This window comes from Mastigoproctus giganteus, chromosome 13 (assembly GCF_048544385.1).
Source record: "Mastigoproctus giganteus isolate SK-2022 chromosome 13, ASM4854438v1, whole genome shotgun sequence".
Lineage (NCBI taxonomy): Eukaryota > Metazoa > Arthropoda > Arachnida > Uropygi > Thelyphonidae > Mastigoproctus > Mastigoproctus giganteus.
Genome location: NC_143587.1, coordinates 45,611,119 through 45,755,297, shown reverse-complemented (window position 1 = coordinate 45,755,297; position 144,179 = coordinate 45,611,119). Strand labels below are relative to the sequence as shown.

The 144,179-nt window shown below is 37.5% G+C and overlaps 1 protein-coding gene across 1 annotated transcript; it reads right to left on the bottom strand.

The window, feature by feature from the left end:
* Positions 1-61,549: 61,549 nt before the first annotated feature.
* Positions 61,550-143,960, bottom strand: LOC150076007 (tRNA pseudouridine synthase-like 1). The gene is made up of 7 exons (XM_090387647.1): positions 143,571-143,960; positions 137,050-137,104; positions 126,196-126,392; positions 115,301-115,474; positions 98,936-99,167; positions 93,447-93,612; positions 61,550-61,686 (listed from the first exon to the last, which is right to left on the bottom strand). Exons 1-7 carry the CDS (start codon positions 143,615-143,617, stop codon positions 61,673-61,675), a joined length of 885 nt encoding a protein of 294 aa, XP_090243773.1. The 5' UTR covers positions 143,618-143,960; the 3' UTR covers positions 61,550-61,672.
* Positions 143,961-144,179: the final 219 nt, after the last annotated feature.

The following is a 144,179-nucleotide window of genomic DNA, read 5'->3' as shown; positions in this document are numbered from 1 at the left end:
AACAGCAAGGTTCTATATTGTATTTAGCGATTCTCTTCTAAAGAATTTATCTTTACTATCTAAAAGTAGGCAGTAGAGGATGGTATGCTCGGATAAGTAACATTTGTTCGATATTTAGTCTTCTTATACATTAAAATGCTTGCCACACAAAAGTAATAATCGTAATAATGGTTAATGAACTTCCACGCAATTCGAAGAACCGCAAAAGGCATGGACTTTGCCTTCGTGCTGTTCCGAAGTCTTTTCTGTAATAATGTAGGGCGCCTGCTGGGCAGCGTTTAATACGGATATCAAGACTCCCAGGCAGGTTTCCAGCACTAAAATGAGAAACCAGAAAGACTAGGATTTTATATGAGCGTCTAGCGTTAAATTAGGACAAGATTCTGTGCTCTAAAACTCACCCAGATGGACGTTGGGCAAGAATGCAGCAACGAGAATTGCGTTGTGATGATTAACTCTAAGGCCCTTTGTGTATTGGCCTTTGAGCCCGCCTTTAATGATAGTCTATTTAAATATATATATATGCTATCAAAAAGTGTGTATTTCGGAATAGTCCTGAAGAAAGATAGATCAACAAACAAGGTATAGTTTATTATACATACATGGACTTGTGTATTTATTTACAGTAAAAGAATTAATAAGTAAAACAGGGAATTAGAATTATATTATGTTGTAAGTGTTAGCTTTACTCAGGATAGCTTTACATTTTCTAGTTAATGGATAGTAGTAACATGGCACCTTTCTGCCATTCTGTCGACATTCTTCATGTAGTTTCGGTAAACAATCGTTGTTAATATACAATAAGTAGAAGAGCATCCAGCTATTCGAATTTATAGGTGAATGTGTAAGATTGACATATAGTTATGTTTACCGTTACTGGAAACGCAGTATCCAGTAGTTGGTATAATAGATGACACATTCTGGCCTTAATATAGAAAATACATATGTGAATTTAGCTGGGAGGAGAGAGGCTAGTATGTGATATTAGGCGGGGAATATAATAGTAGCTGTGGTCGTTCAGTAATTCCAGATAACCGGTCGCTAAACTAAAGGACGAACTTACCCAAATACTTTCCTACCGACTTGCCAGGTACGACTTCTTCTTCGCTATATCTCATCATGGACGTTTTTAACTCTGTTTCCATCTTCATCCCACCAAAAGACCCTCGGTTTTCCCATAGTCCCAATATATACACCCCTTTCCCCTTTGGATGGCCCCTTTCTTGATTGGTTAGGAGCTTATTCCTGTGGGGAAAAGCAAATCTAGGATCACCTGTCCTAGTAATTAGACACGTTTCATTTGAGAAATCTACCGTGAGAAAGGAGTAAATTATTAATTGATATACGATGATACTTCCGGGTTATACCAAGGTATTCTCTTCACTCAAAGTCTATTTACCTCTGTCCATCATTTTCCGACAAGAGTCAATTCGCAGTAATCAGTTCGAATTTCTCTCAAGAATACCTTCCTCATTCCGATTTACTCACTGGCCCCCACGGATTTTGCCACTGTATATCTGAGTAATGCAAACGCAGCACTACTTAGCTGATCCTATCGAATGTCGGCTTCATGTAGTGGATTGACCGAACTATGGGAGTGAGATGGAAATTCGATTACTGCTTTCCTAAGAATAGAATCGGACAAAACAACTTTCAACACGGCCTTATTACTCTACACATATAGTGACTGGCAAAAGTAATGTGTGGCTATTTATGAGAATATTTTACGATATAAAAATGTTCACATTTTAATACACCTCCCGTCTACGCCGAAAATTTTCGAGCAGGGGGGAAAGAAATGACCTCTTGCTCAAAATTTTAGGGTTTGAGATGCTTTTCTAATGGAAAAAAAAAAACATTTGCATGGAGCTTTTTGGATGGGGGGGAAAGAACCAACCTGTCTCCTCTAACAAATTGAACTACCCTAATCTAATGTATATAATACAATATCGAAAGATAATAACATAACAATTTTCCAAGAGCCTTTTGGGTTCCTCTGGACAATAAAGTTATCTTGCTACTTTGAACAGAACAGTTCCTCCCTTCTTTTGTCTCTTCAACCTACCTTGGTCGTCACAGATTTCTTTCTGCAAGATCACTGATACAAAAACACTAATATGTTCTGTAATGTTCTGTTTATGAAATAACAAATGTCTATAGGTTGTATAAAACATAAAAATGTCTCTTGTATCGCGCACTGTTCTTTATTGACTACGTTGTAAGAGTGTTCTCTCATTGATGACTGTCAATCTTGGGGAAACCATGCTTTGAGCTCCTGGAGAAACACTAGACTGACGGTCCAAAGGGCACTAAGGTAATTTTCTCTTCTAGGACTGGCTGCATGTAGCTGCTCCGTCAAACTCTTCTCTCCAATGTAACATGATATGAAACAGAGATAAACAACAATTAGTATCTGCTCTTGGCTTTAAAGACATTTACAAAGTATCATATACCTTTAGCATTAAACATGCTTCAATACCAAGTAATACGTTATACATACAATATTATTCAATGATTTGTATAGATATACATATATATATTTAGCATTGGATATGAATTTTGTTCCTGACCGTTATTATATAGTCAGCTTATACCTTAAACACACGTGGTTATTATACACTCACGTTGATAAACATTTTGGTTACACATAAAATGAACTAGTTACTCTTCAAAATACATAAAGATTTACTACTATAAATGCCCAGAGTAACTTACAATAGTAAAATTTAGGAATCTATTTATACTCAAAATTACATATTTGTGGGATTACAATGATTTAGACGTTTACATTGTCTTATCTTATTATAACAATGAAGTTAAAAAAATATTTATCATACAAAGTATATATAGTGATAATTTTAGTTAATAGGATAATATATATCTGGTTAATTAATGGTGTAAATACGCTGTAGGTTACATTTACATATAATTATAAGTGGGTTTTAATGATTACATAATGCTAAAAATTTTTTTTTTTTTTTTTGCTCTAATATTTCTTACATAGTAATTTCCTGACACCCTGGGCTGTAAATTTTATTACTCCCACCATTCCGTTATGGGAGGAGACAGTCTCGCCTTAATCAACCCCTTACCCTCGAGCCACTGAGTGTATAAATCAGCCGTGTACACGGCACAGCGCTCGGTGGGGTGATTCCATGGACATCTAACGGAATGGTCCCTCACCGTTGGCAGTGATCCCTTCTTAAAAGTAGTGAGAATCCTAATATTGACAACGGTTCTAAAGGGAAGGAGCTCTTCAAGGCGCTGTGCCTTCGCTTCCCCCATGGTAAGGATCGTGTGGTATTCTCTCGTTATGTGCGACAACCAAGATCCAAAATGTGGTGAGGTGAGGGCCCCTGGTTTTAGGGAAGAAGTAATAAACTGGTTGTCCCAGGTGATGCAGGCGATTTCCTCCGCGAAGAGTATAGCCTCTATCTCGTCCGAGGACAGGAAATCTATTACCATCCACTGGTTGAAAGGAACCTGGTACTGCTGGGGAGGAGGGCGTCTCATAACTGGCATCCTGTTTGTGTGCTGGGTGCGGAATGCCCCGCACACCCGTCGTCTTTTAGAAAATCTTTCTGGGGTAAGAATTAGTTCAGCCCCAGAGGGCACTTGCCGGGTAACTTCCGATGTAGTGACAGCACGTGTTACGCTTTTGTACAGCCATCGACTGTATACACCCAGGAAGGACCATAGGGCGAACAATACCCTCCTGATATTCTTCCCGATTGAAGTGGCTGAGAACAATAAAATACTTACAGTAAGTAGGGTACAAATCCCATCATCCACTCTTCCTCTTCTCTTTCACTCAAAAGATTTGCTTCATTTACTCTTGTTTCTTTCTCCTTTTATGCATAAGTCCATGGAGAGAGAGAGAGAGAGAGGGAGGGCAGAAGATCTTATAGCAATTACGCTTCTCAGTTATACTTCCCATTTATTCTTCTTATTCTCACACTCTGTCATAATTATCACTGTTTTGCTTCCCTTTCACTCGTCTTCAAGAAAAATGGATCATTTGGTTTATTTGCGAAAGCATGCCAAACATGAAGAAACCACAAATATACTCAACAAGGCTATAGATAAGAGCAAAATTGGTATTTTGATCCAGGAGGTAAATCCTCCACCAACTAATTGATGAAACCATACTGACCAAGGTGATTGCCCTGGTGCAAAACTAGATATATAGGATACTTGTGAAAAGTTAGGGTGACTTATTTGTAGCGTTGGGTCTTCCAAACAAAACTCTATGTCTTTACAGGCTGTGATAGTTCGAGCAATTAAGCACAAATTTTCTTTGTGACATTTAGTATCTGTCTTGAACTGGATAGTGTAAGTGGTTGTTTCTTGGGTTAATTTAACTGATCTTGTGGCCACTAATATGTTGTGGAAGTTTACTGAGACAGTTCCAGCTAGGCATGTCGAAAATGCTTGAAAAGTAAGAGTAGCTAGTGTGTCACATGTAAAACATCCAATTGGTCTAGTAATGTCTTCCACAAATTTGGGGCACACTGTATGTGTTTCCAGATAAAAATCAAACTCAAAAAATGACAGATCCAGGGTCAATGGGACTGATTGTATCATTGTTGATGTGAGCCGACCTGAGGGCTCGATTTCTAACTGGTGAAAAACTTGAATTTTTGGAAGTTTATTGATTTTGTTTGCCACCATTTGTTCCAAGTAAGATTCACTTTTTTGACATCTTATCTTCTCTTCATAAAACTGACATTGAATCATCCGGTCATCAAAAATGAACTGTTTTGAAACACTGTAATTTGCTTGTACATCACCGATTTCTCCGTATTTTGGTCTGGACACTAAAGCTGCTTGGTCTAAATAAGCCTCACTATTATCACCTACCCTCAAAATCACATGATGTTCAAGGATATCGGTGGGCTGATCAAAGGTTCCCAAGACTTGAATCTCAATATTATTTCGTGTAATTGCAAAATTCTTTAGAGAAATAGTTTCAACGGTCTCATTAGCACGTGTCTGAACTTCAACTATGTAACGACAAGAAACTCCTTCAATTTTGCGGACTTCGTACACCCTTGTAAAGTCTGGAACTAACCATACTCGATAGTGTAAACAGGACTGACTATCAATGATGAGACAGTTTGAACCGCTGTCTCCTGCGATGCAGTTAGTAATTCCTGGCCAACTCAAGGATTCTTTGGTGATACCCTCAAAAAGGTAGTCACCCACACAATGTTGGCCCCAAGCACAGAAGGCATTCTGGGGGCATGCCACTTGACTTATGAGATGTAATTCTGTGGGGAAAGTGTAGTACATTCGTTTTGTCTGCCAATGACACTGCACTTGTTTAAAGGTTAACTGCAATTGGAAAAGAGTTTGTTCTGCATCAGAAACGAACCATAAGCACTGTTTGTATTCCAAATTTAACAAAGTCACACGGGCTTTAGTGGTGATTTTACAAGGTTGAGATAAGTCTGCTTGACATTCTTTTATTTTGGCATGTAAGATCTGGTGATTGGTACATGTTGACCCAACTATAAGTATAAGGGCTGATAGGTATACAATGATTTGCAGGGGTGCAGCCTGCAAAAGTCGTCTCGGCTCCATGGGGATATGTTCTTCCAAATATTCTTGTACCCTTCCTGTGGTTGTTCTAATAGTTGCCCCGGTGGTTAGGCCTGCCATACTTGTTAGGCGCCAAACAATTCGAAACATTTTCCACACGACACTAATCAACATGAAAAATCCCCTGACTGTTTGCACTATAGATTCGATGATGAGCTTAGAGTACCAAATAATGATTGCTGCTAGAATACCCAAAACTAGGTATATTAAATAAGATACAATAGGTGGGAAGCAATGTCTATTGTTTATGAATTCCCAACAAAAAATACAAGTCATCTTTTTACATTCATCTCTTCCGGCCAAATGTATTGTTCCTTGCATTATTTTCCCTTGTTGGGAAACAAAAAGAAATTTTAATGGTCCTGGGGTTAACATAAACTCGCGAGGAACTTCTGCCTGAAATGGTTCTTTATCTATTACAAAAGTTCGTTCATGGCCAAACCTTCTTATTATTAAGGTACCCTTTTCTCTCGTAGAGAAAACCGGGTCTGTAAACTTGACGTCTAATCCTTGCTCTTCAAAATGAGCTTGCTCATCAGACAACACATGTCTTGTGTGCCTAATTCGATGCACATGTTCAACGGGTGGTGTCAAACAGACTTTATAGGAAATCACTGGCGGATTCCTGATAGTCTGCGAGCCCCACTCCACTAACCAATATGTTTCAGCTGGTTGTCTCTGACATACACATGACGCTTGCTGATTGCACTCAGTTTCGAAACAATACTCAATACTTCCCTTGCATCTTTCCTTGCTACACTCACAACTCTCTCCATTTCTTTGACACTCATAAATAACTGAAGTGCCATTCTCTTTCAGGGACTGTTTTAATATAAAATGGGCTGGTGGGACCAAAGTGCCGTTTTCAAGGAGAATTCGAGATACCCATTGCTTGAGGCAATTTCCGCAGTTCATTATTGAACAACTATTCTGGGGAAGTGATTTTCGTAGAGACAAAGATGGTTTGGTCATCTCACACTTGTACACTCCATGTTTGACTTGACAAATTTCAACTTCAGCTTGACAAAACAGGAGAAAAGTTCCTAGGATGATCATTCTCAGCAAATAACTCATATTGGGCGTCACACTTGTTATAGGACACGAAAACCAAACTATAAAGGGAGGAAAAAAAAATTACTCAGGTGCATCTTTACTGCGTCCCACTAACAACAACAAAAATAACAAAAAAAAAATCTCTCTCTCTTTTTTTCAATCTTTCCATGCATCTCTAATAAGACCCACCAAATCAAGTCCTTTGTCTTCATGTTGTGGGTCTAACCTTGATGCAAGCGGACCTAACATCCACTGTAGTGCTCTATCGACACCACTTGGCTGTTCGTTTTGATTAATATTTTCCTGCTCACTGGGTGGATTATTTGGTTCTGCTCTTTCTCTTCCCTCCGGAACTGATTCAGGAACTAACACTTCCTTTTGGGTTGGAGGTTTGATAGTTACTATATGTGGAGTGTGGGTCACATGATCACGACTGCGCAAGTTATACCCATGTGCCGGGGTTGGTTTATGGGCAGCTTCCACTAATGCTTCAGGTTGTTTTGTCTTTGTTTGCTCATTTTGATCCTTATTGGGGAGGAGGTTTAAAGGGATTGACACTGGAATAGTTGCAGCTCTTCTAGTTAGCTGGGTTGTCACTGGTAGTGGGTCTACAGGGGGCATACAATCACACTCTTCCACAAGGGGATCATCAAAGATCCAGGTTTCTTTAGGTATTGTTTCAGTACATGTTTGATCTGATAATTCACTGTCTTCTGATTCCTCCATTCTGAGATCAGGAAAAACTTTCCTATCAATTAATTTTGTCAATCTATCTACATGCACTAACTGTCTGTCCTTTGGGACGTATAAATTCTGTATTTCAAAATTGACTGGAGAGGTTTGATTGATTACACGGTACGGGCCTGTACTCAGGCGAGCTAGTTTCTTGGTTGTTCCCACCTTCACCTTAGGTGTAAAAAGATACACTAGATTTCCCACACGAATGTTTTTGTCAACAGCTACTGCTGCTCTACGTTGCTCTTGTTTCTGGACAGCTTCCTCCAAATGTTCCGAAACAATTTCGTAGGTTCTACGGAGTCGTGCACACATCTCTTCTGAATAATTCTCCAGGGATGAGTATGACTGTCTCGCTTTAGCGTGCCATAAATCTGATGGTAACACTAGATCTCTTCCATAAATTAAGAAATTGGGTGTTTCTTGAGTAGAACTGTGAGTGGCAGCATGATATACAGCGACAGCCAATGGTACGATCTCATCCCAATCTGACTGGGTCTGATTTATGACATGAGATAATATGTTCGCTAAGGTACGGTTTAACCGTTCCACCTTGGCATTGCACTGCGCATGAAACGAAGAGGTATGAATTTGGTGAATGTTCAATTTTTCACATACTTGTCGCAATAATGAGGACATGAAATTAGTACCTCGATCTGTGAGTATGTATTTAGGAATTCCATGTCTCGCTATCACATTGTTTATAAATGCTGTGGCTACTTCATCTGCCTTCTGAGTTTTGAGTGGAACTGCTTCAACATAACGCGTGAAATTATCTACTGCTAACAATAGATATTTATGTCCTCTCAAGGACATAGGGAGAGGTCCTAGAATGTCTAATGACACTCGCACCCAAGGTGAATTTTCAACGGGAACTCTCATCAGAGCTGCTTTGGCTTTAGGGTTATAACCTTTACGTTGCATACATGATGGACATGTCTCAATATAGTTCTTCACTTCCGAAAACATCCCAATCCAAAAAAAATTTTTCCTGAGTTTCTCCAATGTCTTCTGTAGCGCAAAATGGCCTCCACTTAAAGAATTGTCGTGGCATGCCTTCAACACTTCTGACTTCAGGCCAATGGGCACTACTAGTTGTTCCGTTGGCTCTTCTCTTGTCGCTCCAGGGTCAGATAAAGTGTAGTGATATAGTATTCCCTCTTTAGATAAGTAGAAGGAATCTGGGATTTTCACTGATGCTTGGGGTATTCCCTCCAACTGTTCGATTAACTTCTGCAAAATTGGATCTTCTCTTTGCAGAGTTTTAATCAGAGTTCTGGTTTGTTGCTGAGGCATAACCAGTGATTCCATGGTTACATCAGCCGATATGGGAGCGACTAACTCAGTTGTTCTTGCTACCTTTGACCTTTTTGGTTTTTCCTCTGCTTCTAACACAGGTCGCGAGAGGAAATCTGCATTTGAATGCACTTTACCCGGACGATACACAATTTTATAGTCATACTCTTGTAACAGCATGCTCCATCTCGCTAAGCGGGGCGAAGGATTTTTCAAATTGAGCAGAAAGCTCAATGGTTGGTGGTCCGTTATGAGTGTAAAGTGATTGCCCACTAGAAAAGGTCTAAATTGCATAACTGCAAAGATAATAGCCAATGCTTCCTTTTCTGTTGTACTATAATTTACTTCGGATTTCTTCAATAATCTCGAAGCATAGGCAACTGGTTGTCTTGAATTTTCATCTACTTGCGATTCTAAACATGCGGCAATTGCATAGGACGAGGCATCAGCCGAAAGAACGAAAGATTTAGTGAAATCAGGGTAAACCAATAACGGAGGAGTGGTCAAAATAGTTTTCAGCTGGTCAAAAGCCTGCTGCGTAGAGCAATCCCAAACAAATGGCGTTTCCTTTTTGGTCAGCTGGGTCAATGGACGGGCGATTTCAGCATAATCTGGGATAAATTTCCTATAAAATCCCGCCATTCCCAGAAACGATCGGACTTGTTTGATAGTCCTCGGAATTTTGCAATCTCGGATTGCCGCGACGTTGGCCGGATCCGGACGAATACCGTCACCGCTGACTAGATGACCTAAATATTTCAATTGCTCCTTCAGAAACTCACACTTCTTAGGTTTCAATTTCAGATCACATTCTCTGAGACGCTGAAAGACTTTTCGCAATTTCAGGAGATGTGAATCGAAGTCGGATGAGGCGACAATCAAATCGTCCATGTAAGCAAAAATGGAGTCTTTATGCAAATTTTGTAAGGTCAAGGCCATAGCTCTCACAAAAGAACAGGGCGCGTTCTTTAATCCAAACGCCATTTTTCGGAACTGATATAAGGATTCACCAGTGGTGAAGGCAGTTTTGTGACGATCAGCGGGGTGAACTTCAATTTGGTGGAATCCGCTCTGCAGATCAAGCGAAGTAAAGTAGCGCGCTTCCCCTAGAAGCTGAAGAATTTGATTTAAATCCGGGATTGGGTACGAATCCGAAACAGTCTTAGCATTCAGCTTGCGAAAATCTATGCAGAGCCGATATGTGCCATCCTTCTTCTTTACTAAAACTATCGGGGCAGAGTAAGGTGAATTGCTGGGTTCGATAATATTTGATTCCAAAAGATCGTTTACCTGCTTCCGGACTTCATCTTTCAACTTGAAAGGAACCCTATAAGCTGATTGCCTAACTGGTATACTGTCTGTCAATTTAATTCTATGTTTAAATACCTTTGAATTTCCTAGCTGAGCTGGACACTTGGCAAAAACATCTCTATATTCATACAACAAGTCCGATAGTTTATGTTTCTGATCACCAGTCAAATGATCAAGATCAAAATCTTTTAAAGTCACAGGAGATGCCTTATTTTCTTCTACTTCCTTACCTGCAAAAGTAACTGGATTATTTTCAACCCTTTCCAAACTAGCAATGCCCATCCCCTTTGGAAGATGTAAAGGCTCAGCCGACAAATTTGCCACCAAGACTGATATCAATCCATCGGACTGTACTTTGTCGATTGAACACCTGACAGCTAAGTCTTCACTACTTAGGTTAAAATTAGGCTCTGTTAGCACCAATTGTTCAGTGGAAACAGCAAGTTGGTTACAATATGCTGTCACTACCCTCTCTGACGCAGGGGGTAGCACATGTTTACATGTGAGCTTAGCTACCACGGGTTTAGAACTCATGACTTGTTCCCTAACACCTACTTCTCTTAAACAAATATTCAATGGAATTGATCGGATCATTTTTTTGCCTAAGTCAACTATGAAGGAAAAACGTCTCAAAACATTCAACCCCAAAATAACGTCATAATGCCCCTTAAAATTCCCATTAGCCACCAAAACATTATCCTGAAAGGTCGCATTATCCAATTTAAGATTAGCTGTAATTTCCATATTGATAGGAACAATGTAACCTGATACTCCTGTTACGGTCAAATCTGGTGACCTTGGGTTTAATAATTTCTCATGCTTGATTTTATTATATAGATCGGTACTCAAAAGGGAGACACTTGCTCCTGTATCGACTAAAAATTTAGCTGGAACATTTTGAACAAATCCGGATATTATCGGTAATTTGGCGTCATTGTCCAAAATATAGACCCCGTGTTGCACTACTTTATGTTGGGTACCAAGTTTGTGGGTTCTATAGTAATCTTGACATGGTAAAACGGTTCTATGACCTTGACAGTCTCTTTTATCTAGTCCTGACCTTTGTTTTAGTCAAAAAGATCTCTCTGCACCTTGTCTACAACTTCCACTGCCTACCTGATTAATTGGCCTACCTAAAACCGCTTTAGGGGATGTTCGATCAAAATTAAACTCATTTCTAAATATGCCCCTTCTTTCCCGTGGATATGAGTTCATATTTCTGCTATTCTGACCGTTATAATACCTTCCATTTGCATTATTGCCTCTATACCCATCAAAATTGTAACTTTGCCTATTAACATGGGGCGTCCTAAATTTTGGTAATGCAGTGTATTCGTTCGCTCCGCGATTTGTGTACCGATAAGGAGAAGAAATTGGCGTCGGGCGATAGGTGCTCTGTTGGCCGCGATGTGTAGAACGATTCTCCCTTTGTCTTGCTCCACAGGCAGTATTTGGTAATAGATGCCTCTCAGCATGGTGTGTAGCAGGAGAACGTCTCCAGTAAGGTCCTCTGACCTGCGCGGTCAAGGCCACGGTGTCTCCTTGCCTGTTTGGCTGTGGATATTGTGAACTAAACCCTTCACAAGTACTGATAAGGGGGGGTGCATAGGCTACTGTCTTGCAATTTTGATAGCGGTCTATTTCATTAACAGGTGTGACTCGGTTTTCTGAATTATTATGAGTGGGATTGTTAATTGTCAATGCATTTAATGTTTGTTGGATGTTCTGTATTTGTTCTTGTATGGGTCTAATAATGTTTTCAAAATAATTTTTGTGTTGATTCCCGACTTCATCATTGTTAGTTTGACTCAAAATAGCATTAATTGGCCTATTTCTTGTTTCTATGATTTCATTATTGGTTTCCTCCCTTTTTGCTATTGTAACCGCTTCTGAAAACGTTAGGGGGTTCTGGGTAAGCACCGTTCGTTTAATTTTATTAGAAATCCCCCTGAGAAATTGGGCCAACATAGCCTGATCAAGTATATTTAAAGATTCTGGAGAATCATTTTGAGTTTTAAATGCTAAGAGTGCTAAGTTTTTCACTCTCGCACTGTAGCTGGCAATTGGCTCTGCCACCCCCTGTATAGCTGTTGCGAATTGGTGAAGGCTGGTTACTAATGGTTCTGTTTTCTCAAATTGTGCCAAAAAGGCTTTTTTAAATACACTATAATTTTTCTCTTTGCGTAAATCGGTTGATTGAGCCAAAAATTCGGCTGCAACGGAGCGAACTTTTGCCTTACAGACTAGTAATAATTCAATGTCCCGCCAGAGGGCTAACTCTCCAACGCTCTCTAAGGTCTCAAAAAACATTTGTACTGAGGGGCCCTCATCAACTTTTCCAAAAAAAGTAGGCACTAAACCAATGTAGCCTGCAATATTAGCCAAATGGGACCTAACTGGATCAGGAGGGGATGGTTGTGTCTGTTGCATCTCAAACAAGGGGGCTGATAGTTCTACTTCTGTAATCTGTGTAGTCTGGGGGCTCTGACCTTCCATTTTAAATATCTGATATCTGGGTAAAATCAAGTGACCCTATTTATATCTTTGATTCTAAACTGGGGTGAGTCTATCTGTATTTTGTGGAACCCCCAAAATAGTGTCACTTACCTTTCCGTTGAGCTAGAAGAAATTATAAGGTTAATAATCACACTACTAAAATAATAGGTGTTCCAACATATAGCAACTGTACAAGGGAAAAAAAAAATTACTCCCCTTTTTTTTTTTTTTTTTGAAAATAAATAATTCAAAAGGTTACTAGTTGCTAATTGTTAACTAGTATGAGTGTACTTTCAGACGTCTGTGTTGTTTGTACAGCTGAAAGGGAAAACAATATTAGATAAAATGTCTCTGACTATTACTCAGGCTGTCAAAAAATTTTTTTTTTTTTTTTTTGACTACTTCAGTAATCCCCTTTATTTCATCCCCTATTTCTAGTGTCTCTTATTGTCACTCTCCTCAGTTTAGAGCTCTTAGAATTGATCATAAGCATTGATCAAAGGGTGGTTTTTCATCCCGCAAAAACACAATAAATCCTGGTCACGGCACCAGTTGTTCCGAAGTCTTTTCTGTAATAATGTAGGGCGCCTGCTGGGCAGCGTTTAATACGGATATCAAGACTCCCAGGCAGGTTTCCAGCACTAAAATGAGAAACCAGAAAGACTAGGATTTTATATGAGCGTCTAGCGTTAAATTAGGACAAGATTCTGTGCTCTAAAACTCACCCAGATGGACGTTGGGCAAGAATGCAGCAACGAGAATTGCGTTGTGATGATTAACTCTAAGGCCCTTTGTGTATTGGCCTTTGAGCCCGCCTTTAATGATAGTCTATTTAAATATATATATATGCTATCAAAAAGTGTGTATTTCGGAATAGTCCTGAAGAAAGATAGATCAACAAACAAGGTATAGTTTATTATACATACATGGACTTGTGTATTTATTTACAGTAAAAGAATTAATAAGTAAAACAGGGAATTAGAATTATATTATGTTGTAAGTGTTAGCTTTACTCAGGATAGCTTTACATTTTCTAGTTAATGGATAGTAGTAACATGGCACCTTTCTGCCATTCTGTCGACATTCTTCATGTAGTTTCGGTAAACAATCGTTGTTAATATACAATAAGTAGAAGAGCATCCAGCTATTCGAATTTATAGGTGAATGTGTAAGATTGACATATAGTTATGTTTACCGTTACTGGAAACGCAGTATCCAGTAGTTGGTATAATAGATGACACATTCTGGCCTTAATATAGAAAATACATATGTGAATTTAGCTGGGAGGAGAGAGGCTAGTATGTGATATTAGGCGGGGAATATAATAGTAGCTGTGGTCGTTCAGTAATTCCAGATAACCGGTCGCTAAACTAAAGGACGAACTTACCCAAATACTTTCCTACCGACTTGCCAGGTACGACTTCTTCTTCGCTATATCTCATCATGGACGTTTTTAACTCTGTTTCCATCTTCATCCCACCAAAAGACCCTCGGTTTTCCCATAGTCCCAATATATACACCCCTTTCCCCTTTGGATGGCCCCTTTCTTGATTGGTTAGGAGCTTATTCCTGTGGGGAAAAGCAAATCTAGGATCACCTGTCCTAGTAATTAGACACGTTTCATTTGAGAAATCTACCGTGAGAAAGGAGTAAATTATTAATTGATATACGATGATACTTCCGGGTTATACCAAGGTATTCTCTTCACTCAAAGTCTATTTACCTCTGTCCATCATTTTCCGACAAGAGTCAATTCGCAGTAATCAGTTCGAATTTCTCTCAAGAATACCTTCCTCATTCCGATTTACTCACTGGCCCCCACGGATTTTGCCACTGTATATCTGAGTAATGCAAACGCAGCACTACTTAGCTGATCCTATCGAATGTCGGCTTCATGTAGTGGATTGACCGAACTATGGGAGTGAGATGGAAATTCGATTACTGCTTTCCTAAGAATAGAATCGGACAAAACAACTTTCAACACGGCCTTATTACTCTACACATATAGTGACTGGCAAAAGTAATGTGTGGCTATTTATGAGAATATTTTACGATATAAAAATGTTCACATTTTAATAGTGCAAAGCACAGGTAAAATCGCCGTCTTCAAAACACCGGATGGAAAAGACTTGGGTTTGAGTCCCCTCGATGACGTGAGGAATTTTTATGAGCCCTTTTCACAACGTGACTGAATTAATCGGTCTCACGCGAGAGTAGCATGGTTTTTTTCTCCCAGAAACTCGGGTATTTCGTCCAGGAAAGAGAAAATCGACCACAGAATACAAACAATTTACAGACAGTCGCAGTATGGCCGTAGTCGCTGATGCTCCTAAAACTCGACAACAGCAACCGAAACAACAGCATGGACTTCAATTAAGTCACATAGCCATCGTGCTAATGTTTCTGCTGGCTGTCTTGTCCGCAGAGACAATAAAATTATACCTGTATGAGTTAAGTTTAGCATCTTTAGTTTATTTTGATTTTGCATCGAAGCATCTAAGGGTATGTGCCAGATTAGTTGCTGATGTATTTTACGGTTGAATTGTTTGTTTTTCAGTATGAAAAATCCGGGTGTCCTTAGTGACAGTATAGTGATTTCACAACTTGCCACTCTTTTGGAGAGGTCTGGGTTGGAGTCCCGTCGATAACTAGAGAAATTTTTCAAGTCCTCTTCAATCGAATATGGGATTAGCCGATCTCAGGCGGAGGGAGGTAAGTTTTTCCCCATGAGTTATTCCGGGTTTTTCAGCCCGCATTACATGCAAATCGGTCAGTGAACACACACTTCTACAGACACGGATATGAATTACACCAGGGAATCATTAAAATAATAATTATTATATATATGAAATACTGGTGCACAGTCCAAAATACCAAAGTCCATGCCACCGAAAGCATATGTCCAATATAATCTCTTTGTCGAAATTATTTATATCTGAACTGATATTGTTGAACACTATCGTCTTTCTTTTTTTTTTTTTTTTTTGCATGTTGTTGAAAATGCTGGTAGCGCATTAAATCAGTTGATGCTTTAGCAGCTTATTGATGTGGATTGTCTGTAAATGAATGCCATGGTTTAAGGATACAACAAACACAATATAGCTGAATGAAAAAACAAAACAAAACAAGTGCAGTCGCATATTTTACGCTTTAATCAAAGAGCCTTTTATATGCCTTGTAGATGTCCCAGCTTAAATCTAGCGCTTGATGACATGGCAAAATAATCAAATGTTGCTGAGTCGTTATTTGGAATTGGGCAGCAGATTTATGTTCTTTTTTTCTGGTTCAGCACAAAGACGGAAAACTTTGAAATAACGTATTTCAAACTTCACAATAAAACCGCTTTCTGATACTCGTTGGGAATGTAGAGTAGAAAGGCGTTAAGGAGATCAGGTATTGGATTGACGAAGTGTACGACGCACCCAAACGATGCTTCAGAAACAGTGAATGACGTCAAACGTCATTCAGTTGTTCAGAAGAATGATGAACGACTTCTGTATTTTAGTAATTTGGCATGGTATTCTTGCACAAGTCAGCAAATGCAGTTAGATTGTATGGAAGAGCTTTTGAAAAGCACTTAAAAGTTTTAATTCAGTTAACGGAAAATGGCTTCAACAGCGGTAAAGTTACTGCAAAAGACTTGAAGATAAGTTTGGATGAGCCTGGAATAAGAGGTTTTTCCGTTAGAATCTTCTGCTAGAAAGTTAAGAAGCAATTTTCAAATAAATCAGAAGATGAAATTGTTCACAATCCAGAAGGAAATTTTCAAGTGACTTCTCTTTAATTTACTCCACCAAACTAAATTGTCAGTAAAAATGAACAGTTTTAGCAGATCTACAGCAAAGCTTGCTTTCGTGTTTTAGACCTTAAATTTAAACTTTTCCGTCTGATCAGATCCTGCTCAAATATTACAATGATTTGCAATTATTGTTATTCGAGAAAGAAGACGACATGGAAGTAAATACAATTAACTTTTTAGAGTACTGAAAACTAAGCGCCAGGCCCAGATAGAGGTGGGGGAGGTCAGTAGGGCCATTTGGCCTGGGGCCCCGACCGAGAGGCCCCAAAATTTAGTCTTTTATGTGAAAAACGTGATATGAAAGTGATTGAAAGAAGTTTAAAATTAACTTAAATAAAAATTATTATACGATTGTCATTCTATTTCAAAAGTAATGACACAATAACATATTTTATGATGCTTATTGGCTACCGCTTTTGTTCATGTAGATTCTGTTCAAGAAAGAATTCTTATAGAAATTCGAATTTCCAAATATTTTTCCATCATCCTGGATGCAACTCCAGATTGTTCACACAAAAACATACTTGTCTCGTCATTCAATATGTGAAAATACTGTAATTGATAATTCAAACTTTTCAATTCAGGAATGATTGATCAAGTTGGATTCTTTCACAAAAAAGGAAGAAAAGGAAATCGCTTTATGAATTCTAGAACTTATAGGAAATTTTGAACTTGATTTCAATACATGCATATGATAAAGGTGCTATTATGGCAGGAGAGTATAATGGCATACAAGCTGTTTTGCTTGAACTTAATCCTATTGCATTTTTTGTGTCTCTGTTAAATTAATTGGATAGATTCCTTCCACTCTAGCACCTTTTTCAGTTTAGCTTCAACAATTTCTCTTCAACTTTCTTTTTTCTTTTTTTTATGAAACCCCCCAAACACGAGAAGTATTAGAATCTATAGTACTTAGTAGCGTGCATGGGATGAAGGTTGAGAAGATGAAGGAAGATACTTGTTGACATTAGACTTGAACTTCTGTAGATTGTAATTTTCAGTAAATACGGATGAAGGTTGTTCCAGAAAACGGAAGTTGAATTAATGAATGAGGAAGAAGAAGAAAAGTTGGTTCTATGAGTTTGACGTTGGACAGTAAAAGGATGTTGGCTGGTTGTGGCACGTGTTTGAACTGCTTTGGGAGAGAGAGTGGGAATTATAGTGCCCATGGAAATATCTTTGGAAAAGGCATGCAGCAGAAACAGAACGTCTATGAGACAGAGAGTGGAGATAATAAGGATAATAGAGAGACTCTGTTAGTGATGAGTCAGTAATTAACCTAACTGCTCACTTTTTAATGGAATCTAGAAGCTTGAGAGAGGTTTCTGGGAGACCGTCCCAGATGTGGGAAAAATATTCCATGGTAGGGCGGATTTCCGATTTGTACAGAGTGAACAGCTGTTTTGAAGAAAATTTAATCATTTTAGTCCTTTCAGAACAACAATTTCAATTTCAGTAATACAGAAATTCAATCCTTTCAGTTTATCACAAAATCATTTAGAGTTTATCAAACTCTAACTCCCCGTTAGAGTTTGATAAACTTCTACCACCCCTTCTCTAAAGAATTCCTAATGTGTGAACGTTGATGCTAAATATTTATTCAATTTGTTAGCAACCTGAGTAGGGTCATTAGCAGTTAGCCCATCGATTGGCCCAATGTGATTCAACCCCTGCCTTCTATTGTTAATATAAGCATAGAATTCATTGCTGCTGTTCTTTGCATTTTTTGTAAAGAACAGCCAGAGATTTTCATTAACTGCCTTAGCTTGCCTAACTTCCTTTGTGACTTGATTACGACTAATTAATATATACCATAGACTTCTGTATCACCTAATAATTTTTATGCATTCCTTGCACTTCTCTACAACCTGTCTCCATAGTTCATCTGACAGCCATTTAGGTCTAAGCCTTGAACCATATTCCATAGTTGGTATGAAAAGTCTAGTCGCTTCTACGATCACTTTCTTGACTGCTTTCCATTTAGAATTTGCTGCTGGTAACATCATCAGTTGGTCCCACTTCACAGAATTAAAAGAAAACAAACTCTGAGACCATTGTGGTCACCCTTACGAAAGCCATTCATTTTACCCTTGACAATAGTCATTCCTTGAAGTGAATTCTACATCAGTACATTGTGATCACTGCCACTGAGTGGGTCTTTTACCTGTAGATTCTTAATGCATATAGAATCACTGCTGATAAGCAGATCCTGTATGCATTTTTACCTCTCTAATGTTCCATAGCTGGTATGAAATATTAGAAATACTTTTTCTAAGGGAGTGTATAAGTCGAATATTTAAAAGTTTAAATCAGCATTGCTACCTAAGACAAAAAAATGTATTTCCTAGTGACAACACTAAATTAATTATGAATTGTAACAGTGTGCAGGTGATGGAATTTACCCTTGCTGGTCTCAACGATTAAACTATTATTTCTGTCCCCATTAGTATTTTCTATTCTTTCCTATTTTCATTCATGTCTGATGTTTCCTGTGAAGCAGTTTTTTTGTACTCTTCAAGTAATTTTTCTCTTTCAGTCGCGTATAAGCTTATTATTATTCCTAAAAGTTTTATTAATTCTTTGTTAACCCTTGATGGAAAAACTGGATAACCTCATAATTTATCTTCTTACATTTTCTTGTTTCCCTTTAACGAGTATTTTCTCGCGAGTGTTTAGGAATTCTTAGTTGTTTTCAGCCATTAATTCCGAAACTTTACTAATGCTTACGAAACTTTATTAACGGATATATTAACTCAGGAAAAACTTAGCAACGAAGAAATGCTGAAATAGAAAGGGAGAATTAACAGTTGTACCAAAAAAAAATAATAGATTAGAGAGGACAAGAGGATTGCTTGTAAACATTTTTCGAAAACATTTAATGATGAAGTTTCGGAAGAATACAAAAGAAAACGAAATACAAAAATAGAAACGGGTATGAAACTCAGATCTGTTAATAATTGTTTTAAATACCTAGAGATAATAAAGACCTCCATTACTTGGCAAGTCTTTTTTGCTGTCTAGTAAAAAATTAGGGAGTGCAATGTGTACAGAAAGGATAGACAGGATAGGAAGGGAGGAGGTGTTATGCTGTTAATTAAGAAAAACATAAAATCAAAAGAAGTGCATCCAGTTCATATAGATGAACAGTGCACTGTTGAGTCAGTTTGGTGTGATATAAGCACTGCGAAAGCAAAAATAAGAGTAGGAGTGTGTTAAAGGTCCTAATGACTCGAATGAGAACACCGAACAATTGTGCAGAGAAATAGAGTGAGCTAGTAAATCAGAATGTCTTATAATGAGGGCTTTTAACTTCCCAGATATTGGCTGGAAAATGTGGGTTGGTTACCCGCACACTAGCAAAACTTTTGTGGATTTATTGGATGATTGTTTTCTGCAGCAGCATGTTCGAGAGGCAACCAGAGAGGGTAATACTCTTCATCTGGTTATCAGCAGTGATCATTCGTGGATTAAGAATTTGCAGATAAAGGAACCACTAGGTGGCAGTGATCACAGTGTACTGATGTGGGATTTACTTAAAGATATAATTACCATCAGGGGTAAAGGAAAGGGTTTTTGTTTCCGTAAAGGTGACTACAGTGGTCTCAGACAGTTTTTAAATTCTGTACACTGGGACCAACTGATGATGTTACCAACAGCAAATTCTAAATGGGAAGCATTCAAAGAATTAATCTTGGAAGCTACTAGGCTTTTCATATCAACTAAGAAATATTGTTCAAGGTTTAGGCCTAAATGGATGTCAGATGAACTAATGAGAGATATGCCAGAGAAGAAACATGCACGGAATACATATAAATTAATGGGTGATATGGAAGCTTATGATAGATATAAGCTGGTCTGTAATGAAGTCAGAAAGGAGGTTAGGCAAGAAAAGGCAGATTACGAAAAATCTTTGGCAAAGAATGCAAAGAAAAACAGCAAAGAGTTCTTTACTTATGTAAACTCTAAGAGGAAGGGGATGAATCAAATTGGTCCACTTGATATCGATGGTTCAACTGTTGATGATACTGCTCAGGTAGCTAACAAAGTAAATGAGCATTTTGCATCTGCATTCACACATGAGGAGTTATTAAGGAAGGAAAATGCCCGAAGGTTATCAAATTGTTGCAGGGTGCTTAAAGATTTTGTAATAACTGAGAGCAAAGTAGGAAATAAATTGTTGAAGTTAACCATAAGAAAGGCTCCTGGGGTGGATGGGATCTATCCAGTTATATTAAAGGAGGCGGCAAAGCAACTAAGCAAACCCTTAGCCATAATTATGAGAGCATCCTTGGACTCAGGGGAAGTCCTCACGGACTGGAGATGTGCAAATGTATCGTCAATTCACAAAGGGGGATCGAAGGGTGACACGAGTAATTACAGACCAGTTAGTTTAACTTCTGTTCTGGGTAAAATAATGGAGTCACTGGTTAAAGATGCATTGCAGGATCATCTAGACAAGACTGCAGCAGTAATTCAGACACAGCATGGGTTTGTTAAGGGAAAGTCTTGTCTGACAAATTTGATTGGATACTATGACGTGGTTACAAAGTAACTGAATGCAAAAAATAATTTTTATATCATATACTTGGATTTCAGGAAAGCTTTTGACACTGTTGCGCATGGAAGACTACTGTATAAATTGGAGTAGTATTGTATTAAGGGTAAGTTGCTACAATGGGTAAAAGGATGGTTGAGTGGGACAAGACAGAGGGTGATAATCAATAGGCGCTGCTCTTCGTGGCCGAATGTTATTAATGGTGTCCCACAGGGTTCGGTGTTGGGCCCACTGTTCTTTTGTATATCTATCAATGATATTGATGAAGGTATATCAGGCTTAGTGTCGAAGTTTGCAGATGATACAAAGATTGGTAGGGTTGTTAATGATAGCAATGGCAGTGTGTTACTGCAACAGGATCTAGAAAATTTGGGCAGATGGGCTGAGAAGTGGCAACTGAAGTTTAACATTGACAAATGCAAAGTGCTGCATTTGTTCCTCTGGGGTAGAAGTAACCACAGAGGAACGTACCAACTGTGTGTTACTACACTTAGGGTGGTAGAAAATGAAAAAGACCTGGTTGTAATTGTGCAGTCAGATATGAAGTTTTCTGAGCAATGCAGACAGGCCGCAAGAGCAGGTCATGGTGTCTTGTCAATGATATACAGGAATTTTGGTAGCAGGGAAAAGGAGGTGATTATCCCTTTTGCAATGGTCAGGCCACGCCTTGAGTACTGCGTACAGGTCTGGGGTCTCATTTTAGGAAGTATGTAGATTTGCTTGAGCGTGTACAGAGAAGGGCAACAAGGTTGGTGAGGGGAACGAAGGGATCCTCATACGAAGAAAGGCTTAAGTTCGGCGATTGCAGCGGCTGGAGACTAGGCACCTGCGAGGTGATCTGATTGAGGTGTATAAGGCTTTGAATTGGTTGAGCACGCTGGATTCTGATGGGATTCTTCCACTTGCTCAGATTACGAACCTAAGGCGACATAAATTCAAGTTGCGGAAAGACAAATTGCGGAAAGACAGTTGCAGAATAGATGTGCGGAAATTTGCCTTGTTTTATTGCTATTACTATTACTATTAATAAATATTATAACTTCCTAGTCTTAAGTAGAATTAACCAGAAAAAAGAAAAATTTGTTGAGGGAGGGAGAAAGAGAGGGAAATTTAGATTAGCCTTGAAACTCCCGTCCACGACCAACTAATGCGGCTTTAGAACAAAATTCATTTAGTCCAAGTGAGAATCGCAATTCTTCATAATATATTGAGCAATGAGTCAATATAATCAGAGCAGTGCAAATGTTGGTGGCCCGGATGCAAAAGGGGTAAAGGAGCCTCGTTTATTTATGTTGAGACTTTGATGGCTCTCTCGATTGGGGCCCCCTAGATCGGGGGACCTGGTGCGGTGCATCCAATGCTCCCCCATTTGCACGGCCCTGAATATAATAGTATAAAATTATACTATTCAGTGGGTACATCAATGCTCATTATATTTTATGCTCATGTAGCCTAGTGATCAGCGCTGGAGGCCAATAACAGAAGCATTTGAATGGAGCGTGGTCTGAGCCTACGTGAATGCTACCGAAGATAATGATCATTTTCTACTATTAGAGCTCAGTTGTGAGAAACCACCGGTGGCGCCTTACTGTCAACACTGACTATTACAGTATTAATATTACCCTTTTGACCTGAGCGAAAAACCGAAATAAAATTGGAGAAGCAGTGAATTTTACCAAGGTACGATATTTTAAACGTGCTACCATATTATATTAAAATAGATTAAATTACAGTCAGCCGAATTAGGAAACGCTACTATATGCGTAGATATTGTATAAAGCGTGTTAGTTGTCAGATGGCACAAGGGTTTTCCCCCATCTCCTCAAACGCGTAGATGTATGGGCGAAAACGACTGTACGTCCTCGGACCGTTAAAATTTTGTTTTGGACAAAGCTGGTCCGTGGACCACTATTTGGAGACTGCTGCTTTAAATGACAATGGGTGCTTTCACTAAAGCCCATTTACAAGATCGTTTTTCCCTTCATTTCAAGCTTCATGAAAAATGATATCTAAAAGCCAGAAATGAAAGAGTGAAGCGGAATGACTCATGAGGTCGGACCATAAGTGAAGTGGAATGACCCATGTTTTTACATGAGGTCGCTTCATGGCATGAAGCTCGATGGTCCGACCACATCGCTTCAATTCGGGCGTCATCCACATGACCGTGTAACAAACATGTCAGTTCATGTCGCATTTTTGCTCTGTGATTCTCCAGTTAATAATTCAGAGTTCTTCTGTCGTATGTGTTGCGCAAACGTTAAAATGAGTAACGAGAGGAAATTTCTGGAAGATTTAGCATTAGCATTAGTAGAGGCATATGATGCAAGAAAGCAAGCTTATGCAGCATCAGCCAAAAAAAAACCACTCCCATTTCACCCCTCCGTTCGTTCGAAATACCTGTCCAGCTGAGCCTTATGTTTGTTTAGGTATCAACTTCCACAACAAGGGATGGAAGTCTGTTCCACCAACCAACTACCCGCTGGCTAAAGGCAAATTTCCGCACATCTATCCTACACCTGTCTTTCCTTAATTTGAATTTATGTCCTCTCAGATGATTATTCTGAGCAAGAGGAAGATTCCCATCAGCATTGAGCATGCTCAAACTATTCAAGACTTTATACACCTCTATTAGATCACCTCGCCGGTGTCTAGTCTCCAGACACTGTAATTTGCAAAACTTAAGCCTTTCTTCGTAAGAGCAACCCTCTGTTCCATTCACTAATCTTGTTGCCCTTCTCTGTACTCGTTCCAGCAGCTCTACATCCTTCTTGAAATGAGGCCTCCAGACCTGTATACAATACTCAAGGTGTGGCATGACCATTTCCTTATACAAGGGGATAATCACCTCCCTGCAGGAAAAATTTCTGTATATCATTGACAAGACACCATGAGCTACTCTTGCAGCCCGTCTGTACTGCTGCAAGAGTAACTTATGGTGTCTTGTCAGGGATAAGGAGGTGATTATTCCCTTATATTGTAACATTTATAAAAATAATTCATGTTTGCTGAAGTTTATAAGTATAATGTTTATAAGAAAAATGCAGCGCAAAATTTTATTAGAGAAGCTTAAAACGGTGGAACAAAATGGATCTTGGATTTTTTTTCCTTTTCTTTTCATATTTAATATGCTAGTGCTACAGAAATCGCCCCAAACTCTCTCAAATTACTCATGTTATTTCGCTTTAATACTCTACCATAGTCAAGTGAAAAATGAAACAATAACTGATATTCTAAATGCTATTTCAAAGCTCAGTTTGAATGAAGCTTAAAATGAACTGAGGCTTGATAAAAGGGAAAAAATGATCGTGTAAATCTACCTTTAGACAATGAATGTTAATATATACAACTCCCACTTTTGACCCAGCACCATCACGTACTGCCACCACAGAGACAATGAGTTTTTACATTTTCATCAGCCTGCAACTATTAGTAAACGAATAACTAACACCCTTTGTCCTTGTTGCGTATATCGTACAGAAGACTTGGAAATGGAAATCAGTATACGTTTTACATTTATAAGTGTTCGTTAATTAATGTTTATGTTGGTTATAACTGTTGATAATATATCATCCATCTTCAGTACTGTAAGTGAACCGGAACTCTTCAGGGCTCTGTTCTGGTTAATGTACTTTTTTTCTTTCTTTTTTTTTTTAAATTAAGCTCAAAGTCTTCAGGCATTCTAACTCTGTCATATATTCGACGATCCTGTTATATTTATGCAGGGTGCTCTTATTCTCCTACTTATCTTCTAAATCCTTTCTTCATCGAGAAAATGGGTACACTGAATACACGGCGAAGAAAAACTCAGAGGTTCCGGATATTTCTCAGAAGAAAAACATAATATTTTCTCAGAAAGAATAATTAGTATTAGTATTAGTAGTGGCAAACGATGCAAGAAAGAAAGCTTATAAAGCATCAGCCAAAAAACCCTACATACTTCACTCATCCATATCCTCCAAGAATTTGTCTAGTTCTTCCTTGAATTTATTCAAACCACTCAATTCCACAAGAACAGTTCTTCCAATACTCAACCACCCGCTGGCTGAAGACAAACTTCCGCACATCTATTCTGCAAACATATTAACATCTTCACTTTTAATAAATATGGCTTTCATACTTGCCTTTTACCAAATAAAAAAAAGATCAAATGGTAGACGCATACTCATTTAAAAGCAAAACTTTCAGAATACGTCTTAAAGATCCGAAACAAAATAAAATGTAAAGACCAGATATTTGAAACTTTGGACTGAGCAACAGGCGCCAGCAGAGTTAAACTACCAACTGTATATCTCGGTTGGCCGTCTTATATTTTTTCTCGATGGTGTTTACTTCTCGTTGTGCGGATATTTATGTTAGAGAGAGATGGGACTTTCGTTTCCTTAATGTCCTCTGGCTAAGGCAGTACCACGTCATGTTTGCATTACCCAAGCGTGCCGACTTGGTAACGTCAGCTTGCAAATGAAAGGAAAGATAAAAATCAAAATGGACGGATTCACATCATAAAATGTATGATGTAAGAGTGATTTATAAAACTGGTTCGCGTTATGAGCAGTTCTTTCCATTTTTTATCTTCTTATGCGAAATGTTGCTTTGCATTAAGTAGATCCAAATATTACGCAGAAATCCTATTTTACGTGAAGTATAGAAACAAATATTATGAGAGTGCCCTTTAACAAGAGAGTTGATCCCCATCAAAATGTCGTATTTTTATAATTATTTTCGTGGTTTAGTTTTTTTTTATATAACATATACATAATAAAATTAATCAAGTACTCGTATAATCAATTCAGACAATATACGTAGTTCGTTCAAGGTGTTTGGAAAATTTTCTTCTCAAGTTCAGGGTTTCTAGCAAAGTTTCAAATAATGCTGGAAGTTAATTTTTATGGTGGCATTGCTTTCATGGTAAATATCAGAAATGACGATATAGAAAGCATTATCCACTCCCACTAAATACAACGAGAAGTCTCCCACCTCACTGAGAGAGGAAAAAAGGGGACAAGGAGTTTATAAAATGGCAGATTAGATTCCTACGACATTGGTGTGGAAAAATCACTGATAACCTAGCTAATATAGTTGATGAATTGAATGGGCTCTTCAACATCGATCTTTACAGATGAAAGAGCCCCTTTGTAGCGAGGAGAAATTGTGTTAGTGAACCTGAGTACTATAAAATTAGGGCCCTCCACGCAGTAGGGGACACAACAAGATATTTTTAGGTGAAAAAAATATATAAAACCATTAAGGTTAATTATGAGAGCTTCACTGGACTTGGAGTTGGGGGAATGATTTCCTTGAATTGGAGAAGTGTCAGTATATCGTCAACCCATAAAGGCAGTAATAAGAACGAATTGGATAACTACAAACCAGTAAGTCGGACTTCAGTGGTAGGGAAAATTATGGAGGCTATGATTAGTAATACAGCTTCATCTTAATACTCTTTCTTTCATGTGTCCCGGTTTAATTTTGGGAATATCCATAAATCACATGGTGCCCAGCCAGCAGTATAAGGCCAAGGGAACATAGCGCGGTTTCGTAAAGGGTAGCAGGTCGAGTAGTTTATCCGTGCCACCTCCTAATAATACTAACCACACTGATAAGATGCATAAAAATTCTTCTGAAGGTAAAATGATAATGAAATATTTACAGATTGTTATGCATCATACCAATGTGGTTGGTTACAGAAGCGATATTGATGAAATTTACCTTTGCTTTATACATAACGCTTTATGTAAGTGAAGCATCATTTTATTATATTCATGTGCTATATTTGTTTCTTACAGCTAAATATTAAACGTCTCAAAAAGCGAAAAATATTTCGGATAAATGGAATTCGAAAATAACTTTTTATTATTATTATTATTATCAGTTTATTAACAAAAATGTTTTGTATAAACGATGAAAATGAATCCGTAATATGCTCTTTCCACGTCTTAATATAGAAACGTGCACTTTGATTTCTGACAATATCCCTTCCACCCCACCAGGTGAAAGAAGGCAAATTTTCCAAACTTGTTAAATCATCATCAACAAGTAAATGTTTTTGATATTGCGCCTGAAACCTGTTTGTTTTAAGTTTTCAAGAAAACCTATAGTCAGTATAATTGCATGAAGAAAATAGCTCGAACGAAAGTTGCCAGTATTTATTAAGGAAGACAGCTGTTTAAAAATAATGAATATGCAAATTAAAAATAAACGTGATAGTCGAGTACAAAAAATGCGTCATTTCAGAAGTTTAGCTCAGTAAACAGATATCTATAAATAATGATAAACACAGATGGTTAAAAACCTGCTCAGTGAAAATTATAGTAATCTGTTATGCCATCGCTTCCAACTGTAGCGTTGTTTAGTGTAAGCATTAGCATTAGTAGAGGCATATGATGCAAGAAAGCGAGCTTATATAGCATCAGCCAAAAAAAAAATAAAAATAAATAAAATAAATAAAATAAACCTTCCCATTCCACCCATCCATTCACTCCAAATGTTTGTCTAGTTCTGCCTTGAACTTATTTAAGTTGCTGACCTCAACTACAACAGATGGAAGTTTGTTCCAACTATCAATCACCCGCTGGCTAAACACATCTATTCTACAATTGTCTTTCCTCAATTTGAATTTATGCGACCTCAGGTGAATAATCTGAGCAAGAGGAAGAATCCCATTAGCATTGAGCTTGCTCAATCCATTCAAGGCCTTATACACCTCAATTAGATCACCTCGCAGGTGCCTAGTCTCCAGAAGCTGCAATTTGCAGAACTTAAGCCTTTCTTGGTAACACTAACCCTTTGTTCCACTCACCAATCTTGTTGGCCTTCTCTGTACTCGTTCCAGCAGCTCCACATCTTTCCTAAAATGTGACCTCTAGACCTGTACACAGAACTTAAGTGTTGGCCTGACCATTGACTTATACAAGGGCACAATCATCCCCTTATCCCTGCAAGCAAAATTCCTGTATATCATTGACAAGACACAATAAGTACTATTGCAGCCTGTTTGCACTGCTCAGAAAACTTCATATCTGACTGCACAAATACCCCAAGGACCTTTTCATTCTCCACTACCCTGAGTGTAGTACCACCCGATTGATACGTTACTGCTACCAATATGAAGTATTTGACATTTCTCAATGTTAAACTTCAGTTGCCACCTCTCAGCCCATCTACTCAACTTTTCCAGATCCTGTTGCAGTAGTGTACTATCATTACTGTCATTAACAACCCTGCCCACCTTCGTATCGTCTGAAAACTTAGACATTAACTCTAATATACTTTCATCAATATCATTGATAAATACCGAAAACAACAATGGGCCCAACACTGAACCCTGGGGAACTCCACTAATAACATTAGTCTTTGTGAATTGGGGACACATTTGCACAGCTCCACTCCATGAAGAGCTCCCCTGAGTCCAAGGAGGCTTTCATAATTATGGCTAAGGGTTTGCTTACTTCCTTTGCTGTCTCCTTTAATATAACTGGATAGATCTCACACGCCCCAGGTTTAACTTCAACAATTTCTCCTCCAGTTTGATTTCAGGTATTACAAAATCACTTAGTTCCCTGTTAGAGTTTGATAAACCTCTGGCATTCCCCTCCTTGAATAACTCCTCATGTGTGAATGTAGATGCAAAATAATCATTCAGTTTATCAGCTACCTGAGCATGATCATCAATAGTCAAACCAGCTATGTTAAATGGGCCAATCTGATGCATCCCTTTCCTTCTAGAGTTTACATATTATTATTAGCTATATGGTGCAAGGAAGCTTGAGACTTATGCTCCACCAGCCAAAAAAAAAAAAAAAAAAAAAAATCCCGAGTTACCCTGAGAGAAAGAGTCAAAAGTAGAAGGGAATCACCAAGAAAAAGAAGAATGATGATATGATATCCAACTAAGAACCCTGGGTATGCCAAGCCCATACTCACCAGATGTGAGCCCCTGGGGTTATATACATAAATGAATCCTTCAATTCCTTTGTTTTATCGCATTTTAACAGTATTTTATTCGTATTCCAGTGAGGAATTTTTAATTGCATCGTTTTATCATACTTTTATCTTATTTTAATAGTATTTATTTGTATTCCAATTTCGCGTGTATGACAAAATGTCTTCCTTCACTAGAGGTTGCATGGGGAGTTTAATATTTCTGGGGTCGGAGTGGGGTTCACCGCTGTGATCCTGGGGTGTTTGACTGTCCGTGTGTCGATAGTGAGGAATACATTATGAGTTTTAAATTATTTTACTTATGTAATTTTGTTTTAAACATCATTTCGTAATTTATTCGTACAAAGAGATTTGGGAAAGAAGAAATCCTACGGACTGAATAAAAGGTAACTCCTTGCTTATTTCCAAAAAGACTTTACATATGTAAAGACCTCTTTGCTGTTTTTCTTTGCAACCTTTGCCAAAGATTTCTCGTAATTTGCCTTCTTCTGTGACTAGCTTATATCTGCCATAGGCTTCTACGTCGCCTGATAATTTATAAGCATCCCATGCGTTTTTCTTCTCTGCCACGAGCCTCATTAATTCATCTGACACATTCATTTAGGCCTAAACCTTGAACACTATTTCTTAGTTTGTATGACAAGCTTAGTAGTATGTCACGCCACACTGATTCAACATTGCACTGTCCACCAATGTCAACTGGATGCACTTCCTTACCAATTGATTAGGGAATCCAGTGTTTCAATATCCGCATTCTTCCCCTATCATATATAAACGAAACAATCCTTGATGGATTGTCTCATGTGTTACAAGAGACTTATAATAAGAGCAGGAATGCCTTGCTTCTTGCTTACAGCAGAAGCATCATAACCGGCCAGTAGTTGTGTTCTTCCCCATGTATCGATGCAGTCAGTGTCTGAGAAAGACAATAATCGAAAATAAGGAGTGAAGGCACATAATTAAGTAGAAACTAATTCCTCAATCTCATGAAAAAAAAACGTATGACAAACCGCTCCTGTGGCATACATACACGTATGCCGGATAGCATAGAGGCTACAATCTCAGTTCTTACATATGGTGTGTAAAGGGATTCGAACTCGCAGAGGCGAGTTGAATTTTTATGGGCTCTTTTCATCAACACCGTAAGGAGTTATCTCTGGAGAGGGTTGCATTTTCTCCCAGAAACTCTGGCTTTTCATCCCACATAACAGGCAAAAGACTATATGCTACATTTACTTTACAAACACAATATACCGACACTTTATGGCCTTTAGTTTCCTCGGTCCTTGCTCTAATCAACAAGCCAACAAAACTGTGGTGACTGTGCAGCATAAGCATACTGCATCGCTTTAATACAAGTTATGAAAAAGTATTCATAACATACCGATGCTATGTGAACCACTCTGTCTTATAGGTGAACAATAAAGTTCTGGAGTCAGGATCGGACTGTACCAAAAAAAATCTCGAGGCTTCAGAATTCTCTGATGATTCAAGAGGTCCTCGCTACACTTTCTCATAGATACAAGCAAAAAAAAAATGCTCATTTTGCATTGTTTTTCTTTGATCCTACCTGTCTGAACTCATGTCGTTGTTGTTGTTGTTGTAGGGTTTTAGGAGCATCAGCGACTAAAGCCATAATGCTCCACGTATATTTGTCTGTAAATTGTGTGTTCTGAGGTCGATTTTCTGTTTCCTGGTCGAAAACCGGAGTTTCCAGAAGAAAATCCACGCTACCCTCGCCCGGGACTTATAACTTAGCCAAGTTGTGAAAAAGGCCTATAATTTTTTTTCCGGTGATTGACTGGACTCGAACTCAAGTCTTTTCCACCCCGTGTAGGGAGGATAGTGATCCTACCAACTGTGTTACTCACGAGGGCCTAAACTCTTGTATATAATTAAAACGTGCACGAAATGCATTTTCCTCTACAGTTCTTATTCTTGCCATCCTTTCTATTCTTGATTACTACGATATAATCTAATATATACCCAATTAATCTATTTAATGAGCAAGTTAGGAAATATTCAGCGTAAACCGGTTTATTTCATTTTTGTTTTAACTTCTCATTATAAGGGAGTTGTCCAGTTTCGTTGTCTGAATTTCGTAATCCAATAGTGTATCCTAACATCATTATTTAACTTCCCAGTTGCTGTATGATTGAATAATCTGTAATGGAATTTGTCAACGCTTAACTGTAGCAGACATAATTTACACGCTTGTTTTACTTGACTGTCGGACTTCCTGATTTGTCAGGAAGCGATCTTTTCCAATGAGACGTTCTTTTCTGTAGGGGAGGATGTACAAGTTCACAAGCAATCTTCCTACCAGTAACATTCTGTAATAACAACTAGTTTTGCTGTTAGTTGCCCACACAATGACTACCTCTTATCCCACGCGGGGAACAATTTGATGACTTCATAAACCGTACTGATAACATCTGATGTCTTGAAGATGTCGTCATGAATTGCATCCAGTTCCCGTTGCGTCTGTGAATGGCCAATACTCTACACGACCTTATGTTGATAATTAAAAAGGTTCCAAATTACGAGAATAATTAAAGAGAAGGCCTCCTGAGGTGGCGCCCTCGTTGTCTGGGGCATGCATTAACTTGCATTAACGCGAAGGTCGTAGTTAGAAACTGATGCTTAGCAAGCCATTGGGGTAATGGAATAAGTTAATCATTTTAGAATACGGAGTTAGCAGACTGCATTTTCAGGAGGGCAACATTATCAAAGTATTACACCTTTCCTAGCAAATAAAAGTTTACATTCGTGGATATTTCAACTATGCGAAATATTTCTAATCTCCAGTTATGAAGATATCATCAAAAATTTAGTACTTTCATGTGTTTTCCTTTTTGGTAATCCTGATTTTTTTTAAATTTTGCTTAGAGAATTCTGTTTGGGTAATCCCATTTTGTTTTTCATCAAATTAACGCTGTAATTACAGTATTTGCTTTTTTTCTATTAACATTCATCTTCTGCTTTCTACCACGTAATCTGCTTTAATTCTTTTGCGGAGGAAAAATTAACATTATTTTTACAGAATACTTTGAAAGTAAGCCGAGGGGGAAAAAAGGATAATAATCCATCCTATTTTAAATTTAAGCATGCATAATCTGTCATTCAGATAATTTAATAACATTTGCTGATTTCTTTAATATTTTAGCGATTGCAGCAGAGTACGTACTATTAATTGGCCACAGCAGGGGAAGAACCCAAAGGCTGGTAGTATGGTTGCTAAAGGTCCGTGGGAGCCGTTAGACAAACTGGCTGAGGAGAGCCAGAATGCATAGTTTCCCCTCTGGGAAAAATTATACATTATTCACAGTATAATATTAACAGGAGCCTTACTGAAGGAATTGGCGATGAAGGAATGAAGGAATTGGCGATGAGCGCAATATTTAATATGGGTTGTCACCAAGTTGTCAGACGCACACCGATTCTTGGCCGTGCTCTGAAGAGATGGCATAACTATCAAAACAGCTGTCACAGATCTAGCACTGCATCACAAATAAATTGGTAGTTATACTTCTCATAATGGAAGTGTTTGTGATATTGGGAGATTAACGCCACGCTACAGTGCTTCTCAACCGTTCTTCGGCTGTTAAATCCTTTTACACCCAAATTTTCTGCAGAACCCCAATATTTTTAAAAATGGTAATATACATAGTATATAGTCACATGATAAGAGTTACAGGTATGCACTAATAGGTGTTGGGCCAACCTTTGCTTTTAAAACAGCTTAAATTCTACGTAGAATAGATAAAAATTTTATTTTTATCTTTATTTATTTCTTTATTATAATTGCTTTAATATATAATAAAGAAATATATAATCGCACAATCACCAGACATAAACGTTATAGAGTCACCGTGGGCATATTTGGAGAGGAGGATGAGAAGCAGATTTCTTCATCTTCATCAATCAAGGAGCTTGAAGCGTTCCTCTGTGAAGAATGGTCCCGTATTCCTCTAAGGACAGTTCACGATGACAAGACCTAAAGAATACCAAGACATTGCTACCCAAGTCATTGTTGGTTCTCCTTCATGTTTGACGGTTGGCAGAAGACAGCCAGTATGGTGCACTTCCTATAGCAACCGCCAAACTCTCCCTAATGTTGGAAAAAAGTGTGAATGACGATTCGTCAGAAATTATGACATGTTTCCAATCATCAAGTGTCCAGTTTTTGTGCTCCTTTCACCACTGCACCTCTTTCTAGCATTATCATCAGTACGAGTGACTTGGAAATAGCGGCTTTGCCATAAATTTCAGCTTTATGAAGTTCTCGCTGAACTGTTTTGTTTTAATCTGGATTGCTGAGACTCACAGTAAGTTCTGCATTTATTTTGGGGGCAGTAGTTTTATGTGTTCTGGCTACAGTCCTTTTCAGTATCCGGCTGTGTCTTTCAGTCATCTTCGATTTTTTGCCACAGTTCGTCCTATCAGATTTTGTTTTTCCATCTTGTGGCGAATGCAAACACCACATTCAATACAATTGCTCTGGATACATTAAACAAATTAGTAGTTTTGATTACAATGACCCCGCTAAACGTGCACCACCAATTTGATCTTTTTGGAATTTAGACAGGTCGGTCATTTTCTTCATATAACTTTTTATATTGCGTCTAAATAAACATCAGCTTTTATCGTCTTTCCTTCACAATACAACCTACAAAACCATCATCACTGCATGTTCATAAATACGTCACACAGCCATTACAAAAACCACTACTGTACTTTCATACCAGGTGTTCCCATTAATTTGTCCGCCCTTGTATATAGTGTACTAATAGTAATACTAACAGCAATACGTAGCATACTACATACCTATAAATAATTAAATCAAAAACCATAATTAAAAAAAAATACAAAACATTTGGTAACCCAAAGGCCCTGTGGAACATCGGCTGGAAACCACTACCATACGAGTGCATGGATTGTCTGTATCAACCTAACATTTACAGAAGAGTTCCTGAGTAGCTAGTGTTGGCTATGCTTTCTGCACTAACCACTGGATTTGTTTTTCGGTTCAGGTCAATAATTATGTACTGTTCAGTTTATGTCAGTAGTAAAGTTTTCACTTATAACTTTCATAATATTTAATATATTAGTGATAACTGCAGAGCTGCGCCTCACGGCGCCTTATGAAAAGTCTCTCACTTCCTTCATCTTAGAAAGATAATATCCACACCTGCTGTAAATCCTTTTAATTGCAATGCTTTATGGTGCATAACCCCAGAGTCGCGACCCTAAATGGAATCGTGAGGCTGTCTTCGCATCTCTTAAATATTACAAAAGAGCACAAAATGGCACGACTCTTTATCCACCTGCGCAGAAGGATTGAAATCGTGAGAAACAGGGTCATAAAATATGGAGTCACAAACGAGAAAAGTAACTTTCTACCAGTGCCTTGTTCTAATGATGTTGTATTTTAATACATTCATTCACTAGGTCTTCTCTTTCATGGCATTAGCACGCAGGGGAAAGCCAAGTGAGTGACCAAAAGAACCGCCTGTTGTTTTTCTCTCTGCTGTAATTATTTGTTGTCATCACTTTCTTCATCCTGTATAGCTCTATTCTAGCTGCTTTGATTTAAATCCATTTTGCCATTAAAATTTTTTCACCATTAATCTTCTCTCTTTTTATTTCAAGGCGAAATAATTCTCTTGATCTAATTCAAAAGGTATAAGGATTTCGAATTTAGATAAAAAGAAAAAAAAAATTCAATTCTTGATTACATTTTCTTGCTGGAGATATTTGCTCTGCCACTCAGCTTTGCAACTTTGGAACACCACCTGTGAGTTTTTAATTAATATTCAAATATTGTTTATCTTCTCATAGCAATATCTCTGATAGCAACACGAGGTTCGTTCAGGGATGAATCTTTTTGTTTTTCCCTCACCTGGCAATTGGTTCTAGTTTCGAGGATACATTGGTCTTTCTTTTTTTTTGCCTTGCAATTCAGCTTCAATCTTACTCTTTTCTTTAAAGTTATTTGTTTATTTTTCGTTTCGTAAGGTTTGGTTTCTTCTTTTAGCCACAGGTAATTTGGTTTGGGTTTGTTCCACAAATTAAATCGAGTGTAGGTTTGTGGTGCAGGAAAATACTGTCAGTGTCTCCTGACCAAGAATTCAGTTATCTTTCTATAGTAAATTTTTTTACTTGTTCTTTCTTCACAGAATTGTTTCTGCTACTTTTTTTCTGCAGAATCTGAGTTCTTCTATCAACAAAAGGAATTTCTAACTCGTTCCAAGTGTAACGAAATTTAGTTCATGCCCGATTATGCAAATTTATTAATTTGTATCTGAACAAAACTAGTTCATTTTTCTTCTTTGTTTGCTACAACATAAGTTTTATTCTGATTAGGCCTCTCCTGTTCCTAATTTTCTGTACAGCGGGGATGTATGAATATTTTAATATTTATTTGTTCTAAGGAATGTAAAGTAAAATTAGACTAAAAAGGCTAAAAATTTCGCTATCTGTAGAGAATTTAAATTCTGATGAGAAATTAGACAATGCTTTTGTATCTTTTTTTTTTTTGTTTGTTTTATAGAGTACCGTATATTTCTATGTTCTAATACTTTCGTTTAAGTATAAACTTCTTCCTGAAAATATAAATTCTAATGTGTAAATGTGTCCAGAACTCGCCCAATACGATAGTTACCAAGACCACCCCCCACAATGATACAGAACTAGTATTTCTCCCTCAAAGGTTGTGTATTGTTAGGTTTCGTTTCCAGGGGTACATTTTTTTATATCACGCCGGCTCTCTCGGCCAGGGAAACACTCTATCTTCCAGGGAGTGGGGAAACTGGTCCCTCCTTTCCTCTCCCAAAGCTTGGCTCCCCTATTAGTGTCGTTATGTAAGTTAGTATATTATCCGTAAATTGCATGTGTTCTGAGATAGATTTTCTGTTTGCTGGACGAAAAACTCGAGTTTCCGGGAGAAAATAACCATGCTGTCCTCGCCGAAGACCGACTAACTCAGCCATGTTGTGAAAAAGTCCCATAAAAATTCCTCACATCATCGATGAGATTCGAACTCGTCTTTGAGGGGAGGATCGTTGATGATGACTCTAATTGAGGGGGTGATTGTCTTGTATAACGCAATGGTCAGGCCACACCTTGAGTACTGTATACAGGTCTGAAGCCCTCGTTTTAGAAGGATGTAGAGCTGCTGGAATGAGTACAGAGAAGGGCAACGAGATTGGTGAGTGGAATAAAAGGTTGGTGTTACCAAGAAAGGCTTAAGTTCTGCAAATTGCAGCTTCTGGAGAGTAGACACCTGCGAGGTGATCTAATTGAGGAGTATAAGGCCTTGAATGGATTTAGCAAGCTCAATGATAATGGGAGTCTTCCTCTTGCACAGATTACTTATCTGAGGGGGTATAAATTCAAATTGAGGAAAGACAATTGTAGAATAGATGTGTGGAAATTCGCCTTTAGCCAGCGGGTGGTTGATAGTTGGAACAAACTTCCATCTGTCGTAGTGGAGGTCAGCAAATTAAATACTTAAGTTCAAGGCAGAAGTAGACAAACATTTGGAGTGAATGGATGGGTGAAATGGGAACAGTGTTTTTTTTTTTTGTTGGCTGATGTTATATAAGCTTCCTTCTTGCATCATATGCCCTGCTAATGCTAACTCATGTCTTTTCCACCCGCTGTAGGGAGGAAGGCGATTCTACCAACTGTAAAACACGTGAGGATAGAAGAGTCAGTCACAGATGTGAATTAAATTTTGCTTAAAATTCATGCGCGTGTCAAAGATTTAGTCCTTAGAATTCTGAAGATGTTTAATTAATAAAACTTTAGAATCAAAGTAAATTCCAAGATCCTTATGGACCAACATTTAAGCAATATAATTTTCTGTATCAGAAATAAACTGAAATGGTGGAGATCGTCTGGTGATTAAAAGATGTGCAAATTTTTGTGGGTTTAGGACAAGGCCAAACGAGAGGAGACAATTACAGATTATTTGAAGACAATCATTAATGGAGTTAGTTTTTCACTGGCTCAGCCGAATGAGATACAGCCCATGTTTTCAAGTGGTCTGTGCACGCAATTATGGGAAGATTAGTATCTAAAATGGGAGTATCAAAACGGAAAATAGCAGAACGGATAAGATACCACGTTGATGGATATCAGCAGAAATGGTTTTGATAAACGTATTCTTTCTAGAGCGATGAATTGATTTTCTGTTGAAAATGTGAAAATGGAATTTTATAGGAAAGCTAGCAAATGATCAACGATGGAATACTATTCCTCAAGAAGGAGAATAAAAGTTTTAAAATTAACAGAATCAAAAGCCAAAGAAACGTCTATATAAACCAAATCCAGCTAAAAATTATGGCTAATAACTTGAGTGGCTAAAAAATTGGTAGAAATAAGATTTGTAATAGCCAAATCTCCTCTTTTTATCGTAATGAACCTGGTTGGGATTAACTGATAGGGTTTGGGATATTAAACTAGACAGAAGAAACTTTTTGTAATAGTTTTTTTTTTTATGAAAACACGAGAGGTATTAGAACCTATAGTACTTAGTACCGTGTTTGGGTTGGAAATTGAGAAGACGAAAGAAGATATTTGTTGACATTAGACTTGAACTTCTGTAGACTGTAATTTTGAGGAAATAATTATGAAGGAAGTGTTCCAGAAAACGACAGCTTTCTGGAACAACTGTGAGTTTGAAGTGGACAGTAAAAGGAAGTTGCTTCTGTGAGTTTGAAGTTGGACAGTAAAAGATGTTGGCTTGTGGCGGCACGTGTTCGGACTGTTTTGAAAGAGAGAGCGGGAATTATAGAAGCCAATTAAAGTGCCCATGGAAGTACCTGTAGAAAAGGCATGCAGCAGAAACAGTACGTCTATGAAACAGAGAATGGATAGATTCTGTTAGAGATTTAGAGATGAGTCATTAATTAATCTAACTGTCCTCTTCTGAATGGAATCTAAAAGCCTGAGAGAGGTTTTGGGGGGCCCGCCCCAGATGTGAGAACAATATTCCATAGTAGGGCGGACTTGCCGTTTCTACAGTGTGAACTGTACAAATGTTTGGAAGAAAAGTAACGCCGAGAGCGAGAGAGAAAACAAAGTTTTTTAGAAGCAGAGGAAGCAATATTTGTAATGTGCTTGTGACAAAAGAGAGATTAGAAGTCAGTGTAATCCCAAAAAGAGATATATAGATTTGCCTAGAAATCGGAGTGTCCCCAAAGATAAGCATAGGAAAAGAAGAATCCTTTTTGCGAGATATAAGACAGGACTGAATTTTAGAAGGATTGAAATCAACTAAGTTATCTTTGTCCCCATGGAGATGGGCATTTAAGGAATTGGTAGCGGATATTAGAGAAGTTGAAGCTGATTGAGCAGGGCAAGGTTTCTCATACTGGAAAGTGGAATGCAATGTGCTATCATCAGCAAAACTATGGAGAGGATTTCCGGTCAATAAAAGAAGGTCATTATGTACAAGAGGGAAAAAAGAGTGGTGGAAAGAACTGAACCTTGGGGGACACCAGCACTACTGGAGAAGTTAGAAGAGAGAGCGCCATCTACCATCACCCTCAGTGAGCAATCAGAGAGAAAACTGGATAACGAATTACGAAAAACAGTTGGCAAACCATACGATGGAAGCTTGTTTAGAAGACTATTATGCCAAATACGATTGAAAGCCTTTTTGAAATGTCAAAGGCAACTGTTTGTGTTTCATCGAACTTTTCCATTGAATTTGCCCATAAACGGGTAAAATAAGCCAGAACATCTCCATTGGATGAACACTGACGCAATCCATATTGGCGATCGTTGATCAGACGGAAGGTTTCTAGATAGTTTAAGAAGTGGTGGTTAATTGATTTTTCCATTACTTTAGAAAGAGTAGAAGTAATTGCAAGGGAATGATAATTGGATGAGAGGGATTTGTCATTAAGAATTGGTATGAATATGAGCACATTTCCAAGCAGAAGGAAAGACACCTTTGGAATAAGAAAGTGAAAAAAGGCGGCAAAGAACAGAAGTAATTTCAGGAGTGCAGGTTTTGAGAATAAGTGGAGAAATACCATCAGGACCTGGAGCTTTCTTAGCATCAAGATTCGTCAAAATCCTTCTGACATCCTTTTGACGGAAAACCATAGGATTCATTGAATGGAGCGTTCTGGGAACGGTGGGAGGTGTTTTACCAAGATCATTAATACATCACTTGGAAATAAAATGGAATGCTAGAAGGTCAGCTTTATCCTTGGCTGAAGTGACAATAGAACCATCTGGTTTTGACAGAGGTGGGAGCAGAGATGGGCAAAAGTTGCGGCCAATAGCTTTGGCAAGAGACCAGAATGTTCGGCTACCATTAGGGCATGAAGCAAGTTTTTCTACTCTTAGCCTGTTCAAAATCTAGTTTGGACTGATTAATAGCTGCTTTACATTTGTTGCAAACTCTGGTGTAGGCAGAAAATAAAACTGAAGAATTGGAAACAAGCTAATTACGATATGCAACATTTTTATCTTGAACAGCCTTAGCACATTTATTTGAAAACCAAGGTTTGGATACAGGACGAGATTTTAAAGTGGAGTATTAGCATTAGCATTAGCATTAGTAGAGGCATACGATGCAAGAAAGCAAGCTTATTCAGCATCAGCCAAAAAAAAAAAAAAAAAAAAACCCACTCCCATTTCACCCCTCCGTTCGTTCGAAATACCTGTCCAGTTGAGCTTTAAATTTGTTTAGGCTATCAACTTCAACAACAAGTGATGGAAGTCGGTTCCACCAACCAACCACCCGCTGGCCAAAGGCAAATTTCCGCACATCTATCCGACATCCGTCCTTCCTCAATTTGAATTTATGCCCTCTGAGGTGATTATTCTGAGAAAGATGAAGAATCCCATTGGCATTGAGCATGCTCAAACCATTCAAGGCCTTATACACCTCTATCAGATCACCTCGCCGGTGCCTAGTCTCCAGACTCTGTAATTTGCAAAACTTAAGCCTTTCTTCGTAAGAGCAACCCTTTGTTCCATTTACTAATCTTGTTGCCCTTCTCTGTACCCGTTCCAGCAGCTCTACATCCTTCTTGAAATGAGGCCTCCAGACCTGTATACAGTACTCAAGATGTGGCCTAACCATTGCCTTATACAAGGGAATAATCACCTCCTTATCCCTGCTAGAAAAATTCCTGTATATCATTGACAAGACACCATGAGCTACTCTTGCAGCTCGTCTGCACTGCTCAGAGAACTTCATATCTCCCTGCACAATTACCCCCAGGTCCTTTTCATTCTCCACCACTGTCAGTGCAGTACCGCAGAGTTGATACGTTGCTCTGGGGTTACTGTTTCCCATATGTAGTACTTTACATTTGTCAATGTTAAACTTCATTTGCCACCTCTCAGCCCATCTGTTCAACCTTTCCAGATCCTGTTGCAGCAGCATAGCGTCAGTAGTGTCCTTAACGACCCTGCCAACCTTTGTATCATCTGCAAACGTGGACATTAAACTTGATATCCCATCATCAATATCATTCATAAACACCGAAAACAACAACGGACCCAACACTGAACCTTGAGGAACTCCACTAATAACATTAGTCCACGTTGAGCAGTGTCCATTGATTACCACTCTCTGTCTTCTGCCACTCAACCATCCCCTTATCCATAGTAGCAATTTGCCTCCAATGCCACACTGCTCCAATTTGTGCAGCAGTCTTCCATGTGCAACAGTATCAAAAGCCTTTCTAAGATCCAAATATATAATATCAAAGTTATTCCCTGCATCCAGTTCTTTTGTGACTACATCATAGTATCCAATCAAATTGGTCAGGCAAGACCTGCCCTTAACAAAACCATGCTGCGTCTGAGCTATAACTGAATTCTTGTCTAGATGATCCTGCAGTGCTTCTTTAACCAGTGCCTCCATTAATTTACCTGGAACAGAAGTTAAACTAACAGGTCTATAATTACTTGTGTCAGCCTTTGATCCTCCTTTGTGAATTGGGGTTACATTTGCACATCTCCAGTCTATGGGTACCTCCCCTGAGTCCAAAGAAGCTCTCATAATTATGGCTAGGGGTTTGCATACTTCCTTTGCTGCCTCCTTTAATATAACTGGATAGATCCCATCCACCCCAGGTGCCTTTTTTATGTTTATCCTCAACAATCTCTCCTCCACTTTCCTCTCAGTTATTACAAAATCATCCAGCTCACTGCCAATGTTTACTTTACCTACATCATTCTCCTTCCTGAATAACTCCTCATGCGTGAATGTAGATGCAAAATACTCGTTTAGATTGTTAGCCACCTGAGCAGGATCCTCAACTGTTGAACCATCAATATCCAGTGGACCAATCTGATTCATCCCTTTCCTTCTCGAGTTCAAGTATGTAAAGAACTCTTTTCTGTTTTTCTTTGCATCCTTTGCCAAGGATTTTTCGTAGTCTGCCTTTGCCTGCCTAATCTCCTTTGTGACTTGGTTACAGACAAACTTATATCTATCATAGGCTTCCATGTCACCCATTAATTTATATGTATCCCATGCATTTTTCTTCTCTGCCACATGTCTCATTAGTTCATCTGACAACCATTTAGGCCTAAACCTTGAACAATATTTCTTAGTTGGTATGTAAAGCCTGGTAGCCTCCAAGATTAGTTCCTTGAATGCTTCCCATTTAGAGTTTGCTGTTGGTAACATCATCAGTTGGTCCCACTGTACAGAATTTAAATACTGTCTCAGACCATCATAGTCGCCTTTACGAAAACAAAAACCCTTCCCTTTACCTCTGATGGTAGTTACCTCCTTGAGTAAATCCCACTTCAACACACTGTGATCACTGCCACCTAGTGGTTCATTTATCTGCAGGTTCTTAATGCACGAAGAGTCACTACTGATAATCAGATCAAGAGTATTGTTCCCTCTTGTTGCCTCACGAACATGCTGATGTAGAAAACAATCATCCAATAAATCCACAAAAGCCTTGCTAGTGTGCGAGTGACCAACCCACAAATTCCAGTCAATATCTGGGAAATTAAAATCCCCCATTATAAGACTCTCTGATTTACTGGCCCACTCTATTTCCCTGTACAATATCTTATTATACTCATCAGAGTCATTAGGCCTATAGCACACTCCTACTCTCAATTTTGATTTCCCTATGCTTATGTCACACCAAACTGATTCGGCACTGCCCTGTCCATCGATGTCAACTGGCTTCACTTCCTTGGACTTTATGTGTTTCTTAATTAATAGCATAACCCCTCCTCCCCTCCTGTACTGTCTATCCTTTCTATACACATTGTATTCCCCAAATTCCAGTTCCGCATTACTTATATCTGTGTGACACCACGTCTCTGATATCCCAACAATATCTGCCTTTGATGTTTTGAGCAATACCTCAAATTCATCAAATTTATTTACCAAACTCCTAGCATTGGTGTACACGCAGGTATACATGCACCTGTTTCTATTCTTTGCTACCCTAACGCAACCCATGTGTTTACTTGTACCGCAATGACTACCAGCAGTCTCTGAAATATCCTGCATCTTGTTTTTCAGACTTCTGCTCATATCAATAGAAGCAGTGCAAGAATCACTTCCACCTCTGCCAGTGGCTACTGTTAATCTATTAGTCCTTGTATCCCCCCCAACTAGCAGTTTTCCGACCCACCTAACACTGCCTCGACAGCATCAGCAAAAATTCTTGCACCCTTTCTATTTAAGTGTATCCCATCCCTGTAGAAGCAATCTCTCCTGTTAACAAGTACAGTCCAGGCTGAAAAAAATTCTACCCCTTGAGCCTTGCACAATCCCTCCAGGGCCGAATTGATCGACAAGGCTCTCATCATATACTCCCTCCTATCGTGTCTGGGCAGAATTGCAGACACTTTCAAGTTCAACCCTAATTCACGGCTTTTTTTCAGCAGTGACCTGTACTTGCTAAGTAATTCCGCCGGTCTCCTACTCTTAATATCATTCGTGCCAACGTGTACAACTATATCACCTTTTGTGCCCTTAAAAGATGATATCCGCTCTACAACGTCATCAACCTTTGCCCCTGGCAGACATACCCTGGTCCTATTCCACCTATCCTTTTTACAAAGCATGTTCCCCGTTTCCCTGACAATAGAGTCACCAACAACTACTAGTTCCTGTGGGACCAGCGCATTCTGCCTAGGGGGCTGCTTCTGTGTTGCCTGATGACCAAGTGCAAGCTCTGGCGTTGATGTGGGCAGCTGAGAGCTTGATGGGCCCCTCAATTTATTTCCTTCGAGGGCATCCACCCTGTCCTTCAAGCTCTCATAAAGGCCCATAACAACGCTGAGTTGTCGCCTGATTTCCTTGCACTCCTTACATCGTGCACACACAAAGACATCCCCCTTGGCAGTATCATGTCCCGTACCCAACTGCTCCGCAAACATCAAGCAAACAGTGCATTTTAATAGACTGTGATTCAGAGGGCAACTGGCCCCCTCAGTTCTCCCCTGAACCACAGCACTCCCATTAGCTTGAGCCTTTTGCTTTGCTGCTCTGGTTAGAGTCATGATTCCAATTTAATTCAATAAAATTAAAACAAAAATTAAATCCTTAAGTTATATTATATATATATATATATTGTTTTTTTTTTTTTTTTTTCGGTATCTAGTGTTCCCTTTATACAACTTCCGTATCACGTGTAGCACTCTAGTTATGTATTAATTATTTGTTACGATTAAGTCGTTATATATATTTATAGAGTTAAAAATACAATTTAATTGACAATGAAGTTTATCAAGATTAATAGATTTACTGAATAATTGACAATATTATATTATGCACTATACTATACAAAGCTAATGCTATCGAATTCCGGATATGCTGTGTCGCGTTTCAGTAACGAGTGTTATCTACGAAGTCCCTTTATATAACTTCCGTATCAAGTTATGTATTAATTATTTATTTTTACTAATTATTTATGTTCCGTAACCTATGTGGTTATATGTATAGTTAAAAGTACAATTTAATTGCCAATGAAGTTCGACAAGATTAATAGATTTACTGATTAATGTTCACGTAACAATGGCGGCTGTCTATGAACGGTAAACACGTGTATTTGATACCCTTTCCGATACTAAGTAATACCTACAAATCTCTATCTAAGTTACTTTAACTTTAAGTACCGTAAATAGGAATATAAAGCTACTCTAGAAATAAGTTAATATGTCAATTTAAACTAATAAAGCAGAAAATAAATCAGAAAAAACTTCTCTGTTCCAGTAGCGGCAGAAAGGCACGTCCGTACAGGAAACACTTCTATGAAATAAAGGATTCCATTCAAATTGAATCCAAAATAAAGGATTCCATTCAGATTGAATCCAAAGGATTCAATAAAGGAGTATGAAATAAAGGATTCCATTCTTACAAGAATAATTTCACTGACACGATCTGAGCAAACGTTGACATCAGAAGTTTTGAAACAGTAATCTGACCAAGGAAAATAAGAAAAGAAATCTCGCGGGTCATCCCATTTTGCATTCTTGTAATGCCAAACAACACGAGTTTGAGAATAGCCATGAGATAAAGGCTCCATTAAAGAAGAAACAATCACCAAGTTGTGATCTGAGGTGACTGAAGGGCCTCTCACTTTGACGTGTACTTAGAAAAGTTGTTATGAGAAAAAGATCAAGCGTATTGGCTGTATGGTTAGGATTGTCCGGTATTCTGGTAGTAAATGAACAATCTGTGTGAGGCCATTAATAATTGCAAAAGCCTCAGCATCTCGACCAGCTGGATCGAGATGCTGAGGTGATTTACTAGCCCACTCTATTCTCTGTACAATTGTTCATTGTACTCATTCAAGTCATTAGGCGTATAACACACTTCTACTCTTATTTTTGCTTTCGCAGTGCTTATGTCACACCAAACTGACTCAACAGTGCACTGTTCATCTATATCAACTGGATGCACTTTTCATTTTATGTTTTTCTTAATTAACAGCATAACACCTCCTCCCTTCCTATCCTGCCTATCCTTTCTCTACACATTGTACTCCCCAAATTCCAGTTCTGCATTCCTTATATCTGTGTAATACGTCTCTGCTGTCCCAACAATATCCGCCTTTGCTGTCTAGACCAACACTTCAAATTCATCAAATTTATTTACTATACTTCTAGCATTGGTATACATGCAAGTATATATGTACATATTCTTATTATTAGTTACCCCTAACACATCCCATATACCCACCTGTTTTACGATGACTGCCATCTGTCCCTGAAACCCCCAACACCCCTTGTTTCACGCCGCTGCTTATTCTAATAGAATAAGCAGCGGCATTATCGGCTAATTCTTGCATTATCCTCCTTTAAGGACAAATTGAAATACAATGGGAAGTTTACAACTCTTGCTGACTAAGCTATCCTTCTGGAATAATCATAGCATTCGCCGACGACCTCACCATCGTTGTCGCTGGTCATTCCAGAGCAGCCCTCGAATCCACAGCACAGCGAGTACTCAACCATCTCTCTACCTGGACAACAATCAACAAATTGCAAATCAACCCTGCCAATACTAAGATGATGGTGTTTAAAAACCGACTCGACTTACGAAGGCCTCCCCAGGTCAAAATCAACGGAACCCAGCTAACCTTCGTAGAACAGACAAAAGTCCTGGGAGTAGTAATAGACAACCGCCTGTCTTTCTTCCCCCATCTACAGCATCTGAGTTCCAAGACGAAAAGGTTCTCCGCCGCAATTATACGGATCTCAAGAAGTGAGTGGGTACTATCAAAACGAACCCTTCTTCTTTATTATAAAGCTGTCTTTCTCCCAATAGTAACCTATGCTGCCGGGGTCTGGTTTCACAGAGTTCCCATCATTAAGATGAAAGAAAAGCTAAACTCTATACAAAGAGCTATGTTACTGGCTACCCATCGAATCTGCCGTACAGTCTCTACAGCACTCTCCAAGTTATAGCAGGCGCCCTCCCTCTCGACCTCTACACAATCTACAAGGGGCTCTGCTATCGAATTAAAAAAGGTATTTCGGCAACGATCCTGGATATAGAACTCTCACTAACTACGGATATAAAGCAGGAGAAATCTCGATGTCTCAATAAACTGTTCAATGTATGGCAGACCAGATGGGATTCTTCTACTGTAGGGGTTGTAACTTTTCTTCCGGAGGTAACCTTTGCAACCACTAAAAATAACGCCCGATGGTTCTCCCTCAGCCTCGAATCTTCCTTTCTCATTACCGGACACGGTTCTCTAAATGAGAAACTGCATACACTGGGACTCATCGACACTCCCTACTGCTTTTGCGGACAAAGTGAAAGTTGGAAACACTTGCTTCTGGAGTGTGTACATTACAACGATATCAGAAACCGTCTCCAGAATAAGATCCAGGACTTCCCACCAGCAGATCTGCATCAACTGATATGAACCCAAAACAGCCTCGAAGCCTTCCAGACCTTTGCAGCTGAGGTATTTGCCTGGAGGAGGACACTGATCGTCAATCGCCGACGTGGAAATGCCGATCATTAACAATTCCACTGCCAACTGAAAGTCACTCCTTCTACTGACTATTTTTTTTTTTTTTTTTCTAACCTCCGTTCTGCATTGTTTCCGGGTCCTGCCCTGGAACTAGGAGCAGCTTTGGCTCACCTTTTCTTCTTTCTCACTCTGTGCAGGATAGATAACCACTCTCCCATTTTTTTTTTTTTTTTTTTTCATTCTCTCTCTGCTGGCACCCGATTTACATCTTTCTCTTCACTGTAGCCAGGGCGTGGGATTAAAATTATTTATTTATTTTTATTTATTTTTATTTTATTATTATTACTATGTTTTTTTTTTTTTTTTTTTTCCCCTCTAACCTGCGTTCTGCACTGGTTCCGGGTCCTGGAACTAGGAGCAGCCTTGGCTCACCTTTTCTTCTTTCTCCCTCTGTGCAGGATAGATAACCACTCTCACATTTTTTTTTTTTTTTTTTTTTTCTCTCTGCTGGCACCCCGACTTACATCTTCCTCTTCACTGTGGGATTAAAATTATTTAATTATTCTGTAATTATTATTATTATTATTTATTATTTTTTTTTTTCATTTACTTAGCTTCATTTTTTTTTTTTTTTTTTTTACTCGTGCTCTGTTCTGACACCTGGGATGTGGACTATCATTGATGCCAGACAGCTCTCCCTTTTTTTTTTTTTCATCACAGGGAATTTATTTTATTTTATTTTTCTTATTTTATTTATTTATTTATTTTATTTTATTATTATTTTTTATTTTATTTATTTATTTATTCATTTTTATTTATTTATTATCATTATTTTATTTATTTATTTAATATATTTTCTTTTTCACCACGGGGAATTATTTTAATTATTTATTTGTTTATTATTATTATTTTATTTTATTTTATTTTTTTGCACCACGGGAAAATATATTTTGTTTTTGTTTTTAGTTTATTTAATTTTTATTTATTATTTTTTATTTTATTTATTTATTTTTTCCCCTCTCTGGAGTGGGCCCCCAGAGAAATCTGGCCCACCTTTTGGCAACATCAGGTGGTTCAGAGTCTCGTATCGAGACAGTACGTGCTCCATTGGGACTGGCCCACCTTCCCGTGGTGTGGACGAGTACCAGGATCATCTGTCCAGGTGACTGATGTTTCTGGGTAGCCAAGAAGCCAGAACAGAACAACAGAACACACACACAATACACACAAATCGACGTCACACACATCTGGCCCATTTGTAGTGATACTGTTCTTCACAGAGATACGAGCCGGAGTTGAACTCACGTTCTAGGAGCCACCCTTTACAAAAACACATGTCCACATGTATCCTTCTGAAGGTAGTGAAATATTACTTTGTAATTAATAGGTAATTTTCCGTTTAATGCCTGCATTGCTAGAGTAGAGACTGTTCCACAATTTCTAGATATGGCTAATAGGAAAAACCGTTGAGCCTGTATAACGTATTTTTTAACTAGGCAATTCGTAACGTGACTATAATCTTCTGCTAACAGCGTTGGCACAAAACTTCAGCAATGACTTAAACAGATACTGTAACCAATGCTAATAATTATTGCTTGTTCCAATTCAGTTTTTCATTGAATTGTTTAGTTTTTCTAGCATTGTGTTATAGTTGGTAATTTACTTAATACTTCGTCACATATTTAAAAAGAAAATGTCTTAAACATCATATTTCATTTCAGAAATTTTAGAATTCACTAAAAATTTAAAATATTTCAGAAATTAGTGGCAGCAAATGATGCAAAAAAGTAAGCTTATACAGCATCAGCCAAAAAAAAAATCCTACCCACCTCACCTGTCCATCCCCTCCAAGAATTTGTCTAGTTCTTTCATGAATTTATTCAAACTACCCACTTCCACGACAGATGGAAGCTCATCCTAACAATCAACCACCCACCGGCAGAAGGCAAACTTCTGCACATCTATCTTATAATCATCCTTCCTCAATTTGAATTTATGCTCTCATGTACTGTATATAGTCTGAGCAAGGGGAAGAATGTCATCAGCATTGAGCTTACTCAGTCCATTCAAATTAGTGGTATATGGTGTTACACACCACTGATTGGATCAAATACACGAGGAGCGGCATCGACTAGTTTCGATTCCCTAGATGACGTCGAAAATTTGCTTGAAATCATTATACCCATATTAACTTGGCTTTCACTATGCTGTCTTTTGCACCGAATCACTGAAAACTATGAGTTTTCAGCGCTATGGCAGCTGTATTAGATGATTCCTCGGTGCAATTGCTGGACAGAGCACTAAGGTGGAAATGAAGAGGTGCAAATTTAATATGGCCCTCATCCTGATGTCTTGTTAGATTTTGAGACAATTCAGAAGCGTAATCGTTTTCTTGAGAACCATACATAAAATATCATATTCCATGTGTTTTTCTGCTTGTGAAGCTTTTTCAGAGCAAACCTTTTTTACTGAGCATTTTCACATGCATTATGCATGGGGAAGAAAGATCATGCAATCTGAAAAATATGTGTAGAACTAGTTGATGCCAGACCAATACTGTCTTCCTCTTCCTAGTTAGCAGTCCATGCGACTGCTCACTCCATAGCTGGTGCCTATAGATGAACTCACAGTTTGGCCGTTCTTATGGGGAACAAAAGAGTGAGATGTGCTTCCCTTGAACGTTTGATACAACTTTTAGGAATATATATTTAGAAAGGAGAGGGAAGAAAGATGTTTAGTTAACAAGTTTCTCTAATCGTGTGCTGAACATATCGTTCCTATGTAATTTAAAGAGTTTATCTTTGTCTTCATAAATTAAAAAAATATATATATGTTATTCATTTTACGAGAGGGGTAGATTTTTTTAAAGATTTCTCTGAAACAGTTTAAAGCTTCATTAGATTATGTTACAGTATACAGGGTGTCTCAAAAATATTGGTACAAACGTTTAGGGGAGGTAGGTAACATCTAAAGGAATATAAATCGCATAGGAACTCATAACCGGAAACGTCAAGCGAAAGTAGTAGCAGAGGCACAAGATGCAAAAATGACACAAGACAGTAATTAGTGGCAAACATTTGCCACTAATTACTGTCTTGTAATATTAACAATGGGGTACGAGATGGATGCATTTCATGATGTTGCAACAGATGCTCGAAGGTTCCACCATGAGATGCGCTGCATGCGTGACACCGACGAAGCACGGATTGGCGGACACAGTCGAACACAGCTGGAGTTTCTTTGACAGTAGCAGCAGAGCAAACGAGTCTCGCCACGAGATCCATTTCCGTCTCCACAGGCGATTCATACACGATAGATTTGAGTGGCCCCCCCACAGAAAGAAATCAAGCCTCGATAAATCAGGTGAGTGTGGGGGCCCAGACAACGGGTCCACCATGGCCAATCCATCAACGCCCAAAACGCCTGTTCAAATGGTCACGAACACACCTTCCATAATGGGCAGGGGCCCCATCATGTTGAAACCAAATGTTGCGTCTCACATTTGCTGGAACATCGTCAACCCTGGTAGAACTTGTTCAAGAAAGATCCGATATTTAGCAGAGTTCGTGTTAGATGGTAACAGGTATGGGCCGACTAAGCAGTCACCGACCATACCTGCCCACACATTTATTGCAAAGCGATGTTGTGCCGCATGGGAGCGTACACCGTGTGGTTTGTTGTGAGCCCACACATGAGCATTGTGCTGATTGAATAAGTCTTCCCGAGTGAAATAAGCCTTATCCGTGAACAAAATATAGCCTGGAAAATTCAAGTCTTGAACACTTTCTTGGAGAAACCACTGCGCAAAAGCCACACGTGCAGGATGATCTTGGGGGAGCAGTAACTGAACCCTTTGGAGATGAAAGGCGTGTAAGGAATTGTCGTGACAGACACGCTGTACACTGCAACGAGACACTCCTAAGGCAGAGGCAATGCCACGTGTGCTGGTAGTAGGATTATTCTGGACGGCATTCAACACACTTTCTTCCATGGCCGGAGTTCATGCGAACGTGGTCTGCCTGCACTACTGTTACCTCTAAATGACACATAATTGCACAAATTTTGATGCACACGCGCAAACAAACGGTGGTCTGGTACATGTCTGTCTGGGAAGTGTTCTCCATAAATTCGTTGAACGGCTCGTCCATTGCCCTCTGCTAATCCATACACTAGGTGCATGTCCGCCAGCTCACAGTTCGTATATCGATGCATGCTCTTCGTGCGGCGACTACCTCGCCATCTACTGACTTACGGTGACGTTTCCGGTTATGGGTTCCTATGATTCACATTCCTTTAGATGTTACCTACCTCCCCTAAACGTTTGTACCAATATTTTTGAGACACCCAGTATATTCTTCCGTTTAAAATCTATTTCCTGAGATACAAGTACATTTTCCTTAGGCAGTATTGTCTTTGCACACAGATTGAATAGCTGTCTGAAAAATCGTAATTAAGATTTAGAGTGACGCTTAAGAAAAAATTTTTTTATATTTGGATACATGCCCAAGGACAAAGGGATTTACATCTTTCATTGTAATTATTTATGTCAGCCGATAAAACGATGTCGCAGTGAGCAATGATGTGTACTTTTTGCGGCATTCTATGGAGCTCTAATAGCAACCATGCTTATTGATGTTTAATATTTCAGATGGCAATGCCATGATCAGTGTACCCACCACTGATCATGGTTTTGTGATCGGTGGCAGATCCAGTGGAGGGTAATTTCTCGCCGTCCAGAGCCTGAGTAAATAACAAAAAATAGAGTATTGTGTTTCACGATATTAAGTTGTGTGGTAATTATTCTGGCCTCTGCTTTCGACACAAAAAACAAACTTCAGAATTATTTAGATCCAGCTAAATTTAAATGACAATCCTTAAAAAGAAAAATCCAGATGTTTTAATGAGCTAATTAGAATCTGGCAGACCAGATGGGACACCACCCCACTTGGAGCTGCCACAAGAAAATTCCTGCCTGATGTGACCTTCTTACTATTCTAAATCGGTTAAAACCTGGTGCTCCTTAACTATAGAAACTTCCTTTCTGGTAACTGGCTCTCCCAATCAAAAACTCTTATCAGTTTGGCTTGCATCACACTGATCTCTGCTGCTGCGAGAATTCAGAAGATTGGAGTCACCTGCTCTTTAACTGTGCAATCTAGACAATCTTAGGGTGAAGCTCCAAACTGACATTCCAGATCTCTCTTGAGGGTGGGAGGAATTGCTTCTGTAGAATAAAAACTATCTATCAGCTCTTCAGAACTTTGCCTCCAAGGTGTTTGCTTGCAGAAAGAGAATCAATGCCGAAAAAGCGACCAAAACAGTTCACCAAATACACCTGCATGAGTGGGACAATAGTTTGCTTCTCTGCTATCCTGGATGACAAAACATGTACTTTAAGAGGACACTCAGAAATTTCTAAATAGTGTTGGGCTGCTTATGAATTAAGCATAACTGCACCAAAATTAGCTGTATTTTCTTTTATGGTTTTGTGTGAGCAAAAATTGTCATTACTCTGACCCTAAAGGACACTTCTAAATTATCCTGGATGTCAAAACAAGAGTACTTATTGAAGGCTTTTTATTTTATTTTATTATTATTTTTTATCTATCGCCACTGTCTTTTTTGTTAGCCATCACCTTTTTGTCCTACTATCTTTTTTTATTTTATTTTATTTTATTATTTAATTTATATATTTTTTGTTAACTAGCATTTTTTTTTTCTTCTCTTGATCCTAACTAGGTCAGTTGTTTTTTTTTCCTAACCAGCACTACTGGCTTTTTATTTATTTTTCTTTCATAACCAGCACCACGGGTTGTCTTTCTTTCTTTTCCTTTGGAATGGGACCCCAGAGGATACTGGCCCACCTTTTGGCAACACTAGTTGGGTCAGAGCCTCTTTTGAGACAGTATGTGCTCTACTGGAACTGTCCCACCTTCCTGTGGTGTGGACGAGTACCCAGAATCATCTGGCCAGGTTTAGTTTTGGTGGCGCATGGGCAACTAAATCTGTCCAGGTGACATGCTTCTGGGTAGCCAAAAGTTCAGAACAGAACACAGACAAACCTACACCAACATATTTATGGCCCTTTTAGTTGATTCTGTTCTTCACAGAGACACGAGGCAGAGTTGAACAGATGTTCCAAGTGCCATATACATATTCACATGTCCATGGCCACATGTGGTAACTATTCGTGTTGTATATTATATAAAGGTTGGTTAAAAATCCAGTTAACTTCATGCTAAATTTCAGCTTAATTTTTGGTTTTGGTCACATAACGTTATATCGCCCCTCTCACCAAAAAAATAGTCTGGATTTGTTTTTCTTTTCTTAAAACCAAATTGATTACATGACATTTGGTTTTCACCATATTTAATCATCATACAACTAATGCATAGTCTCTCATAAGTTTTTGCTATCACAGATAGTAAAGCTATCGGGCAGTATGACCCTGGTTCACTTGGTAACTTATCCGGACTTTTAATAATCAATCAATTAAAATCACCCATCTCCAAACATCTGTTAGTTGTCTGACGGCACCGGGGGGTTTACCCCCATCTCCAAACATCGATTAAACATTTGTATAAGCAAATCTGGTCTTATTTGATACTCTTTTAAGTACCTTCACCTCAATGAGATCAAAGCCAGATTTGATGTTTCCATTCTAATTAAGTGGTCAAACATGGACCTGTTCCTTCAAAGGCCACACTGAATGTGGGAGGAGTTGATTCTAAGTACTGTACTATAAAAGACGAGTGTTGGCCATTTTCTCCAATATTTTGCATAAACAGTTAGCCAGAGTAATAGGACAGTAATTTGTTGTAAATTTAGGATCCATTCCTGACTTAGCAAATGCAAGAATAGTTGTCTTGGCCAGGTGTCCAGAAACTACTCTTCAAGGAAGACTGTTGTATAGGAAGAGTAGATAGCTGGATTTTGGTGACGTGTTTAATCAAGGGTAAGAGCTGTTTTTAACTCGTGTATGGCAAATGGCCCATTTTATGGGTAAATACCCTTTTATGTAAAATTAAGGGCCTGTTCCTCAGTTTTATGTTTGAGGACAGGAAAATCTGGGAAATAAAATGATGTTGCTGAGATGTTAGAAAATGTTTCCCAAGAGTGTTGGCTGTTGCAGTTGAGTCTGCAATAATGCATCCATTATAACAGAAGCCCAACAATGGGTGTGCTATGTATTTTCCCTTCTTTTAGCATTAGTTGAGGCATAGATGCAAAAAAGCAGCTTATATCAACTGAAAAAAAAATCATCCAGTCACTCCAAATGTTTGTCTAGTTCAGCTTTAAATTAATTTAAGCTATCAACTTCCAAACAACAGATGGAAGTCTGTTCCAGCAATTAACTACCTGCTGGCTAAAGGCAAATATCCGCACATCTATTCTACAACTGTCTTTCCTCAATTTGAATTTATACATTGATATAGAGTGCACTGTTCACTCTTATTAATCTGAGCAAGCAGAAAATCCCATCAGCATTGAGTCTGCTCAAACCATTCAAGGCCTTATACACCACAATTCGATCCCCTTGCAGGTGCCTAGTCTGAAAACGTTGCAATTTGCAGAACTGAAGCCTGTCTTCGTAAGAGCACCCCTTTATTCCTCTCACAGTCTTGTTGCCCTTCTCTTTACTCATTCTAGCAATTGTACATCCCTCCTAAAATGGGGCCTCCAGACCTGTATGTAGCACTCAAGGTGACCATTGCCTTATACAAGGGGATAATGACCACCTTATCCCTGCTAACAAAATTCCTATATACCATTGACAAGACACCATGACCTGCTCTGGCAGCCAATCTGCACTGCTCAGAGAACTTCATATCTCACTGCACAATTACCCCAGAGTCTTTTTCATTCTCCACTTCTCTGAACGTAGTACTACAGAGTCGGTATATTTCTCTTGGGTTACTGCTACCCATATGCAGTACTTTGCATTTGTCAATGTTAAATTTCAGTTTTCACTTCTCAGCACATCTGCCTAACTATTCTAGATCCTGTTGCAGTAGTATACTGTCTTTAATGTCATTAATAACCCTGCCAACCTTTGTATCATTGACAAACTTGGAAATTAAGCCTGATATAACCTTCATCAATATCATTGATAAGTACACAAAATAATATTGGACCAGCACCAAACCTTGGGGTACTTCACTAATAACATTAGTCAAAGTAGAGCAGTGTCCATTTATTACCACTCTCTGCCATCTCCCACTCAACCATCTATCGTAGCAACTTTCCCTTAATGCCATACTGCTCCAATTTGTACAGACGTCTTCCATGTGCAACAGTATCAAAAGCTTTCCTGAAATCCAAGTATATTATATCAAAATTATTTTTTGCATTCAGTTCCTTTGTAACCACATCATAGTATCCAATGAAACTGGTCAGAGAAGACCTCCTCTAAACAAACCCATGCTGTGTCTGAACTATTACTGCAGTCTTGTCTAGATGATCCTGCAACACTTCTTTAACCAGCAACTCCATTATTTTCTCCTGAAATGAAGCTAAACTAACAGGTCTATAATTATTTGTATCACCCTTTGAACTCTATTTGTGACTGGGGATACATTTGCACACCTCCTGTCCATGGAGACCTCCCATGAATCTAAGGATGCTCTCACAATTATGTCTTAAGTTTGCTTAGTTCCCTCGCTGCCTCCTTCAGTATAACAGGATAGATTGAATCCACCTCAGGTGCTTTTTTTATGTTTAACTTCAACAATTTCTCCTCTACTTTGCTCTCCATTATTACAAAATCATTTAGCTTCTTCAAAAAGGCCTCTGAGGTTGGGAAAGTTCATATTCACAATATTACATTAATACACCAACCGTTGAGTTAAAATAATTTAATACTGTATATATACAAACAATACAGAGGATACTGTAACATAATCTATTTACAATAACTGATAGTTAATAAAGCCTAAAACAAAATAAAATACAGAATTTTAAAATACAATAAAATACATAAGATTAAAACTATTAAAACTATACAATTGTAGCTTTCGGGGGCGTCCGCCTCCTTTCTCAACAAGAAATAATACTTGCGCAGCACATCCTTTAGTATCAGGTTCACGGCACGCGTGGTTGATCAGGTGCATGAACAAAAGTTCCTACATGTGCCCCAGAACCGAAAGCAGCTCAGGAATGTGATAAACAGAAATGCTCATCTTTTGAGAGGACACAGCCTCAAAAAGGGGGTGAAGCCGCACATCCCTAACCCTATTCATAGTATTGCTATTGGATGAGCAAATCCACAAGCTCTCGAGCCACTTGCAGTCCCAGAACCTGATCACGGATTACAGCATTTTCTGGGGAGACCTGGTGCTGTCTTTCCCAGAAATGTTCAGCAACAGCAGACTTACCAAACTCTGCAGTCTGTATGGCACTTGTGTGTTCCCCCAGACGATCCATAAGCCACCGCCCCGGTTCCCCCACAATCCGGGCATTTAATCTCATATATAACCCCACTACTGGAGTCCCTTGATATAGGGTCCTTAACTTGCAACACTACTGTGTGCAACCTCCGACCTGGAAGTTGCACACAGCGTGCTTGATAATCCCGAAATACCCTTGCAATGCGTTCTGTAAGGGCCAGATAGTAGGGAATGTAAGCTGTGGTAACCGGAACAGCCAATTCTCTATGGATAGACTCCACTCCTCTATTATATTTATCCATGATCCCCTGGGGGTAACCGCATTTCATGAGGTCCACTGCAATTCGTGAAATTTCTTTCTCTTTCTCCTCAGAGGTACAACAGTGGGTTACAATCCTATCAAATAGTGCCTTAGCGATGCTATTCTTGTGTTGCCTAGTCTGTGCCGACCTGTAGTGGGTATATTGGCTCCGGCACATTGGTTTCTTATAGATTGTGGTTTTAAGCCTGGAGCCATCTCTGTATACCATTACATCCAGGAATGGGAGGGTACCACCTGCTTCTACCTCTGAGGTAAACTGTATAAATGGAGAAAAACTGTTGAGAAGACTAAGCACATCTTCTTCTCTCCCCTTTTGAACAATAGTGAATGTGTCATCCACATACCTTTTCCACTTATGCATAGGGAACCCCAATCCTTCAAAGATCCTGTTTTCTAATTCCTCCATGGCTAGGTTTGCCACAATAGCGCTAATAGGAGAACCCATAGCTGTGCCGTGAACCTGCTTGTACATCAACCTTTGAAATAACATAGTAGTACTCAAGAGAGACAATTCACACCACAACAAATATCTTTGATATTTGAGATCTAGCACTTAAAGTGTCATTTTTCTGTAGGGCCATTTTAACACATTGAGCCCCATATGTTACAGGAACACATGTAAACAATGACACTACATCCAACAATATCATAATCTCATTCACCCCTATAATCTGACTCTTCACAAAACTCACGAATTCTTTACTATCTTTAACAACGAATACAGACCATCCCACTATGGAGGCAATCAGCTTTGCCAAAAATCTAGACATAGCATAGGTAGGGCTACCAACAAAAGAAACAATGGGTCGTAAGGGGACCCCTACTTTATGTGTTTTTGGTAGCTCATAAAACCTGGGAAGCTGACACCCTTGCATGCATAGACCAAAACATTTCTTTAGAGATCTTCTGTCTTCAACCAGAGTTGCAAACTCTTGTTGACATGTCGTTCTAGACTAGCTAATGGATTCCTCCGAATGATCTTACACGTGGCACTATCTTATAACAAATCTAACGCTTTCTTATGATAATCCTCTGTATTGTTTGTATATATGCAGTATTAAATTATTTTAACTCAACGGTTGGTATATTAATGTAATATTGTGAATATGAAAATCATTTAGCTCCCTGTTAGAGTTGTGTACTGCTGTCTTCCCCTTCCTTACAGAATTCCTCATGTGCAAATGTAGATGCAAAATACTCACTCAGTTTGTCAGTTATCTGAGCAGGATCATCAATTGAACCAACAATATCAAGTGAACCAATCTGATTTTCATCCCTTTCCGTCTAGAGTTTACATAAGTAAAGAAGTCTTTGTTTTTCTTTGCATCCTTTGCCAAGGATTTCTCGCAATCAGCCTTCACTTGCCTAACCTCCTTTGCGACTTGATTACCGACTAGCTTATATCTGCCATAGTTTTCTGTGTTGCCTGATAATTTATATGCATTCCATGCATTTTTCTTTTCTGCCACAAGCCACATTAATTCATCAATCATCCATTTAGGTTTAAATCTTGAACAGTATTTCTTAGTTGAGAAGCCTGGTAGCTTCCAAGATTAATTCCTTGAAGGCTTCCCATTTAGAATTTGCTGTTTTTAACATCAGTTGATCCCACTGTATAGAATTTAAAACTCTCTGAGACCACTATGGTCATCTTTATGAAAGCAAAAACCATACCCTTTACTGTTCATGGCAGTTACATCTTTAAGTAAATCCCACATCATTACACTGTGATCACTGTCGCCTAGTTTTTCATTATCTGCAAATTATTAATGCATGAATAATCACTGCTGATAATCAGATCAGGAGTATTTCTCCCTCTGGTTGTCCCCCGAACTATTGCTGTAGAAAACAATCCTCCAATAAATCCCCAAAAGTCTTGCTAGTGTGAGAGTGACCAATGCACAAGTTCCAGTCAATATCTGGAAAATTAAAATCCTCGATTACAAGACATACTAATTTACTGGTCCAATCTATTTCTCTGCACAACTGGTCATTGTACTCATCAGAGTCATTAGGCCTATAACACACTCCTACTCTCATTTTCCATTTCCGAGTGTTTATGTTACACCAAACTGACCCAACATTGCATTGTCCACCAATATCAACTGGATACACTTCCTTAGATTTTGTGTTTCTTAACTAACAGCATAATTCCTCCTCCTTTCCTGTCTATCCTTTCTGTACATATCTCCCCAAATTCCAATTCTGCACTGCTGATATCTGTGTGACATGTCTCTGATATCCCAACAATACTGCCTTTGATGTCTTGACCAGCACTTCAAATTCATCAAATTTGTTTACTATACTTCTAGCATTGGTGTACATGCACCTGTTCTTACTCTTAGCTACCCTAACATAGCCCATGTATTTATTTGTTCCATGCTGACTCAGCAGTTCCTGAAATCCCCAGCAACTTGCTCTCTAGGCTGCTGCTCATTCCAATAGAAGCAGTGCAAGAATCACTTTTGCAAAATTTGACATGTTAGAAGGCATTCTAGTCAGCCTGATCAATCTTCTACCAGGCTAGCCTAAAAGGAAGACATGATCTCCCACAAGTTATCATTGGGAGGTGATCACCTCCATAAGGGTTCTCCACCACCTTCCAATTAAGCAAAATGAGAAGAGGTGAGAAAATAGATAGATCAATAACATAAAATGTATTAAAATGCATGGAAGATGTTTATTCTCATATTTAGAAGGAAGAGATCATTGTCAGTGAGCACAGTGTTCAATAACTTCCCCCTTCTATAGAACAGGGCATAATCTCCTTAAAATCCTGAAGAAGTAAGAAAGGGTCTTTCTAGGGCATATCAGTCCCAGATAGAAAACAGAACACACTGTTAATAAAAACCCCACTGTAAGGAGAATTGCGGCTGCCTCAATGTTGGTTTTAAGTACCAAAGCTGAAATAGGGTCTGGCTGCCCACTAGAATGGCCATCCACAAATCTATCCTTACAAATAATAGTAATGTTACGCATGGTGCGGTCATCATTTGCCTATAGATAAGTCTCCTGTAAGCAAAAGCAGGCTGGTTCATGCTTTTGTAGTAGTCTTGATGTCTTTTGTATTTTGCCTGAATCCATAATTCCACTATAGGAATTTAGCCATTACTTGGGGTTGGTGGATTCAACGTTTGGCTTCCGAAATGCTAAGAGCTTGTGTTTTTTTTGTCTTGGGTTTTCTTGTTTGGGAAAGTATGGACACTGTCCTTTGTTCATTTCTTCTTCCATAAGGAGTTCCAAGGAGTTCCAAGACTGATTCATCAGGTATCTCCTTGGTTTCAACATCCATTTTTTCTTGTTCATCCATTGGGATGAACTGTAATGCAGAATAAGGTAAGTTCAAGGTGACCCCTTCATTAGTAAAGAGGAATGCTTTAAAGTAGTAGGGGAGCACAGTACTACTAGATTTCTACCAGAAAATATTCTACGAATGTATTAAAGCAGCCATTATAGTCAAAGGTGGGCCAACGCACTATTAATTTCTTTGAATAAATACATCTTGTTCATAACTACAGGTGTCCCATGACTTCTGGTGGCATAGTGTGCTCAGATGTATGCAATTTGCAAACCTCTTGTTAGTGAAACAAACCCATTTAGAGTACAGTAAGAAATGGTGGCAATGCACAGCATGGCAAGGAAATATGGTAAATGGCCATACAAATCACAGTTGATGCTGTTCAGCACTGATGAATATATAGGGATGTGCAGGAAGCCATATGAAAGTGATCTTGAATACATCTGCCCTCTATACCATTGGGGGATGTTTGGATATTGTGGCCTGTTGTACAGCATGGTACAACAATTATGAATCCTTGAAATTATGGATTTCAAGTATTCATAATTAGTGAAATTATGAATCCTTGAAATTGGAGTGCAAGCAAAACTCAATTCCAAGCAGTAACTGTACATTATTGGATATTTCATTCAATCCCCAATGTTTCATTACTGTTTGCTTGAGCAGTGTTTATGAATAAGATAAAACTTAAAGTAGGCAACCAATTCGCATGTTAGCATAGAAAGGAACTAATGAGTCACATGGCTAAATAGATTGCAGCACAGACTTTTATAAGTAAAGTCTCTATCCCATGCAACCAGTAATGAATAAAATTTCTGAATGTGCTCTTTGTTGAACAGTTGGAATGAATGGTAAAAAGTTTGTTTGCTTTGTTTGAGTTTAGGTTTTAGTATTAGTATTAATTTGATCAACTTAACAGTGTGTACACAATTTTGAAAAACAAACAAAATTCCTGCAACTGGGAAAGATGAGTGAGTATTTGCAGTTGGATATGAGGTGCGATCAAAACATTCAGGGACTGACTTTGTATCTTCATACTGTGGCATAGCAGCAGGTTGTTCTATGTTCAGCGACTCATCCAAATATAGTAACACATGAATCGCCCATTTCTCTACAGTCCGAATTAGTGTTCAATAGGTGTTTTACATGTTTTGTTATGAATTTTGAAATGAATGATTTTACATATCAACAAATTTGCACCCCATTCTGTTTTAAATAACAGAAAAGTGCAACAGAAACCTTTGAGATGTTAAAAACAGCCTTATGAAAATATGCTATATGTCATTTGAAGATTTTATAAAAATTTAAAGAGGATCCTCTTTTATTTTATTTAAAGATGATCCTCATTACAGCTGCCCTTGAACTTCAAAAACCAATGAATAAATTACTCATGTTCATGATCTGATCAAGAGTGATCATCATTTAAATAATTGCAAAGTTGCTAGTGAAACTGATATTTCTTATGAGGCATTCAACCAATTTTAATACAAGTTGTGGTAATGGGATGCATTTCAGTCAAGTTTATACCTTGCATTCTTGTTGATGCCCACAAAGTGATGAATTCTTGCATGCCACGGTCTTTATTAGTGTGTTGCTGCTGACCATCAATTACTGATGACAAATCATGAGTGTATGGCTATGACCTGGAAACAAAGGCTCAAGAAGACTGTTTTCTCCAAGGTGCAAAAATGCAAGACAATTTCAATAATTTGAGGATTACAGTGAAACAGATATACTAAAAAAATGATTCTACAGTGAATTCATGATACTGTTTTGAGAAAGCAGCCAGGAAATTGGGCTTTGGAGAATTGCCATTTGCATAATGACAATGCCCCTTCACCCTTGGCACTTTACATTTAAGGATTTTTTTTTTGCAACACACTCCATCACTGAGGCCCATATACACTATACTCATTTGTGATTTAGCTCTCTGCAATTGATTTTTTTTTCTCTTAAGCTTAAAGTCCCTTTGAAAGGTCAAAAATCTGAAACAAATTATTCAGAACACAATACAGGAACTTTTTGCAATTCCAAAAGAAGCCTATCAGGAATGCCCCCAGAAGTTGCAGAAGTGCTGGAATCTGCATATACGGAGAGAGAGGGAGACTACTTCAAAGGAGAGTTATCCAAATAGCCATCAAGCTTCATCATTCCACAAATATTAGTTCAGTCCTAAAACTTTTTTGATCACACCTCAAACAGATTGACATTGATAACAAAATGCTAAAATGGTTCAATAGCAAACATGTGAAAATATTCCTCTAATTGCTCTGTAGGCAATTATATTTTGATAATTATAGCCAGATGAATATGCCAGATTATTACATGATGAATAATTTATGCACCAATACAGTAACAGTATATTGGACTCTTTATTCTTCTACTATAGATTAATCCTCTCTTCATTCTTAGAAAGCACTGTAATTCCTGTAATTGAATCATCACAAAACCAAATCTAGAGATGGGAAAATAAAATAATTAGATTTTATTTGTGCAGTTCCATTATCTAATATACTGAATTTTGAACATAAGTAAAGTAGGCACTTAACCTTTATTTTATTTTATTTTTTTCAATGTACTGCTTATCAACAAAATGCACACTAAAATTACTTATACATGTGAATTTCAGTGCTCTAGAACCACGTTATAAAACATGCCCGCAACCAAATCAATGAAAAAGGCACCCATTCACTATTCATGTGAGAATGCATAAATATATAATCAATTTCAAACAATCTACCAAACAACAAGTTATACAGAATCATAAAGCTAGTTAGTAAAATTTATTTTTATGATTTTATTTAACTTGTCTTTTGGCAGCTCATTCAGCATTTTCATGTGAACAGGGATGAGTACCTTTCATTGGTTTGAGAGTGGGAATATTTTATAGCTTGTTTCTTAATCAGGCCAGTTAAACTGAAATGGTCAGGCTGCAAGCAATGTCCAATGAAGAACAAGAGTTGCATTTATATTGCCTGAGTATAATTCAGAAATGACTTTATGTTACTCTATCTTTTAATCCAAAAATTTTGTAATAACTTGTTTCTTGAGCACCAAAATTCATGTAAATAATTTTAGTGTGTGCTTTGTCCATAAGCAGTACCTTAAAAAAAAATAAGGGTATGTGCCTACTTATATTTAAAGTTATTTACTTCAAAATATACTGGACTTTGTAGTCCTTTTATTTAATATTAATATACTTCACATAAAGATAACAAATTGTATATAATTTGCTTTATAGATGCTGGTGAAAAGTTCTGCATTACAAACTGAATGAATACTTTCAGCTACTGAGAAGAAAGGAAAGAGAACTGTTGAAGCTAAAAGTAAAAAGGTATCTGGGGTTCATGAAAATATCCAATTATATTAAAAGAAACTTTCTCAGATTCAGTGGTGGTCCCTATAGATTGGAGATTTAAATGACTCTCCTATTCACAGAGCCTGTTAGCTTGACCTCTGTTCAGGGGGAAAAAAAATGCAGTTAGCAGATAAAGAAGAATTGTAAGATCACCTTGACAGTGCAGTTATACGGAAATCGCAGCATGGATTTGTTAAGGGCAGATCTTGTCTGAAAAATTCGATTAACTACTATGATGCAGTAACAAAGGAACTGGATGCAAAAAATAATTCTGATATTATATACTTAAATTTCAGAAAAGTAGTTGATGCTATTCCACATGCTCTGTATAAATTGGAGCAGTGTGGCATCAAGGACAAGTTAGTGTAACGGATAAAGGAAGGTTCAGTGGGAGAAGACAGAGGGTGATTATAAAAGGGCAGTACTCTTCTTGGAGCAATGTCTTGGAGTGGAGTGCCCTAGGGTTCAGTGCTAGATCCATTGTTTTTAATATTTATTAATGATAATGAAGGATGTGGAATAGGACCAGGGTATGTAAACTGTTCCACACAAAAGACTTAGTATTAGATTAACATCATTAGTACTGTTGGTACCTACCAATGATATTAAGAGAAGGAAATCTGAGGATTTAGTTAATAAATACAAGGCAGTATCGAGAAAAAAAATCAGAAGTCAGGATTAAATTTGAAAGCGTTTCCAATTCTGTCCAGAACACGATAAGAGGGAGTAAATGATGAGAGCCTTATCAATCAATTTGGCCCTGGAGAGAGTATGCAAGGCTTGTGGGGTTAGAATTTTTCTCAGTATGGTTTCCGCATTTTAACAGAAGAAATTGTTTTTATAGGGATGGGATACACTTAAATATTGGGTGTCCAAAAAGTCTGGAACCAATGGTACATATTGTCAATGAAAGTAAGCATACGTAGTGTAAATCCCATTGGTTTCAGGCTTTTTGGACATCCATGCAGAAGGGAAACAAAAATATTTGCTTATGTTATCAAAGCAGTGTTAGGTAGGGCAGGAAACTTCTAGACTGATGGGGACATACAGATTGATAGATTAATAACAGCCATAAGCGGAGGTGAAAGTAATTCTCATATTGTTTCTTTGGAGATTTAAAGCATCCTAAAAAGCCAGATGTTAGAGATTGAGGCCAGCAGGGATGAGGGGGGAGTTCATGGGACAGCAACTACATGGGCTGTGTTAAGGTTATGAAAAGCAAAAACAGGTGCATGTATATTTACATGTACACTAATAACTAGAAGTATGATAAACAAATTTGATGAATTAGAAATATTGTTTATCATCAAACAATATTTCTAATTCATCAAATTTGAATGATGCTTTAATCCAGAAAAGTGTAAGGTAGTGCAACTGGGGAACGGTAATCTCAAAATAATTTATACACTTGGCAGAGTTGAACTAAAGCAGGTAGTGGAGGAAAGAGACTTTGGAGATACGGTCTGACACGAAGTTCTACGAGCATTGTAGACTGGTTGAAAGGAAGGCCCATGGTGTCCTATCAATTATTTATCGAACAATTGCTAGTAGATATAAGGATGTCATAATCCCATTATATAAGGCTATTGTTAGACCACATTTGGAATACTGTGTTCAGGTATGGAGATCGCATCTTAAGAAAGACACTGTGCTTCATGAAGAGGTCCAAAGACGGGTAACTCACCTCGTGAAATCAGCAAAATGGCATCCATATGAGGAAAGACTTCGAATATGTGGGTTGCAGAGCTTGGAAACTAAGCACCTTAGAGGAGTGTCATTGAGGTGTTTAAGGCTCTGAGAGGCATAAGTAAAATGAATGAGTATGAAATATTCACAGTTATAAATGATTCTAGAACAAGGAGCCATAATTTCAAGTTATGGGGGAAGATGTTAGGTAGGGCAGGAAATATTATCAGACTGAATTGCAGGAAGTTTTACTTTAGCCAGCAAATTATAAATTACTGGAATAAGTTACCTACATGGGTAGTAGAGGCTGACAGTTTGGAGAAATTCAAAGGTCAGCTGGATAATTACCTATAGGAGGAGGGAAACACATAGGTTGTCTATTTCCTTTTCTCTTATTATTTTTTTTATTTTTATTCTTATTTTATTTTATTTATTTTTCTTATTTCATTTTATTATTATTTTTTTTGGCTGGTGCAGCATAAGCCATAGGCTTCCTTGTACCATGTGGCCATTGTTAATACTAATACTGTCGGTACTGGTGGTTCTTTCCCCCTCCAAATTCTACATATTATACTCTGTGATGCAGAGTATAATTACGTATTATAATCTGCATCACAGTACAAACTCTGTAAAGGCTAGAGATAGTTTGAGTGATTGTGCAACCTGCATAGTGTAGTATGGGTTATGTTGGTATGTTGTTCCTCTGGACACTTAGACATGGGGGTCTCAGAAACTGAGGAGTCTGTTTCTGGGGACTGAGTAAGTGTAGGAGATCTGCAGATTTACTAAGCAAGTACAGGTCAGTGCTGAAAAAAAGTTGCGAGTTAGGGTTAAATTTGAAAGCGTCTGCAATCCTGCCCAGACATGATAGGAGGGAGTACTGTTAGCCCGAGAGTTTTATATCTTCCCTATAATTCCAACCAATCCAAACTAATACTCAGTTATCAATATTGTAATATAGGAACATCGAGCCTGAGTCATGTAACTATTAGGAACCTATTGCCAGTTGAAAGAATTGAGAGAATATTCCCATTGTGGCTAGGCAAAGTTTGTATCTCAGGAAATGTGAAAAACTCTCGCTCTAGGTTATACGAATCTCTCCATATCTAATAAGAAGTAAGGCAAAATCTCCCTAGTCCCTACCAGATCTAGAAATGAATTAATTAATGTGCAAAGGGAAAGGAATGCAGAAGCCTGGCTTCTCACAATACATAAGGGATTTTACAACTGGGAAAGAGATGGGAATACAGGATGGCATGGGAGGTTAGCCAAAAGGGAAGGCAGCCATGGGAGAGTGGGTGGGCATATTTATTAATGTCTCCGACACCATGACGGCAAATAAAACATCCTGAGACAAGGGGACCCATTTGGGGCATGAGTCATCCCTGGACCATCTTGGACAGGAAAAACGCATGATTTCCAGTGGTCAATGAGAGAATTTTGCTCTAGAAGACAAAGGAGAGCACAGAATAAAAAAAGGGCCCAAAATGAGACCAAAGAATTGTCACCATTGTCACTGCTGGTTTTGGTTGCCATCGTTCCTATGGATGCCGAAAGATCATCACCTTAGTTGCTGTAGGTTCGCTGTTGTATAGTGGATCTCTGCAGTTATCGATGCTGGTCGCCATCACTGCCGAAGTCACCATTGGAGTCTGGCCCAATCCTCTTCAGTAGCTGTCCGCACCTTCCATTCTGGCTGAAGAGATGGAATTGTGATGACCACAGAAAACCACAGCCCACTCCACTATAGAAGGAAGCCTTGTAACAGGCTCCAGGACAAACCAACTTAACCTGGTAAGCAGACCGTTCTTACGAGTGAATGAAAATGTGTGAAACAGCCAAATTTATATTGAACTAAATGTTTCCTTCCTTATTCTCTCTTATATGCAGAAATGAGTGCTTATTCAATAAGGTATGGAATAACTATGGTTGTTGAAGGTACGAACGATACTTTTTCTTTCCTCCTAGTAAACCAAACACAAAAGAGAATAAAATAGTTAAACGTAATTAGGTATTAGTCCCTTAAGTATAGTAAGAATATTTGATAAGATGCCATAGGCCACCCAAAAGCATAACTGCTCAATACTCCAAGCCTCCCTAATAATAAATAAGATATGAAGCTACTTTCGGTATATCAAAGTTTATCCATTCTAGAGTTATTTAGAAAGTGACAAAAGTCAAAGAACAGACATGTCTAGAAAAGGTAAAACGATAACTTTGTGAAACCACTAGACCACTGGATCTTATAACTTTAACAATGTCCTGTTGTTAGTATATGGTTGTACTTGCAAGCGATGCATGCATTATTCATTGTATTAAGACTAAGTGAAAGTAGGGCGCCTCCGTAGCCAGGTGGGAAGGAGCAGCAGTGCATAGCACACGCTTCTTGATTAGACCGGAGTTCGAGCCCACCACCACCAAATACAGAGGATGCGGAAAGGTCAGGGAATGACCACCGCATATCCTGGAGCAATATGGCCTTAGTTGCTAATGCTCCTAAAAACCAAATAACAAACAAACAAGTGAAAGTATATTGTATACAGGACCTTTTTTGTTTGTAATAAATGTTATGTGTTATTTGTATGTTCCATTCTCTCTGTCAGCACCTTGAAACACGCCAGGGTAAATAAACAAAGAAAATGTATATTTACAGGTTGGAAAGACACTAAGTGATCTTTCCATTACAAATCACAACGCGATCTGTTGCTGCATAGATCAGGGGTCATTAAGAACCTTTGGTTGCCAAGAGCACGGGTTTTTGTCCTAACCGATTGAATATCTGAAGCAGGATAGACATCACAGGCATACCCAGAATAAGGGGGGGTAACACTATATGATGAGAGCCTTGTCAATTAATTCGGTCCTGGAGAGATTGTGTAGGGATCATGGTTTAGAATTTTTCTCAGTGTGGTCTGTGCTTGTTAACAGGAGAGATTACTTCTACAGGGATGGGATACACTTAAATAGAAAGGGTGCAAGAATATTTGCTGATGTTATCGAGGCAATGTTAGGTGGGTCAGAAAACTGCTAGCTTGGGAGGATTCACAGACTAACAGGTTAACAGTAGCTGCAGGCAGAGGTGGAAATGATTCTTGCACTGTTTCTACTGGAATGAGCAGCAGCCCAGAAAGCTAGTTGCTGGGGATTTCAGGAATTGCTGGAGGGTCATGAAACAAGTAAGTACATGGGCTGTGTTAGAGTAACTAAGAGGAAGAACAGGTGCATGTAAACTACCATGTACACCAATGCTAGGAGTACAGTAAACAAATTTGATGAATTTGAAGTGCTGGTTAAGACATCCAAGGTGGATATTGTTGGGATATCAGAGACTTGGTGCCACTCAGATATAAGGGATACTGAATTGGAATTTGGGGAGTACAATGTGTACAGATATGATAGACAGGATAGGACGGGAGGAGGGGTTATGCTATTAGTTAAGAAACAAAATCTAAGGAAGTGCATCCAGTTGATATAGATAAACAGTGCAATATTGAGTCAGTTTGGAGTGACATAAGCACTGGGAAAGCAAAAATGAGGGTAGGAGTTTGTTATAGGCCTAATGACTCTGATGAGTACAATGAAGAATTATACAGAGAAATAGAGTGGGCCAGTAAATCGGAGTGTCTTATAATGGGGAATTTTAACTTCCCAGATATAGACTGGAATTTGTGGGTTGGTCACTCGCACAGTAGCAAGGCTTTTGTGGATTTATTGGATGACTGTTTTCTACAGCAGCATGTTAGAGAGGCAACAAGAGGGAGTAACACTCTTGTTCTTATTATCAGCAATGATTATTCATGCATTAAGAATTTACAGATAAAGGAACAACTAGGTAGCAGTGATCACAGTGTACTGATGTGAGATTTACTTAAAGATGTAACTATCATCAGGGGTAAAGGGAAGGGTTTTGCTTTCGTAAGGCGACTACAGTGGTCTCAGAGATTTTTTAGGTTCTATACAGTGGGACCAACTGATGATGTTAAGCAAATTCAAAATGGGAAGCATTCAAAGAATTAATCTTGGAAGCTACTAGGTTTTTTGTTCCAACTAAAAAATACTGCTCTAGGTTCAGGCCCAAATGGATGTCAGATGAACTAATGAGACTCGTGGTAGAGAAGAAAAATGCATGGGATGCACATAAATTGTCAGGTGACACAGAAGCCTATGGTATATACAAGCTAGTCTGTAATCAAGTCACAAAGAAGGTTACTGCAATAATTAAAGACAAACACCAGCCAAGGAATAAAAATAATAAAATACTTAAGCCTTTCTTACGAAGAAAGGCTTAAGTTTTGCAAATTACAGAGTCTGGAGACTAGGCACCGGAGAGGTGATCTGATAGAGGTGTATAAGGCTTTGAACGGTTTGAGCATGCTCAATGCCAATGGGATTCTTCATCTTGCTCAGAATAATCAGCTCAGAGGGCATAAATTCAAATTGAGGAAGGACGGATGTCGGATAGATGTGCGGAAATTTGCCTTTGGCCAGCGGGTGGTTGGTTGGTGGAACCGACTTCCATCACTTGTTGTTGAAGTTGATAGCCTAAACAAATTTAAAGCTCAACTGGACAGGTATTTCGAACGAACGGAGGGGTGAAATGGGAGTGGTGTGTGTTTTTTTTTTTTTTTTTTTTTTTGGCTGATGCTGAATAAGCTTGCTTTCTTGCATCATATGCCTCTACTAATGCTAATGCTAAAATAATGTGATACACTATCGGAAGACTAAAATATTACAATAAATTATGATAAAATAAACTACGATAAAACATTAAAAATATAGTTAAAAATATAATAAACTGGATTAAAAGCGATAAAACCTGAAGCTTTCAGAGACTGCTGTCTCTTTCTTCAACAAAGAAGGTTAGACAAGTGAAGTAAGATTATGAAAAATCTTTGGCAAAGGATGCAAAGAAAAACAGCAAAGACTTTTTTTTACTTATTCAAACTCTAAAAGGAAGGGGATGAATCAGATTGGCCCAATTGATATCAATGGTCTGACTATAGATGATCATTCTCAGATAGCTGCTGAACTAAACGAGTATTTTGCATCTACATTCACACATGAGGAGTTATTCAAGGAGGTGAGAGCCAGATGATTAAACTCTAACATGGAGTTAAATGATTTTGTAATAACTGAGAACAAAGTGGAGGAGAAATTGTTGAGGTTAAATATAAGAAAGGCACCTGGGGGAGGGATTGGAATCTATCCAATTATATTAAATGAGGCAGCAAAGGATGTAAGCAAACCCTTAGCAATAATTATGAGGGCATCCTTGGACTCGGGGAAAGTCCCCATGGGCTGGAGATGTGCAAAAATGTATCTCCAATTCAAAAAGGGGGATCAAAGGGTGACAAAAGTAATTACAGACCTGTTAGTTGACTTCTGTTCCAGCAAAAATAATGGAGTCACTGGTTAAAGAAGCATTGCAGGACCATTTAGACAAGACTGCAGCAATAATTCAGACACAGCATGGATTTGTCAAGGGGAAGTGTTGTCTGACTAATTTGATTGGATACTATGATGTGGTCACAAAGGAACTGGATGCAAAAAATACTTCTGATATCATAGACTTGGATTTCAGGAAAGATTTTGATACTGTTGCACATGGAAAACTACTGTACAAATTGGAGCAGTATGGCATTAAAGGCAAGTTGCTACAATGGATAAAAGGATGGTTGAGTGGGAGAAGACAGAGTGGTGGTCAACGGTTACTGCTCTACACCAACTGTGTGTGGACTATGTTGTGGTGTTACCAACTATGTGGTGTTACCACTATGTGGTGTTACCACATAGTTGGTACATTTCTCTGGGGTTACTGGTAACACACTACTGTGTTACACTCAGGGTAGTGGAGAATGAAAGCGAACCTGGCAGTAATTGTGCAGTCAAATATGAAGTTTTCTGAGCAGTGCAGACAGGCTGCCAGATTAGGTCATGGGGTCTTGTCAAATTCAGAATAATTCTGTATGTCAATGATATACAGAAATTTTGCAAGCAGGGAGAAGGAAGTAATTATCTGCTTGTATAAGGCAATGGTCAGGCCACACCTTGAGTACTGTGTACAGGTCTGGAAGCCTCATTTCAGGAAGGATGTAGAGTTGCTAGAACGAGTACAGAGAAGGGCAACAAGACTGGTGAAGGGAACAAAGGGGTGCTCTTATGAAGAAAGGCTTAAGTTCTGAAAATTGCAACTTCTGGAGACTACACCTGCAAGGCAATCCTTTGCCTTTAGCCAGCAGGCAGTTGATTGCTGGAACAAACTTCCATCTGTTGTTGTGGAAATTGATAGCTTAAATAAATTCAAGGCAAAACTAGACAAACATTTGGAATGAATGGATCAGTGAAATGGGTTTTTTTTTTTTTTTGGCTGATGCTGTATAAGCTTGCTTTCTTGCATCATGTGTCTCTACTAATGCCAATACCAATGCTCTTCATTGCCCATCCAACACCACAAGGAGGTGGGCCAGGTAGTAGAGTGTAAGGTTCTCTGGCTGGGGTAAACTCTGGAATTGCCAAAGCTTGCTGGGGAGGGCCCCGAAAAATAAATAAATCATGTGTGTACTCCTGTACACATGAAAGATGTTTTATGTGTAAACATCTTTGACACCTACTAAATTTCGAACAGCTAGAACCAAAATCATGAATGATGTAATTTATACTCACACCTGCTATTTACTCTATCAAATTAATGTTAGAGATAAATAGGATACATAAGCCCGCTCCTTACTCTACCAAATCAATGTTTGGAAGAGGTTAGGCCAATAGCCTAATTACCCATTTGATTGTAGCAATTTGTTGAATAGTATGATTGCAACAATACAAGTATTTGTATTGTTACAATCAGTGGCGGATTAAGGATAGTTGGTCCCTTAGGCCAATTATATTTGGGGCCCCCCAAAACATAATAATAAAAAAATAAAAAATAAATAAAAGTTAGGTGGTAAATAAATGAAATTTTGTACTTTTGAATTTTTTGCTTAAATTTTTGCTTAAATTAATCAAGATTTTTTATGATGTTTACTGAAAACAATCTATTTTAGAACACTATAGGAAAATGTCTTGGCTTGGGTCCCCCAAAGCCTGGGGCCCCTAGGCACGTGCCTCATTGCCTTAATGGGTAATCTGCCACTGGTTACAATCATACTATCTTGATGGATCATGTTACTGTCATTCTTTGTCGCAAATTACCCATGCAGTGCTATGAGATCTACAAGAAACGACAGTATCCATGCATAATACACTATCAAAACTATGACTTGGCTCAGGATCTCAATGAGTACAAGCACGAGATGGTAACACTGCACATTCCATTTCACAATGAGGAAACAGAGATACTGTCAGAGATGAAATATGTCAAGATCTATAACGACAATGAAAAGCTCATAAATTGTATGAATTGGACTTGGACATTCACAAAACAGCTGAAATATGTAAGACGATATGTCAAGACAGTGACAACATTGACCCTGACAAAGCATGTGGTAATGATCTGCATGGCCTTGTAATGCGACTGCAAGAAGAAGACCCCCTTTCAAAACTTTTACAATCATACAAACAGCGAGATGAATGAGGATCTAATGCTCGCCATGCTCAACCGACTCAGCGCAATTGCAAAGAAACGTGAAAACTTGATGACCAACGAGGACTTCTGCAACTTAATGAGAATGACCAATGACAAGTAAAGGATTCTACTCATACCTGTAATTTGGAATCTGTTAAGTCTGTTAATTGGATGTGCTCAGAGCTGATTTATGCCAACTCTGAGCACATCCAAGATCACTGCCCTCAAGATATTCATTTCTCTGGTTACCAAAAGGTTTCAGCCACAGGTGGCAATGGTTAACCCAAAGCCACCTAATGATAAATTAGGTGGCTTTGGGTTAACCTCCGAATGATAAATGTTTTTCTGCTGTTGTTTTGGTTTTTAGGAGCATTAGCAACTAAGGCTATATTGCTCCGAGGATATGCGGTGGTCATTCCCTGACCTTTCCACATCCTCCGTATTTGGTGGTCACGGGCTCGAACCTCGGTCTAACCAAGAAGTGTTTTTCTGCAACCAGCCAGTTTATGCCAGCTCTGAGCACATCCAAGTTCATCTCCCATGATCCTTTGCTTTAAATGCTTTACTTTACTTTAAATTTTGCAAGATATCCATTTCTCCAGTTACCAAAAGGTTTCTGCCATGGGTGGCAATGGTTAGCCCAAAGCCACCTAAGTGGTATGCCATGAATCATAAACGTTTTTCCGCCACCAGCTGGTTTATACCAGCTCTGAGCACATCCAAGATCACCTTCCATGATCTCCTCTCCCAACTCTGTTTTTATTTGTTATGAAATGGAAATGACATCATTTTCACATTGCAAAATCATGACAAACTGATTTTACTACCGTCTGAATTTTAGTAGGTGCTGCGAAAGATGTTTACACATCAAAAATAAAAAAGTGAAATGAGTGAGGGAAGTTAGTTTGAGTATAGGAGTACAGGTGAAGGTAAAGAAGACAGATGGTAGGGAGACTTCCACCTAGAAAGCAGAAGTTACAGGGATAGAGGGGTACCCCTGTAGTGGGAGACCATCCTCCATGGAGGAGGGATGGGCTCCCGCTACAGGTGTGTTAAGAACAGAGAAAGATTTGGGGTGGTAGGGTCCACCCAGGGGCATGTTATACCCTCATGGGGCTCAAGGCAAAATGGAATTTGGGGGGCCCATATAAAATATCGAATCCAGAAGAATAATTCAGAAATAATACATACACTTAAACTAATAAGTATTTTTATACTACTTGATATAGTATAAAGTAAAGTATTTACTTTATACGTTATATGGACTTTGTGTTTTTTGGGCTGAGAAATTGTATATCAGTTCATTATAATCAATCCTGTTTGTGATATCATTCTCAATACAAATTATTGCCAAATTACTTAATTTTTCTTGTCCAAGTGAATTTCTAATATAATTCTTAACTCTTTTAAGCACAGAATGATCGTTCTGCTGATACATTCGAAACAGGAATTGACAAAAATATTTTAGACCTCCTTGAATTGCTTCATACATTAAAGTAGGCGAATGTAAATTTTCATTGTTTGCAAAAATGTATAAAATGCATTAATTCTTTAAAAACATTAGCATCAACATTATCTGTATAAGTATTTATTAAATTACAGTGGCAGACAAAAAAACTGCATCACTTGTGAATTTTGCAAATAATGTTTTGCACTGCATTGTGGGTTGCAGAAATATTCGAAATGCATTTGTTAGATGGGATATATATCTCTGTGAATGAACTCACAATAAAAAGACTCCACCTGATATACCTAATTGCCATAAATATCTTCCCAAAGGGTAAAATGTGTAATTAATGAGAAATCATTAATATGAGAAATCATGCAAATGGAAATCATGACAACCAAACGTACATTTTATTGCATTTACATGTACAAACTGAAATGACAATTTAACATAATAGTATTATGTACTGTAAATCAGCAAAATAAGGCTTCAATATTTTGTTCTTCCTCCTCGAGCTGCAATTACAGCCTTGCAACAATCTGGCATAGAGTTAATCAACTTCTGGATATACAGTTACCCAATTTTGTGGTACCACACCATGTTCTCCATCTTACAATGGTCTCTTGCAGCTGAATCTTACTTGTTGGCTTCTTCTGAGTAATTTTAGATGACATTATATACAAGCAATTTTCAATAGGTTTCAAATCTGCACTGTTGCCGAGCAAGTCCAACACTATAATGCCAGCATTTCTGAGGTGCACCTTAAGGGAGAAAAACGAGGGAGAATATTGGTGTAAATATGTTTTAAGCCTTGTGAGACAAGAAGACAAACTCATCATTAAATCTAAATAACATAAAACTTACCAATTTTGCTGTGTGGCAAGTTGCTGAGTCCTGTTTAAAAATGCAGTTTTGTATGTCTGTGTGGTGATCCTTAATAAAGGATTTCAGGCACTCCTCCAAGATAGCAGTGTAGGTTTCTGCATTCACCGTTCCGTTAATAAACTTAATTTGCCCCACCCTTTTGCTTGTTATGCATCTCCAGACCATCTGACTGGCGGGGAATTTTACAGTCAGTATTATGCAGTCAGGATGGTATGCCTCCGATTTTTGTCTTCTCACATATTGCTTCCCATTCGAGCCATGCAGGTTGAATTTTGTCTACATGGTAGCACAGTGGTATCGTTGCCATCCACCCCCACACTGGGTGGAAAAGTCCCAGGTTTGAATCCAGTGGATGATATGAGAAACTTTAGTGGGCTTTTTTCACTCCATAGTTGAGTTAGTTGGTCTCAGGCGTAGATAGCAAGTTTTTTTCCCCAGAAACTAGGGTTTTTTTTTTGTTCGGCAAATCGACCAGAGAACACACACAATTTACAGACAATAAATATATGGGTAGATGTAATCATTTACGGGGGATTCTAATATATAATTTTTTTTTTTTTTTTTTTTTCCAGGTTGAATTTCGATTCATCAGAAAAGATCAGTGTCCCATTGCTCTTTTGTCCATGAAAGATGCGTTTTAGCCCAAGCAAGTCGCTTCTTCCTCATTTGTTGTGTCAACAGCGGCTTCTTCTTGGGCCAATAGGCATGCAGACCACATTCCAAAAGCTGTCTTTGGATAGTTTGTGCATTTGTTTCAACACCAGAGGCCATCTCAAAGTCCAGTTTTAGATCAGGAGCACTAGCATGGCAATTACGAAGGCATAGCCATTTCAAATATCGATCTTGGGAAGGCGTAGTCACTCTCTTACAGCCTGATCCAGGTCTTCTCTTCACATCACCCGTTTCTTGCTTTAATTTCAGCATCTGGGATACTGTTGACTGGTGGAAGCCTATTTTATCAGTAATAGCACACGTAGAAAGCCCTTCCTGGGACAGAGCAACAGCTGGATTTTTTTTTTTTTAGTGTAAACTGAACGTATGCTTAGACCTCCGCAAAACAGGATACTAATGGGTGTGTATACCTGTGTATGCCATATTTATAGAAATGGCTGATGCATAGCATACTTTGCAATTACTGTCTGATGCAACAGAAGCGTTATCTAATGCTTTGCGACAAACAAAATGACTGTAATCAAATAATATCTTATACGTTTCACTACAAATGTTACTTTTTTTAAGGTGATGCAGTTTTTTTGTCCGCAACTGTATATAATGACAATGATTTTAAAAGATTTACAGCATGTTGTAAATTTGAATTTTTATTTTGAAGATTTTCAAATTCGTTCGTAAAACTATTTTTCTCTTCCAGTTTCAATTATTATTATAGCCTGTGAGAAGTTTTAGCTGCATTTTGCTGCTAGTTCCAGATAAGCGGTCACCTGTGTTTTATGTGGGAACACCCTTAAGCCCCTGATAAGGCTGTCAGGGGCGCTGGTTTCATACAAGGCAGTGTTTACCTTTTCAATTAACTCAACTATTTAAGGAAGAACTAAATATAAAATTTTATCAAAATCGGTAAAACCATTTTTGAAGAAAACATAATTTTAAAATTAATCTTCAAGTTCATTGACCTTCAGGTAGAAAGTCAGTTTCCAATAAAAATCACTTAAAAATATTAGTAAAAAACAGCAATGAGTTTTTCAAACAGTGATTTTGTGGGCCCTAGGCAGATGTCTTTTTTGCCTATTGGATAATGTGCCCCTGGGTCCACCAAATGAAATGTTTGGATGGGAAGTGGGTTTTGGAAGGGGAGTTAAAAGTCACAGGATCATTGTCCTATATGAGGGGAAGATAGTGCTGTGTGCACACAGTGCAATGTGGTAAGTGGGATTTATAGGTAATAGCCATACAGGGCAAGGAAGCCAGAGGCTTTTGTTGCACTAGCTGAAAAAAAATGAGTAGATAAGAAAACACAGAATATTTGCTTCCCTCCTCACATCGGTAACTGTCCAGTTGACCTATTCAAACTGTCAGCCTCAACTATCCATGAAGGCAACCTGTTCCAGCGATCAACAACTCTCTGGCTAAAAGAAAACGTCCTACGATCTAGTACAAACCTCTTCTCCTGTAAATCTAAATTTATGCTCATGAGTTCTGGAAGTCTCTTAGTACTCTTATATGGGTGTTCTTAGAGGGATTTCGACAGTGCAGACACATTTATGAGTGCTCCTGATAAATAGTGAATTTTGTACCAGATAACCATGGATTTACCATTCACCAGTGATTTAATCTTAAAGAACTAAAGAAACTGGATCACCAGGTGACTTTTTAAAATTTTCTTTACAGAATTAATGAAAATATAAGCATTTTTAAACTTTACATATGATAGCTTGTAGTTGTATGTACAGCGTATGCCTAGAGCATACAATTTTGGACTTTAGCGTCCCAAGCAATTCCCACCCCCCTTGTTCAGAGGGCACTGTTCATAGACTGACTTCCCAATGCAATATGCTGATATGGAAATTAATACTTGCTTGTTATCTCTGTTATTAATTTGCCAAATTGTATATAGTAATTCAAAATTTTCCTAGGGATGTCGAAGAAACACCTTGCACAACAAAGAGGGTATCCCCTTTCTTCTACTGTTGCTGCCACGTGCTTAAAACTCAGTTAAATCTGACTGAGTTTGTGTAAGCAGCCTTAATCAACATTAAATGTTCATAGTTATAAATATAGCTACACCAATAATGTACTTAGCAATAAGAGTGAGCATTTTATCATTCTTTTTGCTTGTATAAATGCTATGTTAGCACCACTTGGTCGTAGCTCGAGCCAGGTCAGCGATCTCGACTGACTTTTGACCGGTTTTCGGAACTTTGGTTCTCAAAGTTCCGATCTATTCAGAAATGTGCACAGAGCACACCATATTATAGAGAAAGGCCCCCTCTATTAAGAAGGAGTTTTACCATATTTGCACCAACAGCTTATGACCAAACTAAAATTGCTGAAAATGACTGAATTCCAACCACATGGTCAAGTTTTTGATGTCTTGTGAATGGGTCTGCCGTTAAAAGTGCCATTGGTCTAGAATTGAGACTGTGTGTGGGGGGGGGGTCTACAAGATAATGCCAAACAAGCTGCCTTGGGGAGGGGAAAGGTTGTCGCAACAAGAATGCTACAAGGTGACATGACCAAAAACTGGAAAAGGGCAATAAACAATATTCTGGACATGGTCTTTCGACAACTGCCCAGACAGCAGACAAATGAGAAGAAAATGTGCCATGATAATGCGACCTACAATAACCAAGAAATGGAGCTGCCTTTCGCCAGGGAGGAGCTAATTGCCGCAGCATCAACTAACAGAGGAAATAAATGGCCAGGATCAGATCTGCTAGAACTGGAAATTGTTAAAAAGACAGTGGAACACCCCTGACCTGATGCTAAATCTTTACAACAAATGCCTCCAGGCTTTCCAACACACGGAAGGTCGCCAACGACAAACTTATCCTAAAAAATTCTTCCAAGCTGCCTATCCTCCCAGACTCATACAGGCATATAGCCTTGCTTTCGGTGGTCAGCAAGCTCTTGGAGAACTTATTACATGCTCATCTCCAACACCACAATACCATAGGACTAACAATGCCCAACCAGTTTGGCTTTCGACGTGGTCACTCTGCTGTAGATGCCCACTAGCACCTTCTGGGGAAGGTGGAGAACTGCAACAGAAAACACTTCTTGGTGATCTCTGCAGACTTTGCTGGGGCATGCGACACCCTTTGGTTACCTATCCAACAGATCCATAGTAGTGAATGTGCCCAATCAGACCCTCTATAGAAGCATCCACCGGGGCTACCAGCAGGTTTCAATCCTGGGACCATTCCTATGGAATGTCATCTTGGACAGCTTTGTTGTCTCAGATCTCAGAGAAGTGGATGCCCAGGCGTTTTCCAATGACCTCATTCTCTCGGTCTTGGCAAATTCAAGGGCAAAACTGGAAGAATCTGTAAAACTGACCTGGGAGCTACTGCAGAACTGGGCAAAACAGAATCACCTGAGAATATCACCGGAAAAAACCAACTCAGCCTTGCTCAAAGGGAAGCTGGACCTACGACGACCTCCTCAAATTAAGATAAACCAGATGATAATCAAATTCTCCAAACAACTCAAGTAATTAGGGGTCATCCTAAACCACAACCTATCCTTCAAAGAACACCTACAATACATCCAAACCAAGATTAGGAAATACACTGCCCTCGTTGCTGGGGTGACTCAAAGGGACTGGAGCTTAGGCCAGCATATGCTACATATCTTCTACAAAGCCGTATTCATACCCATAATCACATACGCCTCTGGCATACGGTATCACAAGGCTACTACCGCAGTCAACCAACGTATTATCAACTAGACCCAAAGATCGATTCTACTGTTTACTTCTCGTGCCTACTGCATGGTGAGCACCCACACCATGCTGTAGTACCATACAGGTCCTGTATGGTCCTGACCAGGGTTCTCCTCCTTGACCTGGAGATTGTGGGCAAAGGATTACTCTACCACCTGGCAAAGGGCACCTCAAGGACTTGTCTCAGATATACAACTGACCCAGCAAATAACCACACCGCCGAAAAGACAAGGCTCTATGCTCACCTGCTGCAGGTATGGCAAGACAGATGGGCAAACTCCCACACAGGGGAGACGATGAGAAAGTTTATACCTGATGTTGGCCAGGTGTACCCTAGGTTCCCAACCTGGTTCTCACCTGGCCTATGCATGGCATACCTGCTCACCGGACATGGTGCCATTGATGCCAAACTTTCCCTTTTGGGAACTGAAGAGGACCTACCTGTATCTGCGTTGTGGTCTGGAGAGCTGGTAACACAATGTATGATTGCCCGCTTTATGATGACCTCTGCAACATCCTAATAACAAAGATTCTGTATTGTCCCAGTGGACAGGAGCACCACATACCGAATACAAAAGATATGCCCAAGAGCTCTTTGCAAGAAGACAAGCGCTCACTGCGATGGAGTGCAACTGAACCCTACACATGACAACTAAACATGCCTAACAAATAACAAGAACTGCGTAATGGATTATAAACCTCCAGAACTGGATGGTATGAACATAGACTACCACACTTGTACTGACCTCCGACAGGAACTCTGTGCCACTGAATGCAAAACAACCTGCGAGGATAATATGCATAGACACAGCCCCTCTCTGGCAAAACTGCAGACTAGCATGATGAGTGCAAGCAAAACAGACAAACCTGGTGGGGAAGAATTACCAGCTAATGGCATGAACTGAGCAAGGAACTGGACAGTAACTGGAACCAGCAAATTCCACAGATCAGCAACTCTGATCTGTGGCCAGTTCCAGATCAGAGTTGCAGACCAACTCCGATCAGGAAAATGATTTCTCAGCAAACAAAATCATTTTTCAATAATACCGGCTTGTGCTATTACCATCCATAAATCTCAAGGAGGTACTTTCAATTCCATAGTTTATGAATACGAGAAATGTCACGAACATCAACTAGTCTATGCTGCATTATCTTGAGTTACCGATATCAATGATCTTTACATTATTGCTGCGAATGGAGAAAAGAAATTTTATCATGGACTCAGAAACACTACATCCACTCTTGCATTTCAAGCTGAAATAACCAGGTTGTTGAATAATCATCTATTTATCATGCAAGATATTTTATATGAGTTCATCAATAAATGACAACTGCAATACCCTCTGTGACAGAGGCACAAAGAATAAGGAAAAGACAGTTTTTTTCTCCTCACTCCTGAAATCTTAGCAGACACTGTTATTCCCAGATGCAACTTAGCCCTGAAAGAACCTGATCACTGCACTTGATGTGGAAACCAGAATTTTTTTTTTTTTTATGTGAACCCCAAACATGAGAGGTATTAGAACCTATAGTACTTAGTACCGTGCTTGGATTTGAGGTTAAGAAGATGAAAGAAGATATTTGTTGACATTGGACTTGAACTTCTGTAGATTGTGATTTTCAGGAAATACATATGAAGGAAGGTTGTTCCAGAAAACGGCAGTTGAATGAATAAATGAGGAAGATGAAAAGTTGGTTCTGTGGGTTTGAAGTTGGACAGTAAATAAATGTTGGCTAGTGACAGCACGTGTTCGGACTGTTTTGAAAGAGAGAGCAGGAATTATAGAAGCCAATTCAAAAGAACAGTGCCCATGGAAGTATCTGTAGAAGAGGCATGCAGCAGAAACAGTGCGTCTATGAGAAAGCGAGTGGAGAGACTCTGTTAGAGATGAATCATTAATTAACCTAACTGCCCTCTTCTGAATGGAATCAAGAAGCCTGAGAGAGGTTTTGGAGGAACCACCCCAGATGTGGGAACAATATTCCATGGCAGGGCGGATTTGCGATTTATACAGAATGAGCAGCTGTTTGGAAGAAAAGTAACGCCGAGAGCGAAAGAGAAAACCAAGTTTTTTAGATGCAAAGGAAGCAATATTTGTAATGTGCTTGTGCCAAGAGAGATTAGAAGTCAGGGTAATTCCCAAAAGAGATATATCATTTTGCTTAGAAATCGGAGTGTCACTAAAGATAAGCATAGGAGCAGAAGAATCCTTTTTTGCGAGATATAAGACAAGACTGAGTTTTAGAAGAGTTGAAATCAACTAAGTTGTCTTTGCCCCACTGGAGAATTACCTGAAGATCGGCATTTAAGGAATTGGTAGCAGATTTTCGAGAAGTTGAAGCTGATTGAGCAGGACAAGGTTTCTCAAAATGGAAAGTTGAATGCAATGTGCTATCATCGGCAAAACTATGGATAGGATTTCCAGTCAATGGAAGAAGGTCATTGATATACAAGAGAAAAAGAGTGGGGGAAAGAACTGAACCTTGGGGGACACCGGCATTAGTGGAGAAGTTAGAAGACAGAGAGCCATCTACCATCACCCTCAGTGAGCGATCAGAGAGAAAACTGGATAACCAATTACTAAAAACAGTTGGCAAATCATAAGATGGAAGCTTGTTTAGAAGACCTTTATGCCAAACACGATTAAAAGCCTTTGAGATGTCAAGAGCAACTACTTGTGTTTCACCGAACCTTTCCATTGAATTAGTCCATAAATGGGTAACATAAGCCAGAATATCTCCAGTGGATCAACACTGACGGAATCCATACTGGTGATCGTTGATCAGACGGAAGGTTTCTAGGTAGTTTAAGAGTTGGCGGTTAATTGATTTCTCCATTACTTTAGAAAGAGTAGAAGTAATTGCAATGGGACGATAATTGAATGGGAGGGATTTGTCACCCTTTTTAGGAACTGGCTGGATATGAGCAAATTTCCAAGCAGAAGGAAAAACACCTTTGGAATAAGAAAGTGAAAAAAGGCGGCAAAGAACAGGAGTAAGTTCAGGAGCACAGGTTTTGAGAACAAGTGGAGAAATACCATCAGGACCTGGAGCTTTCTTAGGATCAAGATTCATCAAAATCCTTCTGATATCCTTTTGACGGAAGACCACAGAAGGCATTGAATGGAGCATGTTGGGAATGGTGGGAGGTGTTTTACCAAGATCATTAATACATGAGCTGGAAAAAAAATGGGATGCTAGCAGGTCAGCTTTATCCTTGTCTGAAGTGGCAACAGAACCACCTGGTTTGGACAGAGGTGGGAGCAAAGATGGGCAAAAGTTGTGGCCAATAGTTTTGGCAAGAGACCAGAATGCTCGGCTACCATTAGGGCAAGAAGCAAGTTTTCTACTTTTAGCCTATTCAAACTCTAGTTTGGACTGATTAATAACTGCTTTACAACTGTTAGCATTAGCATTAGTAGAGGCATTTGATGCAAGAAAGCAAGCTTATGCAGCATCAGCCAAAAAAAAAAAAAAAAAAACCCACTTCCACTTCACCCCTCTGTTCATTCAAAATACCTGTCCAGCTGAGCCTTAAACTTATTTAGGCTATCAACTTCCACTACAAGGGATGGAAGTCTGTTCCACCAACCAACCACCCGCTGGCTAAAGGCAAATTTCCACACGTCTATCCTACATCTGTCTTTCTTCAATTTGAATTTATGCCCTCTCAGGTGATTATTCTGAGCTAGAGGAAGAATCTCATCAGCATTGAGCATGCTCAAACCATTCAAGGCTTTATACACCTCTATCAGATCACCTCACTGGTGCCTAGTCTCCAGACACTGTAATTTGCAAAACTTAAGCCTTTCTTCGTAAGAGCACCCCTTTGTTCCATTCACTAATCTTGTTGCCCTTCTCTGTACTCGTTCCAGCAGCTCTACATCCTTCTTGAAATGAGGCCTCCAGACCTGTATACAATACTCTAGGTGTGGCCTGATCATTGCCTTATACAAGGGAATAATCACCTCCTTATCCCTGCTGGAAAAATTCCTGTATATCATTGACAATACTCCATGAGCTACTCTTGCAGCCCGTCTGCACTGCTCAGAGAACTTCATATCTGTCTGCACAACCACCCCCAAGACCCTTTCATTCTCTACCACTGTCAGTGTAGTACCACAGAGTTGATACGTTGCTCTGGGGTTACTGTTTCCCATGTGTAGTACTTTACATTTGTCAATGTTAAACTTCATTTGCCACCTCTCAGCCCATCTGCTCAACCTTTCCAGATCCTGTTGCAGAAGCATAGTGTCAGTAGTGTCCTTCACAACCCTGCCAACCTTTGTATCGTCTGCAAACTTGGACATTAAGCTTGATATACCATCATCAATATCATTTATAAATACAAAAAACAATAATGGACCCAACACTGAGCCCTGAGGGACTCCACTAATAACATTAGTCCACAATGAGCAGTGTCCATTGATTACCACTCTCTGTCTTCTCCCCCTCAACTACCCCTTTATCCATAGCAGCAATTTGCCTCCAATGTCACACTGCTCCAATTTGTGTAGCAGTCTTCCATGTGCAACAGTATCAAAAGCCTTTCTAAGATCCAAGTATATAATATCAAAGTTATTCCCTGCATCCAGTTCTTTTGTGACTGCATCATAGTATCCAATCAAGTTGGTCAGGCAAGACTTCCCCTTAACAAAACCATGCTGTGTCTGAGCTATAACTGAAGTCTTGTCTAAATGATCCTGCAGTGCTTCTTTAACCAGTGCCTCCATTAATTTTCCTGGAACAGACGTTAAGCTCACAGGTCTATAATTACTTTTGTCAGCCTTTGATTCTCCTTTGTGAATTGGGGTCACATTTGCACATTTCCAGTCTATGGGTACCTCCCCTGAGTCCAAGGAAGCTCTCATAATTATGGCTAAGGGTTTGCTTACTTCCTTTGCTGCCTCCTTTAATATAACTGGATAGATCCTATCCACCCCGGGTGCCTTTCTTGTGTTTATCTTCAACAGTTTCTCCTCCACTTTACTCCCAATTATTTCAAGATTCTGTAGCTTACTGCTAGAGTTGAATACACCTCTGGCATTCCCCTTGCTGAATAACTCCTCATGTGTGAATGTCGATGCAAAATATTCATTTAGTTTGTTAGCTACCTGAGCAGGATCATCAACAGTTGACCCATCAATATCCAGTGGACCAATCTGATTCATCCCCTTCCTTCTAGAGTTTACATAAGTAAAGAACTCTTTGCTGTTTTTCTTTGCATCTGTTGCGAGCTTTGGTGTAGGCAGAAAATGAAACTGAAGAATTAGAAACAAGCCAATTACGATATGCAACATTCTTCTCTTGGACAGTCTTAGCACATTTATTGGAAAACCAAGGTTTAGATAAAGAACGAGATTTTGAAGTGGAGTGTGGGATAAGGGATTCCTTTCCTGCAAGAATAATTTCACTGACGCGATCTGAGCAAACATTGACATCAGAAGTTTTGAAACAGTAATCCGACCAAGGAAAAGAAGAAAAGAAGTCTCGCAGGTCATCCCATTTTGCATTCTTGTAATGCCAAACAACACGTGGTTGGGAATAGCCATGAGATAAAGGTTCCACTGGAGAAGAGACAATCACCAAGTTGTGATCTGAAGTGCCTAAAGGACCTCTCACTTCAACCGTGTACTTAGAAGGGTTGTTTGTGAGAAAAAGATCAAGTGTATTGGCTGTATGATTAGGATTGTCCGCTATTCTTGTAGGTAAATGAACAATCTGTGCTAGGTCATTAGTAATTGCAAAAGCCTCAGCATCTCGACCTGCTGGGTCGGCGTGACTAGAAAATGGAAGCCAGCTGGAGTTGTGAACATTAAAATCACCAAGGAAAATTACTTCACTGTTAGGAAAGTTGGACTGGAGAAAGTCAAGTTGCAAAGAGAGGAAGTCAAAGAGCTCCAAGTGATTAGTGGAGTTGGGAGAACGGTAGAGACAACAGATGAATTTGACACAATGAGGTAGAGAGATTTTAAGCCAGAGAAGATCAAAGAGAGGAGATTCCAAATTGCCAAGTCTCCGACAGGGAATATCAGAACGGACATATGCACAAATACCACCTTTCAGACGAAAGGAATCATACAGCGAATAATTTGGGCATCTGAGATGAGCAGTAGATGAATCAACCGATAACTGAGATTCTGTCAGAAAAAGTACATGGGGTTTGGCAGACTGCAAGTGGAAATGGACATCGTTGAGATTAGAATTGAGACCACGTATATTTGTGAAATGAATTAGGAAGTCCTTGGGAGGTTTAGATTTTTTTGCAGATAAGCTTGCTCTATTAGTTTGACAATTCATGGTGTATTCAAGAGTAAGAAAAAGTAGGTGGGACGTGCTGTATGAAGTAATGAAATTTTTGGATATGGCATACATGTGGTAAGAATATACCCAGATCCTTGACATAACGTGGCCTCAACAATGCTCCCCGCATACACACTACTCGGACTCCCTCCAGTCACTATCTGGCAGAGTAGAGGTAGCAAGATTATACACTAGCTGATCCGGAAGCTTCCTAGAGAGTTACCAATAGGTTCAGTCCGGTGTACTAACTAGCGGCCGGCCTGCGAACACCGTTTTAGAGCTGTACCCTCGAAATGTAAGGAATATTGGATCTCGCCACGATGTTCATCATAACCTCAAAAGTCATCAATCGTACTGCATGATGGAAGAGATAGGGAAGGGTTGACCGGAACTTAGCTCTAGAGACTAAACATGGGTTCCACCACTTCAAGCCTCCAATAAGCAAAGTGGTCGTATTTCACCGGTTGATGAGAGTCATCTACAACCTAGTACTGCCTGGTAACATAGAGGGGCGGCATTCCTCCATGTGGTGTGGGCGCCACACCTCGACCCCTGCTTACGTTGGTTCACACCTGGGTGGTCACCCATCATGTACTTGTGCATGGAGGTTATACCCAGGATTACCAACAGTCCCACCATCGTGAAGGTGCAAGCAGAGGATTTGGCTGTCACAGACCGTCCAGACTTTGCCGAAATTGGGTCCACTTGACTTGAATGTCACCCGAATATCAGTTCCATCAGCATTTTAGACTCCCAGGTAGCAAGTACAGCTTGTCTGGCATATCTGAGAGAATGTCTGTGACAACCTCAAGGTACCATTGACACCTCTACTACCTGGACAGGACTTGACCAACAGTGACAAATCACAGGACTTGACATTTATCAACACCAGACTTCACTGAACTGGATGGGCCCTGGTCCCACGAGTGATTAGCATTAGCATTAGTAGAGGCATATGATGCAAGAAAGCAAGCTTATTCAGCATCAGCCAAAAAAAAAAAAAAAAAAAAAACCCACTCCCAATTCACCCCTCCGTTCATTCGAAATACCTGTCCAGTTGAGCCTTAAATTTGTTTAGGCTATTAACTTCAACAAGTGATGGAAGTTGGTTCCACCAACCAACCACCCGCTGGCCAAAGGCAAATTTCCGCACATCTATCCGACATCTGTCCTTCCTCAATTTGAATTTATGCCCTCTGAGGTGATTATTCTGAGCAAGATGAAGAATCCCATTGGCATTGAGCATGCTCAACCCATTCAAAGCCTTATACACCTCTATCAGATCACCTCGCCGGTGCCTAGTCTCCAGACTCTGTAATTTGCAAAACTTAAGCCTTTCTTCGTAAGAGCAACCCTTTGTTCCATTCACTAATCTTGTTGCCCTTCTCTGTACCCGTTCCAGCAGCTCTACATCCTTCTTGAAATGAGGCCTCCAGACCTGTATACAGTACTCAAGATGTGGCCTAACCATTGCCTTATACAAGGGAATAATCACCTCCTTATCCCTGCTAGAAATATTCCTGTATATCATTGACAAGACACCATGAGCTACTCTTGCAGCTCGTCTGCACTGCTCAGAGAACTTCATATCTGCCTGCACAATTACCCCCAGGTCCTTTTCATTCTCCACCACTGTCAGTGTAGTACCGCAGAGTTGATACGTTGCTCTGGGGTTACTGTTTCCCATATGTAGTACTTTACATTTGTCAATGTTAATCTTCATTTGCCACCTCTCAGCCCATCTGTTCAACCTTTCCAGATCCTGTTGCAGCAGCATAGCGTCAGTAGTGTCCTTAACAACCCTGCCAACCTTTGTATCGTCTGCAAACTTGGACATTAAGCTTGATATACCATCATCAATATCATTTATAAATACAGAAAACAATAATGGACCCAACACTGAACCCTGAGGAACTCCACTAATAACATTAGTCCACGTTGAGCAGTGTCCATTGATTACCACTCTGTCTTCTGCCACTCAACCATCCCTTTATCCATAGCAGCAATTTGCCTCCAATGCCACACTGCTCCAATTTGTGCAGCAGTCTTCCATGTGCAACAGTATCAAAAGCCTTTCTAAGATCCAAATATATAATATCAAAGTTATTCCCTGCACCCAGTTCTTTTGTGACTACATCATAGTATCCAATCAAATTGGTCAGGCAAGACGTGCCCTTAACAAAACCATGCTGCGTCTGAGCTATAACTGAATTCTTGTCTAGATGATCCTGCAGTGCTTCTTTAACCAGTGCCTCCATTAATTTACCTGGAACAGAAGTTAAACTAACAGGTCTATAATTACTTGTGTCAGCCTTTGATCCTCCTTTGTGAATTGGGGTTACATTTGCACATCTCCAGTCTATAGGTACCTCCCCTGAGTCCAAAGAAGCTCTCATAATTATGGCTAGGGGTTTGCTTACTTCCTTTGCTGCCTCCTTTAATATAACTGGATAGATCCCATCCACCCCATGCCTTTTTTATGTTTATCCTCAACAATCTCTCCTCCACTTTCCTCTCAGTTATTACAAAATCATCCAGCTCACTGCCAATGTTTACTTTACCTACATCATTCTCCTTCCTGAATAACTCCTCATGCGTGAATGTAGATGCAAAATACTCGTTTAAATTGTTAGCCACCTGAGCAGGATCCTCAACTGTTGAACCATCAAAATCCAGTGGACCAATCTGATTCATCCCTTTCCTTTTCGAGTTTAAATATATAAAGAACTCTTTTCTGTTTTTCTTTGCATCCTTTGCCAAGGATTTTTCGTAGTCTGCCTTTGCCTGCCTAATCTCCTTTGTGACTTGGTTACAGACCAACTTATATCTATCATAGGCTTCCATGTCACCCATTAATTCGTATGTATCCCATGCATTTTTCTTCTCTGCCACATGCCTCATTAGTTCATCTGACAACCATTTAGTCCTAAACCTTGAACAATATTTCTTAGTTGGTATGTAAAGCCTGGTAGCCTCCAAGATTAGTTCCTTGAATGCTTCCCATTTTGAGTTCGCCGTTGGTAACATCATCAGTTGGTCCCACTGTATAGAATTTAAATACTGTCTCAGACCATCATAGTCGCCTTTACGAAAACAAAAACCCTTCCCTTTACCTCTGATGGTAGTTACCTCCTTGAGTAAATCCCACTTCAACACACTGTGATCACTGCCACCTAGTGGTTCATTTATCTGCAGATTCTTAATGCATGAAGAATCACTACTGATAATCAGATCAAGAGTATTGCTCCCTCTTATTGCCTCACGAACATGCTAATGTAGAAAACAATCATCCAATAAATCCACAAAAGCCTTGCTAGTGTGCGAGTGACCAACCCACAAATTCCAGTCAATATCTGGGAAATTAAAATCCCCCATTATAAGACTCTCTGATTTACTGGCCCACTCTATTTCCCTGTACAATATCTTATTATACTCATCAGAGTCATTAGGCCTATAGCACACTCCTACTCTCAATTTTGATTTCCCTATGCTTATGTCACACCAAATTGACTCGACACTGCCCTGTCCATCGATGTCGACTGGCTTCACTTCCTTGGACCTTATGTGTTTCTTAATTAATAGCATAACCCCTCCTTCCCTCCTGTCCTGTCTATCCTTTCTATACACATTGTATTCCCCAAATTCCAGTTCCCAAATTACTTATATCTGTGTGACACCAAGTCTCTGATATCCCAACAATATCTGCCTTTGATGTTTTGAGCAATACCTCAAATTCATCAAATTTATTTACCAAACTCCTAGCATTGGTGTACACGCAGGTATACATGCACGTGTTTCTATTCTTAGCTACCCTAACACAACCCATGTGTTTACTTGTACCGCAATGACTCCCAGCAGTCTCTGAAATATCCTGCATCTTGTTTTTCAGGCTTCTGCTCATTTCAATAGAAGCAGTGCAAGAATCACTTCCACCTCTGCCAGTGGCTACTGTTAATCTATTAGTCCTTGTATCCCCCCCAAATGATATCCCAAATGGGAACATCGATACGACTGAAGACCAACTGCAGCTTGCTGCTGGCCATGTTGACTCTCAAACCATGCTCCCTTGTGTGGTCCTATATTTTCCTCTCCCCGACAGGGGGGATGGTCTTTTCAATCCCCTTTCCTCTCCGCTGCTCCTGTCTTTGCCTGGCAGGGCATGGGCATGTCCCACCTTCTCTATTGTTCCCATATTTCTGTCTTTTCCCCCAGCCTTCCATCTCCTCCCCCACTCTACCTAATATGCTAGAGTACACCCCACATAAGTTGCAAATTTAATAATGACTAAATTTAATTGCATTTACAATAACTCCATTTGGCTTTTCTACTTCAATTGTCTTAACCCCTACTGAGCGAGATTTTTATTATTATTATTTTTTATGTGAAAACATCTATGGTGGCACAAGAGTAAAATCAATTGGTAATGAAAATTTCTTGTAATGGAAATAATGCAACTGATTGTTAACAAAGAAAGCTGACCATTTAGATTTTAAATTATGGCACTTCCTAAATGGTGCTAACGATGCTAACTCAGCCACTAACGTTGATTTGGTATGGTAAGTAGTTGATGATTCAGTAGAGTTAGTTCGTACTAAGATACGGAAAAAATGCGTCACTTCCTAAAGGCTGCTACTCAGTCACTAACGTTGATTTGGTAGAGTAAGCAGCGGGAAGTAATATTATGCAAGAAGCCACCAAAAAAAGCTTCAAAGCTACCAAAGAAGCCTCTCGTGTCGAAAAGGAACGAGTTCAAAAACATGGAGAACAAAAAAATGCAGACTTTAATAAAATCTGCAGATTTTATTAAAGAATATTCTTCCAAGAATATTCTTTCACACAAAATCATTTCATTGCTTAAAATTTAAATGGCTTTGATTCAAGAATGCAACAATAAAACAATCACTTGAACAAACAATAACTTCTTGCAGTAGTTTTTGGTTATGACGTCATATTAGTCTACAAATAGATTTTGCTAACTACTGAATTGTAAAAATACCTATAAAAGTATTTCCAAGATGGCTAAAACTCCAGCTGCGGGAAATTGAGAAGTATGCAAGAAATGAAAACTTCAAAGCCACTGAAGAAGCTTCTCATTTCGACAAAAGAACGAGTTCAAAATATAGAGAATGAAAAAAATGCAGTGTAATAAAATCTGCTTCTCAGGATTTTGATGAACATTAACCTTCTATGTTGACTTCTCATCAAGAAGCTGCGTCAAAGCCACACAGGCTTTGAAGGATTTCCAGGATCACCTGCTGTGGGTCGACTTGCTAGAAACAGGGCTTATTGGTTTGCTATGGCTAGAGAAATTGATTTAGAAGCCATACTGATTGCAAGAAGAAGTACGAGTATTTCGTTGAATAACAACAGCATAATCTCGGCTAAACAAAATCATTTTCCACTAATACTGGCTTCTGCTATTACCATCCATAAATCTCAGGGAGTTATTTCCGATTCCGTAGTTTATGAATACAAGAAATGTCACAAACAACAACTAGTTTATGGTGCATTATCTTGAGTTACCGATATCAATGATCCTTATATTATTGCTGCGAACGAAGAAAAGAAATTTTATCATGGACTGAGAAATGCTACATCCACTCTTGCACTTCAAGCTGAAATGACCAGGTTGTTGAGTAATCTTCTATTTACCATGCAAGATACTTTATAAGAGTTCATCAATAAATGACAAGATCTTTCCATTCTAACTTTAAATCGTCAAAGTTTACATGCTCACAGTGATGATCTCGTCAATGCAGTCACACAACAAACCAATTTACTTCTACTTTCTGAAACGTGGCTAAATAACAATGAAGAAGAAGTAAGTATACCTAACTTCAATCATGTCGTTCAATTCAAACAAGAAGATGAACAAGCTGGTGGTGTAGCAGTTTATCATAAGAGAGAAAATCGTACTCATGTTGTTACTTCTCATATGGAAGTGATTTATCGACAAACTGTTGGCAAATCCGTGAGTTAGACCTGTTGGAGACATTGTGCAGTTGAATGCCTTCTTCCTGATGGTCAAACGATATTGTTGGTAGTCATTTACATTTCACCTAACCAAAAGATCGAACACATCATTGAATTCATCAATTTCATTTTACTTCATTACACAATTGAAGGAGTTACACTGCTATAACAATTTTCTCTTAAGAAATGTGACCAAATACCAATGATATATTTAGTCGAGATTTCAACGTTAATTTTGCAGATACTCAATCTAAACCTTTGACTGATTTCTTAGAAAATAAATTTGGACTAATGTTAAATACTTCTAGATCTGTATTGACTACTAATCGTGGAACTATAATTGATGCTGTGTTTCAAAGGCATTTTCAGTCTTTACAGTCTCAAGTGTATGTATCATATTTTAGCTATCACAAACCCACTGTAAGTAAATTACCTTTTGAACATGTATTGCAACCTCAAATTCATGAAACTGTTGAAAAAAAATAAATGCTTTAAAATGTTAAACATGCATGGATTCTTTTCATACTAAACCCCTTTAACCTCATCCAAGCCAAGGATATTTTCAAATATAACATCTTTCATGCGTAGAGAGTACACACACTGTTTTTTTTTTATTTAAGTCTTAGCCACTGAAATCTCAGGAAAATTAGGTGGCAGGACCTGCCAGAGTAAAACTTAAACTGCTGGGTACCTGGTCTGCCTGCACAGGGCTAAGTGTGGGCAGTGTTGGGCCCCAACAGGGTCCAACACTAAATGGCCAGATACGATACACGACACTACACATATACAATATCCATACACTATTAAACCTCTGGGCTTTGCAGTAACCTGTACCAGTAGTAATAGAGGCATTTTATGAAAGAAAGCAAGCACATGAGATTATGTAGCAGCTGCCAAAAATAAAAAAAAAAACAATTTCATACATCCATTCCCTCTAAACGTTTGTCGAGTTCCCCCTTGAATTTACATAAGCTATCAACTTTCACAACCAGATGGAAGTTTGTTCCAGCAATTAACCACCCATTGGCTAAAGGGCAACTTCTGCACATCTATTCTACAACTGTCTTTCCTCAATTTGAATTTATGCCTTCTCAGGTTCATAATCTGAGCAAATGGAAAAATCCCAACAGAATTCAGCGTGCTCAATCCATTCAAAGCCTTATACACCTCAATCAGATCACTTGGCAGGTTCCTAGTATTCAGCCACTGTAATTTGCAGAATTTAATAAGCCTTTCTTGATAGGAGGACTCACAACTGCTTCCAGTTGTGAGTAGTGGCTTTCAGTTTCACTTTATTTTTTTGTTTATTTTCCATATATTAATTTTAATATCATTCAAATTTCTCAGTGTCTAGCCTTTTCTTTGTTCAGGCTGTTCAATTACAGCACACTAGCAAGCAGATGTAGCATCTTAAGCATTATCTGTTCGGTCTGCAGCAAAAATTTCCATGTGGTATAAAAATGTTAGCTTGAATTGCCAATCTTTAGGTGATAGCACCATGTATGTCTTCACATATGCATCCCATGAAAGTATCTTATAAAACATTGTCTTTTAGAGGATAGCACACAGTAATTTGGATATTTTTAATTTTATTTTAGTTTTGGCATTCTGTGAATTTATCCCTCCCCATTCAATATGGTGGTCCTTGTCATTTGGGATTGCTTGGATCTTCTTTACTTTCTATCTATAAAATAGAACAATTAATTTTAATATTTTAACTTTACTCTGCTTCCTCTGCAGTTGCTCTTCCATTTGGTTTTATTTTAAACTTTTATGTTTTCCTTTACTCTCTGAGATGTTTGATTTTTACCTCTATTTATTATCTTTCTGCTCGATTATGTGGGATGACATTTGTTTTTAGGTTTGTACATGTTTAGAGTACTTGCCTTTTTCTGGCTGCAGTAGCACCACTTTGAGTATCTACGCAGTTGTGCTTCCTTCAGTAAGTATTGGCATTCTGTTTCATCCAATTCCATTTATTTTACAATTTTTATTTCCAAATTATATCTGTTTCACAGCTTTTTAGTTTACTTATTTGGTTTTGTTTAACAATTCTACATCTTTCACATTGTTTTCTTTCTCTGTCATACAAGGCTAATTCACTTTCTCCCAAGCAGGCCATGTCTGAAAACAGAATTTGGGATCCAAAGTGGCCAATGCCACTCTGATGATAAGGTTATTGTGTTTCACTTGTTCTATTGCTATCTTTCTCTTCTCTACCAATTTGCATATGTTGGGGTCTGCCTTTTTTTTTTTTGCAGTAGAATCATTATGTTCAAGACTATTTGCAGTTGTGCTTCCCATCACGAACATTGGCTTTCAATATTTTATTCTTTCAATATTTCAATATTTTATTCTTTATTTTTCACATTTTAAATCTTTCAATTCTCTCCCTCTCTCTTTAGCCTTTTCTTTGTTCAGACTTGTTCAATTATAGGCTGGCAAGCAGCTGTAGCACCTCACAAGCTTAATGCTGTTGCAGTTTGAAGCAGAATTTCTCATGTGGTATAACAGTGTTAGAGTGAATTGCTAATCTTTAAACTGAAACCTATTATATTATTTTTTTTAAATAAACTATAAAATTCATCAGAAAAAAAAATTACCTTCCTTTTCATATTCCACATGTGCTAAATACAATCCACAAGCAGGGGCAATATGTGCTGATGAAATCTGGTTACCAAAGGATGGATTATTTAGCATCCGATGGATGTCATCCACACAAATTTTTCCTGTTCCAACTGCCAAAGCTGTTCCAACCATTCTTCTTATCTAATTCAGATAAAATGCTTATAAATTACCACTCTCTAATTCAATTAAAAATATTGATTCCAGTAATAACATTTTCATTAGACAATTAACAAAAAAGAGAAATTAAAAAGCACAGGGAGAGGAAAATATTCTGCTTTTGTACAGAATATCTTCTATACAAAGACAGAATATCAGAAATTCCAGATACTATAAAATGAATTATCCTCCTCAAGAATTAAGCAAAAATGTGGTGCTTAATAAAGGTGCAAGCCAAATTTTAGTAACTGACTCAAACATTATATTAAATAATGTTAAATGTAAAATCAAAAAATTTTATTCTTTAAAATATTAAATTCTTTTTATGCAAAAACATGATTTTAGTTTTATTAAGATTTTTCCTTAAGTTATTTTAATTTTAACAGCAGAATTCTGATTATCCATGATAACTGAGGGAAGCTAGAGTCAGGATAACTGAAAATCAGTTAATATAAATTATATTTTATGAGAATTGTCATGTATTTTATGTAAAAAGAAAATGACACCATATCATTAAAAAAATTAACATAGAAAAAAGAAGATGGCAATTTTCACATGGTCTAATAATAATTGCTAAAAAAAACATACTAAGACTACAATTTATGTCCATTGTACTTGTAATTAATTAAAATAATTTTTAATAATGAATAACACTTAAAATAATGCTACATTTATGGGATTCACATCACTTTAAATGCCCTTCAATATTTTTAGCAATGGTCTTCATTTTTTCTATCCTTGTTAACAGAACACACCATCACATTTTTCACGTACAGCACAATCCTTGATTAGAACACAGATAATTTCAATCACAATATCAGTAACTACTTGCATCGATTTCACAGATCCCTCTTTTCCATTAATGTGGTGGCATCTGGTAAGTTTTAAAAAGTGAGCAATATAGAACAGAAGTAATTAAATTAAAATTTATTTTAATTCATATACTATAATATTATTATCTAAAATGTGTCTGAATCAACAAACAGTTACACATTTACAAAATAATATTGATTTTTTTTTTTATTTCATTCAGTCCTAAATTATAGAATTCTAAGACGTTCATATTGAAGTCATAAGAATCACGGCCAACAAAGATTTAATAATTATGTACACACTAAGTGCAGATTAAAAACTATAATAAAATTATTATAGTTGGTTTTTATTGTCAATAAAATCAATACACAGAGTGAATCAGAGCTCACACAGCCCAACTTGTAAATGTTACTTTATTCTTACTGTTTACAACTTGATTATATTTGATTCTGACTGCAACAATGGTGCCACTACTTGTTACTAGATATCTCACAATTAACGATGAAGAGAGACAATTTGGCCTTAGTAGCCCTTGTGTCATTAAACCGAACAACAACATAGATATCTCATAATTATTTGATTTTATGTTTGGAATTCAGTCACTCACACATTGGCAGTCTTGTGTTTATGATGCATGTGTCACTTTCTGAGAAGCAGTGATTGTTCATGATTGAACAATAAGTCTACAATTTTAAGGGTGTCATTTCCATGAGACTGGACATGTTGATAATAAAAAATGTACTGAAAGGCCTTATTAAATAATGGAAACATTGGAGATGTCAGACAGTGGTTACTGAAATTGCTTCAGAAATTATTTGGAAAACCTGCACTGCAGATGCATATGGTATAGTTGAGTGCAGAGAGAGTTAAAAATTTCACTTTCATTATTATCGTATTCATGTTATGAATTAACTTAAAGAGCCAAAACAATCATCAATGCATTCATCAACCAATATGGGGAGGGGGGAATACCAGATGCTTTTTTCGGTGATGAATGCAAAGCTCCAAAACAGTAGGATACAGACTAATGAAAATTCACATCTTCCATAAACTGCCTTTACATGCTCAAAAGTGGTGTGTAGCGCTGTTTCATGCTGGCATGTGGTGGGATGCCTTTTCATCAAAGATGCACTTGTCAGAAACATTTACTATGATCACTCTCATAAACCATTTCATTATTAGAAGTGGATAGATGTGAATGCTGATTTTGAAAATTCAGCATTCAAATCCAATGAAATTTCAGTGTTGAGAAACTTTTTATAATAATTTATATTTATAATTAATAATTGTTTATAATAATAATAATTCTTTTGAAACACCTTGAATATAAGAATTTTAAAAAGGCAGCTATTTAAAGTTTATAACCATATTTATACTGATCAGTGCACTTTATTAAATTTCATTAGATTCAATTAATCATGTTTTAGTAATTGTGTAATGGAGTGGGAGTGACTCATATGCATATTTCCTTCCCCTTTCACATTAATTATGCTAGAGAAATTAAATCATTGAAGACCATGTGAAAATTAATTTTATGCACTTACCATGAGTTTAAAATGAAGACAAATATTTTGCTTCTTATGTTTGTATATAGTGTAAATAGAGAATTAGTACAGCAGAAAAAACCAAAGGGTGCAACAAGAATAAGCTGGAAAGAAACATGAATAATACTATCTAATAAAAAGGTTTAACTGCAGAAACTGTTACACAGAGTTCAGAATTAAGAACTGTGTACCCACCCATCATTCATAGATAGTACTGTATCAACATGTGATCAGCTTATGTTGGAGCTATAAAAGTAAAAATAAGGGAGTAGCAAGAAGAAACAAGATAGCAGTAGGTCTGTGATGGAATTCTCTCATAGATAACAAAATCAATTAAATCTCTTGTGGAAGCAAAATCAGTCTTAGTTTTTTTTTGTGCTAGAACCAGAGCTAAAGTATACAAAATAAGAATGAGCTATTTATTGTAACACACACACAAAGCAAAATGAAAGTCATGGCACAGTCAGCTACTGCACATTTTACAGCAGCATTTAGCACAACAAGACAGAAGTTAATTATACCTGACAACTTTCAGAAATTAAAAATCAGAAGACCTGTTAAAAGATCAGACTTTAACCAGAATGCTCCCCCACCCCAGAATCACATTCTGGCTGTCTCGGAATGACATTCCTAGACCTTATTTCAACTAATGATAACAGATTAATGCATTTTTATCCTTCAAGTGGGTAAATTGTGCATACTGTTGAGATCTGTCCAGGCCTCGGCCCGAGGAACACAAAGGACATTTGGGCTCAGGCCGGGTAACATGAACGATATTTGGGTACAAATAATCATAATGAATCGTTATTGCCAAACATTTCAGACTTTTTTGGACTATTTCCTAGATACTTTTTTAAAAATATTTTGTTATGTATTTAGATTCTTAAAGGTTTTTTAGAAAAAAATGTGTCTTAGTTATCTGTTAACACTTTTAATTGACCAATAAGGTGTACTTTGCCAACATCTCCAAAATTCACCAAAATTTGTACTCTTTCGTGGAAATGATCCAGGCTGTATTTTTCTCAGTAAAGTAGCCTTTACCCTTAAGTGGGCATTAAGATGCAATTTATGTTATATCAAGAGTATATGAGTCATTATGTCTTCTGGCAATGGATTCCTTTTTAGTTGTATGTATACAGTATTTATTAAACATGTGATACCATTAATCCCTAGTTCTACTATATCCAAGATTTTGCATTGACCTACTTTCTATTCTAAGAACATTCGCTTATAACAATTTCTAACTGCTTCTTTGCTATATCTAATACTGACCAATAATTTAGAAATACAGGTAAGGGGAATGCTTACACATCATTCATACAGTGAGAATTGCCAGTGACAGTCAGTTCTAATTTTTTTAATTTAAGTAGTGGTGGATATCAATATTCATTTTGGAATTACTATATTAAATATGGTAAATTGAAAATTTATTACATTTCCTTTTTTATATAATTAATATTGATAATTATTTTTGAAAATTATTATTGTTATGTAATTATTAATATTGAATTTTGATTCTGAAAGTATTTTTTTTATTATTATGCAATTTCAAAGTAATGCTAGCAATTATATTTATATAAAAAGTTTCGATCGGAGTGGGATAAAATCAGTTCGGGGTGGGGGGGATGAATTTGAAAAATATTCTGGCTCAGGTCAGGCCATCTAGAAAACAAAACGTAGAAAAGAAAACTAAACTTGCTGGAAAAGTGAAAGATACACCAGATTATCAGAAAACTTCTGATACTAAATAGGAAGAGTTGGCACATATGTACATGCTTTAAGCTAAATTAAGGAGACAGAACATATTTGCAACAACTTTTTACATTTAATGCTTGATTGTTATATGCTAAACAAACACTTTTTTTTTTGCAATCTCAAAAAGTACCTATAAAGAACATTAAAGAATGAATAAATAACGCTATCCACATATTAAAATGAAGAATTTTTTCACACCCAGTTAACGACTGCAAACTCATAGAGATTGTCATATGCCACTATGAAATGAGAGAAAATGATAAACCACCCAACACTGGGCTCTTATGTACATATTTTAGGTCTGCAATTGAAAAAATAATAACAATAAAATGCCTGTATATTTTAAAAATAACAAACGATCAAAAATCAGAAGAAAACTAAACTTACTGGAAAAGTGAAAGATACACCAGATTATCAGAAAACTTCTGATAATAAATAGGAAGAGTTGGCAGGTATACATGCATTAAGCTAAATGAAGGAGATAGAACATATTAATAATTTCTCTGACTTACATAAGCAGGTTTTTTATTTTATTTTTTTTGATGATGCTTTATATAACCTTGCTTTCTGGCATCATTTGATACTAATAATATAATACTAGAGTATTTTTGAACTATAACAAAGAAAGGATATTTTGAAGGAAAATAGAATTGGTTTTCTGCTCATAAAACATAGATATAGCAACACATCCATCACTGCTAGTAATGTACTATCCTTAAATATCTACTTCTAACTTCATGAGTATGAGGAAACATCTCATTATGAATTCATTCATCATAGCTAATTCATTTGTTGATTCAGATTAAATATATAGACTGATTATCTTCTTGTCATGGGCTCTCTCAAGCACACAAATTAATTCTTTCATTACAGGTGACACTGATTAACACACCAACTCTTGCTGTTATACTGGTAACATGGGCACCATCAAATGGTGAGAGATGCTGTAGAACCTGCATGCAGGAAAATGTGCACATTTTCCTGCACATGCCACAGTAAAATATGTACGTTTTGTTGTGGTATGACTGGCATAATCAAATAGTGATTTAGGAACATAAGAGGGTTTAAAAAACATATTCAGTAAAACTGAAATGGATAAATCAAACCAATTAAATCATTAGAAAGAACATGTACACATGATACAAAATAAGCCTGAAAAACTAAATTGATCTATTACCTTATTAATTTCAACTTACTTGATTATATAAAAATGAGCGACTCCTTATTGAAATGTCCCAAAAGTCTGCATTGGTGTTAAAATCATCAAAGTAATGATAAAAACCTTGAGATGGCCTCATCTCAACAGGATCCAAAGTTTTCAACGTGTTTTGTTCCTTTGATTTGTCATATGAAGCAAAAGAGGCAAAGTCATGACTACCAGAAAAAAGATTAATTGCTTCTTGAACACTCTGGAGATTAATATCGTACCTACATAAAAAGAAATACATTTCTGCTTTTAATCATTTGAATTTTTTTTTTCAAAGCTAAAAACTTTTTTATTAAGTTACATTATTAACACAACTACTCCAAATGTACCAACTCTTCTGATATTACTGCATCAATTCCTATGATATTATCTGGGTTTTTTTTTTATTGCATATTATATTTGTACAAATGTGTATTTAAATGAAAGAATTTTCCCAAAATGTGGAAAATTGTTTTATTAAAGATCATAATAAAAAAAATAAAAAAACTGACTTAAAAGGAATTAAAATTAAGGTGTGACAATCACAAATGGCTCCACTGCTCTTTTGTCTGCATTACAAAAAATTTTAGAGGTCTAATCTGGACTAAAATAGAACAATTTGAAAAGTAGCTTTTACAAAGGAGATATGAGTCAAGAGCAATTTTTTTGCCTGAGATCATGAAGGATGCTTCCCCACTATAAGATGTTGAAAGCTCCTTCAAAGTCTGTAAAAATAACTGGAGAATAATTGTATGTAGACTCGTCAATAAGTTTCTTAAGCTCAAATAAAGCATTTTAACAGCCCCTCTGCCAGTTTTGAAGCCATATTGTAAGGATGATGTGATGTGATGTGATGTTTCAGTCCATAAACAGAACATTTAATCTGCATGCAATTAATAGTTTCAAAAGCATGGCAAGATGCAAACACAGAACTTTGGATTGCAGAGAGACTTGTTTGGTTTCAAAATTATTTTTAAAGGAACAAGTTTCCAGTGAACAGGAAATAATCCAGCTTGTAAAGAGCAGTTATCTATAACAAGTGGTTAGGACAGAGAGAGTGAAAATAATTCAGAAATATACATTCAAGGAGGTTAGTAATAGTATTTGCCATATAGTGCAAGGAAGCCACAGGCTTTTGCTGCACTGGCAAAAAAAAAAAAAAAAATCCAAGTAGATAAGAAAATACAAATTATATGCTTCCCCTCCTCACACAGGAAACTATCCAGCTGACCTTTGAATTTATTCAAACTGACAGCGTCAACTACCTGCAAGGGCAACTTGTTCCAGCAATCAATGACTTGCTGACTAAAAGAACACTTCCCACAATCTAATCTAAACCCCAGTAATCTGAATTCATAACTCCTAGTTCTGGAATTCTTTATAACAGCAAAAATTCTACTTCATTTGCTTTACTCATCCCTCTCAGAGCTTATAAATCTCAATCAGGTCACCTGGTTGCCAAGCTCTGTAGTCCTTATTATAATTGGAGTCTTTCCTCGTATGGCTGTCCTTCTGCTGGTCTCTCCATTCAGTTGCCCATCTCAATTGGCAACTCAATTAGTGAGATCAGCAGAAGGACAACCATAAGAGGAAAGACTGATTATATAGGCAACCAGCTTGGCAACCAGGCACTTCAGAGGTGACTGAGTCCTGGATACTTTTCTTTTCTTGTGGCCACTGCAATAGCAGAATTAGTTTATCCAGAGTGAATGAGGGAATAATATCGGAGGATCAATTAGCATCACCGAGTCTTCTTATTTCAGTTTGAATAGGAGATCAGTGGATCATTCTGCAGGAAAAGCATACCTAATATCTTGTTAATGGTGTTGTTCCAATCGAATGAGTCTTCATCATTGGTTATCACAGTAATTTAAAGTATTTCCCATACTGTATTATGAAAATCGACAGAATAAATTTTATTTAAGCTGATTTTATAAATAAAGCATGATTTGTCTTTGGTAGAAGAACTAAGAAGCTAAGACAAAATTTTGCTATGATTTCAGTTTATACTCACAATCAGTTTTTATATAACTTCTTAGTATCTTTATATTCTTGATGAAATTTATTTATATCTGAGGGAGAAAAGTTCTTGTTTCTTCATGCTCTTTGAAAGAAGTGATGACTTTGGTGAATATTACATCTAAGTTCTGGATTTCTTTCAGCAACAGAATTTGTATCTTTCAACTCTGTAATTAGAGTTGGTAAATCAGAAATAACTGAATAACTGAATTTGTCCCATTTAACATTACAAGTAGAATAACACACATACCAGGTTTGTTTGTTTGTTTGTTATTTGGTTTTTAGGAGCATTAGCAACTAAGGCCATATTGCTCCGGGAATATGCGGTGGTCATTCCCTGACCTTTCCGCATCCTCCGTATTTGGTGGTGACGGGATCGAACCCCGGTCTAATCAAGAAGCGTGTGCTACGCACTGCTGCTCCTTCCCACCTGGCTACGGAGGCGCCCACATACCAGGTCTCTCTTAGGTGGGAGTATATGAAGTCTTAATGTGATCCATACTTGCTGTCATTGTTATTTTGAAGTTTAATAGTGCAAAACCTGCACTATTAAACAGTGCTATATTGCACTAATCATATGGTAGAATCCAAAGTGAAAGAAATAACTCTATGATTGGATGAAGTCCGTATGAACTTTCCAATTGCATATATGTGAAACCAAACTATTGATAGCTAAGGCACAATCAATATTAGTGTGTCCCAATGAGTTTCAAAAGGTAAACAGTTGATTAGGCAGATTTAAGACTAAGATGTTGTGCAAATATGAGATCTTCAAATAGTTTTTCTCTAGCACCAGTTGTAGTTTAAAGGCAAAGAGATGACTTAACATCAGTTAAGATAAATACAAGGTTATGTCCAATAGTATTTAAAGCATTTCCCAAATAATGAAGCAGTGGTATAATATCTGTTGAAGGCAGAAAGTATAATGATAATATATAAAAATATGTAGCAATACTTTGACTGCATACTGCGTGTTGAGAACAAAAACTCAAACCGCAAGAACCTATATTTTTATTGAATATGGTGAAATTTATTAAGATTTTATTGAATACTGGGGTCTTCGTGGGAAGGCTGAATTAATCTAGAGGTGAGGGGATAACCAATGATATGAACATTTAAAATTTTTGAAAGCAAGCTATGTCAAATGGAGAAATATCAATAAGATGATGAACTTCAGCAATCACTCTAGAACTACTGAGCATTTAACATTTTGATTTTTGAGACTAATAGGAAGGGTTCCAATAAGACATCACTTTGCAAGGGAACAAGGCTGTACCACGTGGCTGCAAATTTTGAAAGCTGGTAATAACAGGTTAGTTTTGAAATAATTCTGATTTTTTTTTTTTTTTTTTTACTTAATTAGGTACTAGATCGTATGTATAGCTTAGCTTAATTAGGTACTAAAATTGTAGTTAATAAAGAGTTTGAATTGCCCTAGTCATGTAGGTCAACTTATTTTTGTATGTAGTTAAGGATTTAAAAAGTTACAGCTTAACATTCCCATAGCCTTTTTTATAAATATTTTGGTGAGAACTTTGAAACTTAAGATTAGTAAATTGTAGTTAAGTAAATGATAGTTAATTGTAGTGTTCTTAAGTGTAATAAATAAATAGTTTCCAAATTCATAGTAAGATATTTTATAATTTTAAATTTTAATTAGAAGAAATTATGAATTCTAATTAAAGAATCTAGAAAGGTGAGTCGTATCATGTCAAATGATGTTGTAACTGATGGCAGAATTTCCTGTGATGGTTCTACTGTGAATTATGGTATTTTTTTGCTTACACTCATTACCATATGTGTGCTGAGCATTCATTAACTGATGTTGAGACATATCCTTGATATGTCTGGGAGTGCAACAAACTATCAGGTGTGATTGAGTTGTTGAGGAAGCAAGTTGACCTAGAGCAGGGGCCAGCAACTTTTTTGTGTGAAGAGCTATTTTTGATATAATTAAAAAAAAAAAAAAGAGAATCCGAAGAGCCGCACTTCAGCTCAAGATGGGGGGGGGGAGTTTTTTAAGAAATGGAATAGAGTGGGAAGGCGTTTTATTAAAAAATATTTATTTTTATATATTATTTATTAATAATATTTCTAATTAATGACTTTTGCTTCTCAACTTCTTGAGCGAGTCTTTCAACATCAGGGAAATGTGCCATAATTTTCATCTTTAAGCATGCTGAGAGACTTGCATCATTCAGACGGTATCGAAAGTGACAATATTGAAAGGAAAGTGCAATAAAAGCAAAATTCATCAGCAATCCAGGACCACATGGATAAACACTTTTAAGTAACTATAAGGGATGTATCAGAATTGTCAAAAGCAATAAAGTAAAAAATTTAATTTGTCTATACAATATGTCAGGAGTATAAACAAATTAAATTAATTTGAGGTTTTGATAAGGTCAACTAATGCTGATGTGGCTGGGCTTACTCAGACAGTGCCACTCAGAGATACAAGGTGAATACCTGTGTGTTAAGTTGGAGTGGGGTAGTGATGCTTCTAATCAAAAAACTGTCTGAAGGCAATAAGAAACATCCCTGAGGCAGATCAAGGCAATGAAAACATTGACTCAGTGTGGTATGAAATGACTTATAGTGAAGAAAAGTGGTAGTAGGGGTATGTTCTAGGCCAGATGACATTGAGGAGAATGACAAAAATAGGCAAGTTGAGTGGGCTAGAAAATATGAGTGTCTCATTATGGGTGACTTCAACCTATCTCTTATAGACTGGAATAAGTGGATTGGAAATACACTATATAGTAACAGGTTTTTGAACAAACTGGTTAATTGCTACTTATCCCATTCGTGTCCAAGACAGAGCAAGGGAGCTAACCGTATCAAAAACTTGACAGTGGAGGAACCAACAGCAGGAAATCCACAACACATAAAATGGATTGTATCTAAAAAAAACCTATGTAATCAAAGGTAAAAGTGAAAGATTCAATTTCAAGAGAGGGGGGACTATTGTGAAACGAGATATTTCTTGGGCTCAATTAACTGCAGTGACTACTAAATGGCGTCAGATACAAATAAGCTACAAGAGATTTATTCTTGAAGCTATAAATGTATTCATTCCACAAAATAAAAGCCAAAATGGATGATGGGTGGGGTTAAGAATTTGATTGAGTAAAAGAAACAAGCATAGCACAGTTACAGACAACAGCATGATTCTGATTTGTATGTGCATAGTAAGAGAATATGTAAAAAAGCCACTGATGGAGTAGATCAGGCAAATGCGATATGAGAAAGTTAAGAATGGGGATAAGGAATTCTTCACACACATGACAGAGGACAGAAGAGGTAAATCCAATAGATCCCTTAATTGGCTACAGTTGAAGGTCCACAGAAAGCCGAACAGATATGGCAAATGGGTTGAACAGATACTTCTCATCAATATTTACAGTTGAAGACAAGCATGAAAATCTGGGAAATGCTAAGGGATCAGACTGTTGTAATATAAGTGATATAATGATCTCAGACAAGCATTTCTTAGAAAATGATAAAGATTAAAGGAGGGCAAGACACCAGGAAAATATGGCATATATTCAGTTGTAATTGAAAAGGCTGCATATGAGTGTATCAAACTTCCGGGAATGCTAATGAGGGCATTATTGGGCTATAGGAAGATTTCCTTAGACTGGAGAAGTGCTGTCTCCCCAGAACACAAAAGTGGTGTCAAAGAGGAAGTGGGTAACTATAGGCCAGTGAGTTTGACTTCTGTGGTAGGGAATATCATAGAGTTTATGGTTAAGGATACCATTTAGGACCATCTGAATTAGAATGGAATCTTGAATAGATCCCAGCATGGGTTCCTTAAAGGGAGGTCATGCCTGACAAATTGGATAAATTACTGTGATGTAGTAATTAAGCAGTTGGATCTAGGTAACAATTTTGATATTTATATAACTAGAATTTAATAAAACTTTTGATACTATCTCTCATGGAAGGCTGCTAGATAAACTCAAAGAAGTTGGGATTACTGGTAAGATCCTACACCATTTATGGTGTAGGATTGATCATTTATGACAGTGGGTTGTCATAAATGGCAAATCTTCAGGTGGACAAGTGAATTCACTCAAGAATCAGTGTTGGATCTCCTATTTCTGATTTCATAAATGATAATGAAGAGAGTATCTAAGGGAAGCTCTCAAAGTTTGCTGATAATTTGAGAGTAAGAAAAGTGATTAGCAATTTCAGCTAGGCCATATTTGCTATTACTAATTAGTATTAGTAGCGGCAAATCATTCAAGGAAGCAAGCTTATACAGCGTTAGCACAAAAAACTACTCATCTCATCTGTCCATCTCTCTAATAACTTGTCTAATTCTTCTCTAGAGATCTGGTGTGGAAGTTTTTCCAACAATCAATCACACTCTCTCTCTCTCTGGCTGAAAGCAAATTTCTGTACATCTATTCTGCAACCATCCTTTTCAATTTAAAGAAAGAGTAAGGACACCACTGAAATTTAGTTCACTTAATCCATTCAAAGCCTTAAACACTTGCAGGTGCCTAGTTCTCAAGCATTGCAATTTGAAGAACTGAAGTCTTTCATGGTAAGGATACTGTTTTTGTGTCCCAAACTAATCATGCTACTCTTCCATGCACCCATTCCAACAGATCCACATTCTTCCTAAAATGAGGCTTCTAGACTTGTATGTAATACTCAAGGTGCAGCCATACTATGCTGAATCCTGAATATTGGAAAAAAAGAGGTAATTAAATTATCTTATTACTTTAGGCAACAAGATAATCACCTCTTTTTTCCTACTGACAAAATTCCTGTAAATCACTGAATGTCTCAGCAGCTGCACTGCTCAGAGAATTTCATCTTGGACTGTACAATTGTGTGGCATCACACAGTTGATATCTTAATCGGGAATTACTGTTGCCCATGTAGTACCTTGCATTTATCAGTGTTAAACCTCAATTGCCACTTCTCAGAAAATGTGTCCAATTTTTCTAGGTCTTGTTGCAATAGTAGTACACCTTGATTTCTATCATTAACCACTCTGCCAATCTTTGTATCATCTGTAAACTTAAGCAATAAGCTTGCTATGCCTTCATTAATATCATAATAAATACTGGATTCAGCACTGAAACCTGAGGGGATTCCACTAATAATAGCAGTCCAAGGGCAGCACTCATTTATACCCACCCTCTTTGTTCTGTCACCCAACAATTCCTTCATCCATAGCAGTAACTGGTCCCAATGTCATACTGCTCCAATTCGTACAGCAGTCTTTCATTTGGAACAGTGTCAAAAGCTATGATCCCCTTTGATCCCCACTTGGTGAATAGGAGAGAGAGAGACATTTACACATCTCCCATCTATAGAGACCTCTCCTGAAGCTAAAGATGCTCTAATAATTATGGACAAAGGTGTGCTCTTGCTGCTTGTTTTAATATAATTGGATAGACTGCATCAGTCCCAGGTACCTTATTTGCTTTTAGTTCCAACGATTTCTCATCTACTTTCTTCTCAGTTATCCAAAAAACATTTAGCTCCCAGTTATAACTTTGTATATGTTTGTTATTACAACATTCAAAACAGTATTGAAGCCACTGGCTTTTGTAGTCTATCTGCAGCTTCTAGGAAAGAGACGCCACTACCTTCCAATCTCAGTGAAGATGAAAATACCAAAAGGCTAAGCTTCCGTAACTTAATTTTACCATCTATTTCCCTACTTGTCAAAACTACAAAACAAATTCCTTGAGGGTCCTTGAGGTTGTCACAGACATTCTCTCAGATATGCCAGACAAGCTGTACTTGCTACCTGGGAGTCTAACACGCTGATGGAACTGATATTCGGTTGACACTCAAGTCAAGTTGACCCAATTTCGGCGAAGTCCGGACGGTCTGTGACAGCCAAATCCTCTGCTTGCACCTTCACGATGGTGGGACTGTTAGTAATCCTGGGTATAACCTCCATGCACAAGCGCACATGGTGGGTGACCACCCAGGTGTGAACCAACGTAAGCAGGGGTCGAGGTGTGGCGACCACACCACATGGAGGAACGCCGCCCCTCTATGTTACCAGGCAGTACTAGGTGGTAGATGACTCTCATCGACCGGTGAAATACCACCATTTTGCTTATTGGAAGCTTGAAGTGGTGGAACCCATGTTTAGTCTCTAGAGCTAAGTTCTGGTCAACCCTTCCCTATCTCTTCCATCATGCAGTATGATTGATGACTTTTGAGGTTATGATGAACGTCGTGGCGAGATCCAATATTCCTTACATTTCGAGGGTACAGCTCTAAAACGGTTTTCGCAGGCCGGCCGCTAGTTAGTACACCGGACCGAACCTATTGGTAACTCTCTAGGAGGCTTCCGGATCAGCTAGTGTATAATCTTGCTACCTCTACTCTGCTAGATAGTGACTGGAGGGAGTCCGAGTAGTGTGTATGCGGGGAGTATTGTCGAGGACACGTTATGTCAAGGATCTGGGTATATTCTTACCACATGTATGCCATATCCAAAAATTTCATTACTTCATACAGCATGTCCCACCCACTTTTTCTTCCTATTGAATACACCATGAATTGTCAAACTAATAGAACAAGCTTATCTGCGAAAAGATCTAAACCTCCCAAGGACTTCCTAATTCATTTCACAAATATACGTGGTCTCAATTCTAATCTAAACGATGTCCATTTCCACTTGCAGTCTGCCAAACCACATGTACTTTTTCTGACAGAATCTCAGTTATCGGTTGATTCAACTACTGCTCATCTCAGATGCCCAAATTATTCGCTGTATGATTCCTTTCGCCTCAAAGGTGGTACTTGTGCATATGTCCGTTCTGATATTCCCTGTCAGAGACTTGGCAATTTGGAATCTCCCCTCTTTGATCTTCTCTGGCTTAAAATCTCTCTACCCCATTGTGTCAAATTCATCTGTTGTCTCTACCGTTCTCCCAACTCCACTAATCACTTGGAGCTCTTTGACTTCCTCTCGTTGCAACTTGACTTTCTCCAGTCCAACTTTCCTAACAGTGAGGTAATTTTCCTTGGTGATTTTAATGTTCACAACTCCAGCTGGCTTCCGTTTTCTAGTCACACCGACCCAGCAGGTCGAGATGCTGAGGCTTTTGCAATTACTAATGACCTAGCACAGATTGTTCATTTACCTACAAGAATACCGGACAATCCGAATCATACAGCCAATACGCTTGATCTTTTTCTCACAAACAACCCTTCTAAGTACACGGTCGAAGTAAGAGGTCCTTTAGGCACTTTAGATCACACAACTTGGTGATTGTCTCTTCTCCAATGGAACCTTTATCTCATGGCTATTTCCAACCTCGTGTTGTTTGGCATTACAAGAATGCAAAATGGGATGATCTGCGAGACTTCTTTTCTTCGGTCGGATTACTGTTTCAAAACTTCTGATGTCAACGTTTGCTCAGATCGTGTCAGTGAAATTATTCTTGCAGGAATGGAATCCTTTATCCCACACTCCACTTTAAAATCTCGTCCTTTATCTAAACCTTGGTTTTCCAATAAATGTGCTAAGGCTGTTCACAAGAGAAGAATGTTGCATATCGTAATTGGCTTGTTTCTAATTCTTCAGTTTCATTTTCTGCCTACACCAAAGCTCGCAACAATTGTAAAGCAGTTATTAATCAGTCCAAACTAGAGTTTGAACAGGCTAAGAGTAGAAAAACTTGCTTCTTGCCCTAATGGTAGCCGAGCATTCTGGTCTTTTGCCAAAGCTATTGGCCGCAACTTTTGCCCATCTCTGCTTCCACCTCTGTCCAAACCAGATGGTTCTGTTGTCACTTCAGCCAAGGATAAAGCTGACCTGCTAGCATCCCATTTTTCTTCCAGCTCATGTATTAATGAACTTGGTAAAACACCTCCCACCATTCCCAACACGGTCCATTCAATGCCTCCTATGGTCTTCCGTCAAAAGGATATCAGAAGGATTTTGATGAATCTTGATGCTAAGAAAGCTCCAGGTCCTGATGGTATTTCTCCACTTGTTCTCAAAATCTGTGCTCCTGAACTTACTCCTATTCTTTGTCGCCTTTTTTCACTTTCCATCTAAATAAAAAAAAAAAAAAAACATTTTGCATATATAAAAAAAAAAAAGTTTACTAACATCTATCATATCCTTTGTCACAACACTTTATACTTGTTAATGTGATAATGCAAACTATGTGCCCAAATGCAAAACAAACAAGTAGATCACAGAATTGCTAGCAGAATGCCAGGTAGGTTGGTTCAGTGGCTAATTTATTTTATCCACAAACTCTATTCTTAGTAATAAGCTTTCTCATTTACAGTATCACTAACTTCAATTTATTTTGGCAAAAAAATCAAATAGGAGGGGAAAAAAACATCCATAAGTGGATCTGATCACACCTAGCAGGAAACAACAGCACTGAAACTGCTTGTTGCTAAACTGCTTATAACACTCTTATTGATATCTACTACCACATCACATTAATGAGTGCCAGTATTATTTAACCCATCAAAAAAAAGCTGTTTCTTATTTAAAAATTAAATTTAACATTATAAACTGTATTCCTCATTATGATAAGCTTATCTTGATATTTTAAGAAACTCATTACTTCAGACTTTTTTGATTGAAAATTTAGTATTCTTTTACTATTAGGTACAGGTGCAGTTTATTTTTCATGTCACGATGGCTGACCTGACGTGAATAACCATCTGTCTTCCTGCTTGTTTATGCTGTATGTGAAAGTTAATCAAGTCAAGATGTGGTTCTTTTGGGATGACTGAAAAACACTTGTGGGGAGTTTCAGTCATCTCCAAAGAATCTTAATAAATAAATAAGTTCATAATAAATAAATGATTTGAAAGCTGGTCAGAGCAGTCAAGAGCTAGTGCACAATTAAAATCAGCATTCTCAATGGATGTCACATGGTCTTTCAAAATGTTCTCCAGACGATGGATGGCTTCCCCAATATAGCTCACATTACCCTCTCTATGTGGTATACTGTATATATCCTATACCAATTATGCAAAAAAGTGGGGACACAACCTCTGGCCAAATGATATTCAAATTATTGATAATGCATGAGATTTCAAAATCTGTTGTTGGTTGAAATCCATCCATCCACCTACGCAGCACTAGACACACTTCGAACAGAAATAACGATATGTGAATACATCCTATCTTTGAATCTGCAGTACTGCACAAGCTGGACGAATGTTGTCCCGGTCTTCTCTTCCCCATTCTTCCCCTTCTTTCAAGTGGTTTGCAAGTGACTCGAGGGTACTCTAACCTCAGGATAGCTGGGAATTACTCTTTCCTTTCCTTTCTTCTCCTCCATGTATTTATACTCACTGTCTCCTTTAAAATTTTAACAGTTCACAAAGGCAACATACAGATGCTAAAAGATTCTGTTTTAGATTTTATTTTTTTAATAATAAATAAATAATCTGAAAGCTAGTTAGTCTTCTCTTCCCCATTCTTCCCCTTCTTTCAAGCAGTTTGCAAGTGACTTGAGGGTACTCTAACCTCAGGATAGTTGGGAATTACTCTTTCCTTTCCTTTCTTCCCCTTCATGTATAAATAAGGAGACTCACTGTCTCCTTTAAAATGTTAACAGTTCATAAAGGCAACATACAGATGCTAAAAGATTCTGTGTTTTAGATTTTATTTTTATATGTTTAATAATAAATAAATAATCTGAAAGCTAGTTAGGGCAGTCAAGAATTATTCATGTAGTATGGAGATTCTTTTGAAAGGTCAGAAATAAAGTTGTAAAGATAATCATGTTGGGGTTGGTGGTTAAATTGTTTAAGTTAGAGGTTGGTCTTAATACTAAAATAAAAAAATATTTCTAAAGGATGCTTTTGAAAGTGCATATTTCTGAAAATTAATGCTTATTTTTAATCTTGCTTATTTTTAATCAGTGAGAGTTTTATATTAATCATAAGCATATATTACGATCGATTTTATCAAGGTATAAAAGCTTATAAAGATATAAAAATTACAAGTATAAAAACAAGGTATAAAAGTTCATATCGTTGTTTCATGACAGTTAGCATATTATTAAAAACATGTTTCTGAAAACTAATATCATATTAATCTTTTCCTATTTTAATGAATTAGGATCATTATTCTCCAAAGAAAGTATCAATCTTAATTCATTCATTAGTTATTTATCACAAGATTTGAAACATTTGCTGGGAAATTACATACAGGGAAATTCAAAAAGAAGGATACACTTTAATGTGTTTATTGTGAAGTAACTGGTGGGTCTACGATCATGTAATATGCACCAATCATCAGAAAAATTCTCAAAGTTTTATACCTTAAAGTTATAAATTTTCAATGTGGGCACCCTTGTCATGCAGTACATGTCAAGTTGATAATTTAATTCCTTCTATACCTTCCCCAGCTTGTCTCTGTTTATGGCTGTTAAAGCTATGATGATCTATCATCTTAATTCCTGATCATACAGCAGGGGTGGTCTATAGACAGTGTACTTCACATATCCCCAGAAAAAGTTACATGGAACGAAGTCTGGAGACCTGGGAGGCCAACTGTGGGAGCGATCACTAATGGTAGCATATCCAATCCAGCAGTGTAGTAGAGTTTCATTGAGCTAATGGCAGACTTTGCAATAAAAATGAGGTGGAGTGCTATTCTGCCGGAAAATGTAGTCATCTGAGTCTTCCAATGAAAGTAAAGCCAGTTCATTAGCTTGTCCTGATAGATAATCCTGGTGATTGTGTTTTCACGAGGAAAAATGGGCTGTACACCTTTGAAACATTTGCTGGGAAATTACATACAGGGAAATTCAAAAAAGAGGATACACTGTAATGTGTTTATTGTGAAGTAATTGGTGGGTCTATGATAATGTAATATGCACCAATCATCAGAAAAATGGGCTGTGTTGTGAAATGGCACAAAAGACATTTACTTTTTGTGAATCCTGTTCATGCTCTATCATGTGATGCAGATTTTCAGTGGCCCAGATGTGCACATTATGGTGATTCATTTTACTGCTTAAGTACACTATTGCTTCCTCCCTGAAGATTAAGCCTGTTGTAAATTTATCATCTTCCGTGGCGGCTTGCATCTCTACAGAAAAACCTTATTGTTTAACTTTGTTGTTGGGTCTTAAGGATTATATTAACTGCAAAATGTAACCTTTCATGGATAATCATTTGCATAGAACATGCAAACGATTTTTTTTTTCTTCTGCAGATGGCTGTCTGGGGCCTATATATGATATATAGTGGAGTATGCTAGAATGAACATAATTGGTTCTAGAACCTCGTTGGTTATAGCATCTGTTCGTTCTAGCATACATTGAAATATATGTATTTAGGGGTAATTCATTCCAGGCCCACAGTCTAGAGCAAAGTTACCATCCAATACAATGATTTAAACAGGAAAAATATAATACAAAATGAAAAATATGTGTAAAAATAATATAAAATTAATTTATTTAACTTTTATACACTGTACATAAAATTTGAAAAGCATAAACAATGTTTCCTTAGTGAAAAATATGAATAAACTTTCCCTAATAAAAAGCATAAACAATCTTTCCCTAGTCAAAACTATAATCAAACTTTCCCTAATAAAAATCATAAAAAATCACATAGAAGTGGAAGGAGAGGAGTCATCGTTCCTACTCAATCTTGGCTGTCCTGTGGGAGGTTCATCAGTTGAAGGACATTTGTCCACCTTTTTGAAGAATGAATCCAGGGTTGACTGCTTTATCCTGGATTTTTGGACCCTCCAAAAATGGGCCATCAAGGTGTCATTAAAATTAAAATGATTAAGGCCCATTTCCACAGTGGAAATATCCAGGTGATAATCTTTTATAAGTTTTGATAGTTCCTTTCCTCTTCTTCAGTGCCTCTGCCTCTTCGTTGTGAAGTTCTGCTACTCCTCAAATGATAGCTCCTTCCTTTGGTCCTCCACTAATTCTTCCATGTCCTCCTCATTGATCTCCAGGCCCATGGAACTGCCCAGAAACACAATTTCCTGCACAGCAGGCTCTTTCTCCAACTGTTGAAAGCCTTCAAAGTCCCTTGGAGCCACAGCATCAGGCCCCAATGGCCTCCAAGACGAATTCAAGCACCTAACAGAAACCTCCTTTCAAGCAACCATAATTAGGAAAACAGCATCCACTATATTGAAGTGACCCTTCCAAAAGTCCTTCAGAGTCACATCACTGGAAGAAATGGCCTCAAAACATTTCCTGAACAGTGCCTTAGTGTAGAGTTTTTTAAAATTTGTGATCACCTGCTGGTCCATAGGCCAGTGGAGAGGCACCGCATTAGGTGGCAAGAAGTGAACCTTGATAAAACTGAACTCATCCAGTAATTCTTTCATCAAATAAGGAGAGTGGGCTGCAGCATTGTCCATGACCAAAAGAACCTTCAATGGAAGATCCTTCTCCCTAAGGTAGTCACAGACAGTGGGGAATCTCTAGTCACCTGGTCACCCAAGCCTTGTGGTTGGAATGCCACAAACCTCCAAGGCGGTTTTTCCTGATGTTTTTAAAAGTTCTGGGGTTCTCCAAATGGCACACGAGCAGTGGTTTGACCTTGCAGTCACCCAAAGCATTGGCACAAAAGAGCAATGTAGCAAACTCAAGGTGGTCTCCTCCTTCGTGATATATGTTCTGCATTGCATTCTCTTCCAGAAAAGGCCAGTTTTGTCGCAGTTAATCACCTGCTGCAAAAGAAAGTTTACATCCTCAATTATTTTCTTAAATTTCTCATGATGTTGCTCAGCAGCATCCCTATCTGCTCTGGCAGCCTCACAGTCATGCCTCACAACACTGTGTAATTCAGTCCTTTTCCTAAATCCAGTAAACCACCCCTTGGTGCCAAAAAACGTCTTCACAGAACCAGTACTTGTACTAGGAGCCTTAGCACCCATTCAAACAATTGTTTGGCCTTTTCATAAATAATCGCCTCACTATCACCTGCCATTTGTTTTTCATTACTCCACACTAATAGAAGAGTTTCCATCTTTTCCGTGATATTACAACATGAACTGCTTAACCTAGAGATTCCCTTCACGACCTGTGCACTTTTTATTTCTTCCTTGGTTTTTTAAAATTGTACTGATTGTTGATTTAGCCATACCATATTCAGCAATTAGATCTCCTACACTTTTTCTACTTTCTTGCGTGGAAATTATTTCTTTCTTAATGTCTAAGTTAATTAGTTTTCTCACTCTATTTTGCCGGCTCATGGCTAAAATTATATAGCAGAATAATTAAAAAATATATTTTCACTGCTAAAGGGCAAATAAGCAAATAACTGAACTAGACTAATAACTGACCCTTACAAATGATAACAAAGATGATAACTGACGATCTAATCAAAGTGGGAAGGTCCTGACACGTCATATGCAGGCACATGCTACATCGGCCGATAGTATTCCTCTGCGTTCGTTGTACCATCTGTGGTTATTGTAGCATTCTGATTTTATTGATAAAAACTGTTTGTTGTAGCATTCATTCATTGTAGCATCATTCGTTGTAGCATATCTGACTGTATTTATATCATATATAGGGTTAACAGGGATTTTTTCCCCCTTATGTGGTGAATGAAATTAGAATAAACTGAATCAATTTTAGCAAACATTTCCTGCCACAAATTATCTGGGTAACTTAGTAACACAGATTATGAAGCTCTATTCCCTCTTTTAAATACCACCTTCATACTTTTCCAGTAGTTCTCAATGTGATTTGTACTAACCTTCAGTAACTGGACTTTCAAACATTTGTTATGGATAACAGTACAATGTGAAACTTTTGATGGCAAGAGAAATTTTCAAAGCTCAGAGGAAATTAAACAAACTTTATTAATTACAGAAATTTTACGGCCATCAAAATGACTGCTCTCCCAAATAATACTAATATGTACTAATGAATAATACTTTCAGTATCTTTGAAAGTGTTGTTAAGTGTAAAAATATTAATTTTAATCATGATTACTAATGAGAGAAAAATGTAAACTGTATAGAGATTCACAGATTACTAACTTTCCACAGCAACAAAAAAATAATGAGATGTTCACACATATAGCATAAGCAAGTTTGCTACCTGTTTGCCCTATACCAAATAGTAAAAGAATATTGAAAATTCACTCAGATTTTTCATTCGGCCCTATTAAAGTTAGCTTATCATTTATTTAGCTTATTGTGAAATTTGTTGTGGAACTACGTTATACATTAGACAATATACCAAAAAAAAAAAAATGGCTACACCTTTATACCCACCAACAATAAAATAAGAGTATTAATTGGTAAGCGAAATGTTACCAACAAAACTGTGTTCTGCAATGGGATGAAAGTGTTACGATAACTTGTAACATGAATAGTCAAAATATACACTTTAATACTTACGGAACCACTGCACACTTCTTGAACTCTGCTAGTGGAAGAACAGAGTGCAAGGAAAATGAGGGGTGGTCAGCATTAACCTCTTTCTTTAAAACGGCTAAGCGATATATATATTGCCTCCATGCAACAGAATATCGAGCATTGAAATAATCTGGAACAACTAAAACTCTCCTAATCCTGAGGAAGAAGAAAAATGATCTTCATGATTTTCATATATGAGAACGGTATAATCCATTTGTACATTTAATTTCCTTTATATAAACACATAATTAAGATCTGCTATCTATATCATCAAATACTACAAATAAAATTTCAGTTTATGATCAATTCAAAGACAGCAATATAAGGCCAAGGACACAAATTCCAACCATAAGACTTATTGTTAAACCAGAATGGGTCTTTCTTTGATACTTGGCTTGTACTATGAAAGTTTTTGTACTCTTATGGCACTTTTGTGCTACAGTACAGATCATTTATTCAATTATCTGGTTTAATAAGGCTGTGTTCCAGATCAGCAGTCTTGTCAACAGACACAGCTGCCATAATTGATCAGAAAATGTAAGCTGAATGCAACAAAAGTGGTCAAAATGCTTATTTGATACATAAGCTCACCATTAACTGTACCTTACATCCTCTGCAATATAAAAAATGGAAGGAGAAACCAGAAAAAGGTGGTTTCAAGACTTTCTTCCAAAAATTAAGAAATAGGACAGCACAGATAAGACGATTTTTTATTTTATTTTATTTTTTGGAAGATGATGCCCCCCCTCTTCATTTTAACTGATATATATAATTGACCGGGTATTTACCCAATTTTCCACACAAAATGATAAGGTCTACGTGATTTCATTCTATGAGATTTCTATTTTTGGAGATATCTGAAAAAAAAAAAAAAAAAAGGTGTGATGAAAACCCAAATTGGGACAAATTAAAATTTTCCGTTCATGTCTTTTTTGTCAATTTGCAAAAGTTTTTAAGAATTCAGTGGAAAAATTGTCATATGATAACAAAAATGTGATTTTTTAAATTTTTTAAATTGCATTTACAAATTAAAACTGCAATAAATGATTACCAAGTAAAAGGTACTTTATACCTTATAACAATGTAGTATTTAAATATTTAAAATAAGGGCATAATCATGGGTTCACCCTATAGTTAATGGTAACCATCTAATGAAATGACAGATCTAATGAATTAATTCTAGCCTAAGCTTTTTAAAGTGTGCAAAACACAGTAGCATTTTACTGAGTACTTCAGTTCAAGGTGAATTAGCAAAAAAAACCTGCTATTTTGAGTATATATATTTTTTTTTTGATAAATTTTACAACTTTAATTAGTGTGCAATTCTATATTATAAATTATAGCAATTATTTTTAAAAGTACATCACTGCATTATAATTAGCACTAAATTGAATATATAAAATTTTTACTTTAATAATGACAAATACAAGACAAATACAAGACAGTAAAGTTTTGTAGTACTCTTGGAAGTGGGTTTGCAACTCAGTAGGGAATGCTTGTACATAATTCCCCCTATGTTTCATGAGTTGTTGCTTGTAGTCTATAAAATTCCAAAGTTACTTATGTAAATAATCCTAATTTAACTGGTCATTCTGTTCTGTGCTCCAGACATATGGAATGTGACAAACAGAAATTAAAACTTACTGTTAGTGGAGAAAACTTACTGTTAGTGGACATCTCAATGCAGCACATTCTTTTGAAGGCTGTTACCATGTTCCACTACTTTCAGATTAACACATTTGTTTGACTTATCATTCGTACCTCCTCCTCTTTTCAATCAATGTTCAATTTAAATAAACCCTTCCATCTTCATTCCAATCAATCACCAGTTTGATTAAGGGGTTACAGTATGCTAAATGCTATCAGCTTTCCTTTTTTGTTGCTTGTTTTTCTATGTTTTCACATTTCTGGGATTTATCAAATTAACAGACAAGTAGCATTTTAGCATACTGTTAAACACTCCATGGGTCAAATGCAGCCTGTGGGCTATCAACTTCACCTCTAGAGTAAATGGAAGGTAGGAATCTACAAGGGCTCTGTGTGCAAGTGATGATTTAATCCATGGCTGAATGGAAGTGATAAGAAAAGATATCATGTGTCAACATGTCAAGAAGTATCATTATGTTTCACTTGAATGACAGCGCTATACTTGAAAAATGAAAATCGAAAAAGAAGCTGCCATTTGCATGAACTTCAAGAAAGTACTATATATTTATTTCATAGAAATAAAACAAACAAAATATAACATATATAATCATGATTTACATGACACAATGGATATTGCAACCTCAAATGGAAACAGTAATTTCAGTGCTTCACACCCAAGGATTTTGAGGTTCAAGAAACATTTATGATATTTTGCTTCCAATGCAAAAAGTCTGTCTCGCTATCATGCAAGGGAGGAAAGCTAATATTGAAAAGACAGCAAATGACTTTTTGTCAACTATGAGAGAGAGATAATTCCCACTATCAGCATGGTTTGAAGAAGCTCTTTCTACCTGCATGAAAACTCATTACATCAGAAAATCGTTACAATGGATTTTGGAAAAAATTGAAGTAATAGAGGCATGGAAACATTTCTCAATTGTGGACTGTATCAGAATCATAGTTTTATTGCTGAAAGAAGTAAAACCGTCAACATTAAATGCATGTGAAAAAAGTATGGTCAGAGTCAGTTCATTCAGGAAATATGGTCGAACTGGCAGAAAACAGAATCAGTGCTATAGTACAACTTGCTATTTTAAGTGTGAAGGTTTTGATGATATGACTACTGGAGCCCTCATGGATAGCACAGTTGATAGAAATGTTTGTTTGTTATTTGGTTTTTAGGAGCATTAGCAACTAAGGCCATATTGCTCCGGGATATGCGGTGGTCATTCCTTGACCTTTCCGCATCCTCCGTATTTGGTGGCGACGGGCTCGAACCCCGGTCTAATCAAGAAGCTTGTGCTACGCACTGCTGCTGCTCCTTCCCACCTGGCTATGGAGATGCCATAATTGATAGAATTGCCCTCCTCCTCCTCCTCCTCCCCACACCAGGTGGAAAAGACCTGAGTTTGAATCCCATCAATGACAGGAGGAATTTTTATGGGTCTTTTTCACAACGTGGCTGAGTTAATCGGCTTCAGTCGAGGGTAGCATGGTTTTTTCATCCAGCAAAACAGAAAATTGACCTCAGGACACATGCAATTTATAGACAATATACACAGAGTAACATGGCCTTAGTCGTCTATGCTCTTAAAAAAATAACAAAAGATATGATTAATGAAGACGTTCAAGAATTACTGGTAAAAAAAGAGGCTGGCGAAGCAGATTTGGTGGAAATGGCATCAGAGGTTGATAAGATAAGAGGATGATAAGATAAGATAAGATGATAAGTGAGGATTAAAATTCTAAACTTCCAAATTTTACATTAAAAAGCATACTTCCCGTATGCTTTTTAATAAATATATTTATTAAAAAGGCATAATGTTTGCTGAGCAATTAGAATCTTATTTTTTGAATGAAAGGAGCCCAAAGTTCAAAAGGTAGCTTCAAAAATGCTTAGTTCCATATAATGAAATTCACAAAGATTTATCAAGCAAAAGGAAACAAACCCAGATTATTGATTTTTTAAAGAGAGTAGAAGATACACGAAATCTAGAATGGTGTATTTTTTGTTTTGTTAACAAAATAGTGTATTTTTGTTAGATTTCAGAATGTAACTCCCCCTTTTTTGTACTTTTTCTTAGTCCCATATAACGGTTTCACACAACACGACATTTTATAGGAACCTAACTACCATGTTATATAAGGGTTACCTGTATTCCAGGAAAGACAAATAGGAAAATTCAGCCCAAGATAAAGAAATTTTCCAGCAATGGAAAGCAGTACACTGGTAACTAGCTGAAAAACTGAATGCTAATAGTAAATTCACTTTGAGGTCTTCAAATGACACAATATTCTCAAAATATAACTGTTTGTTCATTACCAATTTTCATTGCTAAGATTGAGAGATTTGAAAGCTTTACTTGATCAAGTAATGCTTCAAGTCTCTTGTAAAGCTGTTCCAAGAGACTTAAAATGACAGCACTATACTTGACACAAATTGAAACAGAAGCTGCCACTTATATGAACTTTAAAAAACTACTATATACTTGTTTTGTAGAAATAAAAGAAGCAAAATATAGCATATGTAATCATGATCTATATGACACATTGGATATTGCAACCTCAATTGGAAACAGTAATTTCAGTGCTTCACACTTGAACAAGTTTGACTAGTTCAATGAAATAGAGTCAAACTTGGTTAAAGCGATAGTGGAAAAAAACAACTCTGCTATAATGTCACAATTTAGCCAGTTAAGAAAAATCTCCATATAAGTTGTGCCATTTTCTTTAGTTATGTTTTTTAAACTGCATACATGGGCTACAAAAACAAAATTTCCAGCGAATTGACAGCAATATGCACATATCTGCCGTATAAGTTTGAACCCCCTCCTTTAGTGCATTAAAGTCAAATTTGCATTTAGATACACTGCCTATTTTTTAATTCAATTATTTCTGCTCTTTTAAAAGTTTACATTGTGACATGTTATTACACAGCATAAATTCAAATTGAGGAAAGATGACTGCATGATAGATGTGCAGAAGTTTGCTATTGGGTGGTTGATTGTTGGAACAACCTTCCACCTGTTATTGTGGAAATGGGTAGTGTGAATAAATTCATGGAAGAACTAGACAAACTATTGGAGTGGATGGACAGGTGATGTGGGAAGTTTTTTTTTTTTTTTTTTTTGGCTGATGCTTTATAAACTGGCATTCTTGCATCATTTGTCACTACTAATATACGTGAAACCCATTATAACATGATGCTCGGGGTCCAAAAAATCACATCACGATATAAGTGGGATTGCATCAGAAAATTATAGCATTTTTCACCATTCAAACTTCATATGTACTATTAATTTTGCTTGTCTTTTTTTTGTGTGATAATTGCAATACTACGTCTAAGAAACATCATACAGAGAATAATAATGGAAATAATATGCAATTGCATTGTTTCAATCTTTGATTGATGCACTGTACAATAAAGTATTTAAAAAATCAATATTCATGTTGTTAACCTTTTGTTGTTGTTGACCTCATGTTGCTCACCTTTTGTCACAAAACCAAATCAATACTTACAAAACTGCTTTTTCACATGGTTGTATTGATTGTTACGTTAGTGTTTTGAAATTAACAAATGCTCCCAAAAAGGAAAACATAATGCACTCTGTTGCATGCCGGTAACAGATCATTACCAGCATGAAACAACAAAAGGATTGTGCCTTGTATGCAAATGACTTTGTAATTTTATATGCATCCAGTGAACTTTTTAAAAAAATACTATATATGTCCAAACACTTTGCAGTAAAGTTTATAAGTTGTTTATTATTGTTCTTATGGAAATCAAAGGATAATGCATATCACAGATTCATGTTAAACTAAAAATATCACCAATTAAACTGAAAATATTGTCACAGAGAATCCAAAACGTTGATCTTCAGTGATTAAAAACACATTTCAACTGATGAAAAACAGGAGCCACTCTTGCATCACGTTATAAGTGGAATCATGGAATTGCATTTTAATAGGTTTCAGCTGTACTAATAATAAATTATGAAGAAAACAGTAAGCATATGTTATGAATGACAATGTTGATGTGCAGAAGTGAAGATCCAAATGGGTGAGAAAGGTGGAGCTGAAGAAGATATAGAAACTGAAAGTTCTAATAGCGAAGCACTTCAAGCTGCTAAACTTTTTGATAATTTTTATAAAAACACAGAAGCCAATCATAACATTGTTTCACAAACTGCAAAAATTAAATATAACTTAGAAAAATGCTTCTGTTGGAAAACAAAAAAATCAGATTACTCCTGTTAGATAATAAAAGTATTATTAAACATGTAATATACTATACAAATAATATTGGACATATACGTGTTTTGTCCAATATTATTTATGTAGTAAACAGTGTGTGCAACAATTATGATTATGCGTGATATGTATGCATTTTATACCTGTTGATAAAATTATATTATTCAATTTCACCTAATTTCAGTACAATTTAAAAAAAAAAAAAAATGTCAAACTTGGTTATAACATAACCTGGTTAATGCCAGTTCCCTGAATGATGCTATAACTGAGTTTGACTGAATACACTGTATTGGCAACCATGATTTATCATGTATGCACACAGTATCAACTAGAAAGACAATAAGAGTGTGAAGCTTCAAATTGTCTCAACAATACTATCATTTATTGCACATGATGCAAAAGTAGCTTGTACTTTAATCATTCAATCTGTTATTCGATAAATTTGAGTGTTGTAATGTTTCTTCATCCCTATTACATTTTAGGAAGGATGTAGAGAAGGATGAGTACAGAGAAGGGCAACAAGATTGGTGAGGGGGGGAACAAAGGGATGCTGTTACCAAGAAAGGCTTAAGTAATGAACTGCAGTGTCTAGAGACTAGGCACCTGAGAGGTGATCTGACTGAGGTGTATAAGGCCTTGAATGGTTTGAGCAGGCTCAATGCTGATGGGATTTTTCCTCTTGCTCAGATTACGAACCTGAGGGGCATAAATTCAAATCGAGGAAAGACAGTTGTAAAATAGTTGTGTAGAAATTAACCAGTGGGTAGTTGATTGCTGGGGTAAACTTTCATCTGTTGTTGTGGAAGTTGATAGTTTAAATAAATTCAAAGAAGAACTGGAGAAACTTTTGGAGTGAATAGATGGGTGGAATGGAAAGGTTTTTTTTTTTTTTTTTTTTTTTGGTTGATGCTGTATAAGCTTGCTTTCTTGCACCATATGCCTCCACTAATGCTAATTGCATAGCAATCATCCAACTCATTCCTTTTGGTGTTTCTTCATCCCTATTACAATCCTATGAATTACAATGTGTTAAGTTTAATTTAGTTTAATGGATGTTTAGTTTAATTTGAATCAAAATGATTTCATGCTTTCCTTCATTGTTGTGAAGTAAACTAAACTACTGGATCAGTTTTCAAATGTGACAACTGCAGTTACTCCTGGCATATGTAATCTCTGCTTTATTTCTGCAGATGAAACCCTAATATATAATAAATAATTAAAACAGAATTTGCCAGCATGTCAGGATACTCTAGCCTATCCCGATGAGCAGAGGAAAGGGTCGCTGGGAAAACGTTGCTCTAATAGTAGGTCTACAGGATCTGCAAGAACCTCCAATAAGCCTGATTTCCCCCAGCAAAAAAGAAATGTGTCCATGGTAGAATGCAATACATTGGAAGAAGCTGCTTTGCCAATCCCTATCCTGGCTGCTGATGTACATAGTGACTTGAGAAACAATGAAGGAAGTAAAATTTTTGAAAATAATACAGAAGACAAGAAAGATGATAAAATTGATGGCCACAAAACAATAAATGCCTGTCTCAGGAATAGTAATGTGGAACACACGAGTTCAAGAATTCTAACCAATTCTGATATTCAAAACGTTTTTGGTTGTGATATTTGTCCCAAGGATTTGTCTTCATGTAAATCGCCCTATCTGCTCACAAGCAGACACTATTAATGCTATGGCTGTCAGGACATTGTGGATCTCAATGACTCGAAGTATATGCTTAAAAGCGTAACAGACTAAGTATTTGCAGAACTTCTTAAACCTGGTTGCCATGCAGGCAGAAGAGTACATGCATAATCTAGAAGAAATGAATTTTTCATTTCTTCTAGATTTTCAAATTTTCAAATGCTTGTCCACCCTTCTCATATTCAACCAAGAACTCCAAACACAGAACAAAGAAATTAAACAGGAAATTTGCTCACTGGGACCAGATGACTGACCTGAAGAGTAGTATGTTGCTGTGGGGTAGGTAAGTCAGCTGATCAAACAATGCCGTGAGTACCACAAAGCTCTGAACCTGGTTGCAAACATGATGGCCATAAACTCGATAGATGCAGAGGATGCTCAAGCCTGTGCATCCTTCTCAGCTATTAATGTTGATCTAGAAGTGGAACATAGACAAGAAGATGCCATATTTAATATTCCTTACTTCACTCCCTACCAACAGAACAGAGAAACAAGACGAGTCATTGAGCAACCATCTAAGACAGATCATTATGAGCAACAGCCCCTGGTAGAAGTTATTAACCAAAACCCCAAGGCCCTAATTCACCAAAAACCCTACCCAGGCCTCTCCATCTCCCTTGCCACAGGGTCTGGCTCCTTCCGATAGTCCAGCTTTAGGTGAAGCTGATGTGGTGTGCCCCGAGAATTTTCCCACGCCCATGTATGTGGAAATCATAAAGATATTAGCTTTACAGGAGGTGTACTCTTACATAGGTGCTGTTAAAGGTCTGCCTTTCACATCAAAAATAATTCAGTCAGACAGAATTATTGGACCATGCAAACTGCTAGAGTTTGGGGGCTCTGGTAGTTGTGGACCCAAAAATTACAGTCACTAAAATTGCAGGATTAGGTTCCATGCATGCAGCGTGTGCCTGCCTAGAGGGTTCCTTTGGGCAGGTAAATTTCATTTCCATATACTTTCAATGCAGCCAACATCAACTTATTGAGCCTTTTCTGAATTATCTTGAGAATGCATTACATAGACTTATGGGAAGGTGTGTCATTATTTACATAGATGGCATCACTTCTACTTTGTGGAATAGCTTCAATACTGATTCCGAGGGAGAACTATTGGAAGCGTTCATAGTGACCAATAACCTGACGCTGTGTAATACAGTTGCCCCCCCCCCCACATTTGTTTCGGCAAATGGGCAATCATTTATTTACATTACGGTTGTAAACACAACACTGGGTAATGGTATCAGGAATTGGAAAGTGCATTCTTCATGGAGTGCAAGTGATCATAATGCTATAACATTTGATGTAGTTTTTAATCTTGCTCATAGAGCCAACAGGAATTCACACGATTTTCCATGATACAAAACCCAAGGGACAAATTGGAATGACTTTGATCTAAAACTACAAGATGCTACCACGGCTGATAATCTTCATCATATTAGTCAATTGCCAACTGCTTCTCAGGTGGAGGCTGTGCAAGAACTTTTTTTTTTTTTTGGTAGTTATTGACGCATTGGCTTCTGCGGCCATAGTGCACCTCCCAAGGTTTTTTGCAGTACTTTGATCCAAGCCCGAGGCGGGATTCGAACCCGCAACCTTTGGGTTGCCAGGCAGGCGCTTTACCCACCCGGCTAGCCCGGTCGGCGTGCAAGAACTGATTGAAGGAGTATATAATAATACTTTTAGGAAGAAGTTAAGAATAAAATATTATGTGCCCTGGTGGACCCAGATTTTAACAACCTAGCAAAATGACTTAAAAACTGCCAGGCACAGCTTCCAATGGGCTAAGAGGAACATTTGGGAGATATTTATAAACAAGCCAGACAATTACTTTAACCAAATTTATCATGAGAAAAAGGCTGCCTGGGAGCAAATGGTGAGTACAACTCGCAAAGAAGATTCTTGGGGGCTTGCATATAAATTAGTTACAGACAAGATACACCCCAGTGAAAGCTTCTGTTCAATTTTGTCTCCTGATGGCCATGAAACTTTGTCATGGTCAGAATCAATAAATGAAATCTTGGATGGTATAATTCAACAAGATATTACAGTGCCAGAATGTACTGCATAGTCAAATTTACATATGGAACATCTAACTTACTCAGGTCTTGTTGATGAAGAATTGTTCTCTCAGGAAATATCAGATGCTATAAATTCCACAAAGGATGGGAAATGTTCTGGTTGGGACCTTTTAGAAGTGATCATTCTTAAAAGAACATAGAAAGTCACACCGCAATTAATAACTACTTTACTTAATATGTGTCTTGTTGAGGGATGTTTCTGCTTCTGTGGAAACAAGAAAATTTGAAGATTCTGATTAAAAGTCCAGAGAAACCTGTAAATCAGCCTTCTTCCTACCACCCTATAGCATTGCTCCCTATCCTAGGGAAAGTCCTAGAAAAACTTATGGTCAGCAGATTTAAATATTACTATCAAAACAAGAACCTTCAGATCTCTACACAGTTTGGATTTTCAAAGGGTAAATCAACAGTAGATGCCATTAAATTTGTTATGGATTAAATTTGCCATTAAATTTGTTATGCAGTCTGCTAACACTAAGTAAGTATGATGGCAAAGCATCCTGGCAAGGTTCTGGGAGGCCAGAGTCTCTGCACCACTTTATAGAATTATCTCAAGTTACTTTCAGAATTGTTCCGTTGCCATTTTCTCTGGCTATTGCATGATTAAGCATGCTCTACTAGGGACTGCCCTCAGAAATCCGTTCTGGGCCCTGAGTGCCGGAACATGGTCCTTGATGGGTGGGCTTGCTATTCGACAAGAGAAAATCGTGAAAGTCGCATATGGTAATGATTTTGTAGTGTAGTCCTTGGTAATTCTAGGCCTGAGCTGGAGGAGCGGGCTAATGATGTCTTATGTAACCTTAATGAATGGTGTATTGTTCACAAATTGGAAATTTCAATAATAAAAACAAAAGAAATGTTACTAAAGGGGTAACTGAATCTTAACAGACCACCAAATGTTAGCATAAATAATGAGGCCATAAAAATTGTTAGAAATTAAAAATACTTAAATATTATTATTGATGATAGGTTTAGTTTTATTCCCCATGTTAAATACTTAGTTCAGAAAATCAAAACGCTTACTGTGAAAATAATTAGGAAAAAATAAAAAAAATAACCTCCCACATGCAGCAAACTCACTGCTGAAAGGATAAATAAAGGCAATTAAGATACTATATTGCTGCACGCATGCATTCACGTGCATACAAACACACAAAAATAACAAGCCGCAACTAAAACTTTTTTTTGAAAATTTAAACAATACTTACACAATTTCTTCACCTTTATAAATTAAATACCTGCTTGTCATTTTATGAATGAATTGAGGAAGATAGCTCTGTTTATTATCATGATGAATTAAGTCAAAATGAAGAGTATTCATAAAGGCATGGACACCGCTGTCGGTGCGACTTGAAACCACTGTGTTTGGACTTTCTCTCAAATTTAAAGCATGTTTCAGAGCATCCTGTAAAATATTATGCAAACAAGAAGTATATTTCATTTAGTTCATAAGTGTTAAGAGGTTTTCAAAAACATAATTAACATGTTTTTTCTTCACAAATTATATAGCAATTACACTTTAACAAATATTCTCATCATGAAAGCATTTATTAATGCTTTTATATGATGTACATTATAGTTTGTTTCTAGTAAGCAAGCAAGCAACACTTGGTATTATTATGGCATTATTTACAAAAGCTACAACCAGACTTGATCCCATTCTGTTTTTTTTTTCACATCAGCAAAATCGTTTCTAAACCAAAACTTTCATTAACCTATAGTTATTTTTCTGTAATGCAATATCATACTACATTAACTGATTACATCTCATAGTTTCACCTAAAATATGTATAAAAAGAATTTCTTTTAGTGATGAAGTTTTTAAAACAGATTAAAATTAGGTGGGGTTTGTGTTTTTTGTTTGTTTCAAGCAAACAACCAGACTGCCTAGACTCTGCAATCTGGTAGTCATACTGAAGACCTGATCCTGTTATTATTTATATTTAATTTCAATTTTAAAAACTAAAGAAGCAATGTTTATTATACACATAAAAAATATAAATTTATGTATTAAGCAATAATTAAAAAGAGTGATATGCTATATAAAAGTAGAAATAGAGGAAATCAGTGTACACAAATTTAAAAAAAATAAAGTTGATATGCCTGTGTGGAAAGTATATTAAATAACTCAATATACTAAATAACATCGCAATCTTGTCATGTTTAGGATCAAAAACTCTGGATATCCGTTATTAAGACAAAATCAAGCAGGTAACAGATCAAGTTTGGAAGCAAACTTGGAGATCTGTTGGTATGTTTAGTCAGGCAGTCCATTTTCACTAGTAACTTTTTTAAGCAGATTTTTGTTTACCATCCATATTTGAATCAATACTCAATCATTTAGGGCAACGTTTTGCTGTTATATGCTTTACCAGTCATACAATCAATGATCACTTTCAACTGCTAATAATTATTCTATACCATATCTTCCTGTAAAGTTTGTTTCCTCATTTACTATTATTAAATTCTATTGATTAAAATACCTATAGTCATTACATTCACATCTTGTACCAATTTCTCAAAATGAAATACAGGTAACCCTCATATAACACAGTAGTTAGGTTCCTATAAAATCTCATGTAGTGCGAAACAGTGTTATATGGGACTAAGAATCAGTACAAAAGGGGGGGGGGTTACATTCCGAAAGCTAACAAAAATACACCATTTTTTATAACTATTGGAAACAATTTTTATTAAAAATAGTAATATCCAAATACTGAGTGCTTTTCCAATTTTCTCAATTATTAGTGCTTGGGAACGAGCTGTCATATTTGTAGAAATTAAAGATCTTGCAGCAACAGCAGTTCTAATTTTCTGTTCATTTTTCTTTATGGTCCAGATCATTGCTTCATTTAAATTTTTTGCAATGTATGATACCTTTCCTCTTTTTTAAGACATTTCAAAAAAATTGTATATTTTATTTTAGAGAAATAGTTTCTTTTAGAAAGAGCAGTGCTTTTTTACTTTCCTTAGGCATAATTTAGAGCTGGAATTTAATTCACAAAGAAATTATTCCAATACAGTTCTTAAAAACAAAGTTTAGTAATACATACCCGGAAAAATTATAAACAATCAAATAAAAACCAAAATAACCTCACAAAAACCCTTAAAAGTCATGAACCGCACACTTCGAAGTCACAAATTGTTATGGTCTCAAACAAGCACAAGTTTGATAGCACAGAACCTAACATGGGGATTTCCCAACAAAATAAAATACGGGGATATCTTTTTTTTTTTTATGCATAATGACTAGCAAGTCAACAGCAGAGATTCACAAAAAAAGAATGAATGTGTTGAAAAATTACATCCAACATAATAACAGGGTTGCCTCCACACAAAAGCACCACGTTATGCAAGGTTTTCCACAATTTTCTAACCGTGTTCCCACTAACTCCTCTACGTTGTGCGAGAACTGCTGCAATTTATCAATCGTGTTAGAGTGAAACTGTGTTGTAGAAGTACATTGTTATACAGGGGTTGCCTGCAATATCATGAAAATAAGCAAAAATCATCTTACTACTTCACTGTTTATTGATTATGTGATAACATGCATAAATGCTTTCATCACGCAGTCTTATATCCATGACGCAGTGAGAGATGTTATGGTGCCATTGATATAATGGCTAGAAAAACTAACTTTAGCAAAGGGAAATGCAACATGGAAAGACACTGTCTCCTGCTGAAATCATTATACAAATTAGATTTGTGATCCTCGAACTACCAATACACACCTAAGTTGTGGTGTCTGATACTTTAGTGACTGGAATCATACCTGGAAATTGCAGACCTCCACTCCTTCCATATAAATAAACAAACAAACAAAAAAAATAAGTATGCTAGAATTAGTTTCACCTTAAAAATTGAACAAAACAGTGCTCGGCACGAAAATTTGGGAGTTCCTTTATCATTAGTGTTTACTAAAAATGCACGAAAAAAATAAATTCACATTCATATTCCCATGTCAACCAGGAATGGCAGAAGAAATTTCTAGAATAGCCACAATATACAATGTGAAGGGCCACTTCATGCAAGAAGTTAGGGCAGATCCTGAAAGCTACTCTCTATCTTTCCCACTAACTCCTGAGAAGATCAAGATCAAGACACAGCACAAAGTTTCTGGTAAGACTGCCCTAAGTAATGGAAAACACTACTTAAAGGTGGTCTTACCAGAAACTCTGTGCCTGCCAAGCCAGATATGTAATAATGTTACAGTCAGATGGCACAAACTCATACTTTTTTCAAAATGGTAGTACACACACACACATCAAAAATCTGCTGTTTGATTTCCAATTATTGTGGATTTCATGTCTTATACTAATCCACGATGCTAGTTTTGAGAAACTTAGTGCAGATTCCAATCATCAGTGTCATCTGATTCACTTTCATCAACTGGTGAAATACCACCACTTTGCTTATTGGAGGCTTGAAGTGGTGAAATCCATGTTTAGTCTCTAGAGCTAAGTTTCCGGCATCCCCCCCCCCCCATACTTCTCCTTCAACCCGTGCACGGTACTATGTACTATAGGTTTTGATACCTTTCGTGTTTGGGGTTTTCATAAAAAAAAAAAAAAAAAAAATCAAAACACCAATTCAAAAATGCTCACATATCACAATGATAAATTCAAAAATGCTCACATATCACATTTCTCTTTTCAGAATGGTTATGCCATTTTGAAAGAGAAAAAAAAAAGTCTTTATTACTGTACATTTCCTTCATAGCAAGTACAGCAATGGTACTTAAGAATAATAAGTACAGTGCATCCTCAACATACTGTGCCCCTTTATACCATAAAATGATTATGTTCCACAAGAAAGATACAAAAACACTATGCACAATAAAGAACCACTAATCTCACATTGGAAACTGCAAAAATAAACATTTACTGTATTCTCTTTTGAATTATATTCAGTTATAAGTATAATTTTATAAACACCACTACTTAGCCAAGACAAATATTTGTAGTAATATCAACAATGTAAATTAATATGGTATAATCCAATCATAATTTACAAAATTAAACATATTATATCACATTAAAGGAACTGTGTTGCAAACTGCAACAGGTAATGCTAAAATGGTGCCAAATGCCATCTTCATTCAAGTGAAAATTAAAAAAATGAAACTACCAAATAAAATAAATAATTATAGATATATAAACAGGGCCTATACCCTCCCAATACAGCAAAGATGTAGTCTCCTGTTTAAAGAATGCTGTAACTGCTGCAGAAAACAAGCTCCCCAATATAAACATCAACTTAAGAAGAAATATAGTCGTCAACTTAAGTCCAATAGAGTCATCAACTTAAGAAGAAACGCACAGGAAATTATAGGGGAATCACAGTGAATACTTCAAGAAGGGGACACTGGCCCTGTGGAAATTTCTAAAAAACTGTCATTTCTGTCATGGCCTGCTAACAACAAAAGAACCATACACGCTGCTATAAGAGCAACTTAGACTAACACAACAGAAAATAAGCCTTAAATATGGTTGACCCAATAAGGATATTTAAAAATTATTATAAGTGGGTGTCTGTATCCATGGTAAATATGGGTACCCACTTAAGGGGATTAAAAAAAAAAAAAGTTTAAGAGAATCACAGTGACCACTTTTTCAAGTTGACAATAACCCTGAAAATTCCCAAAAGATTACACTACATTTATTTTACATTTTAGCAAATGCTGATACAGATAGTACACAGTCGATTTGCATTTTTCTTGTATTCTTCTGCTCCCTTTGACATTTTTATTTGATATGGTTACCCCTATTCTAATATAGTTTGTTAATTAATTTCATTTTCTGTCTTTTGAGTTAGTGTTTTTTTTTTTTTTAAATCTTTTAACTTGGTATTTAATTTCTTTTCTTGCTTTGTAACTTCAGTTTTTTTTTTTGGCATGCAATTTTTACAGCCAGATGCCCTTCCTGACGTCAACCCTCACCCTTTATCCAGGCTGGGAATATGCAGTGATCATTCAGTGACCTGTCACATCCTCTGTATTTGGTGGGTACGGGCTCGAACCCCGGTCTAATCAAGAAGCATGTGCTATGCACTACTGCTCCTGCCCACCTGGCTACGGAGGCGCCTGCTTTGTAACTTTAGTTATGTTGCATATTTGCGTTTTGGTCTGCTGATTGGCTCAGGTCAACGTGTAAATACATTTTGTCTTTTCAGTTTGAGTTTCTTTCTAATGATTGAGTTACGCCATATTTAAGACATTTTATATTGTGTCAGACTCAATTTCTCACACAGGCAATTCGTTTTATGTAAACCATGTCCTGAGAATCTTCTGTAAGCAGTCAAGCTATAGCAAGACAGCATCATGAAATGTCCCTGTAAATAGCAAGAGATAGGATGAGCTTATTATTTTAATTTTCTATCTTCAAACATTTTCTGTTTTTCAGAAAACAAGCTGTAACCATTATATATCTATACTCTATGTATGTCCAACCTGCAATAAAGTCAAGAGCTGCCCATGAACAGAATATCTATGAGACACATAATGGATAGACTTTGCAAGAGATGGCTCATTAATTAACCAAACTGCCATCCCTTAAATGGAGTCTAGAAGCCTGAGGGATGTGTGGGAACAATATTCCATAGTAGGGAAAATTTGAATATCGATAGTGTATAATCTCACTGCCTCTGCTTTGCCAGATAGTGAATGGAGGGAGATTCTGAATAGTGTGTATGTGGAAGCATTGTCAAGGGACAAGTTAAGTCAAGTAGCTGGGTTTATACTTGCTGTGTGTGTGTGTGCATCATATCCAAAATTTTCGTTATTTCATACAATACATTCTTTTCACAAATATACATGATCTCAGTTCCAATGTTAACATTGGTTGCTTCAACCACTACTCATCTAAGTTCTGATTATTCACTGTGCGATTCCTTTTGTTTCAAACTGGACATATGCACACTTGTGCATATGTCCACTCTGAAATTCCCTGTCAGCAACTTATAATTTGGAATTAACCTCTTTTTGATTTTCTATGGTTTAAAATCGCATTACTCCATTCTGTTAAATTCTTCTGCTGCCTCTATCATTCTCCCACCTCCATTAATCACTTGGAACTCTTTGCCTTCCTTTCCTTGAAACTCTACTTTATACAGTCTGTCCAACTTTCCTAAGAGTGAGGCAATTTTAATGTTCACAACTTCAGCTGGCTTCTGTTTTCTAGTCACATGTACCCAGATGGTCAAGGTGCCAAGGACTTTGAAATTACTAATGACTTTACACAGGTTGTTCACCTTCCAGAATACAAGGCAATCCTAATCACATAGTTTTTCCTTTTGTAAAAGTAATAGTAATAGAGGCATGTGATGCAAGAAAGCAAGAGTATGTGCTTATGTAGAATAAGCCAAAAAAAATATCGCACAAACATCCCTCTAAAAGTTTGCCCAGTTCCTCCTTGAATTTATTTAAGCTATCAACTTCCAAAGTGACAGATGGAAGTTTGTTCCAGAAATTAAAAACCTGATGGCTAAATGCAAATTTCCATATATCTATTCTCCAGCTGCCTTTCCTCAATTTGAAGTTATGCCCCCTTAGGTTCGTAATCTGAACAAGTGGAAGGATCCCATCAGAATTCAATGTGCTCAACCCATTCAAGGCCTTATACACCTCAATCAGATCACCGCACAGGTGCCTAGTCTCCAGCCGCTGCAATTTGCAGAACTTAAGCCTATTCTCCTCACCAATCTTGTTGGCCTTCTCTGTACACGCTCAAGCAAATCTACATCCTTCCTAAAATGAAACCTCCAGACCTGTACGCAGTACTCAAGGCCTGGCCTGACCATTGCCTTATACAAAGGGGTAATCAGCTCCTTTTCCCTGCTAGCAAAATTCCTGTATATCATTGACAAAATTCCACCCTAAGTGTAGTACTACACAGTTGGCACTCTGGAGTTACTTCTACCCATATGCAGTACTTTACATTTGTTAATGTTAAATTTCAGTTGCCACTTCTCAGCCCATCTGCCCAAATTTTCTAGATCCTGTTGCAGTAGCACACTGCCATTACTGTCATTAACAACCCTGCCAACCTTTGTATCATCTACAAACTTCGACATTAAGCCTGATATACCTTCATCAATATCATTGATAAATATACAAAACAGCAGTGAACCCAACACCGAACCCCTGTGGGACTCCACTAATAACATTAGTCCACGAAGAGCAGCACCCATTTATTACCACTCTATCTTCTCCCACTTAACCATCCTTTTATCCATTGTAGCAACTTACCCTTAATACCATTCTGCTCCAATTTGTACAATAGTCTTCCATGCGCAACAGTGTCAAAAGCTTTCCTGAAATCCAAATATATGATATCAAAATTTTTTTTTGCATCCAGTTCCTTTGTAACTACATCATAATATCCTATCAAATTTGTCAGACAAGACTTTCCCTTAACAAACCCATGCTGTGTCTGAATTATTGCTGCAGCCTTGTCTAGTTGATCCTGCAATGCATCTTTAACCAGTGACTCCATTATTTTACCCGGAACAAAAGTTAAACTAACTGGTCTGTAATTACTCGTGCCACCCTTCAACCCCCCTTTGTGAATTGGGGATACATTTGCACATCTCCAGTCCATGGGAACTTCCCCTGAGTCCAAGGATGCTCTCATAATTATGGCTAATAGTTTGCTTATTTGCTTTGCCGCCTCCTTTAATATAACTGGATAGATCCCATCCACCCCAGGTGCCTTTCTTATGTTTAATTTCGACAATTTCTCCTCCACTTTGCTCACAGTTATTACAAAATCATTAAGCACCCTGCTACAATTTGATAACCTTCTGCCATTTTCAAACCTTAATAACTCCTCATGTGTGAATGTAGATGCAAAATACTCATTCAGGTTTTTGCTATCTGAGCAGGATCATCAACGGTCGAACAATCGATATCAAGTGGACCAATCAGATTCATCCCCTTCCTTTTAGAGTTTATATAAGCAAAGAAATCCTTGCTGTTTTTCTTGGCATCTTTTGCCAAGGATTTCTCGTAATCTGCCTTCGCCTGCCTAACCTCCTTTGTGACCTGATTACAGACTAGCTTATATCTGCCATAGGCTTCTGAGTCGCTTGATAATTTATATGCATCCCATGCATTTTTCTTCTCTGTTACGAGTCTCATTACCTCATTAGATTACCATTTAGGCCTAAACCTTGACAATATTTCTTAATAGGTATGAAACTTTTAGTAGCATCCATGATTAATTCCTTGAATGCTTCCCACTTAGAATTTACTGTTGGTAGCATCGTCAGTTGATCTCACTGCACAGAATTTAAAAACTGTCGGAGACCACTGTACTCACCTTTACGGAAGCAAAAACCCTTTCCTTTACCCCTGATGGTAATTAAATCTTTAAGTAAATCCCACAGCAGTACACTGTGATCACTGCCACCTAGTGGTTCCTTTATCTGCCAATTCTTAATACATGAATGATCACTGCTGATAACCAGATCAAGAGTATTACTTTCTCTGGTTGCCTCTCGAACATGCTGCTGCAGAAAACAATCATCCAATAAATCCACAAAAGTCTTACTAGTGTGTGAGTGACCAACTCACAAGTTCCAGTCAATATCTGGGAAGTTAAAATCCCCCATTATAAGACATTATCAAGCAACACAGAAGCCTAAGGTAGATATAAACTAGTCTGTAATCAAGTAACAAAGGAGTTAGACAGATTATGAGAAATCTTTGGATGCAAAGGATGCAAAGAAAAACAGCAAAGAGTTCTTTAATTATGTAAACTCTAGAAGGAAGGGGATGAATCAGATTGGTTCACTTACTTAACATGGATGGTTTGACTATTGATGATCCTGCTCAAGTAGCTGATAAACTGAATGGGTAGTTTGCATCTACAGTCACACATGAGGAATTATTCAAGGAGGGGAATGCCAGAAGTTTATCAAACTCTAACAGGGAACTAAGTGATTTTGTGATAACTGAGAGCAAAGTGGAGGAGAAATTGTTGAAGTTATGAGGTCCCATCAACTGGAAATGTGCAAATTTTGGTTTGGTTTTTTTTAGGAGCATTAGCAACTAAGGCCATATTGCTCTGGAATATGCGGTGGTCATTCTCTGACCTTTCCGCATCCTCCGTATTTGGTGGTGACGGGCTCGAACCCCGGTCTAATCAAGAAGCGTGTGCTACGTACTGCTGCTCCTTCCCACCTGGCTACGGAGACGCCTAAAAAATGTGCAAATGTATCCCCAGTTGATAACAGAGGTTCCAAGGGTGATACAAATAATTATAGACCCGTTAGTTTTATTTCTGTTCTAGGGAAAATAATGGAGTTACCGGTTAAGGAGGTCATACAGGATCACCTAAACAAGACAGCAGTAATACTTCAGACACAGCATGGGTTTCTAAAGGGGAAGTCTTGTTTGATCAATTTGATTGAATACTACAATGTGGTCACAAAGGAACTGGATGCAAAAAATAATTTTGATATCATATACTTCGATTTCAGGAAACCTTTTGACATAGTTGCAGATGGAAGACTGCTGTACAAATTGGAGTGGTTTGGCATTAAGGACAAGGTACTGCAATGAATAAAGGGATGGTTGAGTGGGAAATGGCAGAGAGTGGTAAAAAATGGACACTGTTCTCGTGGACTAATGTTATTAGCAGAGTCCACCAGGTTTCAGTGCTGGGCCCATTCTTGTTTTGTGCATTTATCAATGATATCGATGAAGGTATCATTTTCTAGATCCTGTTGAAGTAGCATACTGCAGCAGGATCTAGAAAAGTTAGGTAGATAGGTTGAGAAGTGGCAACTGAAGTTTAACATTGACAAATGCAAAGTACTGCATATGGGTAGCAGTAACCCAAGAGTAACATATCAACTATGTGGTACTACACTCAAAGGAGGTGGAGAATGAAAAAGGCCTGGTGGTAATTGTGCAGTCAGATATGAAGTTCTCTGAGCAGTGCAGACGGGCTGCCAGAGTAGGCCATGGAGTTTAGTCAATGATATATACGAATTTTGCTAGCAGAGACAAGGAGGTGATTATCCCTATGTATAAGGCAATTGTCAGGCCACACCTTGAGTACTTACAAGTCTGGAGACCTCATTTTAGGAAGGATGTAGAGTTGCTAGAATTAGTACAGAGAAAGGCAATGAGATTGGTGAGAGGAGCAAAGGGGTGTGTTTATGAAGAAAGACAGTTCTGCTAGTTGTAGCATCTGGAGACTAGGCACCTGCGAGGTGATCTGATCGAGGTATATAAGGCCTTGAATGTTTTGAGCAGGCTTAATGGTGATGGGATACTTCCACTTACTCAGCTAAGAACCCGATGGGGTAGAGATTCAAATTGAGGAAAGACAATTGTAGAATAGATGTGTGGAAATTTGCCTTTAGCCAACGGGTAGTTGATTGCTGGAACAGACTTCCATTTGTTGTTGTGGAAGTTGATAGCTTAAATAAATTTAAGGCTGAACTAGACAAACATTTAGATTGACCGGATGGGTGAAATGGGATGAGTGAAAGCTGAGGGAATAAAGAAATATGTAACCATCCAACAGAACATCATCTCTTTGGATGCCTTTGCTGACTCCTTTCAGAAACCTTTAAAATGGTGTAACTAGTGCATTCAATCGGGTGGTCATTACTTTGAATAAAAATAAAACGTTTTTTGAGCTCCTTCATTTTATGTTCTTTTTATTTTAGCATCTGGAGACTACAACCCAGGAACTTTATTGCCACACCTTGTATGATTCTTTTTTACTCCAATTATTTATAATTCATTTATAATAGAATTCATATGTAATTTAGGTTAAAGTCATGTTAATAAATTAGAATTATTGTATACTAGTGAAAAATTGTCACATTAAAAATTTAATGAGTGCAATTTCTATTCTGTTAACTAATCAACTGGATTTCCCATCTATATTTTGAAATATGAAAGTTCAAAAATATACAAAGATTATTTCATTGACATATTTAAACCACTGTCAGTAATATTTATATGAACAGGAAATCAAATAACGTTTAATTAAAAATATACTGTATAGTATTTTTAAATCAGATATATAGTTTACTGCTCTGCTTACTTCAATACTGAATTGTACAGTAGGTCCATTTTCTACTGGTTGACGTTGCAGTCCCCTGAAAAATTAAATCAAATTGAAGTTTAGAGTCACATGATAAATATAATAATCTTCATAGTTGGCACAAATACTGACAACTACTTTGTGCTGAAGTTGTCAAACTGTAATTATACTAGGACCTCACTCTACGAGAATGTTTCTGAGGGTGATTCAAAAAACAGCATGCACACACAGGATATTTCATAACGTGTGGGCCATACTTTCAGGATTTATTCCTGACCTGAAAAAAAAAAAAAAAAAAAAAAAAGAAAGAAAAAAAAGAAAAGAAAAGAAGTTCATACGTGTGCATGTCCAATTCTGAACAGCTGCAGAGCCGACTGTATGAATTTTAATAAAATAGTTATGGAGTTTTGCATGGTAAAAAGTTATCAAAATAATAAAAAAATAAAATAAGCAAACTTGTACTTTGAATGAATATGCATTTTACTAGGTATATATCTGCTTATTCTTATTTATTTTTAATATAGCCAAAGTTCTGTAACTATCAGATGATGGGGATGCCAGTATATCAAATTACAGGGAGCTAAATGATTTTGTGATAATTGAGAGCAAGGTGGAAGAGAAATTCTTGAAGCTAAATGTAAATAAGGCACCTGGGGAAGATGGGATCTATCCAAAACCTTTAACCATCATAACGAGTGTCAATGGATTCACGGTACAATGGTACATATGCAAATCTACAGTCCATAGGATTGGAGATGTGCAAATGTACCATCAAATCAGAAGGGAAATCGATGTATGAAGCGAGTAATTACAGACTTAGAGCTTATAAGTTCTAGGAAAAATAATGCAGTCACTAGTTAAAGGACCATCTAGACAAGAAATCAGTTATACAGAAGTCACAGCACAGACAATCTTGTTTGACCAATATGACGACAGTCTTATCTGAACAATATTATTGGATACTATGATGCAGTAACAAAGGAACTGGATGCAAAAAATAATTTTGACATCATATAATTAGATTTCATACCTATTAAGAAATACTGTTCAAGGTTTAGGCCTAAATGGTTGTCAAATGAACTAATGAGACTTGTGGCAGAAAAGAAAAATGCATGGGATGCATATAAATTATCAAGCGACTCAGAAGCCTATGGCAGATATAAGCTAGTCTGTAATCAGGTCACAAAGGAGGTTAGGCAGGCGAAGGCAGATTACGAGAAATCCTTGGCAAAAGATGCTAAGAAAAACAGCAAGGATTTCTTTGCTTATATAAACTCTAAAAGGAAGGGGATGAATCAGATTGGTCCACTTGATATCGATGGTACGACTGTTGATGATCCTGCTCAGATAGCAAACAAACTGAATGAGTATTTTGCATCTACATTCACACATGAGGAGTTATTAAGGAATGAAAATGCCAGAAGGTTATCAAATTGTAGCAGGGTGCTTAATGATATTGTAATAACTGAGAGCAAAGTGGAGGAGAAATTGTTGAAGTTAAACATAAGAAAAGCACCTGGGGTGGATGGGATCTATCCAGTTATATTAAGGAAGGTGGCAAAGGAAGTAAGCAAACCCTTAGCCATAATTATGAGAGCATCCTTGGACTCGGGGGAGGTCCCCACGGACTGGAGATGTGCAAATGTATCTCCAAATGTAACAGACCAGTTAGTTTAACTTCTATTCCGGGTAAAATAATGGAGTCACTCGTTAAAAATGCATTGCAAAATCATCTAGACAAGACTGCAGCAATAATTCAGACACAGCATGGGTTTGTTAAGGAAAAGTCTTGAAAGGATGCTAAGAAAAACAGCAAAGATTTCTTTACTTATATAAACTCTAAAAGTAAGGGGATGAATCAGATTGGTCCACTTGATATCGAGGGTAAGTAGCTACAATGGATAAAAGGATGGTTGAGTGGGCAAAGACAGAGAGTGGTAATCAATGGGCACTGCTCTTTATGTACTAATGTTATTAGTGGAGTCCCACAGGGTTCGGTGTTGGGTCCACTGTTGTTTTGTATATTTATCAATGATATTGATAAAGGTATATTAGGCTTAGTGTTGAAGTTTCCAGACGATACAAAGGTTGGTAGGGTTGTTAATGACAGTGTGCTACTGCAACAGGATCTAGAAAATTTGGGCAGATGGACTAAGAAGTGGCAACTGAAGTTTAACCTTGACAAATGCAAAGTACTGCATATGGGTAGAAGTAACCCCAGAGGAACGTACCAACTGTGTGGTACTACACTTAGGATGATAGAAAATGAAAAAGACCTGGGTGTAATTGTGCAATCAGATATGAAGTTTTCTGAGCAATTTTGACAGGCTACCAGAGCAGGTCATGGGGTTTGGTCAATGATATACAGGAATTTTGGTAGCAGGGAAAAGGAGGTGATTGTCCCTCTGTATAAGGCAATGGTCAGGCTATGCCTTGAGTACTGTATACAGATCTGGAGGCCTCATTTTAGGAAGGATGTAGATTTGCTTGAGAGTGTACAGAGAGTGGCAACAAGATTGGTGAGGGGATCCCTTACCAAGAGAGGCTTAAGTTCTGCAAATTGCAGTGGCTGGAGACTAGGCACCTGAGAGGGGATCTGATTGAGGTGTATAAGGCCTTGAATGGGTTGAGCATGCTGAATTCTGATGGGTTTCTTTCTCTTGCTCAGATTTCGAACCTAAGGGGGCATAAATTCAAATTGAGGAAAGACAGTTGTAGAATAGATGTGCAGAAATTTGCCTTTAGCCAGCAGGTGGTTAATTGCTGGAACAAACATTCATCTGTCATTGTGGAAGTTGATAGGTTAAATAAATTTAAGGAGGAACTAGACAAACATTTAGAGGGAATGGTTGTGTGATTTTTTTTTTTTCCCTTTTTGGCTGATGCTGCATAAGCTCATACACTTGCTTTCTTGAATCACATGCCACTACTACTACTACTATTTGCACATTTCCAGTCCATGGGGACCTCCCCTGACTCTAAGGATGCTCTCATTATAGTATAATGGGAGCAACTTTAGTATAATTATGGCTAAGGGTTTGCTTACTTCCCTTGCTGCCTCTTTCATTATAACTGGATAGATTCCATTTGCCCCAGATGCCCTTTTTATGTTTAACTTCAACAATTTCTCCTCCATTTGCTCTCAGTTATCACAAAATAACTTAGTTCTCTGTTAGAGTTTGATAAACTTCTGGCATTCCCCTCCTTGAATAACTCCTCATGTGTGAATGTAGATGCAAAATACTCATTCAGTTTATCAGCTACTTGAGCAAGATCATCAATAGTCGAACCATCTATGTTAAGTGGACCAATCTGATTCATCCCCTTCCTTCTAGAATTTACATAAGTAAAGAACTCTTTGCTGCTCGTTTTATAAGGAACTCTATTGGCGACTGTAGGAAATTTTGAATGAATTGTGACATTCATTATGGCGAATGTTCATAAACCGAGAGTTGCCTTTTTGGGTCTGGACCAAAGAATTTCACATCATAGGGAGAGTGCAGAATTGTCCAAAATGTTGAAGTAAGTATCAGCATTCATGCTACCCAATCCATGAAAAACAGTACCAGACCATAACCCTACCTCCTCCAAACTCCATAATGCATTCAGGTTCTCCGGGCCTCCTACATGACCATACCTGCCCAATCTGACTGGAATAAAGTATAGTGAAATTCATCACTCCACAAAACCAATTTCTACTGCTCTATGAACCAATTAGCTGGTTATTGGACCAATCTCAAATGCATGTGAAGCAACACTGTATGTGAAATCCCAGCACGGTTGCAACTTCTGAGACACTCACATTAGAGTCTGGTAACAACTACTATGCTATGTTCGGAGCTACTTAAATCTTCCCATTCTCATACTGAATTAAATAAATACAACAATTGTATTTACCCATCTGCTTTTTATTGCATGAGACAAACTTGCAATACTGTTACTGAAGGGATTCCACAATCCATGAAAAGGGTAGTGAACATAATAAAATGGACACTGTGTAATTTTCACATTGTTGTGTGCCTCTCAGATTTTTTTGCTCCTCTAATCTTCCATCACGCATGCACTTTTAAATATTTTTAGCATTTTTTATTGAATCTAAAATTGAACTATTAATTATGATTTGCTATAACTTAATTAAAAAATATCAAATGAAAAAAAAAGTTTTTATCATATTTTTTTAAATTTAAGGTCTCTGATCCCAGATCAAAACTCGGACAATTATTGTGCGACATCTAGCAAATGCAACATGATCGCCTATATTTCTGTCAGCTCTTTGCATTTTGCGAGTGAAGCCCAAGTTCTATGGCATGATTAAACACTTCTTATTGAATTCTCACAGAAGCCACATGACAATGCCTAGTAGAAAGAGATGTTTTTGCTGACCTGAAATCTGTTAAACACCAAACAAAAAATCAATTACTCAATTTATAGTATAGTAATTTATAGTATAGTAATTTATAAGTATATTGAAATGAAAACTGAAAATACTGTATAATTAGAGAAAATTGGTGGGCAAAGATACATGGAAGGATTTGATTTCATTTGCAAATTTTAAAAAATAACAGAAAACTTTTAAAACATGGCATCTGTCAGATGCCATACTAGCAACTAAGTTTAAATTCCGTTTAATGTTATTTTTGAATTGCCATCTAAATCTCCGAGTCACAAACATAACATAATTGCAGAAAAAATAAATGTTTGTATTATACAGGACACTTAATAATAATACCTTCTATTATAAAAATGTACAATATTGAAAAGCTTAAATTATTGGGTGGTCCAAAATAAGGAAACATATTTTAATGCAAATAACACTATTTTAAATATATATTTTTATAATGCTAGTGCAATAGAAAGGCATACATAAACTTAAATAAACAAAAAAAAACATCTATTCAATATGACCACTATTTTGGTCTTTACAAACAATGTAGTCTTTTTGGCACAGAGCAACACAGCAGGGCACAATTTCTCAAATTCTCTAGCTATTGACTGCTGAAGCTCCAGCAGAGACTCATGCTTATTATCAAATACTTTATTCTTTAAGAATCTTCATGAAAAGTAATCACAGGATGGTAAATCTGGGAAATGCTATGAACATTCAATCCACCAATCTGGGAACATTTCCTCTAAGAATTCAGAGGCAATTTTTGCATAGTGAATTGGTACTCTATCCTGCATTATTAAAAAAAAAAAACTGCTCAAAATTGATTTTCAACTGCATTATGGGTATGATTTTGTGTTTTGGCAGTCTCAGGTGGAATTTGCCTGCCACAATTTTCTCAAAGATGAAAGGTCCAAGAACAATACCTGTCCAAATTCCAGCCTAGCCAGGAGCATTTAAAATTCTTTTAAACAATAAATGGAGAAGTTTTTAAGGGAGAGAGAATAATTAACACACAGTAATGGCAATTAACAGTTCTATTTAGTTTAAATGTGACTTCATCAGTCCACAAAACATTGTATATCTGGGTTTGGCACCCATGAACAAAAAAATCTGCTTGAGAAATTTCAATCCTCCATCTCGGTCATTGTCATTCAAACTTTGAAACAACGTGAGATGATATACTTTGAATTTAAGTTCCTTCATGAGTATATTTAAGTCTGTTTTTAGTATTTTAAGTTCCAGATTTCACATTTTTGGAGATTTTTTTTCAGACTTCTTTCTGATATACTCTCTTAGAAGTTTCAAATTGGCTTTGAGATATCTGTCTTTGAGATACCTTTGAGTCATCTCAAAGACATCTCAAAGATGTCTTTGAGATACACTGTCTACCAGATTTTTGTAGATTGTGCACTGTTCCCATTTGATCAAGCTTCTTCACAATTATGGTCTTTATTGTGGGTGGCTTATGTCTACTTGAACTGGCATGAAACTTCTGTAGCATTTTCAAATTTTGCATGACACTTTACAATTTCAATCCTCTCTTTCATTATAAGGCTCATGGTATTTTTACCATGTTCAAATTATTCTGAATCAATAAAAAAATTACAAACTATTTTTAAAAATAACTTGTACATATTTAAATCAGCAGTTTTTCAAAACAGTTTCCTTACTTATCCGCCACCCTGTATTTCGAGATACGAATTTTTGGAAACTGGATATAATAGATTATCTCCTTTTTTATTTCAGGAGAAAATGTAAAAAAAGAACATAAAATAACTAGAACTATCTCTGTTGGTGTAGCAAATCATCAATGTCCATAAAATAGTTTTGTTTGCTTTGGATTGGGGGAAATTTACGACAAACTCCGGTGTTGGAAATTCGTACACTTAGAATGTTAGCAAATATTCCCTGACATACCCCAATGCTAATCACACTTTAAGAAACAACTTTAATAAAAGAAACAACCAACGAAAGAATGGCTTTGCTAACCCGTATCAACTGTAATATCTTTAAAAAACCATTTAAATGCCGGTCACAACTATTCAAGCAATTACTACACTTCCCCAGTAAACAGGTTGTAATCCTTTTGCAACAGATTAGACCGAATCTTGTACCGAAAAATTGTTGCACTAACCTGTAACGTGTTCCACAATAAGAAAAATACATAAGATATCGGACCATTGTCAATTAATTAGACACAATCCGTCTATCCTTTAAACTATACATGCCTTCCCGCTGCACTACAAAATCCGCGAACACGGGTATTAGACCCACTACTCTGTTCTGCTCGTACTCATTATTTATTCGCTTCGACAAAATTTAGCTAAATGTCATTTAAAATGTATTTCACTATTTTATTTTACTAAAAGTCTTGTGCCACCCCTCTGATTAGGTAAATTTTTCAGTCTGCACTTTTTCAGCCATTCTTCGCAACATCAATTAACAATTTAATTGCCCTTCTCTTAACCCTTTCTAACTCTGTATTTTTTCAAGTGAATAATCTAATTGTGGTTTTACCATCATCTTTTATAGATGGCAAATATGAAATATTTTGGCTTATAACGGTGATTAGCAGCAGAGAGCATATCTTACTACTATGTTGATCATAGAGTAGTAAGTATATCTTACTACTATGTTGATCATAGAGTAGTAAGTATATCTTACTACTCTATGATCAACAGTTAGCTTTGAATTCATTTCGAACATGTGTACCCAAATGCGACCATGCGAAGTCTTGAGTGCA

Coding starts and splice junctions, on each gene's coding strand:
- LOC150076007 (XM_090387647.1), bottom strand. CDS start 143,617: ATGGTCCGATATCTTATGTATTTTTCTTATTGTGGAACACGTTACAG. Junction 126,393..137,049: donor CTGTACAATTCAGTATTGAA/GTAAGCAGAGCA, acceptor AATATTTTACAG/GATGCTCTGAAACATGCTTT. Junction 115,475..126,195: donor TATAAAGGTGAAGAAATTGT/GTAAGTATTGTT, acceptor CTTCTTCCTCAG/GATTAGGAGAGTTTTAGTTG.